Genomic DNA, 144,179 nt, shown 5'->3' with positions numbered 1-144,179 from the left:
ATAAAAGGACCCGTCCACCGAGAACGTAACTTCCCAGGGAAAAGATGTAAACGGGTATCATACAGAAGAACTTTTTGACCTGGAGAAAATGACTTCCGTAAAATATTTCTATCATGCACAAGTTTCATTTTGTTCTTATACTCCTTCGCACTATCGTAAGCATCTATACGAATCTCGTCCAACTCATTGAGCTGGAGTTTCCTATGGGCTCCTGCCTTGTCAAGTGAAAAATTTAGTTGCTTAACAGCCCAATAAGCTCTATGTTCTAACTCAACAGGTAAATGACATGCCTTGCCATACACAAGCCGATAAGGCGACATTCCAATGGGGGTCTTAAACGCAGTACGGTAAGCCCATAAGGCATCAGTAAGCCTAGACGACCAGTCTTTCCGATTAGGATTAACTGTTTTCTCTAATATACGTTTTATCTCCCTATTGGAAACCTCTACCTGACCACTAGTCTGCGGATGATACGGGGTAGCTACCTTATGTGTAATACCATATTTCTTCATCAGAAGCCTAAAAGGTCCATTACAAAAGTGCGACCCTCCATCACTAATTATAGCTCGCGGTGTACCAAAACGTGTAAGTAATTATTTTTCAAGAACTCAATCACAACCCTATGGTCATTGGTTTTACACGCAACCGCCTCAATCCACTTAGAGACATAGTCTACGGCGACAAGGATGTATAGGTTACCAAAAGAATTAGGAAACGGACCCATAAAGTCAATACCCCACACATCAAAGACCTCAACAACTAAAATAGGGTTCAAGGGCATCATGTTCCTACGGGAAATGGTTCCTAATTTCTGGCAACGCTCACAAGTAACACAGTAACTATGGGAGTCTTTAAACAACGAAGGCCAATAGAATCCACACTGCAATATCTTAGCAGCAGTCTTCTTAGCACAAAACCCCACAAGCATGATCATGACAAAAGGAAATAATACTGGACTGGTCACTCTCAGGTATACATCTCCTAATAATCTGGTCTGGACAATACTTAAACAAATAAGGATCATCCCAAAAGAAGTGCTTAACCTCGGCTAAAAACCTAGAACGATCTTGTTTACCCCAATGTTGGGGCATTCGACCAGTAACAAGATAATTCACTATATTCGCATACCAAGGTGCTTGGGTAACAAAGAAAGTTGTTCATCAGGAAATATCCCTTATAGGAAGGGAATCATCAGGGAATCAACAACTAGCCTAGACAAGTGGTCTGCTACTACATTTTCGGCACCCTTTTTGTCTCTAATGTCTGGAGAAAACTCTTGCAACAAAAGTATCCACCTAATCAATCTAGGTTTCGTATCCTTCTTAGACAAAAGATATTTCAAAGCAGCATGATCAGTATATATGACGATCTTAGAACCTAAGAGATAGGGTCTAAACTTGTCTAAGGCAAACACAATGGCTAACAGTTCCTTCTCGGTAGTGGTATAGTTCAACTGGGCATCATTCAGAGTTTTGCTAGCATAGTAAATCACATGAAGTAATTTGTTTTCTCGCTGACCTAGCACAACACCAATAGCATAATCTGAAGCATCACACATGATCTCAAAGGGTAAGTTCCAGTTGGGTGCCTGGACTATGGGGGCGGTAGTGAGTAAAGTCTTAAGCTTCTCAAAAGCCTCTAAACAAGCATCATCAAAGACAAACTTAACATCTTTTGCAAGCAAGTTGCAAAGAGGTCTAGAAATCAAGCTAAAATCCTTAATGAATCGACGATAAAAACCTGCATGCCCTAAGAATGACCTAATATCTCTTACGGTTTTTGGGACCTGTAAAGTCTTGATAAGGTCAACTTTGGCTTTATCTACCTCTATACCCTTAGAAGATACGATATGCCCTAAGACAATTCCTGATCGAACCATGAAATGACATTTCTCCCAATTAAGCACTAGATTCTTTTCCTTACACCTAGTCAACACTAATGACAAATGATGCAAGCACTCATCGAAAGACGAACCAAACACTGAAAAATCATCCATAAAGACCTCTAAAAACTTTTCTACCATATCGGAAAATATGCTCATCATGCAACGCTGAAAAGTCGCAGGGGCGTTACATAGCCCGAAAGGCATGCGTCTATACGCAAAGGTACCAAAGGGACAGTAAAAGTAGTTTTTTCTTGGTCTTCTGGGGCAATAACGATCTGATTGTAGCCTGAGTAGCCATCTAGAAAACAGTAATGACTATGTCCAGCTAATCTCTCTAGCATTTGGTCGATAAAGGGAAGGGGAAAGTGGTCCTTCCTAGTGACCTTGTTCAATTTCCTATAGTCAATACAAACACGCCAACCCGTGGTCACTCGGGTCGGGATTAACTCATTGTTATCATTCTGGACTACAGTAATACCGGATTTCTTGGGAACAACCTGAACGGGGCTGACCCACTTACTGTCTGAAATGGGGTAGATAATGCCTGCATCTAACAGCTTAAGAACCTCGGTTCGAACTACTTCTTTCATATTAGGGTTTAGTCTTCGTTGCATCTCCCTAGAAGGTTTGGTATCTTCCTCTAAATAGATCTGATGCATACAAACAGTAGGACTTATACCCTTAATGTCTGCTATGGTCCACCCTAAAGCTTCCTTGTTGTTTTGAAGGACGGTCACTAGCCTACTTTCCTGATCACTATCCAAGTCGGAAGCAACAATCACAGGTAAAGTCTCAGACGGGCCTAAAAACACATACTTCAGGGTATCTGGCAATGGTTTTAGGTCCAACTTAGGAGGCTCTTCTAACGAAGGAACGAGGGTAGACTTAGAAACTGGTAGTGGTTCGAACTTAGGTTTCCATCCGTTACTAATGTCTAACAAAGGGGTTGAATCTAACAAAGCATTCACCTCATTAATCACATTATCATCATCGAAATCAATCCCAAAGTGAGCTAGGCATTTCTCTAACGGATCTTCTAACAAAGTGTTTGGTAATGACTCCTCGACTAATGTTCCTATCATGTTTACCTCTTCTATGCTCGAGTCATCTAGTTCAGAGGGTAGCTTACTAATATGAAAGACGTTCAGCTCAATAGTCATATTACCAAAAGACAAGTTCATAATACCAGTTCGACAATTAATGATCGCATTGGATGTTGCTAAAAATGGGCGACCTAAAATCACTGGTATCTGGTTCTCTGGGTCAGGGACAGGTTGGGTATCTAGGATAACAAAATCCACTGGATAAATAAACTTGTCGACCTCAATAAGAACATCCTCGATCACACCACGAGGAATTTTAACGGACCTATCAGCTAACTGAAGTGTCATCTGGGTAGGTTTCATATCACCAAGTCCTAGCTTGAGGTACACATGGTATGGAAGTAAATTCACACTGGCTCCTAAGTCAAGCAAAGCTTTCTCAACACGGTATTTACCTATTGTGCAAGAAATGGTAGGGGACCCTGGGTTTTATACTTAGGAGTAGTGGTATTCTGAATAATGGAACTCACGTGACTAGCTAGGAAGGCTTTCTTTTGGACACTAAGCTTACGCTTTCGTGTACACAAGTCCTTAAGAAACTTAGCATAAGCGGGAATCTGCTTAATCGCATCCAACAATGGTAGGTTGATAGTAACCTGCTTAAAAACCTCCAATATATCATTAAAGTTCGACTCGCTCTTAGTTGGAACTAGCAGCTGGGGAAACGGGGCTCTGGGAACAAAGCCGGGCTCAGCAGGACCCTCATTGGTCTCTTTAGAGACTCTATCAGTCTCCTCATTTTTGGCTCAGAAGGGTGAACTACAACATGTTCACTATCAGGCATGGAAACCTTGTTGTCAACTTTCTTTCCACTCCTAAGGGTTGTAATAAAGTTCACATGATTGTACGATTTCTCTGCTTTAGGATTGGATTGAGTTTGACTAGGAAACTTACCTTTTTCCCTCAAAGATTCATTTATCTGACTAACCTGGGTTTTGAACTCAAAAATAGCTTGGGAGTTAGGATAACCTATATTTTACTTTATTCTATCCCTTGAGAAACTATTAGGTTGATCTTATCAGAGTTTTTAATAAACGAGGCTAGAGTGTCTTCTAAACTTGTGATCTTTTTATCCGAAGGGTTCTGAAACTGGAGTTGACCTGAAGAGTTCTTAGCATAACCAAAACCTGGGGGAGGCTGAGAATTACTAGATTGATCTTGATTCTGGCCCTTAGACCAATAAAAATTATGATGGTTTCTCCAACCAGGGTTGTAGGTTTCTGAGTATGGGTCAAACTTCTGACGGTTCTCAAACCTAGCATTGTTATAGACAGCATGGGCTTGTTCTTCACTAACATGACCTTCCCAAAACGAGTTATTGGGCTCTACTCCACAACTAGAGACTTGAGCGGCTCTAATCCTATCATCAGGTTCAACAAGAGACCTATAATTAAGCTGATTCAATTCCAAAGCTTCTAACCTTCTAGACAAAGCAGCAAACTTAGCATCCGAATCGAAGCTTGTATCTACCACATTGGTGCTACTTCTATTTACCAAGATTCTTTTAGGGGGTTCAACACAAGACTCCCACTGTTGGGATTTTTCAGCAATAACTCCTAAGAAGGTAAAAGCATCATCAGCATTTTTACTGGTGAACTCACTAGCGCACATAGACTCGACCATGGCTTTGGTCGAATAGTCTAAACCATTATAAATAATCTCAACAAGTTTCATCTTATCAAATCCATGGTGAGGACACTGGGATAGGAGATCATTGAATCTCTCTAAAAACCTATAAAGAGACTCTCCCTCTTATTTCACACTAGCACTAATTTTTTGCCTAACAGCTGCAGTTTTATGCTTAGGGTAGAATTTCATATAGAAAGCAGCAACAAGTTCCTGCCATGTTTCAATGGACTCAGGTGGTAGGTTGTTCAGCCAGGTCTTGACTTTATCTCTCAAGGAAAAGGGAAACATCTTAAGTTTCAAAACTTCATCAGTGAGGTCTTTTATTCTAACTGTCCCACAGATTTCCTCAAAGTCCCTAATATGAAAATAAGGGTTTTCATCATCTTTTCCTAAGAACATTGGTATCATCTGAAGAATACTAGGTTTTATATCGAAATTAGCCGTACTGGCTGGCAATTTAATGCACGAATCTCGGTTTGTCCTAGTTGGGAACATGTAATCTTCCAAAGTTGCCATCGCTGGCACAACTGAAGTACTAGGGGTACCTTCCTCACGAAGAGACAAATTCTCAAAACTGAAGTTTCCAAAAACGGGGCTCTCAAAAGAAGAGTCTTCGAGCTCCCCGCCTTCACAAGAAAAACTACTAGGTTTATCACTAATCAAACGACCTAGAGTGTTTCTTTTCCAAGCCTACTCTCGAATAACCTCGGGCATACACTAGAAAAACAAAAGAAAAAGAAAAATCCTAAAAGGAAGGGAAGTTCTATGCAAACACAAACAAGGCTGACTCCACCACAGCAAACCTACCGATTTCTAGCAAACAAAAAGCATGATGGCTCCACTTAGATTGTTTCTAGACCATCTTCTAATCCTTCGAATGGGAATTCGTTACAATTTGAGCAAACCCCTCTGGAATCAATCCGAGTCAAAGTAAGTTGAATAGAGGCGAGGGAAGCTGCGTAGAGCTTTGATACCCAAGGCCTCACCGCATTCCAAGGCGGCGTAGTCACGCATTCAACTCACAGAAACCATCATGAACTTCGAAGTATGCTCAAAAGAGTAACCAATATATTTCGAACGACTTTCCTATTAAGCTCGTTACCCTATAGGTCTCGTTCTATTCCAAATTTTAGGTTTAGGTTCGTGTTTAGTTTTGTTTTCCTAAGGCGGGCAAGAAGAGAACGGTGATGAAATCCGAACCCTTATCTTGTATGGCCAGTCCTTGCCCTTTACTAGGAAATTAAAGCATCCGTTTTCAAGTCCTCAGCACATATGCAAACGAAGGAATACAGTAATTCGCTGACAGGGGATTCGCGAGTGTTTCGACAAACTTACCTCCTGTTCCAGACGGGGGATGAACCGTTGAAGTCGACTCGGGCCACAACTCGAATGTCGTGTACGAACCCGAGGGGCCGAGGTGATATCGTAATCACCGTCCTTCTCTGCAAACAATTTAATATTTAATACTACCCTTCCGTAGGGTTTAAAAATAAAAGAATGTCCAAGTCCAAAGTCCAAAAGAAAAGGAAAGTCTAAAAAAATATAAAAACAAAATAAAATGTCTCTCTTTTTTTTCTCTCTTTTTTTAATAAAAACAAAAAAAATTTCCTCTTTCGCTCCTTTCGCTTTGTCTTTTATTCCAAGTCTTTAAGTATTCACCAAAGCTTTGGCAAAATTTTCTTTCGCTCCCAATTCCAAAATCTGTAAGGAAATGATAAAAACCTATAAAGAGACTCTCCCTCTTATTTCACACTAGCACTAATTTTTTGCCTAACAGCTGCAGTTTTATGCTTAGGGTAGAATTTCATATAGAAAGCAGCAACAAGTTCCTGCCATGTTTCAATGGACTCAGGTGGTAGGTTGTTCAGCCAGGTCTTGACTTTATCTCTCAAGGAAAAGGGAAACATCTTAAGTTTCAAAACTTCATCAGTGAGGTCTTTTATTCTAACTGTCCCACAGATTTCCTCAAAGTCCCTAATATGAAAATAAGGGTTTTCATCATCTTTTCCTAAGAACATTGGTATCATCTGAAGAATACTAGGTTTTATATCGAAATTAGCCGTACTGGCTGGCAATTTAATGCACGAATCTCGGTTTGTCCTAGTTGGGAACATGTAATCTTCCAAAGTTGCCATCGCTGGCACAACTGAAGTACTAGGGGTACCTTCCTCACGAAGAGACAAATTCTCAAAACTGAAGTTTCCAAAAACGGGGCTCTCAAAAGAAGAGTCTTCGAGCTCCCCGCCTTCACAAGAAAAACTACTAGGTTTATCACTAATCAAACGACCTAGAGTGTTTCTTTTCCAAGCCTACTCTCGAATAACCTCGGGCATACACTAGAAAAACAAAAGAAAAAGAAAAATCCTAAAAGGAAGGGAAGTTCTATGCAAACACAAACAAGGCTGACTCCACCACAGCAAACCTACCGATTTCTAGCAAACAAAAAGCATGATGGCTCCACTTAGATTGTTTCTAGACCATCTTCTAATCCTTCGAATGGGAATTCGTTACAATTTGAGCAAACCCCTCTGGAATCAATCCGAGTCAAAGTAAGTTGAATAGAGGCGAGGGAAGCTGCGTAGAGCTTTGATACCCAAGGCCTCACCGCATTCCAAGGCGGCGTAGTCACGCATTCAACTCACAGAAACCATCATGAACTTCGAAGTATGCTCAAAAGAGTAACCAATATATTTCGAACGACTTTCCTATTAAGCTCGTTACCCTATAGGTCTCGTTCTATTCCAAATTTTAGGTTTAGGTTCGTGTTTAGTTTTGTTTTCCTAAGGCGGGCAAGAAGAGAACGGTGATGAAATCCGAACCCTTATCTTGTATGGCCAGTCCTTGCCCTTTACTAGGAAATTAAAGCATCCGTTTTCAAGTCCTCAGCACATATGCAAACGAAGGAATACAGTAATTCGCTGACAGGGGATTCGCGAGTGTTTCGACAAACTTACCTCCTGTTCCAGACGGGGGATGAACCGTTGAAGTCGACTCGGGCCACAACTCGAATGTCGTGTACGAACCCGAGGGGCCGAGGTGATATCGTAATCACCGTCCTTCTCTGCAAACAATTTAATATTTAATACTACCCTTCCGTAGGGTTTAAAAATAAAAGAATGTCCAAGTCCAAAGTCCAAAAGAAAAGGAAAGTCTAAAAAAATATAAAAACAAAATAAAATGTCTCTCTTTTTTTTCTCTCTTTTTTTAATAAAAACAAAAAAAATTTCCTCTTTCGCTCCTTTCGCTTTGTCTTTTATTCCAAGTCTTTAAGTATTCACCAAAGCTTTGGCAAAATTTTCTTTCGCTCCCAATTCCAAAATCTGTAAGGAAATGACAAAAACCCAAAAACGTAAAGAAGAACAAATAAAATAAAAACAAATAAAAACCTAAAAACTCTAGCCTAAAGACAAGCCCGCGTAGGCGGCGCCAAAAATTGATGTGACTCAATAATGTTGTAGTAAAAAGGTTCGTTGAGGCTTGTGAAAGCAATGGATTTTTAGACTTATAAAACTTAAAAGTAAAGAAAACTTATTAAAAAATTGACTTCAAGATATTAGAAAACAACCAAGACACTGATTTCACTAGTACACATGAATAAATTATGGTAAACAGTCCAAAACTCTAATTATCTTTTAAGACTCTTATTTCTTAATTCACAAATAATCTGGAAAATTCTCAAAAATTAATTGTATCCCTAAGCATAGATTATCTAAACAAAGCATAACTTATCTAATTGAATCACAACTAATGAAGAAAATTTTTGCAAACAATTAAAAACTCCGCAAAAGCAGTGATTGAGTGAATTATAAATTATAAATTAGAGGAAATAAATGATTACCAATTATTCATGCGTAAATAGCTTCCTCATTTCCTTGGTTGTGGGAGAAATTAGCCTCTCATCATGTTGGAAACACGCTCAAAAGTTGATTTCATTTATGCTCAAAGATAGGTTTACAAATGATAAAAGTGTGAAAATAATTAAAGTTACAGAGAACGATATATGTTGACTGTCGCTGTCACTGTAACAAATAAGACTGTCCAGCGACAGTCGCTGAAACTATAGATTTTAAGACTGTTCTGTAACAGTCGCAATCACTGTAGCATAAACGACACAAGGGTGTGCGTCTTATGTTCTTCGTGTTCTTCAGCAGCAGTAGAAAAATGGCAGCTCTGTAACTTGATCTTTTTCGACTTTCTGGTGCTCTAAAACTCTCTCAAACTATCCTTCCCCCTTACTGATATCCCATCACCTATTTATAACCCAGAAACAACAAAATCTCACGTAATAACTTCACATAATCCTCCATTACTCGGCAGTGAAGAAAAATATTCTCGGGAATATTTTCTTCCCTGATTTGCTTTCTCATGCGCCTGTTGTACACAGAATTGCTCCAGCACGTTTCTACCTAATACCAGTAGTAGTTATACATGCAATATCCACGAAATCTCCTCAACATGGCACAAAAATCCCGAGTATCTTTCCCATACGTGGCTTGCCCTGTTTTCTTCTTGCGAGTTATTCAGCCAAATTCGATCGAAACAAACACCCATACCAGCTTTGTTATGACATATCACGTCTACCTACTAAGTTTCAGGGATTGAATCTCACTAAATCACGTCCGAAATTCGATCGAAAATTCTGCCAGCAACTGTGACTATTTTCCTGCCAATTTCAATTTTCAAAAGATGAAGAAGAAGTGCCTTGAATCCATTTTTCGGGTGCCTTTAACACCGGGTGCTCTGGGGGTGCCCTTATCCAAAATGAGGGTGCCTTTAGTACTTTTCTCAAGGGGGTCCAAATAACACTTTTTGAGCAACTTTTTCCACGCAAGTGTATTTCTCCAAAATCACCTACAAACACACAAAGCATCAAAATTAGTATAAAAATCGAGCACTAACAATAGAGACATTGAGTACAATTTAGACACAAAAATGTGTCTATCACTATCTCTTATGGTTTTAGAATAGAATTATAGCAACTTTCGTTTAGCCTTGTATGTTTTGTTTAGTGCCAATTGTAGGAGCACTTGTTCCTTGAGTTTGCTGTCGAAGCATATTGTCAAGGGTGATACCTTGGTTGATCAACTCTTACTGCGGCGTAAGATAGGGTTGTCAAATCTGGGTATCTCCTATCATATCAGGACATCGTCCGGTATCATGATCGGGACGACGTTACCTTAGGTATGTTGCCCGTGTAAGGTAACTTGGGGTGATGTTACCCATGTTGTTTTGTTGTAGAATGGGGTGTGTGTCCAGCACCATGCCGTAGTTGTTGAGTGTATTTGTGTGTTTGTTATAAGTGCAAGTATGATGCAACTAACCTACATGCATATATAAATCAGAAAGGAAAAGTAAACACATGCGATGATAAGAATTTAAATCTACGTGACGTAAACAAGCAATACACAAAAAGTGTAATTTTATTAATTTCAAAAGAGGGTGTGAGCCCTTAGTACATTTCGAGGGGGGTCGCATGACCTGCTTACAAGTAGGAGCTCGAAGCCCTGACTTCTAGATATCAACCATCATGAGATGTATATTGTACTGAGTCAGAGATAAACTATAATTGCGTTAATGCTTCTCATTAGTTTGAAGCAACATTTTGGGCTTTGCTTCCGGCCTACTTTGTAAGGTAGGATTTCTTAGTAGCCTAATTGGGCTTGGAAACATTTGTGACTTCTTGATGGATGGCCAAGGACTTAATGTATCGCCGAGGGATTTGAAGAGGGTGTGCTCTCGCTTTGTGATGTAGTTTTGAAAGTGGTAGTAAAGTTCGTTTAACTCGGATTGTGTAAAGGTTTTATTTAAGAACTAAGAATAAAAATACTAAAAATATATTCACAAGGTTGTCACGAATACCGAGAGGTACTGAGACTTAGGATTTCACCACTAATCACATTCAATTGGTTCATATGATGACTCATAACAATTCTAGCTCTTTTGTTGGCTCTTTTCTTTGCCAAAAGTAGATTTTATAAAGCATTAGATGTAAATCACAAGCATGACGCATCAAAAGTTCTTAAAACCCAGCATGCGACATCAAACAAAATCACAACTAATCAAGAAAAATCATAAATCGATTAAAACAAGTGCAAAAGTCATAAAGAATCAATTATAGTTACCAAGTGATTGTGAAATAGGGCTTCCTCCATCATCCCAGTGTTGGGGTTAGGTCCTCATGTCAAAAACACGCTCAAAATATTTAATCATGGCTCAAATAGGTGTTTTTATTGAAGAAGTGAATCTGTAACAGATATAATTGTTACAGAATCCACTGTTACGGAAGCTTCCCTTGCAAATAAATTCTAACAGGAATAGTTGTTGCAAAGCTGTTACAAAGGTATTGGATTTGAAAGATTAGGTAACGATTTATTGCTAACTTGTGAAGTGTTCTACGATGTTGTTCTTCAGCAGCAGAAACGTCTTCTCTGCAACTCTTGATTTTCACCTCTGCAGCTTCACCAAGCCCTCAGCTCGGTCCCCCAAAGTCTCGTCTCCCTTCTATGAACTCCCAGCAACTTATATATATCCAACAGAGCGATTTAATCTCCCCAAAACTTCTCGAAATCTCTTCTTTTCTTTTCTTGGCAGTTACGACAATAATCTCTTCCTAAAATTGTTTCACGCGTTTCTGAGCTTTCCAACTTATCTCAAACTCTTCCTTAGATAGATATGTACTTTGGGAAGAGTTTCTTGCCTTAAGTCTTCCTAGAATTCCAAAAATAAGTCATACAGAGACCCGTGCAAAACCTGACTTCTATTTCTTTTTCCGGCTATTCTAGCCAATCTGGGTTCAAACAAAAGACTTCACCAGGCCTGTTTAGGCCTAGGGAGTAAACACAATCAATTTCAGCCATTGAATCACTCTGGAAATCGATCGAATTCAATCCCCAACTCTGCCAGTTGCATGCATATTTTTCCCGCCAAAAACTATAAAACTTGATTCATCTCCTGCGGATTGTCTAGCCAATTCTGGGCAAAAATAAGACCATTACCAGCCCTGTTTAGCCAAGAGGAAGAAACCCATTTGATTTCAGCCATTGAATGTCCCTAGAACACCTTCAATTCTTCAACCCTAATTTTGTTCTTATTTTCCCTCCAAAATTCAAATTTCAAATGAAGAAGATGACCTCCCCTTATCCAGCAGTGGTTTCCCTTTAGCAGCTGCCTGAAAATGGATGCCCCTTAGTAATTAGGCTACCCCTTAGTAATTGGTCACCCCTTAGTAATTAGGCTACCCCTTATCCAAAGTGAGAGTCCGTATAGTAATTTTCTCCAACGAGCGCAAAAAGCCACTTTTTTAGCCAATTTCGTCGCAAAAGCTTATTTCTCCAAAAATACCTACATGGACATAAAAAGTCATAATAAATATAAAATCGAGCACTAATAATATATACAATTGAGATTATATAAGACAAAAATGTGCCTATCAAATACCCCCACACTTATTATTTGCTAGTCCTCGAGTAAATTAAATAAAATTAAATCCTAACTCACTGACGCAGGCATCGTCGATTGCATTTAGCGTATGCAATAAGCCTTTAAACCCCTAAGTGTCCCTAGCGACGGAGTGTTGTCTCCGGAGGGCTTACAAGAGGTATACCCACAAAACCTTTACTCCAGACCTTAGATATCTGCGCAGAACCTTGGAAGGCACTAAAGAATCTCCTTGGTTGGAATACTTATTGACTACAGGAAGAAGTACCCTGATGCGAAATTCCAATTGTTGTACACGAGTTTGCACTCAAGCATACTAAAATTCATATAAAGTGACAGAGCTCTACTAAGATAATCGCACTATGGACATCAATATCCGGAGTCAAAACTAATCACATGGATAGATCAAGAAGACGGAAATAGAAAAACATAGATGGTTTTGATGTTTACTAAGTGAACGGCGTTTCCCATATCTGTCTGAAGGCCTCCGCCAAAATGAACCTATCCTAATGGACTGACATACTAGTCTGACTAATATCAACACACTGGCATATACAAGGGAACCAGTGGTCGATAATCCTAACTCTATGTCAACTCAGCTGGCATATACAAGGGTACCAGTGGTCGACTTTATTGAATTTATTCCGGTTGGTCTGGTGGTCTGGTCTCAATTTTTTTCTTTTTTTTCTTCTTCAATTTTTTTTTCTTTTTTTTTTTTTTTATCTCAATCACTCTAATTCACCCTACATTGGTAACAACTTGAATGTGGCCCCACCTATCACTTAGAGAAACATAGTTTAAAAACAAAACAAAATAAAAATAAGTGAAAAGGACTCAACGAGATATGGTGAAACTATCATGTTATTTCTAACACCTGAGCTCTGTGCTTTTATGAATAGACTCTTCTAGATGTTTCCATCTAATCAGATTGGTTCCTCAACTCCTACAATCAAAATGCTTCCATCCACTTAGATTAGTTAGTGCAATCCTAAATAGGCATAAATTCTAAGCTCTGGAGTTTATTTATTCATACTGCAACTAAAAAGTTTCTCCCATACCCCCAAACTTAAATCTAACATTGTCCTCAATGTTCTAAAGATGAAATTAAAAGCATGAACAAGGAGAAACTGTTACCATTTGAAGCAAAAGAGATAAGGAAAGATATTACCGTGTGCATGAGATTGGGTTACCTCCCAAGAAGTGCTAAGTTTAAGTCTTCAGCCAGACTAAGAAAGGATTAGTCACCCATAGAATCATAAAGTAATAGCCGAAATTCGTGGGTCATCAAAACCAAATAGAGCTATCACAATAAAAGGAATCTGCAACTGTCAAGAAAATAACAAATAAAGCGCACCCTTGTCTAGTTTCCTGTTTACGACAACTACATCTAGATGTGGTTTAGGTTCAGGTTCTATAAGGGTCCAAATAAAATATTTTCATGGTTGGAATTCCTCAAAGCTAAGATCCGGTTCAGGTATTAGAGTCTGTGAAAAACTCAAGTAAAAATTTAAAGCACATAATAATAACCTGAATAATTGAGGATCCTTAAAGTCAATCATTTTGACTCACAATGACCACGATAAGACTGGTGGTCTTCTTAACAAATATGTCGCCTAATCTCTTAAAGTAATTAGGTTTAGTCTCAAAACTAATAATTGACACATCTGAAATTTACACGTTCCCACAATGGTTGAAAAATATTTGGTGGGAAAACAAAGTCGATCTGGTATCATAGCCTGGTAACCACATCAACCAGAGGATGGGTTTCTAACAACTGAACTTCCTTATGGACATCACTAGGTTCAGGAAAACGTGTATGAAGATAATCTTGTAAAATGGTTGAGGCACATATGTCAAGTCCAAGTAGGGACCTTCTAAGAGTTAAGCACATGGAGAATGATAATCACCCCCAAACTTAGAGTTTTGGGTATCTCTAGAAGACTAGCTACAATTTCCAATTTCTAGATCGTTGGAATCCTGAAAATAGTCAATTGCTTCTTCTAGGTTATACTCAAGTGACGCATCCTCACTCATATTTAATAGTTGTACGAGTTCATTTTCTTCTCTAAGACCATTGTTTCTAAATCGCTAACTCTAAAACGGTATTCTCAGATAAACTCGTTCCTCTAAACCATTATCGACTTCGTAATCAAAAGGAAATACTACATCATCTAAAGAAGTGGTATCTCTAATCAAATCCTCGTCCTTTTGAATAGGTGAATAATCATTAAAATTATCGGGATCTGAACCAGAAATAACACTATCATCATAAAGTTCATTTGGAGTAACAAATTCCTGATCACTATGCCTATATATTTCAAATTCTTCATCAACACTATCACATCATAATCATCATAATAACATGAAAATGGTTGAACCTCATCTAAACAAGTAGTGTTACCAATTTTATTCTCGTCATCTTGATTATGCAAATAACTATCCTCATTTTCAAGGGTACTATTGGAATCACTGTATTGGAAATTAAGATTATTTCGAGCAATTCTTTCGTTCGTCTCAGCTATCAACTTGAAGGATTCCTCTATAGAAAGTTCACTTTCGTCATAAACTAAGTTATTCATCTCAGCTAACTTACGTGTCGACTCCTCTAATTTCTTGAGGGACTCTTCTAAAGGAGAAATATAAGGATTTTGCTCGTATGACCGGTGCGTGTGTGGATAGTAATTGGGCTTATCAAGGTATGAGCCATAACCTTGAAAAGGCTGATGTTCCCAACCACTATTCACATTATGGTCAAAGTAGTAACGTCCATTTTGAAACTCAGTCGGATATTTGTTGTATTGGCTCTTGTTATACCAGTTCGACATTCTATTGCAGGGGTGTGAGTTGTCACACAAAATAAAACCCACTGAAAGGGGATTCGTGGGTGGATAGAGTCTTACCTCCCGTACCAGACGGGAGATGAACCGTTGAAGTCGACTCAGGCCACCGACTCCGATGTCAGTGTACAAACCCGAGGGGCCGAGACAGTATCGTAACTGCATTTTTTATTTCCGTGTAGCTTCGCTCCAATCTGAAAAGAATCGAAAAATACCAAAGACGTAAAAGAGAACAAAAATTCTAAAAGAAATAAAATAAATCTAAAACCTAAAACCTAATTCAAATCCGCGTCAGCGGCGCCAAAAATTGATGTAATTTTGTAGTGGTAAGTAAAGTGTTCGTTTCTCGGATTTGTTGAGATTCGATTTTAGAATTAATATAATATGTACAAGGAAAGCTGTCACAGTATCGAGAGGTACTGAGATTCAGGATTCCACCAAATTCTATTCATGTGACTCAATTAATAACTCCAATCAATTATAGCTCCAATATTAAAAATATGGACTCTTATTCTTTGCTAAAAATAGATTTTTAAAACTTTAGATGTAAATCACAAGCATGGTGTATCAAAAGCTCTTACGTCTAAGCATACACCATCAAACGAAATCACAACTAATTAGTGAAAATCATGAATCAATTAAAATAAGTGCAAAAAGTCATAAAGAATTATTAAAATTACCACATGCGTGAAATAGGGTTTCCTCCGTCATCCCAGTGTTGGGGTTTAGCTCCTCATGTCAAAAACACGCTCAAAATATTTAATCATGGCTCAAATAGGTGTTTTTATTGAAGAAGTGAATCTGTAACAGATATAATTGTTACATAATCCATTGTTACGGAAGCTGCCCTTACAAATAAATTCTAACAGGAATAGTTGTTGCAAAGTTATTACAAAGGTATTGGATTTGAAAGATTAGGTAACGATTTCTTGCTAAGTTGCGAAGTGTTCTACGACGTTGTTCTTCAGCAGCAGGAACGTCTTCTCTGCAACTCTTGATTTTCACCTCTGCAGCTTCACCAAGCCCTCAGATCGGTACCCCAAAGTCTCGACTCCCTTCTATGAACTCCCAACAACTTATATATAGCTAACAGAGCGATTTAATCTCCCCAAAACTTCATACAGAGACCCGTGCAAAACCTGACTTCTATTTCTTTTTCCGGATATTCTAGCCAATTTGGGTACAAATAAAAGACTTCACCAGGCCTGTTTAGGCCTAGGGAGTAAACCCAATCAATTTCAGCCATTGAATCACTCTGGAAATCGATCGAATTCAATCCCCAACTCTGCCAGTTGCATGCATATTTTTCCCGCCAAAAACTATAAAACTTGATTCATCTCCTACGGATTGTCTAGCCAATTCTGGGCAAAAATAAGACCATTACCAGCCCTGTTTAGCCAAGAGGAACAAACCCATTGATTTCAGCCATTAAATCTTCCTAGAACACCTTCAATTCTTCAACTCTAATTTTGTTCTTATTTTCCCTCCAAAATTCAAATTTCAAATGAAGAAGATGACCTCCCCTTATGCAGCAGTGGTTTCCCTTTAGCAGCTGCCTGAAAATGGATGCCCTTTAGTTATTAGGCTACCCCTTAGTAATTAGGCTACCCATTATCCAAAGTGAGAGTCCGTATAGTAATTTTCTCCAACGAGCGCAAAAACCACTTTTTAGCCAATTTTGCCGCAAAAGCTTATTTCTCCAAAAATACATACAGGGACATAAAAAGTCATAATAAATATAAAATCGAGCACTAATAATATATACAATTGAGATTATATAAGACAAAAATGTGCATATCACCTTGTGTATATTGTGCCTGACTGAGGTGGACATCTTTGTTCGAGGCAAGGGCTATAACCCGAGTAACTGTCCAATAAATATAGTAAAGCGCCTGTGGACGCAGCGTCTATAATCCAATCAGTAGCCAATTTTTTGGAAGAGTTTCCCATGGTCATGTTGGTGGCTTGTTTTTTCCAGATGGTGGTGGCTGTAGCATGATATGTCGTGATCTTGGCTGAGTTAGGTCCTTAAAAGTTGCTTGTTGATTCTGTGACAACATTCTCCGTTCCAGGTTGATTCCTATCTGATACTCTTCATGACTTTTCTTAAGTGTGTCTCGGACTTTGTTATGAGGACGAGGTTCGGTTTTTCCCTCATCGGGGATGTTCTGTGATTGATATAAGGGTCGTATGGTCGGTCCCGAGGTTATGGTGTTACATGAGGCTGAGGCATCAGACAAGCGTGTTGGTGCATTTCTTATTGCAATGTACTCATGGGATTCAATCGATTTATCAATACCTCTAACCCTCCTCGCCTGTGTTTTTGAAGAATTTACTTGTTCTCGCCGTTTTGGACGTCGCCACTCCATCAGGTGTAGGAAATATTAGCCTTTGATGGTAAGTCGAGGCCACTCCTTTGATTCCGTGGACCCAGGATCATCCGACAATGGATGTGTAGGGTGACAATACATTTACCACACAGAAACTGGTTAAGGTGAGGATTCTTCCGACCAGGATTTCTAATGTTATCTCTCCTCTTGGACGGGTTGATGACCCGTTGAAGCCAAATATGTTGTAAGTCAAGGGTATGAGGCACTCTTCTTTGAGGCCAATTTGTTTGAATGTTTCATAGAAAAAGATCTCAACAAAACTACCACCATCGATCAGGATTTTGGGCATTGCCCAGGGTAGTGCTTTAGTCTTTGCTTCCTCGCCCTCGTGCTCGGGGAGTGCGATGGACATCGTGACCACTAGTGCGTCTTTATGGCTTTGTCCTCCTTCTGGTGCCTCAGAGGCTGAAAAGCTGATGGGTAGTTTCATCCATTCTTCGATTGGGGGTTCTCTAGTCATACTGAAAACTTCGTCGCCCTTGAAGTTTCGTTTGTGAATTCTTCCAGTAATATTTCCGTATCGTACGGGGGTGGTTATCGCCGAGTGTGATATGGTATTACAGCCTAAGTATTGTGCCTCGCGGGGGATCTCCACACGATGTATGGGTGCTCCAGTGGTGGGTGGGGATGTCGGTTGTGCAACGTATTCTTTAAGTCCCTACACGAGTCTGTCGTGTGGCTGTGAAATTGGTGGAATTCACAGAAGTCAATCCTATTTTTAGTTCGTTCTGGTTGCTGGCCTCTATTCCATGGGTAAGTGATTTTTTGTTGTCCGTCGATCTTCTTGAGGATCTCGGATATGGGGTATTCAGTTTTGTATAGAACGGGTCAATGAACTTGCCCTTCTTCTGTTGGGCCCGGTCTCTTCCTTTCCATCCTCCAATCCGATGTTTGTCGAACTGGGTTGACCCATTGTTGGATCGCCCTGCTCCTTGGGATGGTGCTGGAGGGTTCTGTGGCTCTACCACATTTGCTCCTCTACTAGCTCCTTTTGCCATCTTATCATAAGTTCCATCCTGGAGTTCCTCCAAGGCTATGTAGTCTTCTTGGATTTCTCTTAATTTGCCCAAGATTTTTGGCGTGGCTTCATACATGCGGACAAAAAGAGGGTCTGTCTTTCTAAGAATATTCTTGAAACCTAAGATCGCATAGTCTTCAGGGACCCTTCCGATCTCAGCACATAGTTTTCTCCATCGTGTCACCAGGGAACGAAGCGACTCGTTCGGTCCTCTAGATATTTGAAACAGTGCATCAACTTCTGGTCGGATTCGACTGTTATGAATATATGTTTTTAAAAACAGCTCGGATAGGTGAGCAAACGAATTGACTGAACCTTTGGGTAGATTTTTATACCATAATAGGGCTTCATCTCTTAGACTATCCGGGAAATATTTACACAACACCACATCGTAGTGGCCCCATTTGGTCAGTGTCATACGATAAGTCCTAAGGTGCTCAGTTGCATCTCCTGTTCCTGTGAACGGGGGTGTGAACACCGGTAGGAAGCACTTCTTCGGGAATGGTAATCTTAGTTGATTTTCGGATAAGGGAGATTGTCCTGCTTCTTGCATGACTACTGCCAACTTCTTATTCTCCTGCTTCCCTGTAGCTTCTCTATACATTACTTCGAGTCGGTTGAATCGGGCTTGGAGTTCGTCCTCATCTCGCCTGGTTTCGGCCTTCTTTCTCCTTCCCAGAGCTCTCTCGGGCGAGAAAGATGGTTCATGGGGGAGATGCCTTGATCTTCCTGAGTCATCGTCTGATTTTTCAACGTATGACACAATCTTAGAGCGATTTTACCTCGAGTTCTCCCCTCGCTTTGGATTTGTGGCTGCGAGATTCTCGGTTTCGTAGTCAATATTTACTTCGTCGATTTGGTTTTTGTTTCGGCTATGTTTGGGATCAACATTTGATAACCCCTCGGATAGGCTACCCTCGCGGTCGGGCACACCTCTATTTCCCTTAGGAAATCGGTCAGTTGTTTCCTCGTTTGAGGTGTCAGGGATGTTAATTCGTTCGTCGTCTTGAAGATGCTCGAAAGGGTTTTCCTCCTCTGGATTTCTTCAATGGTGGTGAGTGGCACCTTCTTTATTACTTTGTGTTTTAGCCTGCGGTTTCTCCGTTCCAGCTTTCTATTTCGCCTTTCTAATTTCATCATTCTCTTATCCTGGGCCTCTTGGGTTTTCAGGATGGTCGCGATGGCAGCCTTAGCATCGGCGAAGTCTGAAGGGCTGTTCTTCTTGACGTCACCATTTGCTGCTTGTCTCGTCAAGCGGTTCAACCCTCCTAGATGAGTAATATGAATATCATCACGCTTATCGAAGGGGTTTCCCTCGCCTTCGGAGCTAGAATTATCAGTTAGTCCTTCCCAATATTGGTCTTCGGGTTGTCCCTCGCCTGGGATCAGAGCCTCGCCTGGCTCCATATCGTCGAGTCCTTCTATTTGGGCTCCACCATTTTCTTTTTGGCTCGCACGAGTAGATCATCGTGTCACCATTACCTTCCCTGCAGCATATGCAATAATACTTTATTTGTCTTTTCTTTCAGAAAAGTGGGACCCTGAATTTGTAGGTCACATGCAATTACTAAGTCATAATTCAGAATGGACAATTTAGTACAGGAAGACATTTCAATAGATTTTGGAGACATGTGAAAATGTCAAAACATCCTTGTTTGCATGAGGTGATGATGGAGAAAATGTGTTTTTCCAGTCCTCTTTTTTCGAGGAAATATCTCCTTCAACACGCCATACCCCTATAGGGAAAGAATCTAATTATGACGATTGAGTACGTTTTCCCATTCTAGGAAATATATCTCATCATCTTTTAACTTATGATTTCAAACAAACTTTGAGTTTGATGACTGATTATATACTCATTAATTCCTCCCCTTGACTTAAATTTAAAATTTTACGAAGGAGATTCCAAGATTACGGTGAGTTTGATGATGAACATCATGAAAAGTTCGTCTTTTTCAACTCTCATAAGGTGATTGCTTCCTTATGTAGCCTACTGAATAACATCTCTTCCCAGCTCTTTCATGGAGGAGATCGTTTGAGCACCGAAGCGTTTAAAACTTCATATTTACTCCGATCTACAACTCTCCTGAGCTACTTGAGGAAGACTTTAAAAATCTTGAAAATAACAAGAAATATTAAATAAAATTAATGAAAAATGTAGATCTGTTGATCTTGAGTTTCTCCTAGACTTCTTAGATCGTGAAGATCATTTTTGAGTCCGAGCTCTACTCATTCATCTCAACAGAAATCTACTTTGTAGTGTGAAAACACTTCTCTTATAGAGATTATGAAAACAATAGAGAGTTGTTGTTAGGGAGGTAGATTAGATCTTCATACCTCCATGTTTCTAGCGCCAAAATGTAGCTGCATATTTTCTGACTACTACACCCAAGTAAGATTAAAGACTAAAAACTATTTAAACATACAAGATTCAACATGAACAAGATGTAAATAGCATGAAATATAAAGATTGACACAAGCATATAACGTGGTTCGACCATGAAGACCTACGTCCACGGATAAGAAGATGTTTTCTTATTGATTATAAGGTCTTACTCTTGAAAGTGTTACAGATCTCTTATATATTTCTCACTTTCTCTCTATCTAAATCTCTCTAAGGAATTCTCTGAAGAAAGACCATCTAGGATTACATAAGTTGTCCATCTCCTGGTACATGGACTGGTATTTATAGACAAAATAAACTCGTGGTCGCTTGATCGTCTGAGTTGGGTGAGCTATCATCCACCGACCTGCCTCCCTCGGACTCGTTCTATACCGTCCCTTGCGATGGCATACTTAATTCTCCTTCCGAGTTGTCTCGCTCTCCCTTGGATCGTGCTTCCCTTCTGTAGAGAACCTCGTGTTCCATCGCCTCTGGGTCGTAGTATAGATCGTCTGAGTCTTCTGTCACGATGCCCAACTACCCAAGTCCTGTTCTTATCCTTCATTAAATGCGGTCTTGATTTTTAGACTTGACCGTCTGAGCAGATTAGACCTTTATGCACACGCGTCATTCATGTGGAGTTTGTGCAGTTTCCTCGACTGAGACAAATCCTTCTCTTAACGAATGATTCGGTGCTCCAATCTCATCATCTTATCATATAATCATCCCTTGGGATGTTGACACATGGCCATCGGGTATTTTACCCACACAAGAGATTTCCTTCTTAAAACCATAATTGAGAAGAAAAGTACTAAATCTGTGAAACCAAGCTCTAAGAGCTTGTTTCAAACCATAGAGACTCTTCTTAAGATGACAAACATAATTAGGTGGAAAATCAGGATTAATAAAACCTTGAGGCTGTGACATGTAGACATCTTCATCTAAGTATCCATGAAGAAAGGCATTACTTACATCCAACTACCTTATTGACCAATTATATGTAATAGCAATACACAGAACTACTCTTACTGTAGTTGATTTCACAAGTGGACTAAAAGTCTCATTGTAATCAATGTCATCCTGCTGAGGTTCAGGAGCCACATAATCCCAAGTTTCATTGTTTCTTAGAGCTACATACTCATCTTTCATTGAGACCTGCCAGTCAGGAATACTCATTGCTTTCTTAAAAGTTTTTTGCTCAGAAACTGTAGTTAACAAAGAAAGAAAAGTAGATGGAATAGGATATTTAACAGAGACATGTGCAACATGATCTGGAAACAATTTAGGTTTAGATATTCCTTTTTGAGCTCTAGTGACCATAGTAGTAGATGAAGGAAAAATATCAGAACTAGATGAAGCTTGAATTGGTAAAGAAGGATTAGAAACAAGATTTTATGTGGGAGAAGAAATTGGAATTGGGTGTAAAGCATGAGAGGAAGTAGAAGGTGCAGAACTAGCAAAATAAAACTGGGACTCATCAAAAATTACATTTCTAGAAATGTAAGTTTTTCTAGTTAAAGGATTATAACACTTGTAACCCTTATGCAAAGAACTATAACCAAGAAAAGCACATTTTATAGACTGTGGAGAAAGTTTATCTGTTCTAAGATGAACTAAATGAGGATAACAAACAACACCAAAAATCTTTAGAAAAGAATAATCAGGAGGAGACCCAAACAAAACCTCAAAGGGAGATTTGTAATGAAGAATTTTTGTGGGAGTTCTGTTAATTAGATATGTGGCAGTTAAAAAAGCATCATACCACATTTCTTTTGGACAAAAAGCATTAAACAGAAGAGTATTACCCATTTCAGTAATGTGTCTATGCTTTCGTTCAGCTAGACCATTATGCTCATGGGTTTTAGGACAAGAAATCCTAACAATAATACTATTTTGTTTAAGAATAGTTTTGAATGGACCTTTAACTAACTCTGCATCACCATCCATTTGAAAAGAAACAATTTTTGTAGAAAACTGATTTTTAGTATGAGTTTTGAAATGAATAAAACATTTGGAAGCATCTGACTTGAGTTCCATTGGATAAATCCAATTGAATCTACTAAAGTCATCTATGAATACAATGTAGTATCTATAACCATTTAAAGAAGGAATTGTAGGGCCCCAAACATCACAATGTATCAAAGACAGAGGTTTATTTTCATGATAACTGGACAATTGAAAAGGAAAATTTTTTCTTTTAGAAAGCTAACATGGATCACACAAAGCAGTGGAATGAGGAGTAGTTAAAACAATATGTTTTGAGGAGTGTAATTTTTGAACAATATTATTTTATGGATGACCTAACCTACTATGCCAAACATTTGAAGAAGCAGAAATAGCAGCAGATAAAGCAAGACTAGAATTATATGGAAAAATAAAATGATGAATAGGATAAAGATTATGAACTACAGTTCCTTGAGCAAGAAAATCATGTGTACAAAGATCTCTTATTTCATATGTAGTTGGAGTGAGTTTAAAGTAGCAGTGATTATCCCCTGTAAATCTAGCTATAGAAAGTAAATTATGCTTCATCTAAGGAACCAATAAGACAGTATTCAACCTAAAGCTAGTTTTAGGTGTTTTAATACTAGAGATTCCAGTAGAAGTAATAGCAAGAGACTTACCATTTCCCACTTGTACATGGTCCTTGCCCTTGTAGCCATAATTATGTTGAAGTAAGCTCTCATCACCAGTCATATGTGCAGTTGCACCCGAATCAACAAGCCATTGTGGAGCAGTTGAAGTAGAAGCACCAGAACTGTTGAAAGCACCAGACTAACCCATGTCTTCATTCACAGATGTAAAAGCAGATTGTTGTGCAAAATTAGCTGAACCATTTCTTGAAGTTGAACCAGAATTATATGGTGGAGGATAATATCTGAAATGACACCTACTAGCAAAATGTCCTTTCTTCCTACAAATTTGACACTCAACTTGAGAATAATCTCTCCTTCCATTACCAGTAGCAGAGCCACCTTCATAAGAGGTATTAGACCTAAAATTACCATTGCTTAAGTTCTTGTTATTAAAATTTCCATTTTCTGAGTTCTTGTTGCCATAACTGCATTACCTGAACTTTTGTTTTTATTTCCATTACCAATTCCCATTTTTGTTATTAAAACTTCCATTCCCATTACAAGAATTCATATTTCTTGAATAGAAACCACTAGGATTCTGAGCATCAAACGAGATATTAGTATCATTAGTTTGATCAATAAGCCATCGCTCATGATTGAGTAATCTGGGTTTTAACTCTGCAAAGGTAAAAGGGACTTCTCTATTTTGTGCAGAAATCACAAAATTGTCATATTCTCTCCCTAGACCATTCAATTCATGCATCACTAAATCTGATTTACTAACTCGTTCACCAATATCTTCCAATGAATCAACTATAGTCTTTAAATTTTGCTGATAAAGCAATACAGTAAGATTTCCTTTCTTCAAGCTATACAATTGGTTTCTTAGCATACTTTTCCTTGCTAAGAACTGATTTCTAAAGCTAACTTCAAGAAAAGACCAAATTTCTTTTGCAGTTGATAAAACCAATACATCTCCAGAAACCGATGGAGGTAAGGTTGCTTTCAAACAGCTCATAACAAAAGAATCAACTTTCTTCCAATATAACCATCTTGGATTTAAAACAGAAATTCCATCAGTAGTGTTATACTTAGAGGGTTCTCTTTCAGTACCAGTAACATAGCCATATAAATCAGTGGAAACTAAAATTGACTCAAATCAGTACCATAGAAGAAAATTTGTGGAATCTAATTTTAATGAAACAAAGTTTGATATATTTGAGAATGGTAAAGTGAAATTTAGAGGATTACCATCTTGAGACGTACCATCGGAAGCTATATTTCTTCTTCTTTGATAAACAATTACGGGCATTAACAATCTAGATCTGAAATTGATGTCGACCAAGAAACTAGAATTGAATCTTGAAATAAAATTCTGACCTAGAAGGAATCAGATTTGAATCTGAATTTGTGAAGAATCCAAAAGATTATTGTAAAAAGGTACGAAGAATTCTTTAATCTGCCTGAAAAGGTTGTGTAAGAAAGATTATTTGCAAAAACAATTTGTGAAAAATTTATGATAGGATCGTTCCCGATGATACCATGAGAAACCAATGACCTGAATATTATTGAAAAAGATAATTCTTACAGAAACTAGCATTGGCTATTAATACAGCCAATAACTGGGCCTGTAATGTTATTACAGGCACACACGTAGCCCACACACTTACACTCATAAAAATAGGTCAAGTCAACTAAGGTTGACTTGACAGACACACATTATCTAGTAGTGTTGTGTGCCACGCAAGAACAAAAATAAATAAATCAAGATATCGATTTCAGAAGACTAGTCTGTTATAGATCTATGTCTACATACCCTTTGTTGACAGTGGTACATTGGCACGTATTCAGTCTGCTTAATTTGATTTTTTTTTTCTTTCTTTCAGAACTTCATGTTCTTTTGAAAGATAATCGATACATTCGTATTTTGGAGCGATATTTGAAAATGATATACAGTTTTGATTCAAACTCAAAAATCTAATTCCGAACGTTGAATAAGGGAACAAAAGTTAATTAGCTTTAACAAAAAGAACTTGAGAAAAGAAGGGCACCTTTTGTGTAGCAATATATCTGTTAGAACCATATGTATATTCAAATGTAACCGAGTAAACACACAAAAGATGGGCGCTTTTTTCTTTCCTCTTTTCGGTCTTTTAGACAGTAATTAGTGGAGGTTTGGGGCGTCTAATAAGTCTAATCATGTTGTTTCCCTGGAACACTCTTCAAAAGTCGCTAATTAGTCTCAAGTCAAGGTCATTTTTTATTAATTAAACCATCCTTTCAGGGCTGTTGCATGTTCTTGGCATCTCCATCACGCGCATTTTATACGGTTTAGGCTTTAAGGTTTAGACACCATTAAAGTTTCTTCGGGTATGTTACCTTTACGGCAATGCTATTTGACGAGCTTTCATGCTCTCCACCTTCCTCCCTGATGAGCTGTCTGCGGACTGGATGAAAAAAAAAAATCAGAATTAGGAAGACACATAATTTTTAAAATTTGACCAAATCTAGGCGGGAATGTGAAATTTTGAATTTCTAAAGTTTGGGCTCGATTGAAATAATTCATCAGCTCAAATATGTACAAGACAACTACTGTATTTTTCTCCTTCATCTCTGTGAACATATTATATGATATCTTCAAATCTCCCTTCTCTCTGTAGTTTTTTTTTTCCATTCTCAATTGTTGTAAAGGAGAAGGTTAGTATTTATTTGTAATGCTAACTAGGTGTTTGCCTTATTGTCTAAATGAGAATGGAAAATTGTCAATTAACAGAGACTGTTGTTGATAGTTTATGCGAAGTGTGATTGTAATTTCGACCTTTCAATGAGACTATAGTCAAAATGGTATCTCCATATACATTCAAGCTTACGAAAGAGAAGATGAGCAGCAACTTTTTAGCTCTCTTCTTACTGGATTAAGAACCAACTGATAAGTTGGCGACATTCTTATGAATTTGAAATAACACATTCCTTTATGAACAAGCAAATCCAACTGAATTTTATGTCTAAAATTCACCCTGGTGATACTGAATTTCAAACTGATCACAGAAAAATGGGGATTAATCAAGGGTTATTTTTTTTTGGTACTCAGGTTTGATCCAAGTTTTGAGTTTGGTCTAACATTTGTCCAGCTTGGTGTTTGGTACCTGGAAAAGACGTTGACTTGCGTTGACTCATTTTAATTTTAACTTCCGTTTAATAATTATTAAAAATCTGAAATAAAATTTAATTATTAGTATAAGATACTGTTATACCCTTTCACTTTACCAAACAGTCTCTAAAAACCTAATATATTTTCTACTTCATCTTCTTACGCCTCCCCGTGAACCATCTTCATATCCTGGTGCTGAAATCGAGAGATGATGAGCGACGAAACTGCAGAAGGGTGTGATGAAATTAGTTAGAGAAATAGAAGATTCAGATGAAGTCTGTAGAGGGGTCGATCTGTGCAGAACAAGAAATCAATGTCGATGAGGTTGCTGAGATGAAGCTGCTACTGATGATATTAATTCGATGAGGTTTTGATGATGAAATTGGTTAGGGTTTTGTTGCAAACAAGAAATCAATGTCGAAACTGAAGCTGTTGTTAATCGATGTTGTCAATTTGTTATGGGATTTTAGCTCTGGAACGTTGAGGAGAAGAATTAGGGTTCGAAACTACAAGAGCTTCGTTCTGTTAGCAGTAGAATGACAGAGAAGAATGAGAATTGAAGATTGGTTTTCCTTATATTTGAGTTCTAAGCGAAATTGAAGTGTTCGTAGGGGTTTTATTTGAATCAGTTTTGAAAAGAAACTGTTGATGTTCATGGCCCGAGTCGCTGACGCAGGTTGATTGATATCTGGTCTTGATCGAGATGCAATTGGCATTTGTTGATATCAATTTTGGGATTTTTAGCAATGGACTGAAATTAGGGTTTTCATCAGTAAAAGATGAATTTAGGGGTTGTGTCAATTGATTCTGATTTCACAACAAGGAAGTGGAGATGCTCTTGTGATTTTAGGGTTTTCGATGTATTAATGATCTTATGGTTGAACGATAGTGAAGAATTGATGTTCGTTTGGTCAAACGGGTAAGGTAAATCTGAATTTGGTGGAATTGATTCAACAAATCAATTAGGTGAATCTGAAGTTGGCGAAGGGAAGTTAGTTCTCTTACCGGAGATAGAGAAAATGGTGAAGCGGAGTTATATAATTGTGTAAATATGTGTGAAGTCAAGGGTATATTGGTATATTTGTTTAGTTATTAGAATTTATTTAATGTATTTTATAATTACTAAACAGAAGTCAACATTTAACGTGGTCAACCGGGGTCAACGTCTTTTCCAAGTACCAAACACCAAGCGGGACAAATGTTAGACCAAACTCAAAAGTTGGACAAAACCTAAGTACCAAAAACAAAATAACCCATTAATCAAACCTTTAGATCTTTTAAATGCCGATGCTATCATTTTCATATCAAAAATGACAGTTGTAAGCACAAACAACATTGCCGAGAAGCTGAAAAACATTAAAATGTATTGTATGTACACACATATATATATATACCAAAATATTACGCGATGTATGCAGCAAAGCAATTTTCATAATTACAAAACACGCTCGAGCTGCACCATCTATGTCTCGCTTCTTTGTGTGGATTGCATTCCATCCCAAAAACAGTCTTTTAGATAATAAGGTATCCACCGACGCCTTTTTTCATATAATCCATTGAGCCACTCATTGTCAAACAATTCATACTTCTCTAACATCTTCATCCATTATATTTCAAAGTCTGATGGATATTGTTTATTATAGACAACCTCACACCTGATCGACCAAGGAGATCCATTTGATTCTTTACCCAAGGATTAACATTTCAGTTACAACGAAAATATCTTGCATTTTTCGTATTTTGTTCATGATTATGTTCCAAAACGAGCTTGCTAATTACATAACCAATTAGATAATCTAATCGTAACACTAGCTTAGCTAAGCAACCACATTAAATTGTGGCTTGAGGCTGTAATCTTTTTTCAAAAACATAATCACGCTTACCTGCTCGAGCACAAGTAAATGTGCAACTTCTTATTTCCCCTGGGACATTTTTCTTAAATGTGCTTTTCATTACTGGAAACCCAGCTTGTATTCCAAATGCTTTATAAAACTCCCATGCATCATTTATGCTTTTAAACTTCATACCAACAGCTAGCTTTATATTAGGTTTAACACCATCAATATCAATGGAGTCTGACTTCGTAGGGATTCCCTCCTACATCAACAACAAGAATTTAGTAAACGACATTTAGGAAGTGATTACTAACCTCAAACAAATCCTAGGCATGACTGTTTTCCACAAATATCTTTCTATCAACAGAAAGCATCAGTTTTTAAACCCAACATATTTTATTAACATCAAATCCAAAAACCCCCAAAACATATTTCATTTAGGACTTTCTACAAACAAGTCCTAGGCATGACTGTTTTCTACAAATATCTTTAGAAAGCATCAGTTTTTAAACCCAACATATTTCATGAACATCAAATCGGAAAACCCCCAAAACCGTATTTGATTCACAAGAAATTTTTAGAGTAGCTGGTCAATTTTTTTTTCTTTTTTTTTTTGGTTTTTTGTATAGGAATTACTAACCTTATTTTTAGCATTTGAATTTTTTTCTTCAATTTCAATTTCAATTATACGCATCTTTGCTTCTTGTTTAGCTAATTTTTCCTTCTTTACCGGAGAGAATAATAGTATAGAAGAGAGAGAATAATAATAGAGAATTTTTTTTGGTGAGAGAAACCGTACGAATATAGAATGTATTCAAAATTCAAATTACGCTTTAATTTCCCGTCTATTTTTAGGTCAAACACCAAAAATTCACTTGCCTTTCTGCAGTTTGGTTTTTTATTGCCACGTAAGACGACAGCTCATCAGGGAGGATAGTGGGGAGCATTATAGCTCTTCAAATAGCATTGTCGTTACCTTTATGGCTTTATGCATAAAAAAACAGAATCCTTGTCCCCTGTGATTAACTTTAATTATTTTTTTATATATAATTCTAATTCATTATGCTAACATTACTTAGGCTGCACAAACCGGAAGAAGGGACTTTACACGGAATCTTACATTGTGCCGTATCGTTGATGAAGGCATTTGAATCTTACATCCTCCAAGTTTTGCTGGCTCAAATGGCATTTCTAATGCGTTCTGGCTTACTTAGAATGAATGCCAATACTGTATACTGTGTGGACATTTGACACTGAATCAGTCTGAATCTTACGTTGTGCCCTGTAACTGTTCATGAAGCCATTTAAAGTTTAAACATAGAGTCCAAAAAGATTTTTCCCACGACTTATAACTGAATTTGATGCATTAAGATTGCTACAAGTTTTGCTGTCTCAAACAGCATCTCTATATTAACCAAAATTAAGAACAGCCGAAACTCATTCTTGGATTGACTACAAAATATGGTTTTATGCTGCACGCTAAGAGCAACTGCAATGGACGAGTAAACCCAAATTTTCAGTCGAGTGGGCTGGCGTAGTGGGACGGACCATCGATCAAAATTTGATCAAAGAGTAAAATCCAGACCAAATTTGGTCTGGGATCAGGACCAAATCCAAATATAGTCGGGCGTTGATATAATCTCCGCTACACATCGGGCGTTGATATAATCTCCGCCATTCATCGGGCGTTGATATAATGTACGCATGAAACGGGGCGTTGATATAATGTACGCCTGAAACGGGGCGTTGATATAATGTACGCCCGATGGGGCGTTGATATAATGTACGCATGAAACGGGCGTTGATATACTTAACGCCCCACTTTCACAAATTTTCAAAACTTACATGGGGCGTTGATATACTTAACGCCCCATTTTTTTCTTTTTTCAAAACTTACATGGGGCGTTGATATACTTAACGCCCCATTTTTTTTTTTTTTTTGTTTGTGAAGCGTAGAACAATACCAACGCCCCACTCGCGCGTTATCTTTACCAACGCCCCATTCGGGCGTTATCTTTACCAACGCCTGATCCCAGGCGTAATGTTTATCAACGCACGATCAAATATACTCTTTTCCCACTACACCACATGACGGACTAAACCCAAATTTGGTCTTTTTTTTTAGTCTTTGGTCTTTGGTTATACTCGCACCACTGTGGACGCTCTAAACATAGTAATATGTGGGATCATAATAATGTGTAGGTATATGAGGATTATAAGCTCCATAAGTATACGCGTATTCAATTTTCTTTGGTTCTTCTTTTTTCGGTTCTTCCTTCTTCTTTTCTGGTTCTTTTGCTGACCCAATTGAAACTATTGTTGTATGACAGTGTCTTCTTAGTTTCTTTACAATAAGTATTGCATCAACATCTCCAATTATTGTTAGTTTCTTGTCTTTAATATCTATTGATACTGAATCAACTCCTGAAATACCAGAAACTGATCTCATAGCTTTCTGCTTGCATCTGTCGTCGTGTAACTCCAGCGAAACTATAATTTTCTGTCACAAACACAAGGTTAAACCGAATTAGCGATTCTGTAAGTGGGAAAGAAAAAAGAATCTTGAAACACACAATTAAAGAGGTTAATACTGAGTTAGTAATTAAGCTATTAGAGTATGTTATTACCTGCATATCGTTCTTCGGAAAATTATTCGAGTAATCTTAAACAAATGATTTAGTTTTAGTAGTAGTAGTGATTAGTGAAGCTGAATAGAACAAACTGAGTAAGGTGAAGTTGGGTTAATGCCAAATGAGAGAGAACGAGTGCAGTTTATAAAACAATGTCGTAAAGTGGGCACTGCACTGAACCGTGTGATGATGATGTTTAACTTTTAAGGTGGTCCGAAGAAGGAACTTCTTTTCGTATATGGGACAACGCGGCAACCACATCCTCATTCAAGACGACTGAGTCTCTCTGACTTGGACTACCCCGTTTAATACTTCTTTATGTTGACCCCAATTGTACTACTACTACATCATGTCATCAGTATACTTTGACCTCACACAGTATCGGCTTTGACTTCAATTGACTCTGCATGCTGGTCGCAAAGGGGACGGACCATGAAATCTGAGGGGATACGAGAACCAATAATGGCATGCACATGAAGAGACTGGTTTGGGATTTCCTTACGGACAGCTTTATCCTAGGCAGACAAATAGGACCATAGAAGTATGAGGGTTTAGAGGTGGCCCGTGGCCGGATCAAGAAGGCTGCAACTATAAGAGATTTGTACATTGGTGAAAATACCAGACTTAGTGAGAGACCCCAGTGAGCTCATTCTCGAGAAGAAGGAAGCATAGTCATTCGAGCAATCAAGAGAAGACATCAGAAGCAGGCGTAATAGAGCTTCGGAGGGGCGCTCCATCCGGTTCCTCCCAAAGCTAACAGCCCATTATTTTACAAAACTGAGAACCAAAAATCCGTTCCGAAATTTGGTCTAGAGGTACCACTAACTAATCAATTCCCAAAACCGAAAAACCGTCCCATATTGAGACAGTTTTTTCCAATCTGCTACACAGTTCTCGATTTCAGACATTTCAATGATGAATGATTCAATCCATGCTTTTGGTCACTCCCAAATCCCAATGACAGACCCCGATTTTGTACCTTTCCATTGGGTCCAAAGGGTGATGGATTGGGCTGTACTCCGACTTGATTATCTTGGCCCAAAGCTCAGTTGGGCTGTAAATTAGCTCAGTTGGGGCTATAAATTAGAACCGTTTTTTTTTGGGACTACTAAAAAATGGTGGGGGTGCTAATCTCTGTTTTTTGGGTTGGATATTAGAAGTAATAGTGAGTCACCCCTTATCTAATTTTTTTTAATACCAAATTTGTCCTTGATAATTAAATTAGTGTAATGATTAGTGAGTTAATTAATGATTAGTGAGATTAAATTAATAAGTTGATTTTTTTCAAAAGAAGAATTATTGAGACGGAGAAGAAGAAGATGACAATGAAGAGGGTTTTGGAAGAAAAAAAATTAAGATCTTTTTCTTTAAGAGCCACAACAAGAGTATGATGTTTTGGGTACTCACAGATACTTCAAATTCAGTTAATGGTGCTTGAATTGGCCAAAACATTCCTAAAAATGAACAATTTACAAATTGATTTCGGTTTAGTTAAAAAAGTACGGCTACGACATCTGAAGAACAGGTAGCCGAACTCACCTGCAAGTGTAGTTCGGCTACTATTTCTGAAAACACAGGTAGCCGAACTCAGCTTTAATGGAGTTTTTTCTTTCTGAGAAAAGTTCGGTTAGGAGAAGAAAATTGCGACGTAACCGAACTCAATATGCAGGTTTTGCAGAGAAAAGTTTAGTTAGGAGAAAAAAATCGCAATGTAACCGAACTTTTTGTGGCGTAACCGTCCTTTTTGCGACGTAATCGAACTACAAGTTCGGCTTGGACCTTTTTTTTTTCGACGTAACCGAATTTTTCTCTGAAAACAAAAACCTCCACTAAAGTTGAGTTCGGCTAGTTCGACAAAATTTTTCACATAATTCCTAGCCGAACTTCTCTCTGTAACTTTCATTTTCAACTCATTTTGATGATTACTTCTCATTTTTCCAACGGAAAACGAATGAAAAGTAGTGGGTTTGTTTATAATTTTGATTTTGTTTTGTTCATGATTTAAATTTAGCTATATATAGAGGTGGCAGTGGTGGTGATTTGAGGTGGTTGGTGGTGGTTGGTGGTGGTGATGGGAGGAGGTGGTTATATATATATATATATACATGGTAGTGATGGGAGAGGTGATTATATATATAGGTGAAGGGTAGGTTAGTCATTTACACACCTTGGGACACCCCTTATAAGTATAGGGTAGACATTCCTATCACAAAGTAGTCCCCCATCATTTTTGAGTAGTCCCCAAAAAAACAGTTCATAAATTAGTCTCTAGGAATAATCCAAAGGGTGATGGATTGGGCATTGTTTCTCGGTAGATGCTGAACTAAGACAAAATAAGGTTAGCTTAAAAATGTCTGGGAATAAGGTATATATAGTTTAATAAGTAGGTAGTTAAATGAGATTTTAAATGATTTCCAGAGAGTTTTTCAATTTATTTGATAGTCCAATAGGATTTTTGGAGTGCTTCCTAATGTCTCTTGTTAGTGTAAAAAATAAATATTAAGTCATTCAGATTTTCTAAAACTCCATGTTATTGAATTAGGCTTTCGTAAGATTCACTGCAACACTCTTGTTATTCGAAGAAGAATTAAAAGTCATTGATTTGGGGAAACTTTTTTAGAAAAATAGGCATGATAGAAATCTCTAACGAAGAGTTGATATTTTGAGAGACTTGACAATTTGGGTAATATTTGTTTTGAGAGTAGGACCAATTTTATTTTATTTTGTCTTGTTTGAGTTGATGACCAAGGAACGGGCCAATTTGGGTTCAAACAAAAGACTTCACCAGGCCTGTTTAGGCCTAGGGAGTAAACACAATCAATTTCAGCCATTGAATCACTCTGGAAATCAATCGAATTCAATCCCCAACTCTGTCAGTTGCATGCATATTTTTCCCGCCAAAAACTATAAAACTTGATTCATCTCCTGCGGATTGTCTAGCCAATTCTAGGCAAAAATAAGACCATTACCAGCCCTGTTTAGCCAAGAGGAACAAACCCATTTGATTTCAGCCATTGAATCTCCCTAGAACACCTTCAATTCTTCAACCCTAATTTTGTTCTTATTTTCCCTCCAAAATTCAAATTTCAAATGAAGAAGATGACCTCCCCTTATCCAGCAGTGGTTTACCTTTAGGAGCTGCCTGAAAATGGATGCCCCTTAGTAATTAGGCTACCCCTTAGTAATTGGTCACCCCTTAGTAATTAGGATACCCCTTATCCAAAGTGAGAGTCCGTATAGTAATTTTCTCCAACGAGCGCAAAAAGCCACTTTTTTAGCCAATTTCGTCGCAAAAGCTTATTTCTCAAAAAATACCTACAGGGACATAAAAATCCATAATAAATATAAAATCGAGCACTAATATTATATACAATTGAGACTATATAAGACAAAAATGTGCCTATCAAATACCCCCAAACTTATTATTTGCTAGTCCTCGAGTAAATTAAATAAAATAAAATCCTAACTCACTGACGCAGGCATCGTCGATTGCATTTAGCGTATGCAATAAGCCTTTAAACCCCTAAGTGTCCATAGTGGCGGAGTGTTGTCTCCGGAGGGCTTACAAGAGGTATACCCACAAAACCTTTACTCCAGACCTTAGCTATCTACGCAGAACCTTGGAAGGCACTAAAGAATCTCCTTTGTTGGCATACTTATTGACTACAGGAAGAAGTACCTTGATGTGAAATTCCAATTATTGTACACGAGTTTGCACTCAAGCATACTAAAATTCATATAAAGTGACAGATCTCTACTCAGATAATCGCACTATGGACATCAATATCCGGAGTCAAAACTAATCACATGGATAGATCAAGAAGACGGAAATAGAAAAACATAGATGGTTTTGATGTTTACTAAGTGAACGGCGTTTCCCATATCTGTCTGAAGGCCTCCGCCAAAATGAACCTATCCTAATGGACTGACATACTAGTCTGACTAATATCAACACACTGGCATATACAAGGGAACCAGTGGTCGATAATCCTAACTCTATGTCAACTCAGCTGGCATATACAAGGGTACCAGTGGTCGACTTTATTGAATTTATTCCGGTTGGTCTGGTGGTCTGGTCTCAATTTTTTTCTTTTTTTCTTTTTTTTCTTCTTCAACTTTTTTTTTTCTTTTTTTTTTTTATCTCAATCACTCTAATTCACCCTAACATTGGTAACAACTTGAATCGTGAGCCCCACCTAATCACTTAGAGAAACATAGTTTAAAAACAAAACAAAATAAAAATAGAAGTGAAAAGGACTCAACGAGATATGGTGAAACTATCATGTTATTTCTAACACCTGAGCTCTGTGCTTTTATGAATAGACTCTTTAGATGTTGCCATCTAATCAGATTGGTTCCTCAACTCCTACAATCAAAATGCTTCCATCCACTTAGATTAGTTAGTGCCATCCTAAATAGCCATGAATTCCTAGGCTCTGGAGTTTATTTATTCATATTGCAACTAAAAAGTTTCTCCCATACCCCCAAACTTAAATCTAACATTGTCCTCAATGTTCTAAAGATAAAATTAAAAGCATGAACAAGGAGAAACTGTTACCATTTGAAGCAAAAGAGATAAGGAAAGATATTACCGTGTTGCATGAGATTGGGTTACCTCCCAAGAAGTGCTAAGTTTAACGTCTTCAGCCAGACATAAGAAAGGATTAATCACCTCGTATCATAAAGTAATAGCCGAAATATCCGTGGGTCATCAAAACCAAATAGAGCTATCACAAGTAAAAGGAATCTGCAACATGCCAAGAAAATTAACAAATAAAGCGCACCCTTGTCTAGTTTACTGTTTAAGACAACTACATCTAGTTGTGGTTCAGGTTCAGGCTCTATGAAAGGGTTTAGATAAAATATTTTCATGCGCTGGAATTCCTCAAAGCTAAGGTCCGGTTCAGGTATTAGAGTCTGTAAAAACTCAAGTAAAAACTTAGAAGCACATAATAATAACCTGAATAATTGTGGATCCTTAAAGTCAATCAGTTTTGACTCACACAGCTGACCACAATAAGAGTGGTGGTCTTCCTTAAACAAATATGTCGATCCTAATCTCCTAAAGTAATTAGGTTTAGTCTCAAAACTTAATAACTGACACATCTGAAACTTACACATTCCCACAATCGGTTGAAAAATATTTGGTGGGAAAACAAAGTCAATCTGGATATCATAGCCTGGGTAAACCACATCAACCAGAGGATGGGTTTCTAACAACTGAACTTCCTTATGGACATCAACAGGTTCAGGAAAACGTGCATGAAGATAATCTTGTAAAATGGTTGAGGCACATATGTCAAGTCCCAAGTTAGGGACCTTGCTAATAGTTAAAGCACATGGATAATGATAATCACCCCCAAAATTAGAGTTTTCAGTGTCTCTAGAAAGACTAGTCACAACTTCCTCAATTTCTAGATCGTTGGAATCCTGAAAATAGTCAATTGCTTCTTCTAGGTTATACTCAAGTGACGCATACTCACTCATATTTAATAGTTGCACGAGTTCATTTTCTTCATCTAAGACCATTGTTTCTAAATCTCTAAACTCTAAAACGGTATTCTCAGGATAAACTCGTTCCTCTAAACCATTATTGACTTCGTAATCAAAAGGAAATACTACATCATCTAAAGAAGTGGTATCTCTAATCAAATCCTCGTCCTTTTGAATAGGTGAATAATCATTAAAATTATCGGGATCTGAACCAGAAATAACACTATCATCATAAAGTTCATTTGGAGTAACAAATTCCTTATCACTATGACTATATATTTCAAATTCTTCATCAACACTATCCACATCATAATCATCATAATAACATGAAAACGGTTGAACCTCATCTAAACAAGTAGTGTTACCAATTTTATCCTCGTCATCTTGATTATGCAAATAACTATCCTCATTTTCAAGGGTACTATTGGAATCACTGTATTGGAAATTAAGATTATTTCGAGCAATTCTTTCGTTCGTCTTAGCTATCAAATTGAAGGATTCCTCTATAGAAAGTTCACTTTCGTCATATACTAAGTTATTCATCTCAGCTAACTTACGTGTCGACTCCTCTAATTTCCTGAGGGACTCTTCTAAAGGAGAAATATAAGGATTTTGCTCGTATGACCGGTACGTGTGTGGATAGTAATTGGGATCATCAAGGTATGAGCCATAACCTTGAAAAGGCTGATGTTCCCAACCACTATTCACATTATGGTCAAAGTAATAACGTCCATTTTGAAACTCAGTCGGATATTTGTTGTATTGGCTCTTGTAATACCAGTTCGACATTCTATTGCAGTGGTGTGAGTTGTCACACAAAATAAAACCCACTGACAGGGGATTCGTGGGTGGATAGAGTCTTACCTCCCGTACCAGACGGGAGATGAACCGTTGAAGTCGACTCAGGCCACCGACTCCGATGTCAGTGTACAAACCCGAGGGGCCGAGACAGTATCGTAACTGCATTTTTTCTTTCCTTGTAGCTTCGCTCCAATCTGAAAAAGAATCGAAAAATACCAAAGACGTAAAAGAGAACAAAAATTCTAAAAGAAATAAAATAAATCTAAAACCTAATTCAAATCCGCGTCAACGGCGCCAAAAATTGATGTCATTTTGTAGTGATAAGTAAAGTGTTCGTTTCTCGGGCTTGTTGAGATTCAATTTTAGACTTAATATAATATGTACAAGGAAAGCTGTCACAGTATCGAGAGGTACTGAGATTCAGGATTCCACCAAATTCCATTCATGTGACTCAATTAATAACTCCAATCAATTATAGCTCCAATATTAAAAATATGGACTCTTATTCTTTTCCAAAAATAGATTTTTAAAACTTTAGATGTAAATCACAAGCATGGTGTATCAAAAGCTCTTACGTCTAAGCATACACCATCAAACGAAATCACAACTAATTAGTGAAAATCATGAATCAATTAAAATAAGTGCAAAAAGTCATAAAGAATTATTAAAATTACCACATGCGTGAAATAGGGTTTCCTCCGTCATCCCAGTGTTGGGGTTTAGATCCTCATGTCAAAAAAACGCTCAAAATATTTAATCATGGCTCAAATAGGTGTTTTTATTGAAGAAGTGAATCTGTAACAGATATAATTGTTACATAATCCACTGTTACGGAAACTTCCCTTACAAATAAATTCTAACAGGAATAGTTGTTGCAAAGTTGTTACAAAGGTATTGGATTTGAAAGTTTAGGTAACGATTTCTTGCTAAGTTGCGAAGTGTTCTACGACGTTGTTCTTCACCAGCAGAAACGTCTTCTCTGCAACTCTTGATTTTCACCTCTGCAGCTTCACCAAGCCCTCAGATCGGTCCCCCAAAGTCTCGACTCCCTTCTATGAACTCCTAGCAACTTATATATAGCTAACAGAGCGATTTAATCTCCCCAAAACTTCTCGAAATCTCTTCTTTTCTTTTCTTGGCAGTTACGGCGATAATCTCTTCCCAAAATTGTTTCACGCGTTTCTGAGCTTTCCAACTTATCTCAAACTCTTCCTTAGATAGATATGTATCTTTGGGAAGAGTTTCTTGCCTTAAGTCTTCCTAGAATTCCAAAAATAAGTCATACAGAGACCCGTGCAAAACCTGACTTCTATTTCTTTTTCCGGCTATTCTAGCCAATTTGGGTACAAATAAAAGACTTCACCAGGCCTGTTTAAGCCTAGGGAGTAAACCCAATCAATTTCAGCCATTGAATCACTCTGGAAATCGATCGAATTCAATCCCCAACTTTGCCAGTTGCATGCATATTTTTCCCGCCAAAAACTATAAAACTTGATTCATCTCCTGCGGATTGTCTAGCCAATTCTGGGCAAAAATAAGACCATTACCAGCCCTGTTTAGCCAAGAGGAACAAACCCATTTGATTTCAGCCATTGAATCTCCCTAGAACACCTTCAATTCTTCAACTCTAATTTTGTTCTTATTTTCCCTCCAAAATTCAAATTTCAAATGAAGAAGATGACCTCCCCTTATCCATCAGTGGTTTCCCTTTAGCAGCTGCCTGAAAATGGATGCCCCTTAGTAATTTGGCTACCCCTTAGTAATTGGTCACCCCTTAGTAATTAGGCTACCCATTATCCAAAGTGAGAGTCCGTATAGTAATTTTCTCCAACGAGCGCAAAAATCACTTTTTTAGCCAATTTCGCCGCAAAAGCTTATTTCTCAAAAATACCTACAGGGACATAAAAAGCCATAATAAATATAAAATCGAGCACTAATAATATATACAATTGAGATTATATAAGACAAAAATGTGCATATCACCTTGTGTATATTGTGCCTGACTGAGGTGGACATCTTTGTTCGAGGCAAGGGCTATAACCCGAGTAACTGTCCAATAAAAATAGTAAAGCGCCTGTGGACGCAGCGTCTATAATCCAATCAGTAGCCAATTTTTTGGAAGAGTTTCCCATGGTCATGTTGGTGGCTTGTTTTTTCCAGATGGTGGTGGCTGTAGCATGATATGTCGTGATCTTGGCTGAGTTAGGTCCTTAAAAGTTGCTCGTTGGTTGTGTGACAACATTCTCCGTTCCAGGTTGATTCCTATATGAAACTCTTCATGAATTTTCTTAAGTGTGTATCCGACCTTGTTATGAGGACGAGGTTCGGTTTTTCCCTCATCGGGGAGGTTCTGTGATTGCTATAAGGGTCGTATGGTCGGTCCCGAGGTTATGGTGTTACATGAGGCTGAGGCATCAGACAAGCGTGTTGGTGCATTGCTTATTGCAATGTACTCATAGGCTTAAATCGAGTTATCAATACCTCTAACCCTCCTCGCCTGTGTTTTTGACGAATTTACTTTGTTCTCGCCGTTTTGGACGTCCATCTTGTAGCATTACTTTGCTTCACCAGAGTCTCCAATAATTTCTGCCACTCCATCAGGTGTAGGAAATATTATCCCTCGATGGACACTCCTTTGATTCCGTGGACCCAGGATCATCCGACAGTGGCTGTGTAGGGTGACAATACATCTACCACACAGAAAGTGGTTAAGGTGAGGATTCTTCCGACATGGATTTCTAATGTTATCTCTCCTCTTGGACGGGTTGATGACCCGTTGAAGACAAATATGTTGTAAGTCGAGGGTATGAGGCACTCGTCTTTGAGGCCAATTTGTTTGAATGTTTCATAGAATAAGATCTCAACAAAACTACCACCATCGATCAGGATTTTGGGCATTGCCCAGGGTAGTGCTTTAGTCTTTGCTTCCTCTCCCTCGTGCTCGGGGAGTGTGATGGCCATCGTGACCACTAGTGGGTCTTTATGGCTTTGTCCTCCTTCTGGTGCCTCAGAGGCTGAAAATATGATGGGTAGTTTCATCCATTCTTCGATTGGGGGTTCTCTGGTCATACTGAAAACTTCGTCGCCCTTGAAGTTTCGTTTGTGAATTCTTCCAGTAATATTTCCGTCTCGTACGGGGGTGGTTATCACCGAGTGTGATATGGTATTACAGCCTAAGTATTGTGCCTCGCGGGGGATCTCCACACGATGTATGGGTGCCCCAGTGGTGGGTGGGGCTGTCGGTTGTGCAACGTATTCTTTGAGTCCCTACACGAGTCTGTTGTGTGGCTGTGAAATTGGTGGAATTCACAGAAGTCAATCCTATTTTTAGTTCGTTCTGGTTGCTGGTCTCTATTCCATGAGTAAGTGATTTTATGTTGTCCGTCGATCTTCTTGAGGATCTCGGATATGGGGGTATTCCGTTTTGTATAGAACGGGTCAATGAACTTGCCCTTCTTCTGTTGGGCCCGGTCTCTTCCTTTCCATCCTCCAATCCGATGTTTGTCGAACTGGGTTGACCCATTGTTGGATCGCCCTGCTCCTTGGGCTGGTTCTGGAGGGTTATGTGTCTCTACCACATTTGCTCCTCTACTAGTTCCTTTTGCCATCTTATCATAAGTTCCATCCTGGAGTTCCTCCAAGGCTATGTAGTCTTCTTAGATTTCTCTTAATTTTACCAAGATTTTTGGTGTGGCTTCATACATGCGGACAAAAAGAGGGTCTGTCTTTCTAAGAATATTCTTGAAACATAAGATCGCATAGTCTTCAGGGACCCTTCCGATCTCAGCACATAGTTTTCTCCATCGTGTCACCAGTAAGGGTGCACAGGAACCGAGCCGGACCGACGGACCGAACCGGAACCGATGCAACCGTACCTGATTTTGGACCGAACCGAGGTACAAGGTACAAGTACCGGTCCCAAAAATAGGAACCGAGCTCTGGGGGTACAGGTACACGGTCCAACACATGAATCGTCCCGTACCGGACCGAAGTCCCGAATAACAAGTGCTATCAGCAAAATTTAACACATGAACCATGGTTTTCTTTAAGATAAGTCCTGGTACAATGACTTCAGAAGGCGTTTTATTGTTCCAAGGGTGTTGTAACTTACGGCAGACCTCCTCGGAATCATCCAACAGAGGTGATTTTCACAATATATGTTCATTATATACACCACAAAATAAAAGTCCAACAGGGGAAACATTAATGAGATAACTATAACCACAACCTGGATAGCTGTGCAATATGTGATAGATCTCAGCCGCAACCAATGTTCTGCGGAGTAGTTACCCTTGCTAACACACCTACTACAGTTGCTGAATGAAAGAGTACTAGTCAATAAACTGTACAATGATTGGTTAGATGCTTATTTTGTCCCAAGTGGTAATGGTCCAAAGGAAGTTGACAGGAAGACCTCAGTGTGGAGATATTGGACCCATGAATGGGATAATCATGGTGTTTTCTCTCAACTTTCCAATGTATACTACTTTCGCAACACGGACGTCCTCTTCGAGCAGTTATGGCCGATTTGATCAACAGGGATTAATTGTTCAAGGAATGGTTAACGCCACCAAGGCTTCGGAGTTTCTAAGACAGTTACTTGGAGTAAAACCATGGTTGAAATGCCTATTTAACAGTATAGGTGACGAACTGCTGTTTGGTTTGCTATTAATATTGCTACTTATTAGTTGTTGCTTTGAGATATTGAAAAATAGGTAAAAAAGTAAAAAACATGGCAGTAGGTTTCTTTTTTTTTTCCCCTGAAATGGAACCGGAACCGGTACCGGTACCGACCGGAACCGGCCGGTCCCGAATGGAACCGGAACCGAAGTACTCGGTACCGGGACCGGTCCATTTTTTTTGTACCGAAGGGTGTAAGTTACAGGTACTCGGTCTCGGCAAGAACCGAGCCGAACCGTACCGTGTGCACCCTTAGTCACCAGGGAACGAAGCGACTCATTCGGTCCTCTAGATATTTGAAACAGTGCATCAACTTCTGGTCGGATTCGATTGTTATGAATATATGTTTTTAAAAACAGCTCGGATAGGTGAGAAAATGACTTGAGTGAACCTTTGGGTAGATTGTTATACCATAATAGGGCTTCATCTCTTAGACTATCCGGGAAATATTTACACAACACCACATCGTAGCGGCCCCATTGGGTCAGTGTCATACGATAAGTCCTAAGGTGCTCAGTTGCATCTCCTGTTCCTGTGAACGGGGGTGTGAACACCGGTAGGAAGCACTTCTTCGGGAATGGTAATCTTAGTTGATTTTCGGATAAGGGAGATTGTCCTGCTTCTTGCATGACTACTGCAAACTTCTTATTCTCCTGCTTCCCTGTAGCTTCTCTATACATTACTTCGAGTCGGTCGAATCGGGCTTGGAGTTCGTCCTCATCTCGCCTGGTTTCGGCCTTATTTCTCCTTTCCAGAGCTCTCTCGGGTGAGAAAGATAGTTCATGGGGGCGATGCCTTGATCTCCCTGAGTCATCGTCTGATTGTTCAACGTATGACACAATCATAGAGAGAGTTTACCTCGAATTCTCCCCTCGCTTTGGATTTGTGGCTGCGAGATTCTCGGTCTCGTAGTCAATATTTACTTCGTCTATTTGGTTTTTGTTTCGTCTATGTTTGGGATCAACATCTGATGACCCCTCGGATAGGCTACCCTCGCGGTTGGGCACACCTCTACTTCCCTTAGGAAATCGGTCCGCTGTTTCCTCGTTTGAGGTGTCAGGGATGTTAATTCGTTCGTCGTCTTGAAGATGCTCGAAAGGGTTTTCCTCCTCTGGATTTCTTCAATGGTGGTGAGTGGCACCTTCTTTATTACTTTGTATTTTAGCCTGCGGTTTCTCCGTTCCAGCTTTCTATTTCTCCTTTCTAATTTCATCATTCTCTTATCCTGGGCCTCTTGGGTTTTCAGGATGGTCGCGATGGCAGCCTTAGCATCGACGAGGTCTGAAGGGCTGTTCTTCTTGACGTCACCATTTTATGCTTGTCTCGGCAAGCGGTTCACCCCTCCTAGCTGAGTAATATGAATATCATCACGCTTCTCGAAGGGGTTTCCCTCGCCTTCGGAGCTAGAATTATCAGTTAGTCCTTCCCGATATTGGTCTTCGGGTTGTCCCTCGCCTGGGATCAGAGCCTCGCCTGGATCCATATCGTCGAGTCCTTATGTTTGGGCTCCACCATTTTCTTCTTGGCTCGCACGAGTAAATCATCGTGTCACCATTACCTTCCCTGCAACATATGCAATAATACTTTATTTGTCTTTTCTTTCAGAAACGTGGGACCCTGAATTTGTAGGTCACATGCAATTACTAAGTCATAGTTCAGAATGGACAATTTAGTACAGGAAGACTTTGCAATAGATTTTGGAGACATGTGAAAATGTCAAAACATCCCTGTTTGCATGAGTTGTTGATGATGGAGAAAATGTGTTTTTCCAGTCCTCTTTTTTCGAGGAAATATCTCCTTCAACACGCCATACCCCTATAGGGAAAGAATCTAATTATGACGATTGAGTACGTTTTCCCATTCTAGGAAATATATCTCATCATCTTTTAACTTATGATTTCAAACAAACTTTGAGTTTGATGACTGATTATATACTCATTAATTCCTTCCCTTGACTTAAATTTAAAATTTTACGAAGGAGATTCCAAGATTACGGTGAGTTTGATGATGAACATCATGAAAAGTTCGTCTTTTTCAACTCTCATAAGGTGATTGCTTCCTTATGTAGCCTACTGACTAGCATCTCTTCCCAGCTCTTTCATGGAGGAGATCGTTTGAGCACCGAAGCGTTTAAAACTTCATATTTACTCCGATCTACAACTCTCCTGAGATACATGAGGAAGACTTTAAAAATCTTGAAAATAACAAGAAATATTAAATAAAATTAATGAAAAATGTAGATCTGTTGATCTTGAGTTTCTCCTAGACTTCTTAGATCGTGAAGATCATTTTTGAGTCCGAGCTCTACTCATTCATCTCAATAGAAATCTACTTTGTAGTGTGAAAACACTTCTCTTATAGAGATTATGAAAACAATAGACAGTTGTTGTTAGGGAGGTAGATTAGATCTTCATACCTCCCTGTTTCTAGCGCCAAAATGTAGCTGCATATTTTCTGACTACTACACCCTAGTAAGATTAAAGACTAAAAACTATTTAAACATACAAGATTCAACATGAACAAGATGTAAATAACATGAAATATAAAGATTGACACAAACATATAACGTGGTTCGACCATGAAGACCTACGTCCACCGAGAAAAAGATGTTTTCTTATTGATTATAAGGTCTTACTCTTGAAAGTGTTACAAATCTCTTATATATTTCTCACTTTCTCTCTATCTAAATCTCTCTAAGGAATTCTCTATAGAAAGACCATCTAGGATTACATAAGTTGTCCATCTCCTGGTACATGGACTGGTATTTATAGACAGAATAAACTTGTGGTCGCTTGATCGTCCGAGTTGGGTGAGCTATCATCCACCGACCTGCCTCCCTCGGACTCGTTCTATACCGTCCCTTGCGATGGCATACTTAATTCTCCTTCCGAGTTGTCTCGCTCTCCCTTGGATCGTGCTTCCCTTCTGTAGAGAACCTCGTGTTCCATCGCCTTTGGGTCGTAGTATAGATCGTCTGAGTCTTCTGTCACGATGCCCAACTACCCAAGTCCTTTTCTTATCCTTCATTAAATGCGGTCTTGATTTTTAGACTTGACCGTCTGAGCAGATTAGACCTTTATGCACACGCGTCATTCATGTGGCGTTTGTGCAGTTGCCTCGACTGAGACAAATCCTTCTCTTAACGAATGATTCGGTGCTCCAATCTCATAATCTTATCATATATTCATCCCTTGGGATGTTGAGAAGTACTAAATCTGTGAAACCAAGCTCTAAGAGCTTGTTTCAAACCATAGAGACTCTTCTTAAGATGGCAAACATAATTAGGTAGAACCTTGAGGCTGTGACATGTAGACATCTTCATCTAAGTAGCCATGAAGAAAGGAATTACTTACATCCAACTACCTTATTGACCAATTATATGTAATAGCAATACACAGAACTACTCTTACTGTAGTTGATTTCACAAGTGGACTAAAAGTCTCATTGTAATCAATGTCATCCTGCTGATCATAACCCTTTGCAACTAATCTAGATTTAAGCCTATCGATAATACCATCTGATTTTTGCTTCACTTTATATACCCATTTAGATCCTAGGATATTCATATGAGGTTCAGGAGCCACATAATCCCAAGTTTCATTGTTTCTTAGAGCTACATACTCATCTTTCATTGAGACCTGCCAGGCAGGAATACTCATTGCTTGCTTAAAAGTTTTTTGCTCAGAAACTGTAGTTAACAAAGAAAGAAAAGTAGATGGAATAGGATATTTAACAGAGACATGTGCAACATGATCTGGAAACAATTTAGGTTTAGATATTCCTTTTTGAGCTCTAGTGACCATAGTAGTAGATGAAAGAACAATATCAGAACTAGATGAAGCTTGAATTGTTAAAGAAGGATTAGAAACAAGATTTTATGTGGCAGAAGAAATTGGAATTGGGTGTAAAGCATGAGAGGAAGTAGAAGGTGCAGAATTAGCAAAATAAAACTGGGACTCATCAAAAATTACATTTCTAGAAATGTAAGTTTTTCTAGTTAAAGGATTATAACACTTGTAACCCTTATGAAAAGAACTATAACCAAGAAAAGCACATTTTATAGACTGTGGAGAAAGTTTATCTGTTCTAAGATGAACTAAATGAGGATAACAAACAACACCAAAAATCTTTAGAAAAGAATAATCAGGAGGAGACCCAAACAAAACCTCAAAGGGAGATTTGTAATGAAGAATTTTTGTGGGAGTTCTGTTAATTAGATATGTGGCAGTTAAAAAAGCATCATACCACATTTCTTTTGGACAAAAAGCATTAAACAGAAGAGTATTACCCTTTTCAGTAATGTGTCTATGCTTTCGTTCATCTAGACCATTCTGCTCATGGGTTTTAGGACAAGAAATCCTAACAATAATACTATTTTGTTTAAGAATAGTTTTGAATGGACCTTTAACTAACTCTGCAACACCATCCATTTGAAAAGAAACAATTTTTATAGAAAACTGATTTTCAGTATGAGTTGTGAAATGAATAAAACATTTGGAAGCATCTGACTTGAGTTCCATTGGATAAATCCAATTGAATCTACTAAAGTCATCTATGAAGACAATGTAGTATCTATAACCATTTAAAGAAGGAATTGTAGGGCCCCAAACATCACAATGTATCAAAGACAGAGGTTTATTTTCATGAGAACTGGACAATTGAAAAGGAAAATTTTTGCTTTTAGCAAGCTAACATGGATCACACAAAGCAGTGGAATGAGGAGTAGTTAAAACAATATGTTTTGAGGAGTGTAATTTTTGAACAATATTATTTTTATGGATGACCTAACCTACTATGCCAAACATTTGAAGAAGCAGAAATAGCAGCCGATAAAGCAAGACTAGAATTATATGGAAAAATAGAATGATGAATAGGATAAAGATTATGAACTACAGTTCCTTGAGCAGAAAAGCATGTGTAAAGATCTCTTATTTCATATGTAATTGGAGTGAGTTTAAAGTAGCAGTGATTATCCCTTGTAAATCTAGCCATATAAAGTAAATTATGCTTCATCTAAGGAACCAATAAGACAGTATTCAACCTAAAGCTAGTTTTAGTTGTAGCCATAATTATGTTGAAGTAATCTCTCATCACCAGTCATATGTGCAGTTGCACCAGAATCAGCAAGCCATTGTGGAGCAGTTGAAGTAGAAGCACCAGAACTGTTGAAAGCACCAGAATAACCCATGTCTTCATTCACAGATGTAAAAGCAGATTGTTGTGCCAAATTAGCTGAACCATTTCCTGAAGTTGAACCATAATTATATGGTGGAGGATAATATCTGAAATGACACCTACTATCAAAATGTCCTTTCTTCCTACAAATTTGGCACTCAACTTGAGAATAATCTCTCCTTCCATTACCAGTAGCAGAGCCACCTTCATAAGAGGTATTAGACCTAAAATTACCATTGCCTAAGTTTTTGTTATTAAAATTTCCATTTTCTGAGTTCTTGTTGCCATAACTGCCATTACCTGAACTTTTGTTTTTATTTCCATTACCAATTCCCATTTTTGTTATTAAAACTTCCATTCCATTACCAGAATTCATATTTCTTGAATAGAGACCACTAGGATTCTGAGCATCAAATGAGATATTAGTATCATTAGTTTGATCAATAATCCATTGTTCATGATTGAGTAATCTGGGTTTTAACTCTGCAAAGGTAAAAGGGACTTCTCTATTTTGTGCAGAAATCACAAAATTGTAATATTCTCTCCCTAGACCATTCAATACATGCATCACTAAATCTGATTTACTAACTCTTTCACCAATATATGCCAATGAATCAACTATAGTCTTTAAATTTTGCTGATAAAGCAATACAGTAAGATTTCCTTTCTTCAAGCTATACAATTGGTTTCTTAGCATATTTTCCTTGCTAAGAACTGATTTCTAAAGCTAACTTCAAGAAAAGACCAAATTTCTTTTGCAGTTGATAAAACCAATACATCTCCAGAAACCGATGGAGGTAAGGTTGCTTTCAAACAACTCATAACAAAAGAATCAACTTTCTTCCAATATAACCATCTTGGATTTAAAACAGAAATTCCATCAGTAGTGTTATACTTAGAGGGTTCTCTTTCAGTACCAGTAACATAGCCATATAAATCAGTGGAAACTAAAATTGACTCAAATTGGTCTCGCCATAGAAGAAAATTTGTGGAATCTAATTTTAATGAAACAAAGTTTGATATTTTGAGAATGGTAAAGTGAAATTTAGAGGATTACCATCTTGAGACGTACCATCGGAAGCCATATTTCTTCTTCTTTGATAACAATTACGGGCATTAACAATCTAGATCTGAAATTGATGTCGACCAAGAAACTAGAATTGAATCTTGAAATAAAGTTCTGACCTATAAGGAATCAGATTTGAATCTGAATTTGTGAAGAATCCAAAAGATTATTGTAAAAAGGTATGAAGAATTCTTTAATCTGCCTGAAAAAGTTGTGTAAGAAAGATTATTTGCAAAAACAATTTGTGACAAATTTATGATAGGATCGTTCCCAACAATACCATGCGAAACCAATGACCTGAATATTATTGAAAAAGATAATTCTTACAGAAACTAGCATTGGCTATTAATACAGCCAATAACTGGGTGTAATGTTATTACAGGCACACACGTAGCCCACACACTTACACTCATAAAGATAGGTCAAGTCAACTAAGGTTGACTTGACAGACACACACATTATCTAATAGTGTTGTGTGCCACGCAAGAACAAAAAATAAATAAATCAAGATATCGATTTCAGAAGACTAGTCTGTTATAGATCTATTTCTACATACCCTTTGTTGACAGTGGTACATTGGCACGTATTTAGTCTGCTTAATTTGATTTTTTTTTTCTTTCTTTCAGAACTTCATGTTCTTTTGAAAATTAATCGATACATTCGTATTTTGGAGCGATATTTGAAAATGATATACAGTTTTGATTCAAACTCAAAAATATAATTCCGAACCTTGAATAAGGGAACAAAAGTTAATTAGCTTTAACAAAAAGAACTTGAGAAAAGAAGGGCACCTTTTGTGTAGCAATATATCGGTTAGAACCATATGTATATTCAAATGTAACCGAGTAAACACACAAAAGATGGGCGCTTTTTTCTTTCCTCTTTTCGGTCTTTTAGACAGTTATTAGTGGAGGTTTGGGGCGTCTAATAAGTCTAATCATGTTGTTGTCCTGGAACACTCTTCAAAAGTCGCTAATTAGTCTCAAGTCAAGGTCATTTTTTATTAATTAAACCATCTTTTCAGGGCTGTTGCATGTTCTTGGCATCTCCATCACGCGCATTTTGTACGGTTTAGGCTTTAAGCTTTAGACACCATTAAAGTTTCTTCGGGTACGTTACCTTTACGGCAATGCTATTTGACGAGCTTTAAGGCTCTCCACCTTCCTCCCTGATGAGCTGTCTGCGGACGTGGATGAAAAACAAAACAGAATCAGGAAGACACATAATTTTTAAAATTTGACCAAATCTAGGCGGGAATGTGAAATTTTGAATTTCTAAAGTTTGGGCTCGATTGAACTAATTCATCATCTCAAATATGTACAAGACAACTACTGTATTTTTCTCCTTCATCTCTGTGAACATATTATATGATATCTTCAAATCTCCCTTCTCTCTGTAGTTTTTTTTTTCCATTCTCAATTGTTGTAAAGGAGAAGGTTAGTATTTATTTGTAATGCTAACTAGGTGTTTGCCTTATTGTCTAAATGAGAATGGAAAATTGTCAATTAACAGAGACTGTTGTTGATAGTTTATGCGAAGTGTTATTGTAATTTCGACCTTTCAATGAGACTATAGTCAAAATGGTATCTCCATATACATTCAAGCTTACGAAAGAGAAGATGAGCAGCAACTTTTTAGCTCTCTTCTTACTTTAGGAAAAACCAACTGATAAGTTGGCGACATTCTTATGAATTTGAAATAACACATTCCCTTATGAACAAGCAAATCCAACTGAATTTTATGTCTAAAATTCACTCCGTGACACTGAATTTCAAATTGATCACAGAAAAATGGGGATTAATCAAGGGTTATTTTGTTTTTGGTACTCAGGTTTGGTCCAAGTTTTGAGTTTGGTCTAACATTTGTCCAGCTTGGTGTTTGGTACCTGGAAAAGACGTTGACTTGCGTTGACTCATTTTAATTCTGACTTCCGTTTAATAATTATTAAAAATCTGAAATAAAATTTAATTATTAGTCTAAGATACTGTTATACCCTTTCACTTTACCAAACAGTCTCTAAAAACCTAATATATTTTCTACTTCATCTTCTTACGCCTCCCCGTGAACCATCTTCATATCCTGGTGCTGAAATCGAGAGATGATGAGCGACGAAACTGCAGAAGGGTGTGATGAAATTATTTCGAGAAATAGAAGATTCAGATGAAGTCTGTAAAGGGGTCGATCTGTGCAGAAAAAGATTGAATCTAAAAGTGCTGAGATGAAAGCTGCCACTGATATTAATTTGATAAGGTTGATGATGAAATTGGTTAGGGTTTGTTGCAAACAAGAAATCAATGTCGAAACTGAAGCTGTTGTTAATCGATGTTTGAATTTGTTATGGGATTTTAGATCTGGAACGTTGAGGAGAAGAATTAGGGTTCGAAACTACAAGAGCTTCGTTCTGTTAGCAGTAGAATGACAGAGAAGAACGAGAATTGAAGATTGGTTTTCCTCATATTGAGTTCTAAGCGAAATTGAAGTGTTCGTAGGGGTTTTATTTGAATCAGTTTTGAAAATAAATTGTTGATGTTCATGGACCGAGTCCCTGACGCATGTTGATTGATATCTGGTCTTGATCGAGATGCAATTGGCATTTGTTGATATCAATTTTGGGATTTTTAGCAATGGACTGAAATTAGGGTTTTCATCAGTAAAAGATGAATTTAGGGGTTGTGTCAATTGATTCTGATTTCACAACAAGGAAGTGGAGATGCTCTTGTGATTTTAGGGTTTTCGATGTATTAATGATCTTATGGTTGAACGATAGTGAAGAATTGATGTTCGTTTGGTCAAACGGGTAAGGTAAATCTGAATTTGGTGGAATTGATTCAACAAATCAATTAGGTGAATCTGAAGTTGGCGAAGGGAAGTTAGTTCTCTAACCGGAGATAGAGAAAATGGTCAAGAGGAGTTATATAATTGTGTACATATGTGTGAAGTCAAGGGTATATTGGTTTAGTTATTAGAATTTATTTAATGTATTTTATAATTACTAAACAGAAGTCAACATTTAACGTGGTCAACCGGGGTCAACGTCTTTTCCAAGTACCAAACATCAAGCTGGACAAATGTTAGACCAAACTCAAAACTTGGACAAAACCTAAGTACCAAAAACAAAATAACCCATTAATCAAACCTTTAGATCTTTTAAATGCCGATGCTATCATTTGCATATCAAAAATGACAGTTGTAAGCATAGACAACATTGTCGAGAAGCTGAAAAACATTAAAATGTATTGTATGTACACACACATACATATATATCAAAATATTACGCGATGTATGCAGAAAAGAAATTTTCATAATTACAAAACACGCTCGAGCTGCACCATCTATGTCTCGCTTCTTTGTGTGGATTGCATTCCAGCCCAAAAACAGTCTTTTAGATAATAAGGTATCCACCGACGCCTTTCTTCATGTAATCCATTGAGCTACTCATTGTCAAACAATTCATACTTCTCTAACATCTTCATCCATTTTATTTCAAAGTCTGATGGATATTGTTTATTATAGACAACCTCACACCTGATCGACCAAGGAGATCCATTTGATTCTTTACCCAAGGATAACATATCGGTTACAATGAAAATATCTTGCATTTTCCGGATTTTGTTCATGATTATGCTCCAAAACGAGCTTGCTAATTACATAACCAATTAGATAATCTAATCGTAACACTAGATTAGCTAAGAAACCACATTAAATTGTGGCTTGAGGCTGTAATATTTTTCAGAAACAGAATCACGCTTACCTGCTCGAGCACAAGTAAATGTGCAACTTCTTATTTCCCCTGCGACATTTTTCTTAAACGTGCTTTTCATTACTGGAAACCCAGCTTGTATTCCAAATGCTTTATAAAACTCCCATGCATCATTTATGCTTTTAAACTTCATACCAACAGCTAGCTTTATATTAGGTTTAACACCATCAATATCAATGGAGTCTGACTTCGTAGGGATTCCCTCCTACATCAACAACAAGAATTTAGTAAACGACATTTAGGAAGTGATTACTAACCTCAAACAAATCCTAGGCATGACTGTTTTCCACAAATATCTTTCTATCAACAGAAAGCATCAGTTTTTAAACCCAACATATTTTATTAACATCAAATCCAAAAACCCCCAAAACATATTTCATTTAGGACTTTCTACAAACAAGTCCTAGGCATGACTGTTTTCTACAAATATCTTTAGAAAGCATCAGTTTTTAAACCCAACATATTTCATGAACATCAAATCGGAAAACCCCCAAAACCGTATTTGATTCACAAGAAATTTTTAGAGTAGCTGGTCAATTTTTTTTTTCTTTTTTTCTTTGGTTTTTTGTATAGGAATTACTAACCTTATTTTTAGCATTTGAATTTTTTTCTTCAATTTCAATTATACGCATCTTTGCTTCTTGTTTAGCTAATTTTTCCTTCTTTACCGGAGAGAATAATAGTATAGAAGAGAGAGAATAATAATAGAGAATTTTTTTTGGTGAGAGAAACCGTACGAATATAGAATGTATTCAAAATTCAAATTACGCTTTAATTTCCCGTCTATTTTTAGGTCAAACACCAAAAATTCACTTGCCTTTCTGCAGTTTGGTTTTTTATTGCCACGTAAGACGACAGCTCATCAGGGAGGATAGTGGGGAGCATTATAGCTCTTCAAATAGCATTGTCGTTACCTTTATGGCTTTATGCATAAAAAAACAGAATCCTTGTCCCCTGTGATTAACTTTAATTATTTTTTTATATAATTCTAATTCATTATGCTAACATTACTTAGGCTGCACAAACCGGAAGAAGGGACTTTACACGGAATCTTACATTGTGCCGTATCGTTGATGAAGGCATTTGAATCTTACATCCTCCAAGTTTTGCTGGCTCAAATGGCATTTCTAATGCGTTCTGGCTTACTTAGAATGAATGCCAATACTGTATACTGTGTGGACATTTGACACTGAATCAGTCTGAATCTTACGTTGTGCCCTGTAACTGTTCATGAAGCCATTTAAAGTTTAAACATAGAGTCCAAAAAGATTTTTCCCACGACTTATAACTGAATTTGATGCATTAAGATTGCTACAAGTTTTGCTGTCTCAAACAGCATCTCTATATTAACCAAAATTAAGAACAGCCGAAACTCATTCTTGGATTGACTACAAAATATGGTTTTATGCTGCACGCTAAGAGCAACTGCAATGGACGAGTAAACCCAAATTTTCAGTCGAGTGGGCTGGCGTAGTGGGACGGACCATTGATCAAAATTTGATCAAAGAGTAAAATCCAGACCAAATTTGATCTGGGATCAGGACCAAATCCAAATATAGTCGGGCGTTGATATAATCTCCGCTACACATCGGGCGTTGATATAATCTCCGCCATTCATCGGGCGTTGATATAATGTACGCATGAAACGGGGCGTTGATATAATGTACGCCTGAAACGGGGCGTTGATATAATGTACGCCCGATGGGGCGTTGATATAATGTACGCATGAAACGGGCGTTGATATACTTAACGCCCCATTTTTTTCTTTTTTCAAAACTTACATGGGGCGTTGATATACTTAACGCCCCATTTTTTTTTTTTTTTTTTGTTTGTGAAGCGTAGAACAATACCAACGCCCCACTCGCGCGTTATCTTTACCAACGCCCCATTCGGGCGTTATCTTTACCAACGCCTGATCCCAGGCGTAATGTTTATCAACGCACGATCAAATATACTCTTTTCCCACTACGCCACATGACGGACTAAACCCAAATTTGGTCTTTTTTTTTAGTCTTTGGTCTTTGGTTATACTCGCACCACTGTGGACGCTCTAAACATAGTAATATGTGGGATCATAATAATGTGTAGGTATATGAGGATTATAAGCTCCATAAGTATACGCGTATTCAATTTTCTTTGGTTCTTCTTTTTTCGGTTCTTCCTTCTTCTTTTCTGGTTCTTTTGCTGACCCAATTGAAACTATTGTTGTATGACAGTGTCTTCTTAGTTTCTTTACAATAAGTTGCATCAACATCTCCAATTATTGTTAGTTTCTTGTCTTTAATATCTATGATACTGAATCAACTCCTGAAATACCAGAAACTGATCTCATAGCTTTCTGCTTGCATCTGTCGTCGTGTAACTCCAGCGAAACTATAATTTTCTGTCACAAACACAAGGTTAAACCGAATTAGCGATTCTGTAAGTGGGAAAGAAAAAAGAATCTTGAAACACACAATTAAAGAGGTTAATACTGAGTTAGTAATTAAGCTATTAGAGTATGTTATTACCTGCATATCGTTCTTCGGAAAATTATTCGAGTAATCTTAAACAAATGATTTAGTTTTAGTAGTAGTAGTGATTAGTGAAGCTGAATAGAACAAACTGAGTAAGGTGAAGTTGGGTTAATGCCAAATGAGAGAGAACGAGTGCAGTTTATAAAACAATGTCGTAAAGTGGGCACTGCACTGAACCGTGTGATGATGATGTTTAACTTTTAAGGTGGTCCGAAGAAGGAACTTCTTTTCGTATATGGGACAACGCGGCAACCACATCCTCATTCAAGACGACTGAGTCTCTCTGACTTGGACTACCCCGTTTAATACTTCTTTATGTTGACCCCAATTGTACTACTACTACATCATGTCATCAGTATACTTTGACCTCACACAGTATCGGCTTTGACTTCAATTGACTCTGCATGCTGGTCGCAAAGGGGACGGACCATGAAATCTGAGGGGATACGAGAACCAATAATGGCATGCACATGAAGAGACTGGTTTGGGATTTCCTTACGGACAGCTTTATCCTAGGCAGACAAATAGGACCATAGAAGTATGAGGGTTTAGAGGTGGCCCGTGGCCGGATCAAGAAGGCTGCAACTATAAGAGATTTGTACATTGGTGAAAATACCAGACTTAGTGAGAGACCCCAGTGAGCTCATTCTCGAGAAGAAGGAAGCATAGTCATTCGAGCAATCAAGAGAAGACATCAGAAGCAGGCGTAATAGAGCTTCGGAGGGGCGCTCCATCCGGTTCCTCCCAAAGCTAACAGCCCATTATTTTACAAAACTGAGAACCAAAAATCCGTTCCGAAATTTGGTCTAGAGGTACCACTAACTAATCAATTCCCAAAACCGAAAAACCGTCCCATATTGAGACAGTTTTTTCCAATCTGCTACACAGTTCTCGATTTCAGACATTTCAATGATGAATGATTCAATCCATGCTTTTGGTCACTCCCAAATCCCAATGACAGACCCCGATTTTGTACCTTTCCATTGGGTCCAAAGGGTGATGGATTGGGCTGTACTCTGACTTGATTATCTTGGCCCAAAGCTCAGTTGGGCTGTAAATTAGCTCAGTTGGGGCTATAAATTAGAACCGTTTTTTTTTGGGACTACTAAAAAATGGTGGGGGTGCTAATCTCTGTTTTTTGGGTTGGATATTAGAAGTAATAGTGAGTCACCCCTTATCTAATTTTTTTTAATACCAAATTTGTCCTTGATAATTAAATTAGTGTAATGATTAGTGAGTTAATTAATGATTAGTGAGATTAAATTAATAAGTTGATTTTTTTCAAAAGAAGAATTATTGAGACGGAGAAGAAGAAGATGACAATGAAGAGGGTTTTGGAAGAAAAAAAATTAAGATCTTTTTCTTAAGAGCCACAACAAGAGTATGATGTTTTGGGTACTCACAGATACTTCAAATTCAGTTAATGGTGCTTGAATTGGCCAAAACATTCCTAAAAATGAACAATTTACAAACTGATTTCGGTTTAGTTAAAAAAGTACGGCTACGACATCTGAAGAACAGGTAGCCGAACTCACCTGCAAGTGTAGTTCGGCTACTATTTCTGAAAACACAGGTAGCCGAACTCAGCTTTAATGGAGTTTTTTCTTTCTGAGAAAAGTTCGGTTAGGAGAAGAAAATTGCGACGTAACCGAACTCAATATGCAGGTTTTGCAGAGAAAAGTTTAGTTAGGAGAAAAAAATCGCAATGTAACCGAACTTTTTGTGGCGTAACCGTCCTTTTTGCGACGTAATCGAACTACAAGTTCGGCTTGGACCTTTTTTTTTTCGACGTAACCGAATTTTTCTCTGAAAACAAAAACCTCCATTAAAGTTGAGTTCGGCTAGTTCGACAAAATTTTTCACATAATTCCTAGCCGAACTTCTCTCTGTAACTTTCATTTTCAACTCATTTTGATGATTACTTCTCATTTTTCCAACGGAAAACGAATGAAAAGTAGTGGGTTTGTTTATAATTTTGATTTTGTTTTGTTCATGATTTAAATTTAGCTATATATAGAGGTGGCAGTGGTGGTGATTTGAGGTGGTTGGTGGTGGTAGGTGGTGGTTGGTGGTGGTGATGGGAGGAGGTGGTTATATATATATATATATATATATACATGGTAGTGATGGGAGAGGTGATTATATATATAGGTGAAGGGTAGGTTAGTCATTTACACACCTTGGGACACCCCTTATAAGTATAGGGTAGACATTCCTATCACAAAGTAGTCCCCCATCATTTTTGAGTAGTCCCCAAAAAAACAGTTCATAAATTAGTCTCTAGGAATAATCCAAAGGGTGATGGATTGGGCATTGTTTCTCGGTAGATGCTGAACTAAGACAAAATAAGGTTAGATTAAAAATGTCTGGGAATAAGGTATATATAGTTTAATAAGTAGGTAGTTAAATGAGATTTTAAATGATTTCCAGAGAGTTTTTCAATTTATTTGATAGTCCACTAGGATTTTTGGAGTGCTTCCTAATGTCTCTTGTTAGTGTAAAAAATAAATATTAAGTCATTCAGATTTTCTAAAACTCCATGTTATTGAATTAGGCTTTCGTAAGATTCACTGCAACACTCTTGTTATTCGAAGAAGAATTAAAAGTCATTGATTTGGGGAAACTTTTTTAGAAAAATAGGCATGATAGAAATCTCTAACGAAGAGTTGATATTTTGAGAGACTTGACAATTTGGGTAATATTTGTTTTGAGAGTAGGACCAATTTTATTTTATTTTGTCTTGTTTGAGTTGATGACCAAGGAACGGGCCAATTTGGGTTCAAACAAAAGACTTCACCAGGCCTGTTTAGGCCTAGGGAGTAAACACAATCAATTTCAGCCATTGAATCACTCTGGAAATCAATCGAATTCAATCCCCAACTCTGTCAGTTGCATGCATATTTTTCCCGCCAAAAACTATAAAACTTGATTCATCTCCTGCGGATTGTCTATCCAATTCTAGGAAAAAATAAGACCATTACCAGCCCTGTTTAGCCAAGAGGAACAAACCCATTTGATTTCAGCCATTGAATCTCCCTAGAACACCTTCAATTCTTCAACCCTAATTTTGTTCTTATTTTCCCTCCAAAATTCAAATTTCAAATGAAGAAGATGACCTCCCCTTATCCAGCAGTGGTTTCCTTTAGGAGCTGCCTGAAAATGATGCCCCTTAGTAATTAGGCTACCCCTTAGTAATTGGTCACCCCTTAGTAATTAGGCTACCCCTTATCCAAAGTGAGAGTCCGTATAGTAATTTTCTCCAACGAGCGCAAAAATCCACTTTTTTAGCCAATTTCGTCGCAAAAGCTTATTTCTCAAAAAATACCTACAGGGACATAAAAATCCATAATAAATATAAAATCGAGCACTAATATTATATACAATTGAGACTATATAAGACAAAAATGTGCCTATCAAATACCCCCAAACTTATTATTTGCTAGTCCTCGAGTAAATTAAATAAAATAAAATCCTAACTCACTGACGCAGGCATCGTCGATTGCATTTAGCGTATGCAATAAGCCTTTAAACCCCTAAGTGTCCCTAGTGGCGGAGTGTTGTCTCCGGAGGGCTTACAAGAGGTATACCCACAAAACCTTTACTCCAGACCTTAGCTATCTACGCAGAACCTTGGAAGGCACTAAAGAATCTCCTTTGTTGGCATACTTATTGACTACAGGAAGAAGTACCTTGATGTGAAATTCCAATTATTGTACACGAGTTTGCACTCAAGCATACTAAAATTCATATAAAGTGACAGATCTCTACTCAGATAATCGCACTATGGACATCAATATCCGGAGTCAAAACTAATCACATGGATAGATCAAGAAGACGGAAATAGAAAAACATAGATGGTTTTGATGTTTACTAAGTGAACGGCGTTTCCCATATCTGTCTGAAGGCCTCCGCCAAAATGAACCTATCCTAATGGACTGACATACTAGTCTGACTAATATCAACACACTGGCATATACAAGGGAACCAGTGGTCGATAATCCTAACTCTATGTCAACTCAGCTGGCATATACAAGGGTACCAGTGGTCGACTTTATTGAATTTATTCCGGTTGGTCTGGTGGTCTGGTCTCAATTTTTTTCTTTTTTTCTTTTTTTTTCTTCTTCAACTTTTTTTTTTCTTTTTTTTTTTTATCTCAATCACTCTAATTCACCCTAACATTGGTAACAACTTGAATCGTGAGCCCCACCTAATCACTTAGAGAAACATAGTTTAAAAACAAAACAAAATAAAAATAGAAGTGAAAAGGACTCAACGAGATATGGTGAAACTATCATGTTATTTCTAACACCTGAGCTCTGTGCTTTTATGAATAGACTCTTTAATGTTGCCATCTAATCAGATTGGTTCCTCAACTCCTACAATCAAAATGCTTCCATCCACTTAGATTAGTTAGTGCCATCCTAAATAGGCATGAATTCCTAGGCTCTGGAGTTTATTTATTCATATTGCAACTAAAAAGTTTCTCCCATACCCCCAAACTTAAATCTAACATTGTCCTCAATGTTCTAAATATAAAATTAAAAGCATGAACAAGGAGAAACTGTTACCATTTGAAGCAAAAGAGATAAGGAAAGATATTACCGTGTTGCATGAGATTGGGTTACCTCCCAAGAAGTGCTAAGTTTAACGTCTTCAGCCAGACATAAGAAAGGATTAATCACCTCGTATCATAAAGTAATAGCCGAAATATCCGTGGGTCATCAAAACCAAATAGAGCTATCACAAGTAAAAGGAATCTGCAACATGCCAAGAAAATTAACAAATAAAGCGCACCCTTGTCTAGTTTACTGTTTAAGACAACTACATCTAGCTGTGGTTCAGGTTCAGGCTCTATGAAAGGGTTTAGATAAAATATTTTCATGCGCTGGAATTCCTCAAAGCTAAGGTCCGGTTCAGGTATTAGAGTCTGTAAAAACTCAAGTAAAAACTTAGAAGCACATAATAATAACCTGAATAATTGTGGATCCTTAAAGTCAATCAGTTTTTACTCACACAGCTGACCACAATAAGAGTGGTGGTCTTCCTTAAACAAATATGTCGATCCTAATCTCCTAAAGTAATTAGGTTTAGTCTCAAAACTTAATAACTGACACATCTGAAACTTACACATTCCCACAATCGGTTGAAAAATATTTGGTGGGAAAACAAAGTCAATCTGGATATCATAGCCTGGGTAAACCACATCAACCAGAGGATGGGTTTCTAACAACTGAACTTCCTTATGGACATCAACAGGTTCAGGAAAACGTGCATGAAGATAATCTTGTAAAATGGTTGAGGCACATATGTCAAGTCCCAAGTTAGGGACCTTGCTAATAGTTAAAGCACATGGATAATGATAATCACCCCCAAACTTAGAGTTTTCAGTGTCTCTAGAAAGACTAGTCACAACTTCCTCAATTTCTAGATCGTTGGAATCCTGAAAATAGTCAATTGCTTCTTCTAGGTTATACTCAAGTGACACATACTCACTCATATTTAATAGTTGCACGAGTTCATTTTCTTCATCTAAGACCATTGTTTCTAAATCGCTAAACTCTAAAACGGTATTCTCAGGATAAACTCGTTCCTCTAAACCATTATTGACTTCGTAATCAAAATGAAATACTACATCATCTAAAGAAGTGGTATCTCTAATAAAATCCTCGTCCTTTTGAATAGGTGAATAATCATTAAAATTATCGGGATCTGAACCAGAAATAACACTATCATCATAAAGTTCATTTGGAGTAACAAATTCCTTATCACTATGCCTATATATTTCAAATTCTTCATCAACACTATCCACATCATAATCATCATAATAACATGAAAATGGTTGAACCTCATCTAAACAAGTAGTGTTACCAATTTTATCCTCGTCATCTTGATTATGCAAATAACTATCCTCATTTTCAAGGGTACTATTGGAATCACTGTATTGGAAATTAAGATTATTTCGAGCAATTCTTTCGTTCGTCTTAGCTATCAAATTGAAGGATTCCTCTATAGAAAGTTCACTTTCGTCATATACTAAGTTATTCATCTCAGCAAACTTACGTGTCGACTCCTCTAATTTCCTGAGGGACTCTTCTAAAGGAGAAATATAAGGATTTTGCTCGTATGACCGGTGCGTGTGTGGATAGTAATTGGGATCATCAAGGTATGAGCCATAACCTTGAAAAGGCTGATGTTCCCAACCACTATTCACATTATGGTCAAAGTAGTAACGTCCATTTTGAAACTCAGTCGGATATTTGTTGTATTGGCTCTTGTAATACCAGTTCGACATTCTATTGCAGTGGTGTGAGTTGTCACACAAAATAAAACCCACTGACAGGGGATTCGTGGGTGGATAGAGTCTTCCCTCCCGTACCAGACGGGAGATGAACCGTTGAAGTCGACTCAGGCCACCGACTCCGATGTCAGTGTACAAACCCGAGGGGCCGAGACAGTATCGTAACTGCATTTTTTCTTTCCTTGTAGCTTCGCTCCAATCTGAAAAGAATCGAAAATACCAAAGACGTAAAAGAGAACAAAATTCTAAAAGAAATAAAATAAATCTAAAACCTAAAACCTAATTCAAATCCGCGTCAACGACGCCCAAAATTGATGTCATTTTGTAGTGGTAAGTAAAGTGTTCGTTTCTCGGGCTTGTTGAGATTCAATTTTAGACTTAATATAATATGTACAAGGAAAGCTGTCACAGTATCGAGAGGTACTGAGATTCAGGATTCCACCAAATTCCATTCATGTGACTCAATTAATAACTCCAATCAATTATAGCTCCAATATTAAAAATATGGACTCTTATTCTTTTCCAAAAATAGATTTTTAAAACTTTAGATGTAAATCACAAGCATGGTGTATCAAAAGCTCTTACGTCTAAGCATACACCATCAAACGAAATCACAACTAATTAGTGAAAATCATGAATCAGTTAAAATAAGTGCAAAAAGTCATAAAGAATTATTAAAATTACCACATGCGTGAAATAGGGTTTCCTCCGTCATCCCAGTGTTGGGGTTTAGATCCTCATGTCAAAAAAACGCTCAAAATATTTAATCATGGCTCAAATAGGTGTTTTTATTGAAGAAGTGAATCTGTAACAGATATAATTGTTACATAATCCACTGTTACGGAAACTTCCCTTACAAATAAATTCTAACAGGAATAGTTGTTGCAAAGTTGTTACAAAGGTATTGGATTTGAAAGATTAGGTAACGATTTCTTGCTAAGTTGCGAAGTGTTCTACGACGTTGTTCTTCACCAGCAGAAACGTCTTCTCTGCAACTCTTGATTTTCACCTCTGCAGCTTCACCAAGCCCTCAGATCGGTCCCCCAAAGTCTCGACTCCCTTCTATGAACTCCCAGCAACTTATATATAGCTAACAGAGCGATTTAATCTCCCCAAAACTTCTCGAAATCTCTTCTTTTCTTTTCTTGGCAGTTACGGCGATAATCTCTTCCCAAAATTGTTTCACGCGTTTCTGAGCTTTCCAACTTATCTCAAACTCTTCCTTAGATAGATATGTATCTTTGGGAAGAGTTTCTTGCCTTAAGTCTTCCTAGAATTCCAAAAATAAGTCATACAGAGACCCGTGCAAAACCTGACTTCTATTTCTTTTTCCGGCTATTCTCGCCAATTTGGGTACAAATAAGAGACTTCACCAGGCCTGTTTAAGCCTAGGGAGTAAACCCAATCAATTTCAGCCATTGAATCACTCTGGAAATCGATCGAATTCAATCCCCAACTTTGCCAGTTGCATGCATATTTTTCCCGCCAAAAACTATAAAACTTGATTCATCTCCTGCGGATTGTCTAGCCAATTCTGGGCAAAAATAAGACCATTACCAGCCCTGTTTAGCCAAGAGGAACAAACCCATTTGATTTCAGCCATTGAATCTCCCTAGAACACCTTCAATTCTTCAACTCTAATTTTGTTCTTATTTTCCCTCCAAAATTCAAATTTCAAATGAAGAAGATGACCTCCCCTTATCCATCAGTGGTTTCCCTTTAGCAGCTGCCTGAAAATGGATGCCCCTTAGTAATTTGGCTACCCCTTAGTAATTGGTCACCCCTTAGTAATTAGGCTACCCATTATCCAAAGTGAGAGTCCGTATAGTAATTTTCTCCAACGAGCGCAAAAATCACTTTTTTAGCCAATTTCGCCGCAAAAGCTTATTTCTCAAAAATACCTACAGGGACATAAAAAGCCATAATAAATATAAAATCGAGCACTAATAATATATACAATTGAGATTATATAAGACAAAAATGTGCATATCACCTTGTGTATATTGTGCCTGACTGAGGTGGACATCTTTGTTCGAGGCAAGGGCTATAACCCGAGTAACTGTCCAATAAAGATAGTAAGCGCCTGTGGACGCAGCGTCTATAATCCAATCAGTAGCCAATTTTTTGGAAGAGTTTCCCATGGTCATGTTGGTGGCTTGTTTTTTCCAGATGGTGGTGGCTGTAGCATGATATGTCATGATCTTGGCTGAGTTAGGTCCTTAAAAGTTGCTCGTTGGTTGTGTGACAACATTCTCCGTTCCAGGTTGATTCCTATATGATACTCTTCATGAATTTTATTAAGTGTGTATCGGACCTTGTTATGAGGACGAGGTTCGGTTTTTCCCTCATCGGGGAGGTTCTGTGATTGCTATAAGGGTCGTATGGTCGGTCCCGAGGTTATGGTGTTACATGAGGCTGAGGCATCAGACAAGCGTGTTGGTGCATTGCTTATTGCAATGTACTCATAGGCTTAAATCGAGTTATCAATACCTCTAACCCTCCTCGCCTGTGTTTTTGACGAATTTACTTTGTTCTCGCCGTTTTGGACGTCCATCTTGTAGCAATACTTTGCTTCACCAGAGTCTCCAATAATTTATGCCACTCCATCAGGTGTAGGAAATATTATCCCTCGATGGCCACTCCTTTGATTTCGTGGACCCAGGATCATCCGACAGTGGCTGTGTAGGGTGACAATACATCTACCACACAGAAAGTGGTTAAGGTGAGGATTCTTCCGACATGGATTTCTAATGTTATCTCTCCTCTTGGACAGGTTGATGACCCGTTGAAGACAAATATGTTGTAAGTCGAGGGTATGAGGCACTCGTCTTTGAGGCCAATTTGTTTGAATGTTTCATAGAATAAGATCTCAACAAAACTACCACCATCGATCAGGATTTTGGGCATTGCCCAGGGTAGTGCTTTAGTCTTTGCTTCCTCTCCCTCGTGCTCGGGGAGTGTGATGGCCATCGTGACCACTAGTGGGTCTTTATGGCTTTGTCCTCCTTCTGGTGCCTCAGAGGCTGAAAATATGATGGCTAGTTTCATCCATTCTTCGATTGGGGGTTCTCTGGTCATACTGAAAACTTCGTCGCCCTTGAAGTTTCGTTTGTGAATTCTTCCAGTAATATTTCCGTCTCGTACGGGGGTGGTTATCACCGAGTGTGATATGGTATTACATCCTAAGTATTGTGCCTCGCGGGGGATCTCCACACGATGTATGGGTGCCCCAGTGGTGGGTGGGGCTGTCGGTTGTGCAACGTATTCTTTGAGTCCCTACACGAGTCTGTTGTGTGGCTGTGAAATTGGTGGAATTCACAGAAGTCAATCCTATTTTTAGTTCGTTCTGGTTGATGGTCTCTATTCCATGAGTAAGTTATTTTATGTTGTCCGTCGATCTTCTTGAGGATCTCGGATATGGGGGTATTCCGTTTTGTATAGAACGGGTCAATGAACTTGCCCTTCTTCTGTTGGGCCCGGTCTCTTCCTTTCCATCCTCCAATCCTATGTTTGTCGAACTGGGTTGACCCATTGTTGGATCGCCCTGCTCCTTGGGCTGGTTCTGGAGGGTTCTGTGGCTCTACCACATTTGCTCCTCTACTAGTTCCTTTTGCCATCTTATCATAAGTTCCATCCTGGAGTTCCTCCAAGGCTATGTAGTCTTCTTAGATTTCTCTTAATTTGACCAAGATTTTTGGCGTGGCTTCATACATGCGGACAAAAAGAGGGTCTGTCTTTCTAAGAATATTCTTGAAACATAAGATCGCATAGTCTTCAAGGACCCTTCCGATCTCAGCACATAGTTTTCTCCATCGTGTCACCAGGGAACGAAGCGACTCGTTCGGTCCTCTAGATATTTGAAACAGTGCATCAACTTCTGGTCGGATTCGACTGTTATGAATATATGTTTTTAAAAACAGCTCGGATAGGTGAGAAAATGACTTGAGTGAACCTTTGGGTAGATTGTTATATGATGAGTGCTAAAAAGTGCATATTTCTATATATTTTTCTTGACATTTAACTCATCTTTTGTGCATTAATTCTACATTTTATCCCATATTCTGTATTTTCATTGTTTTCAAGAATAAATATTTTTCTTACTTAATTTTGCATTTTTAGGTAATAAATAAAGATTGGATGAGTTGCGGAGCAAAAAGAGCAGAAAAGTAGTGAAAAGCCAGGAGGAATTACGCAAGGAAGCCGCGAAGAGTGATGTGCGGAAGACCAAAAAGCTAGGAATGGGCTCAAGAAGGAAGAATTGTTCTTAAAGAAGATATGGGCTTGGCATACCCAAGGCCCAAAATCCTCACCCAAACCCATTTTCTATATCCAAGCCCGTCTCGGATTTCAGCCGTCAGATCGAAGCATTTCAGCATCCTACGGTCGCTCCTATGCCTGTGCATCAAATCCCGATGATTCCGCTCAACACTACAACACCTAACCTAATCTCGCACCGTAGACTTCGTTGTATTTTACATCCTACGGTCGATACAAGCTGCTTCTTTCTTAGCCGTCCGATCCACCTACCATCTCCATATCCAGCGGTTTCAGCTCGCGGTACACCCATCTTGATACACCCGCTCAACACCTTAGCCATCAAACCCTATACCCATCGCCAAACATCCCCTTCCCCTTCTTCCATCGACCTCTCCTCCTCCATACCCTCTGCAGAAACACCCATACCGCCACCATCACCTCCACCTGCTACTTCCATACCTGCCACAGCCACCAAACGTCGCCATATCTACCACCATCACCTACCCTCCCTTTTTCCCCCTCTCTCTAGCCCCTTATTTCACTGATTTCTCACCATTCCTTTCTCTGAAACCCTAGGTGAGAAATCAGTAAAATAAGTGAGTCTATAGACGAATTCGAAGCGTGCAGGAAGGCTAGAAGGAGATGTAGCAACGTGGGTCGAAGTCAGAAACAACTTTCATCATGATTGGTGAGATGAATTTAAAACCCTAGTTTTACTGTTTTTGGGGGAAATTTAGGGATTTGGTTTGTAAACCCTAATTGGGTGTCCTGGGTATAAATAGGGGATATGTATTATGTGTAGAAGGTGTTCTTGGTTAGCCGAGATACCCCCTAATTGGGTCAATTTCAATTTCAATTTACTGTAATTTAGGGTTAATTTGTAATTTGCAATTTCAATTAAACTTTATGTTTATCATGTCATCAATTACTGTCAACATGTTCTAGATCACCAGTTGGGGCTTAGATGAAGCCTGAAGACCTTGTTGGGTAGAAAAACTTAGTGAACATTCTTGTAGGTATAACTGAATTAGGATGTTAGTGTTCTTGGTGATTGAAGTCACCTGTGATTGAGTGTGCTGTAAGAAGACACTCAATTCTAGGGGTGAACTAGAGAATTTAGGGACTTAACCATCCACATTTGACTGAAGTAGGGAGGTAATGAAGTTTAGGGATCAAACATCACCTGTGATTGAGTGTGCCTTAAACAGACACTCAATGCTAGGGGTGATGCTAGTGAATTAAGCTAATTCTCTTCCACTAATGCAGCCCTGGACCATAGGCAGGCTTGAACCTTAACCTAGGTCCATTAGGGACAAGATTTTAGTTCACAAGTAACATTGCCTAGATAGGTTAGAAGGTGGAATTAAATCCCCAGTGTTCTTTAGTATTTTTACCTCATCTTTGTTTACTTCTCTTTCACTGCCTTTGGTTAATTGCTGAACTTCCCTGCCCTTGGCTCTCTGCCTTGGTCTTTCTCTTGTTTTATTTTTATTGCTTCTGTAAATACCATTTTCACTGCCCCTGTAAACACCATCTTATTCTTGCTTCAGTGCTTTGTCTCTCATCTTCACTGCACTGTCACTGCCATTTAGCTTAGAAAACTTCAATAGCTCCCTCCGAGTCCCTGTGGACAAACCTTTTCTTACTCCACCTATCTACAACAACCCTGTATACTTGCAGGTGCAGTTGTAGGTTCTTTTAAAACCTCACCAAGTTTTTGGCGCCGCCGCCGGGGACTCGGTTAGCGGCGCTGTTGTTGTTTCTTTTTTGAATTTTGGTTTTTTCTTTGTTCTACCTTAGTTTGCTTGTTTTCTGCTTGTTTCCTGTTTTCTGTCTTGTTTTTGCTTCACTACCTTGCACTGCTGCAAGTGCTTGTTTGCTGCTGTTGGTGTGCTGCTGCTTGTTTTCTGCTGCTTGTTTTCTGCTGTTGGTGTGCACTACCTTGCACTGCTGCAAGTGCAAGTGCTGCTGCTGTGCTGCTGCAAGTGTTGCTGTGAAGCTGCTGTGAAGCTGCTGCTGTGAAGCTGCAGTTTCTGCTGGTGTTGTTGCTGTGCAGCTGCAGCCAAAGCCTGCTTTCTCTGCTGCTGGGCTTGTGCCAACTCTCTGCTGCTGGACTTGTGCCAACTCTCTGCTGCTGGGCTCTGAACCAATTAAGCTGGGCTTGAACCAACTGAGCTGGGCTTCGCTGCAGATTCTGCTGGGCTCTGCTCCACCTTTGCTGCTGGGCTTGAACCAACTGAGCTGCTTAGGACGATCCTAAAGCCCAACTGGGCCTGTGCAACTAAAAAGGGATAAAAAGCCCAAATTTGGGCTCCCTCCAAAATCAAGTAAGCCTAACCCATGAGCTAACCCAACTGGGCCTCATTAAATTTATCTGGGCTTGTATTTAAGTGTTTATGTTTGGGCCTGTAATAATTTTATTTTTCTTTTTCTTTATTTTCTATTTGGGCTTGTAATAATTTTTATTTTTCTTTTTCTTTTTCTTTTTCTTTTATATGCTTGTAATTATTTGTTTGTTATTTTTCTTTTCTTTTGTGGGCTTGCATTTTATTTTGGACTATAGGTTTATACCCCAATCATTGGGCTCCTAACCTTACAAAAAAAAAAAAAAAAAAAAAAAAAAAATTTACTTGCTCCCAGATTTAAAACCAAATTTTATTCTGCTCCCACATTAAAAACCAAAATTTTTCTTTTTCCCATTAAAACCAAATGTCTCCCGCCAAAACCAAATTTTTCCCAACAAAACCAAATTTTTCCAAAAAGTCCAATCCCTTAAAAACCAAATTTTGAGCTTTGTAAACTCTTTACTTAGCCTTTGAGCCCAGTCATGTCTAGATCTTGGTCTACAGTTGGGGAATACAACAAATCCCTTAGAGAACTTGCGCGTGGACAAACTTCACGTTATGAACCTCCCACGGACCATGATGTCAATAGTTATAGGAATTATTATGGACATTTTCAAAGTCCCGAGCCTCAATACATGAACCCTAATGACTATTCACACATGCATCATTCGCCACAACGTGAAAATGAACATTTTGCTAGTGCCTCACTCACACAATCATCTCTTGTGGATCAATTAGAAGCGGATCGCAGCTTTAGAAATGCAATCACATGAGGAATCTGTCACATCTAATTTCTTAGGCAACCTAAAATCTATGCATGTCCCGCATGTGGTAGTTTAGACCACCCTGTTGAGAATTGTCATATTTTGCATAATTTTAGGCAATCTAGAGAAAATCCAAGGTATGAAATGCCCATAAATTGTGAGAATGGTAGTCATTGGGACCATAATCAATCCTTTGAGGGTTGCGATCAATCTTTTATAAACCCTAATGACCATGTACACATGTACCAATCACCACAATTTGAACATGAAGAATTTTGTACTCCCATGAATTTAGACTCCACCACAGAAGCTTTCAGACTCAGTGAGCAAAACTTCGATAGATCTACATCACGAATTCAGGCATATTTAGATCAGATTTTGCTTCACCTACAAAAGGAGGAAATTCATGAGGAAATGTATGTTGTCCCTAATGAAGTGTCTAGTCCCATTCATGTAAATGATGTTGAATATGAACCTAATTTAGAGGAACATGAATCGACTCGACCACCACTTTTAATGAGGACCAATATGCATACTACCATGATGATGATTATGATGATTATGATGATGTGTTAGAAGAACATGAAAATATTGTGGAACCTGTTGGTTCAATAACATATGGCTTCTCGCCCTCGACCTTCATGAATGTTGTTTTTTCTAATACTCATTGTAATTCATATGATTTTGATATTGACATGGGATTCGTACAATTATTCTGTGAAGATGAACATGACATAGGAATAGTTGAATCTTCTGTAGACACTAATATGCATGAAAATATATTTGATGTGTCTGATTCTCTACCTAGGTCACATTGTGATATTTCTCCTGATTTGCCAATGCATGAGAATGAATCTGTTAATGATGTTGATGACTCTGATTGTGATCTTGCCAATTTGTTTGATGATTGTGAGCATGTTGTGACACTTGTAGAAGACTTAGGAGTTGATGTGATTAGTAATGATGTGCCTATCCTCCTACACGAGTCACAATCTGATGGCCTTCCACCCAACCTAGATTTGGTTTGTACCAATATTGTAAAACCAATTTTTCTGAGAATGCCCAACCTAGGTTTGGAACTGTGTGCTTCCCAAGTCCTCTTGGACTATTTTGCTTCTAAGTATAATACATTTGAGGAACCACAGTTGGAATTAGCATGTTTGCCCGTCCCTAGCACAGTTCACTTTGACCTAGACCTTGTACATGATGAACCCCCAAAACTGCGAGATTTTGTTTCCAAAATTTTATCCGTTGAAAAATCCAGGTTTGGGGGTAGCTCATTTTGTTTCACAGTTTCACTTGCGTTTCTATCATATTATTATTGTGTGAAGTTGTTGAAACCGCTACACTTTGTCTTTTGGGTTGATCCTCAACTCTTTAGATTGTTAGTGTATGGTGAATTTTTTTGTATATAATCCAGTAGATAAAATTTTAAAAACCCTTTTGTTCCTTTTGTATATATTTTGCTAATCCAATATGATCTCGGCTGACATATGTTGGATTCTTGCCTTGAAAAAGGAGTTCTAATATTGCTTTCGCCGAAATCGGGTATTCTCTCTCCTTTTACTCTACTCAGCATGTCCCTTTCCATATGTTGCATTTTAATTCTTTCCATATTTTGAAACATTGAGGACAACGTTTAGTTTAGGTTTGGGGGTATAGAGTAGATACCACGATAATATGCCATAATTGAAAACGAACTCCTTCTTTTTTTGAAAAAATTGAAAAATTCCAAAAAAATTGAAAAATCAAAATTCAAAAAAAAAAAAAAAAAAAAAAAAAATGAAAAAATCATAAAAAATGGAGCTCATTTACCTTGAAATGTTGACTCTTGTGCAAATATGTATTTTTATTAGGAGTCTTAGTCTAGATATTTAGGCACCCTGATTCTAGCACAATTCACATAGTGATAAGAAATTTGCACGCGCACGATCTACCAATACATGTATGGCCTCGATCTTCAAGGTGTTTGATAGGAAGTTACGATTGCCAATCACTTTAGAATACTGAACGAAACTTGACTAGCTTGTTCTTTGGTTGGTTGGGATAGAAGGTGGAGGTTACATTAAGAAAGACAACCATCGAATTTAACTGGGTGCATCAAAAAGGGCTACCTCTTGCAAAGTGTCATGTAATTTTTTGTTTCCTTTTGTATATGTATCAAAAGTGTATCAGTGCTTAAAAAAAAAAAAAAAAAAAAAAAAAAAAAAAAAAAAAAAAAAAAAAAAAAGTCGATGTATATTCAGAAAAAAAAAAAAAATACAAAAAATACAAAAAAAAAATCAAGTATTTATCAATTCCATCATCTCTTGTTCAAAAATAAAAAGAGAATAGTCAATGTAAATAAGAGTCATGTAAATAGGCATCTTTTGTTGTTTCGTTGTAATAAGCAAGGAGGGTGTATGCCATTGATGTACAACGCGAGAAATTGTGAAATACCTCCAACTCATTCACAATTCTCGTAAAGTCCGGACAGCTAGCTAGATTTCGACCTCAGTTCTTAGCCTGAGAAACTATCTCTTGGTGATTAGTAGTCATAACTTCAGATCTTTCTTTACACATGTGTAGATACACTTTACACTCTTATCACATGTTTTTTTTTTGTTATCAGTGCTAGGATTGTGCCTTCGATAGCTAGATTGACATCTCCATTTTGCTGTGAGCTTAAACTGTTTTGCACATGTCACGTTTGATGGAATCTGAGCTTATATGTTGACCTAGAACTTTGTAGGTACGTTCTAAGCAAACCTTCACGAGACTTCAACTCGTCCACTAGGGACACTTAGTGGTTTAAAAGGCTTAGTGCATACGCTAAATGCATTCGAGAGACCAGCGACAGTGGTATAGTTAGGATTTCCTTAGTTTTGTTTTACTTGAGGACAAGTAAAATTCAGGTTTGGGGGTATTTGATGAGTGCTAAAAGTGCATATTTCTATATATTTTTCTTGACATTTAACTCATCTTTTGTGCATTAATTCTACATTTTATCCCATATTCTGTATTTTCATTGTTTTCAAGAATAAATATTTTTCTTACTTAATTTTGCATTTTTAGGTAATAAATAAAGATTGGATGAGTTGCGGAGCAAAAAGAGCAGAAAAGTAGTGAAAAGCCAGGAGGAATTACGCAAGGAAGCCGCAAAGTGATGTGCGGAAGACCAAAAAGCTAGGAATGGGCTCAAGAAGGAAGAATTGTTCTTAAAGAAGATATGGGCTTGGCATACCCAAGGCCCAAAATCCTCACCCAAACCCATTTTCTATATCCAAGCCCGTCTCGGATTTCAGCCGTCAGATCGAAGCATTTCAGCATCCTACGGTCGCTCCTATGCCTGTGCATCAAATCCCGATGATTCCGCTCAACACTACAACACCTAACCTAATCTCGCACCGTAGACTTCGTTGTATTTTACATCCTACGGTCGATACAAGCTGCTTCTTTCTTAGCCGTCCGATCCACCTACCATCTCCATATCCAGCGGTTTCAGCTCGCGGTACACCCTCTTGATACACCCGCTCAACACCTTAGCCATCGAACCCTATACCCATCGCCAAACATCCCCTTCCCCTTCTTCCATCGACCTCTCCTCCTCCATACCCTCTGCAGAAACACCCATACCGCCACCATCACCTCCACCTGCTACTTGCTACTTCCATACCTGCCACAGCCACCAAACGTCGCCATATCTACCACCATCACCTACCCTCCCTTTTTCCCCCTCTCTCTAGCCCCTTATTTCACTGATTTCTCACCATTCCTTTCTCTGAAACCCTAGGTGAGAAATCAGTAAAATAAGTGAGTCTATAGACGAATTCGAAGCGTGCAGGAAGGCTAGAAGGAGATGTAGCAACGTGGGTCGAAGTCAGAAACAACTTTCATCATGATTGGTGAGATGAATTTAAAACCCTAGTTTTACTGTTTTGGGGGAAATTTAGGGATTTGGTTTGTAAACCCTAATTGGGTCCTGGGTATAAATAGGGGATATGTATTATGTGTAGAAGGTGTTCTTGGTTAGCCGAGATACCCCCTAATTGGGTCAATTTCAATTTCAATTTACTGTAATTTAGGGTTAATTTGTAATTTGCAATTTCAATTAAACTTTATGTTTATCATGTCATCAATTACTGTCAACATGTTCTAGATCACCAGTTGGGGCTTAGATGAAGCCTGAAGACCTTGTTGGGTAGAAAAACTTAGTGAACATTCGTAGGTATAACTGAATTAGGATGTTAGTGTTCTTGGTGATTGAAGTCACCTGTGATTGAGTGTGCTGTAAGAAGACACTCAATTCTAGGGGTGAACTAGAGAATTTAGGGACTTAACCATCCACATTTGACTGAAGTAGGGAGGTAATGAAGTTTAGGGATCAAACATCACCTGTGATTGAGTGTGCCTTAAACAGACACTCAATGCTAGGGTGATGCTAGTGAATTAAGCTAATTCTCTTCCACTAATGCAGCCCTGGACCATAGGCAGGCTTGAACCTTAACCTAGGTCCATTAGGGACAAGATTTTAGTTCACAAGTAACATTGCCTAGATAGGTTAGAAGGTGGAATTAAATCCCCAGTGTTCTTTAGTATTTTTACCTCATCTTTGTTTACTTCTCTTTCACTGCCTTTGGTTAATTGCTGAACTTCCCTGCCCTTGGCTCTCTGCCTTGGTCTTTCTCTCTTGTTTTATTTTTATTGCTTCTGTAAATACCATTTTCACTGCCCCTGTAAACACCATCTTATTCTTGCTTCAGTGCTTTGTCTCTCATCTTCACTGCACTGTCACTGCCATTTAGCTTAGAAAACTTCAATAGCTCCCTCCGAGTCCCTGTGGACAAACCTTTTCTTACTTCACCTATCTACAACAACCCTGTATACTTGCAGGTGCAGTTGTAGGTTCTTTTAAAACCTCACCATTATACCATAATAGGGCTTCATCTCTTAGACTATCAGGGAAATATTTACACACACCACATCGTAGCGGCCCCATTGGGTCAGTGTCATACGATAAGTCCTAAGGTGCTCAGTTGCATCTCATGTTCCTGTGAACGGGGGTGTGAACACCGGTAGGAAGCACTTCTTCGGGAATGGTAATCTTAGTTGATTTTCGGATAAGGGAGATTGTCCTGCTTCTTGCATGACTACTGCAAACTTCTTATTCTCCTGCTTCCCTATAGCTTCTCTATACATTACTTCGAGTCGGTCGAATCGGGCTTGCAGTTCATCCTCATCTCGCCTGGTTTCGGCCTTATTTCTCCTTTCCAGAGCTCTCTCGGGTGAGAAAGATAGTTCATGGGGGCGATGCCTTGATCTCCCTGAGTCATCGTCTGATTGTTCAACGTATGACACAATCATAGAGCGAGTTTACCTCGAATTCTCCCCTCGCTTTGGATTTGTGGCTGCGAGATTCTCGGTCTCGTAGTCAATATTTACTTCGTCTATTTGGTTTTTGTTTCGTCTATGTTTGGGATCAACATCTGATGATCCCTCGGATAGGCTACCCTCGCGGTTGGGCACACCTCTACTTCCCTTAGGAAATCGGTCCGTTGTTTCCTCGTTTGAGGTGTCAGGGATGTTAATTCGTTCGTCGTCTTGAAGATGCTCGAAAGGGTTTTCCTCCTCTGGATTTCTTCAATGGTGGTGAGTGGCACCTTCTTTATTACTTTGTATTTTAGCATGCGGTTTCTCCGTTCCAGCTTTCTATTTCTCCTTTCTAATTTCATCATTCTCTTATCCTGGGCCTCTTGGGTTTTCAGGATGGTCGCGATGGCAGCCTTAGCATCGACGAGGTCTGAAGGGCTGTTCTTCTTGACGTCACCATTTTATGCTTGTCTCGGCAAGCGGTTCACCCCTCCTAGCTGAGTAATATGAATATCATCACGCTTCTCGAAGGGGTTTCCCTCGCCTTCGGAGCTAGAATTATCAGTTAGTCCTTCCCGATATTGGTCTTCGGGTTGTCCCTCGCCTGGGATCAGAGCCTCGCCTGGATCCATATCGTCGAGTCCTTATGTTTGGGCTCCACCATTTTCTTCTTGGCTCGCACGAGTAAATCATCGTGTCACCATTACCTTCCCTGCAACATATGCAATAATACTTTATTTGTCTTTTCTTTCAGAAACGTGGGACCCTGAATTTGTAGGTCACATGCAATTACTAAGTCATAGTTCAGAATGGACAATTTAGTACAGGAAGACTTTGCAATAGATTTTGCAGACATGTGAAAATGTCAAAACATCCCTGTTTGCATGAGTTGTTGATGATGGAGAAAATGTGTTTTTCCAGTCCTCTTTTTTCGAGGAAATATCTCCTTCAACACGCCATACCCCTATAGGGAAAGAATCTAATTATGACGATTGAGTACGTTTTCCCATTCTAGGAAATATATCTCATCATCTTTTAACTTATGATTTCAAACAAACTTTGAGTTTGATGACTGATTATATACTCATTAATTCCTTCCCTTGACTTAAATTTAAAATTTTACGAAGGAGATTCCAAGATTACGGTGAGTTTGATGATGAACATCATGAAAAGTTCGTCTTTTTCAACTCTCATAAGGTGATTGCTTCCTTATGTAGCCTACTGACTAGCATCTCTTCCCAGCTCTTTCATGGAGGAGATCGTTTGAGCACCGAAGCGTTTAAAACTTCATATTTACTCCGATCTACAACTCTCCTGAGATACATGAGGAAGACTTTAAAAATCTTGAAAATAACAAGAAATATTAAATAAAATTAATGAAAAATGTAGATCTGTTGATCTTGAGTTTCTCCTAGACTTCTTAGATCGTGAAGATCATTTTGAGTCCGAGCTCTACTCATTCATCTCAATAGAAATCTACTTTGTAGTGTGAAAACACTTCTCTTATAGAGATTATGAAAACAATAGACAGTTGTTGTTAGGGAGGTAGATTAGATCTTCATACCTCCCTGTTTCTAGCGCCAAAATGTAGCTGCATATTTTCTGACTACTACACCCTAGTAAGATTAAAGACTAAAAACTATTTAAACATACAAGATTCAACATTAACAAGATGTAAATAACATGAAATATAAAGATTGACACAAACATATAACGTGGTTCGACCATGAAGACCTACGTCCACCGAGAAAAAGATGTTTTCTTATTGATTATAAGGTCTTACTCTTGAAAGTGTTACAAATCTTATATATTTCTCACTTTCTCTCTATCTAAATCTCTCTAAGGAATTCTCTATAGAAAGACCATCTAGGATTACATAAGTTGTCCATCTCCTGGTACATGGACTGGTATTTATAGACAGAATAAACTCGTGGTCGCTTGATCGTCCGAGTTGGGTGAGCTATCATCCACCGACCTGCCTCCCTCGGACTCGTTCTATACCGTCCCTTGCGATGGCATACTTAATTCTCCTTCCGAGTTGTCTCGCTCTCCCTTGGATCGTGCTTCCCTTCTGTAGAGAACCTCGTGTTCCATCGCCTTTGGGTCGTAGTATAGATCGTCTGAGTCTTCTGTCACGATGCCCAACTACCCAAGTCCTTTTCTTATCCTTCATTAAATGCGGTCTTGATTTTTAGACTTGACCGTCTGAGCAGATTAGACCTTTATGCACACGCGTCATTCATGTGGCGTTTGTGCAGTTGCCTCGACTGAGACAAATCCTTCTCTTAACGAATGATTCGGTGCTCCAATCTCATCATCTTATCATTATTCATCCCTTGGGATGTTGAGAAGTACTAAATCTGTGAAACCAAGCTCTAAGAGCTTGTTTCAAACCATAGAGACTCTTCTTAAGATGGCAAACATAATTAGGTAGAACCTTGAGGATGTGACATGTAGACATCTTCATCTAAGTAGCCATGAAGAAAGGAATTACTTACATCCAACTACCTTATTGAACAATTATATGTAATAGCAATACACAGAACTACTCTTACTGTAGTTGATTTCACAAGTGGACTAAAAGTCTCATTGTAATCAATGTCATCCTGCTGATCATAACCCTTTGCAACTAATCTAGATTTAAGCCTATCAATAATACCATCTGATTTTTGCTTCACTTTATATACCCATTTAGATCCTAGGATATTCATATGAGGTTCAGGAGCCACATAATCCCAAGTTTCATTGTTTCTTAGAGCTACATACTCATCTTTCATTGAGACCTGCCAGGCAGGAATACTCATTGCTTGCTTAAAAGTTTTTTGCTCAGAAACTGTAGTTAACAAAGAAAGAAAAGTAGATGGAATAGGATATTTAACAGAGACATGTGCAACATGATCTGGAAACAATTTAGGTTTAGATATTCCTTTTGAGCTCTAGTGACCATAGTAGTATGAAAGAACAATATCAGAACTAGATGAAGCTTGAATTGTTAAAGAAGGATTAGAAACAAGATTTTGTGGCAGAAGAAATTGGAATTGGGTGTAAAGCATGAGAGGAAGTAGAAGGTGCAGAATTAGCAAAATAAAACTGGGACTCATCAAAAATTACATTTCTAGAAATGTAAGTTTTTCTAGTTAAAGGATTATAACACTTGTAACCCTTATGAAAAGAACTATAACCAAGAAAAGCACATTTTATAGACTGTGGAGAAAGTTTATCTGTTCTAAGATGAACTAAATGAGGATAACAAACAACACCAAAAATCTTTAGAAAAGAATAATCAGGAGGAGACCCAAACAAAACCTCAAAGGGAGATTTGTAATGAAGAATTTTTGTGGGAGTTCTGTTAATTAGATATGTGGCAGTTAAAAAAGCATCATACCACATTTCTTTTGGACAAAAAGCATTAAACAGAAGAGTATTACCCTTTTCAGTAATGTGTCTATGCTTTCGTTCAGCTAGACCATTCTGCTCATGGGTTTTAGGACAAGAAATCCTAACAATAATACTATTTTGTTTAAGAATAGTTTTGAATGGACCTTTAACTAACTCTGCAACACCATCCATTTGAAAAGAAACAATTTTTATAGAAAACTGATTTTCAGTATGAGTTGTGAAATGAATAAAACATTTGGAAGCATCTGACTTGAGTTCCATTGGATAAATCCAATTGAATCTACTAAAGTGATCTATGAAGACAATGTAGTATCTATAACCATTTAAAGAAGGAATTGTAGGGCCCCAAACATCACAATGTATCAAAGACATAGGTTTATTTTCATGAGAACTGGACAATTGAAAAGGAAAATTTTTGCTTTTAGCAAGCTAACATGGATCACACAAAGCAGTGGAATGAGGAGTAGTTAAAACAATATGTTTTGAGGAGTGTAATTTTTGAACAATATTATTTTATGGATGACCTAACCTACTATGCCAAACATTTGAAGAAGCAGAAATAGCAGCAGATAAAGCAAGACTAGAATTATATGGAAAAATAGAATGATGAATAGGATAAAGATTATGAACTACAGTTCCTTGAGCAAGAAAAGCATGTGTAGAAAGATCTCTTATTTCATATGTAATTGGAGTGAGTTTAAAGTAGCAGTGATTATCCCTTGTAAATCTAGCCATATAAAGTAAATTATGCTTCATCTAAGGAACCAATAAGACAGTATTCAACCTAAAGCTAGTTTTAGTTGTAGCCATAATTATGTTGAAGTAATCTCTCATCACCAGTCATATGTGCAGTTGCACCAGAATCAGCAAGCCATTGTGGAGCAGTTGAAGTAGAAGCACCAGAACTGTTGAAAGCACCAGAATAACCCATGTCTTCATTCACAGATGTAAAAGCAGATTGTTGTGCCAAATTAGCTGAACCATTTCCTGAAGTTGAACCATAATTATATGGTGGAGGATAATATCTGAAATGACACCTACTATCAAAATGTCCTTTCTTCCTACAAATTTGGCACTCAACTTGAGAATAATCTCTCCTTCCATTACCAGTAGCAGAGCCACCTTCATAAGAGGTATTAGACCTAAAATTACCATTGCCTAAGTTTTTGTTATTAAAATTTCCATTTTCTGAGTTCTTGTTGCCATAACTGCCATTACCTGAACTTTTGTTTTTATTTCCATTACCAATTCCCATTTTTGTTATTAAAACTTCCATTCCCATTACCAGAATTCATATTTCTTGAATAGAGACCACTAGGATTCTGAGCATCAAATGAGATATTAGTATCATTAGTTTGATCAATAATCCATTGTTCATGATTGAGTAATCTGGGTTTTAACTCTGCAAAGGTAAAAGGGACTTCTCTATTTTGTGCAGAAATCACAAAATTGTAATATTCTCTCCCTAGACCATTCAATACATGCATCACTAAATCTGATTTACTAACTCTTTCACCAATATATGCCAATGAATCAACTATAGTCTTTAAATTTTGCTGATAAAGCAATACAGTAAGATTTCCTTTCTTCAAGCTATACAATTGGTTTCTTAGCATATTTTTCCTTGCTAAGAACTGATTTCTAAAGCTAACTTCAAGAAAAGACCAAATTTCTTTTGCAGTTGATAAAACCAATACATCTCCAGAAACCGATGGAGGTAAGGTTGCTTTCAAACAACTCATAACAAAAGAATCAACTTTCTTCCAATATAACCATCTTGGATTTAAAACAGAAATTCCATCAGTAGTGTTATACTTAGAGGGTTCTCTTTCAGTACCAGTAACATAGCCATATAAATCAGTGGAAACTAAAATTGACTCAAATTGGTCTCGCCATAGAAGAAAATTTGTGGAATCTAATTTTAATGAAACAAAGTTTGATATATTTGAGAATGGTAAAGTGAAATTTAGAGGATTACCATCTTGAGACGTACCATCGGAAGCCATATTTCTTCTTCTTTGATAAACAATTACGGGCATTAACAATCTAGATCTGAAATTGATGTCGACCAAGAAACTAGAATTGAATCTTGAAATAAAGTTCTGACCTAGAAGGAATCAAATTTGAATCTGAATTTGTGAAGAATCCAAAAGATTATTGTAAAAAGGTATGAAGAATTCTTTAATCTGCCTGAAAAAGTTGTGTAAGAAAGATTATTTGCAAAAACAATTTGTGACAAATTTATGATAGGATCGTTCCCGACAATACCATGAGAAACCAATGACCTGAATATTATTGAAAAAGATAATTCTTACAGAAACTAGCATTGGCTATTAATACAGCCAATAACTGGGTGTAATGTTATTACAGGCACACACGTAGCCCACACACTTACACTCATAAAGATAGGTCAAGTCAACTAAGGTTGACTTGACAGACACACACATTATCTAATAGTGTTGTGTGCCACGCAAGAACAAAAAATAAATAAATCAAGATATCGATTTCAGAAGACTAGTCTGTTATAGATCTATTTCTACATACCCTTTGTTGACAGTGGTACATTGGCACGTATTTAGTCTGCTTAATTTGATTTTTTTTTTTCTTTCTTTCAGAACTTCATGTTCTTTTGAAAAATAATCGATACATTCGTATTTTGGAGCGATATTTGAAAATGATATACAGTTTTGATTCAAACTCAAAAATCTAATTCCGAACGTTGAATAAGGGAACAAAAGTTAATTAGCTTTAACAAAAAGAACTTGAGAAAAGAAGGGCACCTTTTGTGTAGCAATATATCTGTTAGAACCATATGTATATTCAAATGTAACCGAGTAAACACACAAAAGATGGGCGCTTTTTTCTTTCCTCTTTTCGGTCTTTTAGACAGTAATTAGTGGAGGTTTGGGGCGTCTAATAAGTCTAATCATGTTGTTGCCCTGGAACACTCTTCAAAAGTCGCTAATTAATCTCAAGTCAAGGTCATTTTTTATTAATTAAACCATCCTTTCAGGGCTGTTGCATGTTCTTGGCATCTCCATCACGCGCATTTTATACGGTTTAGGCTTTAAGGTTTAGACACCATTAAAGTTTCTTCGGGTATGTTACCTTTACGGCAATGCTATTTGACGAGCTTTCATGCTCTCCACCTTCCTCCCTGATGAGCTGTCTGCGGACTGGATGAAAAAAAAAATCAGAATCAGGAAGACACATAATTTTTAAAATTTGACCAAATCTAGGCGGGAATGTGAAATTTTGAATTTCTAAAGTTTGGGCTCGATTGAAATAATTCATCATCTCAAATATGTACAAGACAACTACTGTATTTTTCTCCTTCATCTGTGTGAACATATTATATGATATCTTCAAATCTCCCTTCTCTCTGTAGTTTTTTTTTTCCATTCTCAATTGTTGTAAAGGAGAAGGTTAGTATTTATTTGTAATGCTAACTAGGTGTTTGCCTTATTGTCTAAATGAGAATGGAAAATTGTCAATTAACAGAGACTGTTGTTGATAGTTTATGCGAAGTGTTATTGTAATTTCGACCTTTCAATGAGACTATAGTCAAAATGGTATCTCCATATACATTCAAGCTTACGAAAGAGAAGATGAGCAGCAACTTTTTAGCTCTCTTCTTACTGGATTAAGAACCAACTGATAAGTTGGCGACATTCTTATGAATTTGAAATAACACATTCCCTTATGAACAAGCAAATCCAACTGAATTTTATGTCTAAAATTCACTCCAGTGACACTGAATTTCAAATTGATCACAGAAAAATGGGGATTAATCAAGGGTTATTTTGTTTTTGGTACTCAGGTTTGGTCCAAGTTTTGAGTTTGGTCTAACATTTGTCCAGCTTGGTGTTTGGTACCTGGAAAAGACGTTGACTTGCGTTGACTCATTTTAATTCTGACTTCCGTTTAATAATTATTAAAAATCTGAAATAAAATTTAATTATTAGTCTAAGATACTGTTATACCCTTTCACTTTACCAAACAGTCTCTAAAAACCTAATATATTTTCTACTTCATCTTCTTACGCCTCCCCGTGAACCATCTTCATATCCTGGTGCTGAAATCGAGAGATGATGAGCGACGAAACTGCAGAAGGGTGTGATGAAATTATTTCGAGAAATAGAAGATTCAGATGAAGTCTGTAAAGGGGTCGATCTGTGCAGAAAAGATTGAATCTAAAAGTTGCTGAGATGAAGCTGCTACTGATGATATTAATTCGATAAGGTTTTGATGATGAAATTGGTTAGGGTTTTGTTGCAAACAAGAAATCAATGTCGAAACTGAAGCTGTTGTTAATCGATGTTGTGAATTTGTTATGGGATTTTAGATCTGGAACGTTGAGGAGAAGAATTAGGGTTCGAAACTACAAGAGCTTCGTTCTGTTAGCAGTAGAATGACAGAGAAGAACGAGAATTGAAGATTGGTTTTCCTCATATTTGAGTTCTAAGCGAAATTGAAGTGTTCGTAGGGGTTTTATTTGAATCAGTTTTGAAAATAAATTGTTGATGTTCATGGACCGAGTCGCTGACGCATGTTGATTGATATCTGGTCTTGATCGAGATGCAATTGGCATTTGTTGATATCAATTTTGGGATTTTTAGCAATGGACTGAAATTAGGGTTTTCATCAGTAAAAGATGAATTTAGGGGTTGTGTCAATTGATTCTGATTTCACAACAAGGAAGTGGAGATGCTCTTGTGATTTTAGGGTTTTCGATGTATTAATGATCTTATGGTTGAACGATAGTGAAGAATTGATGTTCGTTTGGTCAAACGGGTAAGGTAAATCTGAATTTGGTGGAATTGATTCAACAAATCAATTAGGTGAATCTGAAGTTGGCGAAGGGAAGTTAGTTCTCTAACCGGAGATAGAGAAAATGGTCAAGAGGAGTTATATAATTGTGTAAATATGTGTGAAGTCAAGGGTATATTGGTTTAGTTATTAGAATTTATTTAATGTATTTTATACTTACTAAACAGAAGTCAACATTTAACGTGGTCAACCGGGGTCAACGTCTTTTCCAAGTACCAAACATCAAGCTGGACAAATGTTAGACCAAACTCAAAACTTGGACAAAACCTAAGTACCAAAAACAAAATAACCCATTAATCAAACCTTTAGATCTTTTAAATGCCGATGCTATCATTTGCATATCAAAAATGACAGTTGTAAGCACAGACAACATTGCCGAGAAGCTGAAAAACATTAAAATGTATTGTATGTACACACACATACATATATATCAAAATATTACGCGATGTATGCAGAAAAGAAATTTTCATAATTACAAAACACGCTCGAGCTGCACCATCTATGTCTCGCTTCTTTGTGTGGATTGCATTCCAGCCCAAAAACAGTCTTTTAGATAATAAGGTATCCACCGACGCCTTTCTTCATGTAATCCATTGAGCTACTCATTGTCAAACAATTCATACTTCTCTAACATCTTCATCCATTTTATTTCAAAGTCTGATGGATATTGTTTATTATAGACAACCTCACACCTGATCGACCAAGGAGATCCATTTGATTCTTTACCCAAGGATAACATATCGGTTACAATGAAAATATCTTGCATTTTCCGGATTTTGTTCATGATTATGCTCCAAAACGAGCTTGCTAATTACATAACCAATTAGATAATCTAATCGTAACACTAGATTAGCTAAGAAACCACATTAAATTGTGGCTTGAGGCTGTAATATTTTTCAGAAACAGAATCACGCTTACCTGCTCGAGCACAAGTAAATGTGCAACTTCTTATTTCCCCTGCGACATTTTTCTTAAACGTGCTTTTCATTACTGGAAACCCAGCTTGTATTCCAAATGCTTTATAAAACTCCCATGCATCATTTATGCTTTTAAACTTCATACCAACAGCTAGCTTTATATTAGGTTTAACACCATCAATATCAATGGAGTCTGACTTCGTAGGGATTCCCTCCTACATCAACAACAAGAATTTAGTAAACGACATTTAGGAAGTGATTACTAACCTCAAACAAATCCTAGGCATGACTGTTTTCCACAAATATCTTTCTATCAACAGAAAGCATCAGTTTTTAAACCCAACATATTTCATTAACATCAAATCCAAAAACCCCCAAAACATATTTCATTTAGGACTTTCTACAAACAAGTCCTAGGCATGACTGTTTTCTACAAATATCTTTAGAAAGCATCAGTTTTTAAACCCAACATATTTCATGAACATCAAATCGGAAAACCCCCAAAACCGTATTTGATTCACAAGAAATTTTTAGAGTAGCTTGTCAATTTTTTTTTTCTTTTTTTTTTTTGGTTTTTTGTATAGGAATTACTAACCTTATTTTTAGTATTTGAATTTTTTTCTTCAATTTCAATTATACGCATCTTTGCTTCTTGTTTAGCTAATTTTTCCTTCTTTACCGGAGAGAATAATAGTATAGAAGAGAGAGAATAATAATAGAGAATTTTTTTTGGTGAGAGAAACCGTACGAATATAGAATGTATTCAAAATTCAAATTACGCTTTAATTTCCCGTCTATTTTTAGGTCAAACACCAAAAATTCACTTGCCTTTCTGCAGTTTGGTTTTTTATTGCCACGTAGGACGACAGCTCATCAGGGAGGATAGTGGGGAGCATTATAGCTCTTCAAATAGCATTGTCGTTACCTTTATGGCTTTATGCATAAAAAAACAGAATCCTTGTCCCCTATGATTAACTTTAATTATTTTTTTATATATAATTCTAATTCATTATGCTAACATTACTTAGGCTGCACAAACCGGAAGAAGGGACTTTACACGGAATCTTACATTGTGCCGTATCGTTGATGAAGGCATTTGAATCTTACATCCTCCAAGTTTTGCTGGCTCAAATGGCATTTCTAATGCGTTCTGGCTTACTTAGAATGAATGCCAATACTGTATACTGTGTGGACATTTGACACTGAATCAGTCTGAATCTTACGTTGTGCCCTGTAACTGTTCATGAAGCCATTTAAAGTTTAAACATAGAGTCCAAAAAGATTTTTCCCACGACTTATAACTGAATTTGATGCATTAAGATTGCTACAAGTTTTGCTGTCTCAAACAGCATCTCTATATTAACCAAAATTAAGAACAGCCGAAACTCATTCTTGAATTGACTACAAAATATGGTTTTATGCTGCACGCTAAGAGCAACTGCAATGGAAGAGTAAACCCAAATTTTCAGTCGAGTGGGCTGGCGTAGTGGGACGGACCATCGATCAAAATTTGATCAAAGAGTAAAATCCAGACCAAATTTGGTCTGGGATCAGGACCAAATCCAAATATAGTCGGGCGTTGATATAATCTCCGCTACACATCGGGCGTTGATATAATCTCCGCCATTCATCGGGCGTTGATATAATGTATGCATGAAACGGGGCGTTGATATAATGTACGCCTGAAACGGGGCGTTGATATAATGTACGCCCGATGGGGCGTTGATATAATGTACGCATGAAACGGGCGTTGATATACTTAACGCCCCACTTTCACAAATTTTCAAAACTTACATGGGGCGTTGATATACTTAACGCCCCATTTTTTTCTTTTTTCAAAACTTACATGGGGCGTTGATATACTTAACGCCCCATTTTTTTTTTTTTTTTTGTTTGTGAAGCGTAGAACAATACCAACGCCCCACTCGCGCGTTATCTTTACCAACGCCCCATTCGGGCGTTATCTTTACCAACGCCTGATCCCAGGCGTAATGTTTATCAACGCACGATCAAATATACTCTTTTCCCACTACGCCACATGACGGACTAAACCCAAATTTGGTCTTTTTTTTTAGTCTTTGGTCTTTGGTTATACTCGCACCACTGTGGACGCTCTAAACATAGTAATATGTGGGATCATAATAATGTGTAGGTATATGAGGATTATAAGCTCCATAAGTATACGCGTATTCAATTTTCTTTGGTTCTTCTTTTTTCGGTTCTTCCTTCTTCTTTTCTGGTTCTTTTGCTGACCCAATTGAAACTATTGTTGTATGACAGTGTCTTCTTAGTTTCTTTACAATAAGTATTGCATCAACATCTCCAATTACTGTTAGTTTCTTGTCTTTAATATCTATTGATACTGAATCAACTCCTGAAATACCAGAAACTGATCTCATAGCTTTCTGCTTGCATCTGTCGTCGTGTAACTCCAGCGAAACTATAATTTTCTGTCACAAACACAAGGTTAAACCGAATTAGCGATTCTGTAAGTGGGAAAGAAAAAAGAATCTTGAAACACACAATTAAAGAGGTTAATACTGAGTTAGTAATTAAGCTATTAGAGTATGTTATTACCTGCATATCGTTCTTCGGAAAATTATTCGAGTAATCTTAAACAAATGATTTAGTTTTAGTAGTAGTAGTGATTAGTGAAGCTGAATAGAACAAACTGAGTAAGGTGAAGTTGGGTTAATGCCAAATGAGAGAGAACGAGTGCAGTTTATAAAACAATGTCGTAAAGTGGGCACTGCACTGAACCGTGTGATGATGATGTTTAACTTTTAAGGTGGTCCGAAGAAGGAACTTCTTTTCGTATATGGGACAACGCGGCAACCACATCCTCATTCAAGACGACTGAGTCTCTCTGACTTGGACTACCCCGTTTAATACTTCTTTATGTTGACCCCAATTGTACTACTACTACATCATGTCATCAGTATACTTTGACCTCACACAGTATCGGCTTTGACTTCAATTGACTCTGCATGCTGGTCGCAAAGGGGACGGACCATGAAATCTGAGGGGATACGAGAACCAATAATGGCATGCACATGAAGAGACTGGTTTGGGATTTCCTTACGGACAGCTTTATCCTAGGCAGACAAATAGGACCATAGAAGTATGAGGGTTTAGAGGTGGCCCGTGGCCGGATCAAGAAGGCTGCAACTATAAGAGATTTGTACATTGGTGAAAATACCAGACTTAGTGAGAGACCCCAGTGAGCTCATTCTCGAGAAGAAGGAAGCATAGTCATTCGAGCAATCAAGAGAAGACATCAGAAGCAGGCGTAATAGAGCTTCGGAGGGGCGCTCCATCCGGTTCCTCCCAAAGCTAACAGCCCATTATTTTACAAAACTGAGAACCAAAAATCCGTTCCGAAATTTGGTCTAGAGGTACCACTAACTAATCAATTCCCAAAACCGAAAAACCGTCCCATATTGAGACAGTTTTTTCCAATCTGCTACACAGTTCTCGATTTCAGACATTTCAATGATGAATGATTCAATCCATGCTTTTGGTCACTCCCAAATCCCAATGACAGACCCCGATTTTGTACCTTTCCATTGGGTCCAAAGGGTGATGGATTGGGCTGTACTCCGACTTGATTATCTTGGCCCAAAGCTCAGTTGGGCTGTAAATTAGCTCAGTTGGGGCTATAAATTAGAACCGTTTTTTTTTGGGACTACTAAAAAATGGTGGGGGTGCTAATCTCTGTTTTTTGGGTTGGATATTAGAAGTAATAGTGAGTCACCCCTTATCTAATTTTTTTTAATACCAAATTTGTCCTTGATAATTAAATTAGTGTAATGATTAGTGAGTTAATTAATGATTAGTGAGATTAAATTAATAAGTTGATTTTTTTCAAAAGAAGAATTATTGAGACGGAGAAGAAGAAGATGACAATGAAGAGGGTTTTGGAAGAAAAAAAATTAAGATCTTTTTCTTTAAGAGCCACAACAAGAGTATGATGTTTTGGGTACTCACAGATACTTCAAATTCAGTTAATGGTGCTTGAATTGGCCAAAACATTCCTAAAAATGAACAATTTACAAACTGATTTCGGTTTAGTTAAAAAAGTACGGCTACGACATCTGAAGAACAGGTAGCCGAACTCACCTGCAAGTGTAGTTCGGCTACTATTTCTGAAAACACAGGTAGCCGAACTCAGCTTTAATGGAGTTTTTTCTTTCTGAGAAAAGTTCGGTTAGGAGAAGAAAATTGCGACGTAACCGAACTCAATATGCAGGTTTTGCAGAGAAAAGTTTAGTTAGGAGAAAAAAATCGCAATGTAACCGAACTTTTTGTGGCGTAACCGTCCTTTTTGCGACGTAATCGAACTACAAGTTCGGCTTGGACCTTTTTTTTTTCGACGTAACCGAATTTTTCTCTGAAAACAAAAACCTCCATTAAAGTTGAGTTCGGCTAGTTCGACAAAATTTTTCACATAATTCCTAGCCGAACTTCTCTCTGTAACTTTCATTTTCAACTCATTTTGATGATTACTTCTCATTTTTCCAACGGAAAACGAATGAAAAGTAGTGGGTTTGTTTATAATTTTGATTTTGTTTTGTTCATGATTTAAATTTAGCTATATATAGAGGTGGCAGTGGTGGTGATTTGAGGTGGTTGGTGGTGGTAGGTGGTGGTTGGTGGTGGTGATGGGAGGAGGTGGTTATATATATATATATATATATATATATACATGGTAGTGATGGGAGAGGTGATTATATATATAGGTGAAGGGTAGGTTAGTCATTTACACACCTTGGGACACCCCTTATAAGTATAGGGTAGACATTCCTATCACAAAGTAGTCCCCCATCATTTTTGAGTAGTCCCCAAAAAAACAGTTCATAAATTAGTCTCTAGGAATAATCCAAAGGGTGATGGATTGGGCATTGTTTCTCGGTAGATGCTGAACTAAGACAAAATAAGGTTAGCTTAAAAATGTCTGGGAATAAGGTATATATAGTTTAATAAGTAGGTAGTTAAATGAGATTTTAAATGATTTCCAGAGAGTTTTTCAATTTATTTGATAGTCCACTAGGATTTTTGGAGTGCTTCCTAATGTCTCTTGTTAGTGTAAAAAATAAATATTAAGTCATTCAGATTCTCTAAAACTCCATGTTATTGAATTAGGTTTTCGTAAGATTCACTGCAACACTTTTGTTATTCGAAGAAGAATTAAAAGTCATTGATTTGGGGAATTTTTTTTAGAAAAATAGGCATGATAGAAATCTCTAACGAAGAGTTGATATTTCGAGAGACTTGACAATTTGGGTAATATTTGTTTTGAGAGTAGGACCAATTTTATTTTATTTTGTCTTGTTTGAGTTGATGACCAAGGAACGGGCCATTTGCGCAGAATTCCAGCCGACCTCATTTGATTATATCAGACACCTTCTCTCTACTTCTTTTCGCTCGTGTATACCTAGCTTTTCTTTCCCAGAATCAGACTGATCAAAGAGATTCTGAAGACCATATATCTTTCCATAGGATACAGTGAGAAGATGTTAACCATAGTGGCGAGATATCGCATAAGAAATAAAATATGGGATGAGCGAAATAAAGAGAATGACAAACTTAGGCATAAGAAACCACTGAGATTTATTTTGACAATGAACATATATTCATGGTACTTTTATTAACATATAACGTGCATAATTAAAACATCGACAGATGTTTTGAACTTTAAATTAGATATATTATACATAATTTTTGTTCAAAAAAATCGCAGAGACTCTTTACAAATCTCATATTTTTGTCCCTACAAGTCACAAAGACTCTAATATTCTCAAAGAGTCACTAAAAATCTCTAGATTTTTGGAAAATCTCCGGGAGTCGCTTAAATAAATTTTTTATGGAAATCTACATAAATCTTAGTTGATACCCCCTGTAAGTCCCTATCAATAAACTCTTAACAAATTTTTACTGATTTTTGTCTTGTAAAAAAAAGATTTGTGCGAGCGCATTTCTATTTTGGGCAAATTTTCGGAAACTACTCATCTGAAAAAGGCATAATTGTGAACCCACATGGCATATAGATGATTTTATGTTTTGATCTTATCTATTTGTTCAAAATGCAAAATTCACACCAAAATATCTATTTTGCATGCAAGTGATTTCATTTAAAAAAAAAAATTGGCATCATATTAATAAGTAACCAAATTAATAAAACTTTTTGAAGCAATTAAAATACTAGGGTCTATTGGATCTTGTGCGTCATCACGTGCTATAATGAACTTCGAGTTGTGTTTTGTTGTGCTGTGCCAATGGCCGATGAATTTGATAACACAATATAAGAAGCACGATATAGCACAATGCAATAAATTTGGTGGTTTGTGTCAATTGCACAATATATTGTACCTCGAGTTGTGTTTTGTTGTGGTGTGACAATTGCCAATAAATTTGAGTTGTTTGAGTGAGACGATTTGTCTAACTGCACAATATTTGAAACTATCGTATTGTGTCACATTGCGTATTACGTTGTGCTTTGCTAGATTGTTGAATTATGTTACAAACATGCTTGTTGGATATACTTTACTCTAAGAGCGTCAATAATGGACGAGTAAAAGCTGGAGTAAACCTATATTTAGTCGAAAAAGCAATCGCAGTGGACAAGAATAAAACTATATTTGGTTGGTTTTTCTAGGGTTTAGGAGTATATTTGGTCGAAAAGCTAGATTAAAACTGAATATAGTCAAGCAGATACTAAAAGTACTATGATATCGGGCGGAGATATAATCTACGTTTGAAAGGGGTCATAACTTAAAAACTTGTTCAATGGACAGGCGTAGCTTTAATGCTCGCTCCAACCAGGCGCAACTTAGATGTTCACCCCATCGAGCACAACTTAAATATTCGCCCAACATGGGGAGAACTAATGAAACGCCTGTTCGGGGCGGATGTTTGGCACGAGGCACATGAGATGGGGGTAATTTTAAACTATGCCAGTCTATCGAGCGGACACCAACACATCCGTTTTTTTTGGGCGTAACTTATATATCCATCAGGTATCAAACGCAGGTTAAGTTTACGTTCCATTCAGGCATATAAGCAGGTGTCAGGGCGGAAATTAAAACTGCTCATGACTATAATTATACTCCACACTGTTTTGTTCAAAATTCCGAAACCCAAAAAAAAAATAGTTTTTATTCGGGTTTTTGGTTAGTATGGTTGGACCGTTGTGGACATTCTAAGTGATGGAATCAAAGGTGGGGTAAACCAGGCTCCCTAACTCTAATCACTCAATGTTGTTTATCCATTGGCTTAATGAGATTTTAGGATTTACTCCACCTGGCACCATGTCTTGTATCCTTAAAAATTAAGCTTAATAAATCAAGTAGATTTGCGCATCGTCTCAAAATTTGGTTCACCAAATAGGGAGGATCTGTGAATTCAAATCTGGCCCCTCCACATTTTTGGGGAGGGTTTTCCGATCATTAATAGACCGGATGCGGTGTAATTTGTGGTATCCAATGGAATTTGGATTAGATGGGGTGTTATCAAAATAATCCATTGAAAACTCGCACTCATTATTTTAATTAAGGTTATATATCAAATATTCGTAAATTATGGGCTAGTGTAGTATTATTTAGAGATTTATTCTTAAAAAGGACTTAAAAAACGAAGATGTTTCGCGTGTATCTTCCCGGAGTTCTTAAATATTCCAAAATAAGAAAGTAAAACTAAAAGGGTAAAATATGACTGAAAAGATATCGTATATGTTCCTTAAATGACGGCATACACGAGTGCTTGATGAATGTGGTAAGAACACTTTTTGGAGTGCATTAATAATGTGTTCGAAATATTGGACAGTCAACTGGACTCATGTTCACCGGTCAACACTTCGCAATCAACAGTACGTTTTTGTTTTCGAGGATCCGGTGGGAGTGCTCTCTCGTCTTTGATCTAATCAACACGACGCAGTCAACGTTTAACACTACAATGGGGTTAGCCAACTGGTCTCTCTATAAGTCCTCCTTTGACCAGATTTTAAATACTTTGTTTTATCCTTGTAATGTTGAGAAAATTTTGAACATTAGAATACCTTTTGAAGGTCAACATTATCTTAGATGGCAGACAAACTGAAATGGTAATTTTTCAGTTAAATCATCTTATAATGCTTTATTCAACTCTAAAAACCAAGATTCTGGTTATACTAACATTATTCCCGTTCCTTGGAATCATTTCCGGAAGACTAAGTTTCCCATTAATATACTCCATTTTTTTTTGGAAATGTCTTCAAAAATATCTCCTTGATAGTGAGAGATTAGCCGGATCCTAGGATAATTTTGACTCAACTTCCCCCTGTGTAACAATCATACTGAAACCATGCAACACCTCATTTTTAAAAGTTCATTTGTTAAAGATGTGTGGAATGCTATACTCAATAATGATAGTAGTCATTTTTTATCTGTTCAGTTTGATGCATGGCTTTGTAACATGTTTCAGATAAGCAATCAAAATGGTACCCATATCAAGTATTCTGAGATGGTTAGGTTTTGTAATGTGGCATGTTTGGAAATGCGGGTGCATGAAATTTTTGATAATGAAAAACCTAATGTACCAGCTCTTGTGCACATGATTAAATATGACTATGCTATATGGCATAGAATCAGTACTCCATCATCTGTACTCAATACCTAAATATTTTCAGCTATATGTGTTGAAACATGGTTATCAACAGCATCAAGACACCGATTACCATTTTCAACCACATCCTTTACCTTCATATGTCGAATCAAAGTAGCTTCCACATTAGAAATAACAGTAAGAGGGAGATTATCAATCCAAGAATTATTCCACAAGTCGGCATTCTCCCCATTACTAGTACTCCACCTAAAACAACTCTCTAAAGCTTTATTCACCTTTACAATATTCTTTTAGCTGGAATTGCTACCAGTTTAATTACTAGAACTGGACACAAACTCAATATCATCATGATACTTTGCTACTATGATATTCACCTATGATCATTTAATATATCTTACCTTCTCAACATTTATTAGCATCGAACTTTAGGGTTTCTTTTATGGGGTATTGTTGTTGTGTAGATTATATGGGAATTCAAGTCACTTTTACTGGTTTTCTCCTCAATTGTCAATTATAGAAGGAGAATCCATTGGAATATCTTCCCCACATAATCTGTCCATTTTCATATGCAATAGATTCAAATTCGATAGACCCGGAATCAGATGTAAATGTCGACCATTTGAAATTCATCATATGTTTGGAATGGATGTGGATGATGTTAAATTCAGCCCAATTAATCCAGATTCCAGACCATGCTCACCGCTAGCTATAACAAAATATAATATTACTCCATATGTTTCAAAAAGACCGTACTCTATTTTATTTTTGTCTGTTTCAAAAATGTGTCCAGCTTCTATTTATAGTCATATTTTCTTGATGAACTCTCTAACATAACCTTAAGTTTTTTATATTCATAAATTCTTTTTTAATGTGACCCAATCTAGAATTTTTTACACCCAATCTAAAATATTTATGACATCTGTATAACTAAGGAAACAAACATATCCTTCATTTCTTTTTAAAGATAAGTTCCCAATTAAATTCCTTATAAAGGTTATACTCCATAAATATACAATCTTTTATCTTTATAATCTTTTCAATTTCATAACAATTTTTGGTTGCTTTTGTTACTAACATTTTTATTGAAATAAATTTGGCAAGTAATTAAGGGTAGCAATGTAAACTATTATGGTTTCCTTAATATCTTGACAAAGTCAAAGCGGACTTTCTTTTTGAAACGAAGGGAGTAGTATCTTGTAAAATTGATGGGTGGCTTTAGTGTGAGGCTTTTAGCTTACCTTTAATAACTAATCGAAAATGATATATCCACCAAATTTGAACCGTACGAGAGAGGTGGTGGGGCCCATTCCTGCCCCACCCCTATCCCAATGCAGAGAAGGGACATTTGAGCCCTTGTGATCCCCTCCGGATACAATTCACGGTGCAACCCTTCCGTGGATATAGAATCGTCCATATAAGAAAAAGCCAAATCAGGCAGACATGAAAGTCTTGCAGGAAGTTACACATGCAAAATAGGTTTCCCTATTATGCAAATTTGAGAACTATCAGTGAACCTAATACAATCCAACTCAACTCCGTAAAACTAGAGTTTGTTTGATGAGAGTAATCAACTCATACACAGATTTGTGTCTTCCCCGAACACGTTGTTACCGAATTGTCCAAACACTCATACATTAGTTGTAATCGATTTTATCGAATTCAATCAGAATTATCTAGATACGACCTTTTGTAATTCCCTTCTTGGGCAAGTATATGCAATCAATTCCTAGAGACACTTAAGTTTCATAATTGTATTATTATCCACTTCAGGTTTTCAATTTTGGGTTGGTGTCCCCTGCCTTTGCCTTCATAGCATAAATGTAGGTAGCAGGGTGAACAACAATTTGGTCAGTGGGCGGCCGGCCGTGAAATGACTACAGTATCAAATCAAATGGAATCTCACAAAGGACGGTACTTGGAGATTTGGAATCATTTATTCCACTAACTTATGGATTGTAGATTTGTAGGTGTTTTCTTAGTTATGCTAAGAGTCGTGTTACCTGATCCAAGTTGTAGCATTAATAATAGTGACCACATCAAACGCAATTAGGGTTCCATCTATGAACCATAGAATGTGGACGAAAGTGTTACAACTTACAACTTACAATCAACATGCACCAAGAACACCTTTCACATATATAATCTCATGCTTGAATACCACACGACAGCCCACAACAACCGATGCTGATTAGCGCCTTATCTGCATCCGAATCTGTAAATACCACACAACAATCCAAGTTGACTTGAAATAAAAACAGGTACGGAATTTTTCTCTTTGAATTTGTCCCTAAAAATTTATCTAGATATCAGACAATGTCCCGTTCAAACTCATAGTAAAGAAAGTGATAAAATTTTAATTTTACAAGAAACTAGCATTACCTAAAAAACAGATCAGCTTAAAAAATCTGGACAGCTGAAACCGAGAGTAAAAAATATTCGAAAACATTCAACCTCAAAAAAACCCGCCCATTTTATAACATTATCTCAACCTTTTAAGATTGCAATATGCAATGGTTCCGGTGGATTGTAAAAAGTTTAACCGTGTGGTTTCCGTGTGAGCCGATCCCGCCCCTATTTAAAATTGCATGGACCATGTAGGGAAAAGAGTTATAGGCTTATAGCCAAGTTACGACGAGCTAGCTACGTTGATAAATTGTGATGAGTGGACCAAATGGTGCCCCTTTCAAATGGGAGAATTTAAGGAGTTTACTTTTCTAACTCGACCAAAATTTGATTACCATGCGACTTATATATATACATCACACCAAAACCTATGGATTTCCACTAGATTTTCTTCAAGTGGTATAGCGTCTGACTTTGTGGAATAATGACATTTCAGGTAAGAATAGTGTTACAAACTTATCTCACCCACGAAAAATGAAGGACAAACTGCATGCATCATGTCCTTTTATTCTGTCTAGACTCCTAATTGTTGCATCTTTGTAGACTTAACACTTGAGTCAGGGCATAGGCATGAATAGTTGAATCGAGCTCAGCAAAAGTGCACTTTACCACGTTTCAGATTTTAGTCCACAAATGTAAATGAGAATGACCCATGCAAATTGCAGGGGCACAAAGAAATTGTAGCATATATATAGAGAGAGAGGGGGGAAGAAGGAGGGAAACATCAAGCGATCGAGAGATGAAGTTTGAGAAAGAGTTGAGGTCACAGATGGTGCCAGAATGGCAAGGAGCTTACATGAATTACACATCTCTCAAATCCATACTTGAAGAACTTAAACTTTTTAAACTCAATAACCCGCACCTTCATTCTCACCTGCAACATCATCATAGCGGTGGAGTTGCTGGAGTGTATAAGGCCTTTAGTGGTCTACTAATTCCTAGCACCACCAACTCATCTAAAGTCGCCACTTCTATTTCTAACTTATTTGGTGGTGATGCTGCTGCTGCTACTACCACGACAAACCGTCATCATCATCACCGTCAAGATGAGCCAGCCATTTTAGTGCTCCGACAAAATATATATGATCATGACTTAGAACATGGAGGATCTCATGACGGGGTTAATTGTGAAATTTATGAGACAAAATTGTTGAAGCCAGAAGGAGGAGGAGAATATGAATTAGCATTCTTCAAAAGACTTGATGAGGAATTCAACGAAGTTAATAACTTTTACAAAGGGAAAGTTGACAAGGTTATGAATGAAGCTGCTGTGTTGACTAAACAAATGGATGCTTTGGTTGCTTTTAGGGTTAAAGTTGAGCATCCTGATCAAGGAACGTTTGAACAACTTAGTAAGGAGATTGCTAAATCTGCTTCTAAGTTCTCCTTCCTTTCACCAGCCCCCAGTATCACCGAAACTGGTAAGTAATCCTAATTCTGTTCATCCTACGATAAAACCACTTTTCCATTTTGTAAATATTTTTGTATATGTTTATAGAGTCCATGTCGACTTACCCCCATGTGCTTAAGAAATATTTGCCAAAAAAAAAGAAAGTGGTTTCAGTGTAGCTTAAACCATGGGGTGAATAAAATGATTGGTTAGCTAAATATGCATGAAAATATGAAAGAATATAGTTTTCATCTTTTGGTAACAAACAAATGTGCAGAAATTGCGCATATGGATGCAATTGAGGAACTGAATGAACGAAGCAACCGTGGAAACCGTTCAGAAGAAAGTAAACTAAGCGACACTGTAGACTGTGAGGATGATGATCGATCTAATAAACACGAAATTGGTGTAAATGAAGAAGATGCCGCAGCTATAAGCAAAATTCTGAACAGTGTTACAATCAATGATAAACTGGGAACTCTGCGTTCGACAATTCAAGGATTAATACTCAACAAGAACAGAAATAATGAAGGATTGGTCTTCAGCAGACAGAATTTAAAGAAAGTTGAACAGCAACTCAAATCTGCGTTTATCAATTTCCATCAAAAACTTCGACTTCTGAAAAGCTATAGTTATCTGAACCTCTTAGCATTTTCCAAGATCATGAAGAAATATGACAAGGTATGCAGTTTTTCCTCAAATTATTCAAGCAAAAAATAATATTTTCTGGTAAAGTTTGAATTATTTGGGATTCAATTGATAATTCTGTTGCAGATAACTTCACAACAAGCGTCAAAAATATACTTGAACATGGTTGATAACTCCTACATCGGCAGCTCTGACGATGTAAGCTTTCTATCGTACATATCCATAACGAATCTCTTAACACTAGCACTTGAATTATATTAGACTCATCAAGGGTTTTGGTTTGTTGAACACAAATCACAGGTTACTAAGCTCATGGATAGAGTAGAGGCTTCATTCATCAAACACTTCTCTAAGTCAAACCGTGGTAAGGGGATGCACATCTTGAGATCCAAAAAGAAGAAAGAAAGGCATACAACAACATTTTCATCAGGTAAAAATGGTTTAGAATATCGATCCGTTCATCTGCTTTAGGCACAAGCACAAACTTTTTTTTAGTTTTAATAATCTTATTAATTTGCTTTATAACTTGTATTTCAGGTTTCTTTTTCGGTAGTGCAATAGCACTTATAATGTGCCTTATTTTGGTCATAACTAACGGAAATGTCTTTAAGAAAGAGGGCTTTATTCGGTACATGGAAACCATGTTTCCTCTCTGGAGGTGAGTCATCATTATCTAACACACTAAGTGACCTTGTCAAATTGAACATCTAGTAATGTCTGCATTTAACAACTCAAAATGTTTGAATTTCATCTGCAGTCTGTTCGGATTTCTAGTCCTACATATGCTCCTCTATTCAGCGAATATATACTTCTGGAAACGTTACCGAGTCAATTATCCATTTATATTTGGCTTTAAACAAGGAACGGAGTTGGGATACAGGGAAGTCTTTCTACTAAGTACGATTCTTGCAACAGTTTCACTTGCCGGTGTACTTGCCAACCTAGACCTGGAAATAGATATAACAACCAGAAAATACAAAGAGCATAAGGAACTACTTCCTCCGGCATTACTAGTTGTGAGAAACTATATTACTTAAACATCAGTTCATATATTAATTTGAATCCATCTTTTTACCAATACCGTTTTCATCACCTAATACTAATCTATTGATTCTGTGCATGCAGGTTGTTTTACTCACAACATTTTGTCCATTGGACATTGTATTTCGCTCTAGTCGTATCTTTCTATTAAGGACCATGCTCCATTGCATTTGTGCTCCTTTCTACAAGGTAAAGAATGAAAACAATCTTTATAGTAAAATATCAGTACTAGAGAAAGATAACATTGGCAATTAAGATTAATGATTCTACTCTTATTGTTTTCTCTTCCACCAAATAGGTCAGTCTATCGGATTTTATGTTAGCAGATCAGCTAAGTAGTCAGGGCCAATCTCTTAGAAACGTTGCGTTCTACATCTGCTACTATGCTTCGGGTGACTACAAAACGAGGGAAACTAGCTGCAGAACAAACAACAACATTTACAATGCATTCTATATCATGTTGGGTGCTTTTCCGTTTTGGTTACGCGCATTACAGGTTTGTACCTTTTTTCATTTTCAGCTGAACTATAATCTACAGTATGTAATAACTAGAGATACTTATGTTTCCCGATCCCTTATCTCGGTTCGGGTCTTAAATTTGAGGTTTCGCATGACTTTGTGAAAGAAAAGCATAAACCAACTAAACCTATATATTATATATCCATATGACAATTGGAATTTTTTGGTGTAGTGTTTTAGAAGATTCTTTGAAGAGAAAGACCAGACACAAGGATACAACGGGTTCAAATACTTGAGTATTGTCCTAGCCATTATTATGACAACAGCTTACAGCAAGCATAACTCGACAGGGTTGTTGGTAATGGCCTGGATCTGCTCAACTGCTGCAACTATTGTGGCTATATATTGGGACCTTGTTTTGGACTGGGGACTTCTGCGGAAAAATTCGAAGAATCCTTGGTTGAGAGACAAGCTTCTTGTATCTCACAAAAGTGTCTACTTTGCAGCCATGGTAATTTAGAATTATCCAGTGAAATAAAATCTTCGATATTACAAATTAACAGTACTAGTTTTAGTGCTGAAATGAGATAAATGTAAATTTCCTACATTTGGCTGCAGGTAACAAATGTGTTTCTGAGATTTGCCTGGCTACAGACAGTATTAAACATACAACTACCTTTCTTAGATAGGGAAGGTATGGTTACTGTCGTTGCATGCCTAGAGATCATTCGTCGCGGTGTATGGAATTTCTTCAGGTATTATTTTTTAGTGTTAAGTCATGTCACTTGCTATATTGTCAGTGCCAACTATATGTTTTCTAGCTTCTGCATTGCATTTACAGCCAATGGGTTCAAAGTTTCCAACCATATTTCTTAATGAATTCTTATTTTGCTATTTGGTATGGTTTTGATGATTATTAGGATAGAAAATGAACACGTAAACAATGTTGGCAAGTTTCGTGCATTCACAAAAGTGCCTCTTCCTTTCAACTATGATGAGGATCAGGAAGATAAAGACGAGTAGCGCCAATCCTCAAAAACGAGAGCTTCACATGCCATGATGGAGGGATATTAATATTGACATCTGATAGCATTACACAATCGAAAATGTTACTAAACACAGGCTTCTTGATAGCTACTTGCGAGCGTCCAGACGTGACAAGTAGCTGTGCATGGCAACTTTGAGGGGAGTAATAGCATTATTAATTACACATCAATAATAAGTTCGAGAGAGAAAGAAAGAAAGAAAGAAACCAAAGAGTTCTTGGCAACACAGGTGAAAGCTCCAATTATTTCAAGGATACAAGTTTTCAACAAAGAAATTCGATCTCTATTTTGTTCTTGGGTATTCAGCTGGGATATATTCCTTTTTCATTTTTGATATTAGTTTCTCCTACGTGTTCTATGTAATTCTCTCCGGTAATAAAATTATCATCATCCAAATAAAATTCAAACTCTATAAATTAATGCCTTTCAAACCACCTGTTCTATGTAATTATATATAAGCTTCCAACTCCTATAATTACATGTCGTGCTGTGTCATCAGAAGTGAATCGGGCTTTGCGGGCCACTTCAGGGGTTGGACTTGGGATCGGGCACATGAATGAGACCACGAGTAACAAGTGAGTCACGAATAGTACAAAAACAACACGACCCTTCATTATCCATCTCTTCCTCTCTTTGATAGATTGATTGCTTGTCTTCATCTTCTTCCTCTCAAACCAACTTCAACATTCTGCAACTTTCTAGACGATTCTCCTTCTTCTTTAACAACGACAATAAGGGCCATGGATTCTCACTCTACTCAACACATACTTCAATGGCTGCTTCTCTGTTCCTCATTTCTCCTTCTTCTTCTTCTCAATTGTCATCCAAGAAACCCCAAACTTTTTCTTTCTCTAAAAATCAACCTGTTCGGAAGTCATTTTCTCTCTTCTCCAAGCCCATTTCAAGAAAATATCTCAAATTCTCTGTTAAAGATCATGAGCCGGCATATGGTGAACCCTCTTCATCCTCTGCTGAGACAATTTCTGAGAGACCAAATGAGCCCGCGGAAAAGATTGAGTCTGTGGTACAAGTGACTGAAACCAAGAATGATGATCTTGATGAAGAGACAAGTAAACAACAGGAATCGGATTGGAAAACTGATGAGGATTTTAAGAAATTTATGGGTAATCCTTCAATTGAAGCTGCTATAAAGCTTGAAAAGAAGAGAGCTGAGCGAAAACTCAAGGAATTAAGTACTGAAACTAACAGCAGTAACCCAGTTGTTGGATTTTTTAATAAAGCTGCAATTGAGATATTGAAAAGAGAGAAAGAAAGATTGGAGAAAGTTGAAGAAGCTTTCAAAGCTCTTGATCTTAACAAGGTGAGTAAGCATTTTCATCATTTTTGGAGTTGCCCTCACAGTGTTTGCTTATTTTCCCAAATAAGAAATAATGAGTATTTTTCATTTTGGTTGCAGTTAAAGAGCTGTTTTGGGTTCGATACATTCTTTGCAACTGATGTTCGTAGGTTTGGAGACGGTGGGATTTTTATTGGTAATTTGAGGAAACCAATTGAAGAAGTCATCCCGAAATTGGAAAAAAAGCTTTCTGAAGCAGCTGGCAAAGACGTTGTATTATGGTTCATGGAGGAAAAATCAAATGACTTAAAAAAGCAGGTAATCACATCCGTATAAAAGTAATTCATTGTCGGTTTAAGTTGAGATCGAAAGAATTTGATTTTCATTTCAGTAGGAGTTTGTGTTTTGCTGTACAACATAACGAGCATTGAGTAATCTTTTCAGGTTTGTATGGTACAACCAAAAGCAGAAATAGACCTTCAGTTTGAATCCACAAAGTTAAGTACGCCTTGGGGTTATGTCAGTGCGATACTACTATGTGTCACAACTTTTGGGACAATAGCTTTGATGAGTGGGTTTTTTCTTAAACCTGATGCTACGTTCGATGACTACATATCTGATGTTGTGCCTCTCTTTGGTGGGTTCCTTACCATCTTGGGAGTTTCTGAGGTATGCTCTCATGATTGCCATTATTGGATATCTCAAAATCTGTTTCTTTAAAAATTTCCGATGAATGGTTTGTTTCATTTGGCCCATATTTGTTAAGCATATTTTCTGTATAGAATGGCTCGGGTATGTCTTAGTGAGCATTTCCTTTATGAATTGCAGATTTGTACAAGGATTACTGCAGCTAGTTATGGTGTTAAACTGAGCCCTTCATTTCTTGTTCCCTCAAATTGGACTGGATGCTTAGGGGTGATGAATAACTATGAGTCTCTCCTCCCTAATAAGAAGGCTCTTTTTGATATTCCTGTGGCACGGACAGCTAGTGCATATTTGACTTCATTAGCCCTCACACTCATAGCTTTTGTCACTGATGGCAGCTTCAATGGTGGTGAAAATGCTTTGTAAGTAATACCAAACCCCCTTCCTTGGATAGGATCCTCAAGTACATGACTGTCTTGATGACTAGCAGCAATCTTGAAGTCTTTTAAATCTAATTCTAAAGCTTTGAGCGAATGAGCGTTACTAAGAGAGTTGGGTCAAGTCATGATTGAAAATATTCGGAGTTTTTAACTCCTTCCTTTTTTTGTTCTGCTCCAGAATGTCCTCTTGCGTCTGCTTTAACACTTGGTTGTCTGTTTGCAGGTTCATAAGGCCTCAATTCTTTTACAACAACCCATTGCTTTCTTTCATTCAATATGCGATAGGACCTTACTCAGATGATCTAGGAAATGTATTGCCCAATGCAGTTGAAGGGGTGGGTGTGCCTGTTGATCCCCTTGCTTTTGCCGGGCTATTGGGTAAGTCACCACAACCTTCAAATTTTATTATCACTCACTAAACTATGTGAAATGGGATAGTGTTTAATGGTGAATGACTGCCATATTTTGATCATACCAGGCTCTCAAAATTTCAGATTTGTTTTGAGCTTAGTGTTGTTAGTCAAATGGGATAGTGTAGTTTATATTAAACGTTTCACAAGTGGTCGATCTAATGAGGCTGAAAATGAACACTTTGTGCAGGAATGGTAGTGACTTCGTTGAACCTTTTACCATGTGGAAGACTTGAAGGAGGTCGCATTGCTCAAGCACTTTTTGGAAGGAACGTCGCAACACTTGTATCTTTTGGAACTTCATTATTGTTAGGAATTGGTGGTCTGAGCGGCAGTGTCCTCTGCTTGGCTTGGGGTTTATTTGCAACATTCTTCAGAGGGGGAGAAGAATTACCTGCTAGAGATGAGGTTACTCCTTTGGGAGATGACAGATACAATTGGGGTTTTGTTCTAGCAGTCATCTGTTTCCTCACACTTTTCCCAAATGGTGGAGGTACATTCTCAAGCTCATTTCTTAGTCAGCCATTCTTCAGGGGAGATCTATAAACATGAAATTTTGCTTTCATGTCCTGTGTAAATTCTTTTGAATTGTACCTGTGCATTTCTGTACATTGTAAAGATTTTGTTGAAAAATCTCAGGAAAGTCCTTGAATACCATTGCCATGTGTATTTGATGTGTACCCAAGATTTTGAATCAACAATTAAACCAATTTAGAAACTGCGATTATCCTATTATTAAGCAAAAAAATAAAATAAAATTTAACAAATAACACAAGCATTAGGATTTTCTTCTACACTCTGGTAATAATGCGTGTTCATATGAGGATTATAAGCTCTGTAAGCATAAGCAAGATCAACTATTTGATTAGTAGCCTCTGTTTTCGGTTCTTCTTTCTTCTTTTCTGGTTCTTTTGCTGGACCAACTGAAACTATCGTCGTATGACAGTGTCTTTTTAGTTTGCTCACAATTAGGATTGCATCAACATCTCCAATTACTGTTAACTTCTTGTCTTTCACATCTATTGATACTGAATCAACCCCTGAAAGTCCAGAGACTGATTTCATAGCCTTCTGTTTGCATCTGTTGTCGTGTAAATCCAGGGAAACTATAATCTTCTGCATTGTTCTTCTGAAAATTAGTTTAATAGTAATAAATGAATATCTAGAGAACAAATTGAGTGTGAGTGAATTGTAAAGAGAGTAAGCGAAAATGAAAGAATTGTAGTGAGGAAGGTGAAGGTTGGATTGATGGATGGATGGCAAATGAGAGGGAGAATGGAGTTTATATACAAAGTGAAGTCTGATTTAAGGTTTTAAAGTGTTTCGAAGAAGGAACGCTCGTACATCAATTATCAAGTGGACAACGATGCAAGGAGACTCTTTCAAGACGAGTTTCTGACTTGGACTATCAATTTCGTTTTTCTTTTTGTTGACTATAATTTTACCATTACTACATTACGTCTTCTCTATACTTGACCTCACCACCATACATATAGTCTCTGCTGACCGACCCCGAATTGTGAGAAGATGATTTGTTTTGTATTGCAATAATTCTTGATCAACCATTTACGCCCTTAAAACTCAAGGGAAACAAACAAAAAGGTAACAACAAAATTTTCAGGGTGTGCCTGTTGATATGTAAAGCCATTTCTTCTAGAATATCCAGTTCAGTTCAGGGTGTGCCTGTTGAAATGTAAAGCCGTTTCTTGAATATTCAGTTAGTTAAACGCATAAACCAGAAATTTTTGGTGACTAGTGTCACTTTTTTTGGGGTAGAATATAATAGGGAAAGAGAAAGAGGTAGAGAAAGAGAAGGATTCCATTAATAAGAGTCATGTGGTTATATGGATATCGTATCTCTGTATCTATCTATTTATATTATAAGGGACAATGGTGTTTTACCATTTGGACGGAGATTTATAGTTTGGACACATAAGGGACGGCCCAGATTGAGACACATATTTAAATTATTCAATTACATTACTGGCATATAAAGAACGGTCCAGATCGAGTTACATATTTAATATTTTCAATCAACATTTTAGGCATATAAAGAAGGGTCCACATTAATTTGAGAGTTATTTTAATAAACATTACAGATTTTTAATGTGCATTTATTTGGAAGTTATTCCTCTTATTTAATGTCAAACGTTACTTTTATTCAAAATAAAATGTCCATTAACTTAATCCCTTTTATAATCAATTTTTTTTCCCAACGTTCATCATTTGCAAACTCTATTCCCAAGGTATGCTTCACTTTTGTTTTGGTTGATTGAGAAAAATGTTGTTAGCTTTTCTTTTTAATTTTTTGTTTACCATCCATGGATTCATGGTGCCAAATTTTTATCTCATTTATGCAGCTTAATTTCTCTTTTATTTTTTTCGTTAATTTTTTATTTTGTTATCTCGATTTTGTTTTTTCATTTGCAGTCAAATGATACTGATCAGATATATGATTGTTAGGTATTCATTTTTATACTTTTGTTAGGTTTATTTTTAAAACCATAGCATACCTTTTAATTTATATTTTCTTTTACAATATTTTTTATTGTTCTTCGCACAGGGAATTGCCCAATAAGACTTTGACTTCTTCAACCAAAAATTATAGAATTTACATGGAGTGAAAATAAATGACGAAGAAAATGATGATTGCATTGTTATTCCCTTAATTTGTTTTTTTCGTTAACTTTTTATTTTGTTATCTCGATTTTGTTTTTCATTTGCAGTCAAATGATACTGATCATATATATGATTACTAGGTACACATTTTTATTCTTTGTTAGGATTATTTTTAATACCATACCATACCTTTTAATTCATCATTTGCACAACTTTATTCCAAATGTATGATTCACTTTTGTTTTGGTTGATTGAGATAATTGTTGTTAGCTTTCTTTTTAATTTTTTTTTTAACATCCATGGAATTCATGGTGGCTTAGCCTAATTTTTTTCTCATTTATGCAGTTTAATTTATATTTTATTTTTTTCGTTAATTTTTTATTTTGTTATCTCGATTTTGTTTTTTCATTTGCAGTCAAATGATACTGATCAAATATATGATTGCTATGTGCTCATTTTTATTCTTTTGTTAGGTTTATTTTTAATACCATACCATATCATACCTTTTAATTTATATTTTCTTACACAATATTTTTTATTTTTCTCTAGACAGGAATTGCCCAGTAAGACTTTGACTTCTTCAACCAAAAATTATAATATTTACATGGAGTGAAAATAAATAACGAAGAAAATGATGATTCCATTGTTATGCCCTTAATTTGGGTCGGTAAATGGCATTTCTTAACTGTATTGTTATTGTCGTTGAAGAGTTCATACTCTTAATCAGATTATAGTCGTGCACATGTTAGTATCAAATAGATTGAAGTTTCTTGATTATATTTGTTATTCTTATAATTCTTTGTATCACATAAACCTTGAAATTACATCTCTTCATACTTATAAACTTTTATGGTTTACAAATCGAGTATTTGTTTATCCTAGATTCTTCACGCATGATCAAATAACGATTATATGCAGTTGACACCAAGAATGGTTATTATCTTAGAAGATCATCTTAAATTATTTATATATAGTTAACCATCTTGATAAGACTAAAATTTAGGTCTCTTATCTACTCTTAGGTCAAGGCGTAATATCAGTTCCATTTGCAAGTTTTCATACCATTGGTATTTATATTGGGTCTCTTATTTACTTTTAGGTGTCAAACGCATATGCTGACAAAGAGCAACTCTCATATACATGTATCATTTATCGATTCATATATTAGAGGGGTAAATCTCTTTTGTTTAGATCTGCAATTTTATTTAATGCGAATATTTTATTATTAATAATATTACAAGATTGTATTATTAATTTGCAAGTAAAAGCATACTTGGCATATGAGCAATAGTGGATTGATAAGACTTTTCAGAATCTGCGAAGAATGATAAACTATTGAAATTTGAAATAAAGCTTGCATTAATGAAATTCAAAGAAGTAGTTAAACAGTAACAAGGAAGTCAACCCAAGCTGACTACCTTCGCAGAATTTAGAAAGGAGAAGGGTGTTATTCTTCATACTTTCCGTAGCTTTATCAAAATCATCGCCAACAGAACCATTAAGACGGGAGTGAATCTTCTTTTCATCAGCAGAGAGAGACTTATTATTTTTCTTAAGAGTATCATGAAATTGCTTTAATTGATTATATTGTTCTTGAAGCTGATTCTTCTTCGCAGTCAAATTTATTTTACTTTGAATGATTTTCTCATTCTAGGTCTTTAATTCCTTAAGTGATGTCTCATGCTATACTTCAAGTGAACGAAGAGCTCGCGCTTGATCTTCATTGATTTTCTGAAGAATTGAATATTTATGTGAAAACATTGCCTCTTTGCTTAAGAAAGAATGCTTCTCCCTATAAAGTGTATGATTTTCCTCTGACAATGTTTCATACATTGGATCGGCATTACGCGACAATTTAGAAAAGTGGGATATCTGATTGTTTAATACTTCAATTTCTTGAATGAGACGATTATTTTCATGGGTTAGATTATTAATATGATCAAGTGAATATGAGTGTTGATTATTTAATTGGTTTAACTGAGTCTGCAACTTCTCGTTATTCGCTTGAGTATCCTCACCAAGATATTGAAAAGTGTATCTCTCCAAAACTCTCGTTTGATTTTAAATCTTAATAAATGCATAAAGAAATTTAAGAAATGCGGGTAAGCGAAGAAATATATTATGGAGTGTAATAAGCAAAGAAGAAAAAGTCACCTCTAAGTTTTTGATTTCGGTTCCGAAGGTTTTCAGCCTCAAGATTTGCAACTTGAAGTTCTCCTCTCAATTTCTGGACCTCTTGAAGTTCCACTTTTAACCTATTGACTTCATTCTCCAAGGAAGCATTTTGTTGCGAAAGTTCCAATTGAGAGCAGCTAGATTCAAAACTCCCTTCGACAAGAATCATTCGACGATGAGAGTCCTAAAGAAAAAAAAAGATAGGGATAAGAGGCTAAAATGTTAAAATTGAGCTAAAACATTAAAAAAGAAAAGGGACTTACCAAGACATCTAAAGCAGTATGGAAACTTGGATCAATTTGAGAATCATTTCTTGTAGCTCTATCAGAGGGAAATTCGCACAGAAGTTAACTTAAAGCAGAGCAGATGCGAAGTTTGCAAGGCTCATTACTAGAAGATTGAGCAGAGTTGACAATGTCGGATAAAGTTCGGGAAGCAAAATTCACACCATCCAAATCTTTTTTGCTAAGAGAGAGGGAATTCAGTAACAAAGAAGAAGATGAAGAAGAAGGAATGAATATAAGAGGAGAAGGAATAGTAAAACTTGTAGGGGAAGAGACAGTAGCAGAATTTGGTTGAGGATCAATATGGATGAATGAAGAAGAAGTCTGATTCACAACCGATAATTCACAGAGGCATTAATAAGGATATCTTTTGTCCCTTGATCAGCAGCGGTTTCTTTTTCACCAGGAAAAATTTCTTCAAAGGTGACAGACATGTTTGCATCAGAAGTTTGAATCGGGGTAATAGAGACATTAGTATCAGAAGTTCGAATTGTTGCTAAAGGGGTAACGTCTGCAACATCAAAGTCAAGAATAGAAAGATTTTACTTTATTACTGAGGGCTTGCGAGCTTTCTTAACCTTCGGTTTCTTGAATCCACCCATCTCACAATCACAAACCTGCAAAAACAAAGTAGATAAGAAATAGAGGCAACAATATTGTTTAACTAAAATTGGATATTTCTTACTTCTTTGTTGTGCGAAGCTTTCCTTTTATGAGATTCTTTATTATCTGAGGAAGAATTAGGGTTTGGAACGGTTATCCTTAGAGCGCTTAAAGAAGAATTTTTCCTGGAATAGTATGGGAATTGGATTAATTAAAAATATAACAATGACAATTAAGAATCGTGATTATCAGAAGAATAAAAAGATAAATCTTAAAAGAGGAAAACAAACTTTGCATCTTTATCCATGGCAATAGTAGCAGAAGAACGACATCGGCAGAAGCAGAAGAACAATTACAACATGAATGAAACAAACAAGCGGAGGAAAGAGAAATTTTAGTGAAGAAGAAAATAAAATTCTACTCTTCTTAAAAAGAAATCAATAAATAGGTAAAAGAGATGACCGGTTATAAACGGTTTGAGCCGGTATCAAAAAGAAGAATCAACACGTGTGAATAAATGAACTGAAATTCCGGAGGAATGTCGGCAAAGAAGAATATGAAAAGATATACATATGCGATATTATAGGATATAAATTTCTCATATCGCTCACTCCATAATGTAAGCAAAATGAGAAGAGGCAAAATGTAGGAGTGGAATATCGCACATATGAATAAGTAGGCGAAGTAAGAATTATTCGATGTACACGAGGACTATCGCACATGGTAAGATTGAAGTGACGTATTAGATGATGTCAGCAAGATCGCGAGAGTAAAGTGTGATGTTCTATGCGAGGTATAGTCTGTGCGAGAATGAGTGATTGTAAATGAGCGAATGTATCGCACAGTGATTCCGAAAATAGTGAATCTCTTAGCTGTCATCCACTATGAGGAATCACTATATAAAGGAAGGAAGTCATCACGAAGAGAGGGATCTTTGAGTGAGTGTTAGACAAGAAACTAGGAGAGAGAAAGTTATTTGGAGAGCAAGTAAAGTCATTGTAAGGTCATTGTAAAATCAATGTATCCAATTATAATCTTTGAAAGTTAATAAAAGATTCATTATGATTACTTGATTTGTGGCTTAGATAAATTGGGGTGTGGTTGTAGGTTTTCCTGCAACTACATTTTTGGCGCCAGAAACAGCTTTGGGTGATAAATGTTGTCAACAAGTTACCAGATCTATAAAAGATAGATCTGAAACTTTTAGTGGAAAATACAGATGTATAATAAAGAATCTATGGAGAAAGCAAGAATTGGAACAATACAAGGAAGAGGTAGAGATATACAATGTAACTCTATAACTAAAACATCAATCTCTGGTGCAGATTTTCAAGAAACAATAACAGGAAGAATTCATAAGCGAAATCATGAAGGAAGGAAGGTGGAAACGATGGAAAAAGAATCTCCATTAAAAGAATGGGAAAAAGTTGAGATTACATTTGCAGCAGAAGAAGTTCCATCAGAAAATTTAAAGAGGACAAATCCGTTGGTAATTACAATTACAGCTGAGCGAGAAGAAAACATTATGATGAAGAAGCCATCAGAAAAATGGGAGGTTAATAAAACACTGATCGATACAGGAAGTGGAGTTGATGTCTTATTTTATCGCACATTCAAAGCAATGGGATATGAGGATACATAGATGACACATCCAACTTACAATGTTCATGGATTCAATAAAGCAATTACAAAACCAAAAGGAAAAATCGTGATGCGAATATTACTAGGAGAAGTGATAACAAAGATAACACTATGTGTGGTTGATATAGAATCACCATACAACATGTTATTGGGAAGACCATGGGTGCATGCGATAAAGGCTATAGCATTGACATTACATCAGTGCATCAGATCTCCAATCCCAAGTGGTATAGGTGAAATCAAAGGAGATGTAACGAGTGCGAATATTTTCAATCAGAGAGATGTAAGAAATTATGAAGGGAAAGCAAATAAGCGAAAGGATCGGTGGAGAAAAGCAACAAAATTAAAAAAAAAGGATGAGTTTCGGATATACATGATCAGATCGAAGGAGGGAAAAGGGAGGATGGTAAACAAATTAAGACAATTAAAGAACCAACACCAATAGGAGAACCGAAAGCAAACTTTACCGCAACGGAACCAACGAAAGAAATAAATGTTGGATCTGAAGAGGAACCAAAAATATTAAATATAGGAACAACAATGGACAAAGAAGAAGAAGACAAAACGGTAAATATCTTGCGAGATATCTTCCTGTGGGCTATGGAGGAAATGTCACTGATAGATCCATCTGTTGCATGCCATAAATTAAACATTAATAAGAATGTAAAACCATTTAAGCAAAGAATAAGGAAGATCGCAATTGATTATCATCCACAAATAGAAACGGAGTTACAAAAGATGATGGATGCAAGGATTATAAGGGAAGCGAAATATCCAGAATGGATAGCAAATATGGTGGTAGTACCAAAAAAGAATAAAGGAATACGAATCTGCATAGACTTTACTGATTTAAATAAAGTGTGCCCGAAAGATAGTTTCCCGTTACCAGATATAGCTCAAATGGTAGAATCAGCATCCGGAAATGATAGAGTCTCAATGTTGCATGGGTATAAAGGTTATAATCAAATTCCTTTGGATGAATAAGATCAAGAACATACCGCTTTCTTCGCACCAACAGGTTTATACTGTTATACAAAAATGTCATTTGGATTGAAGAACGCGGGTGTGACATATCAAAGAATGGTGGAAAAGGTATTTGAAAAATGGAGACATAAAACATTAGAAATGTATGTTGATGACATGTTAATTAAGAGTAAATAGGCGAAGGATCATGTTGAGGATTTGCGAGAAATCTTTGAGCAGATGCGAAAAATCAATATTAAGGTGAATCCATAAAAATGCGTCTTCGGTGTAGCATCAGGGAAATTCTTAGGTTAAATAATATCCAAGAAAGGAATAGAAGTTGATCCAGAAAAAGTACAAGCAATTAGAGATATGCCACCACCTGCAACAGTGAAAGATGTTCAAAAGCTAAATGGATTGATAGCTTCGTTGGGAAGGTTTATTTCACGATCTTCGGATAAATGTAAGCACTTTTTTAGCATATTAAAGAAGGGGACCAAATTTGAGTGGACGGAAGAAAGTGATAAAGCATTGCAGAGCATAAAAAATTATTTGGTGAATTTATCCATTATGCAAAAAGCCAAGACAGGAGAAGAATTACTACTCTATTTAGCATCAACATCGCATGCGGTAAGTGCAATATTATTACGCTCGGATGACGGGGTAGAAAAACCAATATATTATATAAGTAAAACATACAACTCAGCAGAGAAAAATTACTCAAAGATTGAAAAGCTAATTCTCGCTTTGGTGTATGCATCATTCAAGCTTCGCATTTACTTTCAAGATCATAAGATCAAGGTATTAACGAAGGTACCAATTGAACCAATAATGAAGAATTCAAAAAGATCAGGGAGAGTTGAAAGGTGGAATGCACAGTTAAGAAATTATGAAATTGGTTACGAGATTTTATCTTCACCAAAGTCTCAAGTTATCGCAGAGTTTCTCGCAGAATTTCCATTAGAAGAAGATGAATATGTAGAAGAAATGATGGATATGGATGAAGACTATGGGAATCCCACAGACTTATTAACTGATCGGAATTCAAATAGATGGGAAATATTGGTAGACAGATCATCCAATGGAGAATGGAATGGAATTGGTATTGTATTCATTTCACCAACAGGAGGGAGAGTGGCTTATTTATTCATATTGGATTTCGCATCCACCAATAATGAGACTGAATATGAAGCAGTTGTATATGCACTAAAGCTAGCAATTGAAGTGAAGATAGAAGATGCACGAATAATTAGTGATTCACAACTAGTAATTCGACAAATAGAAGGTACATATTGTACAAATGAACCATCTTTGCAAAAATACAAACAGTTGGCTATGGATCTAGCAGCGCGAATTCAAAAAATAAGTTGGAGACCTATAGGCAGAAAGGACAATAGACTCGCAGATGCATTGGATTTCATACCTTCCATGTTAAAAGACCCAGTTGCAAGAGACATAAAAATTCAAACACTATTTTTACCATCAATAGAGAAAGGAGAAACAATACAAACAGATATGATGGCGATAGAAGATATGGAAGAAGAAAATGTGAGCGAAGACAAAGATTGGAGAACTGAAATCCATTTATACTTAGAGAAGGGAGAAGTACCAAGAAAAAGGTTGGAGGCACACAAATTAAAAAGTCGTGCGACGAATTATGAATTGAGAGAGGGCGTTCTTTATAGAAGATCCTTCCTGGGACCTTCGCTCAGATGTCTTACGCGAAAAGAAGGGATACAAATTTTAAAGGCATTACATTATGGAGATGTCGGTAATCATCGCGGAGGAAGGTCACTCAGATATAGATCAAAGATACAAGGCTACTATTGTCCATACATGCATGATAAATGTTAATGAATGAGTTCAAAACTAAAAGAGGAAAATCTACTACTTTATATCCACATAGTAATGGACAAGTAGAAGCAACAAATAAAACGATCGCAGACAACTTGAAGAAGAAGTTAAAATGGCACAACAAAAGATGGTGCGAACAAGTACATAATGTCGTATGGGCTTACATGACAACAAGGAGAGAAGCAACATGGATGTCACCTTTTTGTTTAACATATGGGGTAGAGGCCGTTTTACCAACAGAAGTTATCATTCCAACAACAACAAAATAAGCGTGGGAGAAGAATCTAAGTGCAGATTTAATTCTAGCAAAACTTGATGACTTGGAAGAAACAAGAGAGGTCGCTTTGAAGCATATGGAAAATTATCAACAAAGATTAGCTCGAGAAAACAATAAACGTGTTAAGATCAGAGAATTTACACCAGGGGAATTAGTGTTGTGTGAAACCCCAATTTATCAGAAAGGGGGAGATGGGAAATTGGAAAAGAAATGGGATGCACCTTATATAAGAAAAAGTATAGTTGGAAATGGATCTTATGAGTTAATGGATCCAGAAGGGCGAGATGTGGGTCGAAGATTATATCGTCCTTTGAATAGACAATATTTGAAGAAATATTATCCATAAAAGTTTGCGACTTTCATCGTATAGCTTAACACGTGTGCGAGGTTAATAATATGAATCCTTATATTTGAATAGGGATTTAGTATTTGATGCAATAAAATTTTTTTCAAAATTCGCACATATTTAAGAAATTTTTTCAGAAAAAAGAAAATGTAAGACCTTAATAAAAGGCATCATAAGTGATTTTTAATCAGATAGACTAGGAATTCGAATATGGCGTGCAACCTAGTTTGCATACATGGAAGAGGCAAAAAAGTAAGACCTATCACACGTCATGGTCGAAGAAACCTAGAAAGCATGACCCAAGGGAAAGCAACACCGACCCTGGAACTTGAGTCATGGAGATTTGGGGTGATAACAAACGAAAATGCCCATCCGGGAGAGGTACCTTAAAATTTTCAGTCTAAGATAATAATCTTAGATTGAGAGATTAAGGTGAGAAAGTCTCTCCTAAGGAGTGCAGAAACTCGATTAGGGCGCCGAGGTACACGGTTGAGTCAACAGTGCCCGGGGCGTCTGGAGCGTACCTTGCCACTCTTGACAAGTCCTGACTATAATGCACTCGGTCCGAAGATACCCCACCTAGGGTGTGGTCTCACAACCAAAAACCTAATCGATGTTGGAATGTGAGACTGCGAAATCAAATGATTGCTGAATTAACTGGATGGAAAGATCCATAACCTTAACCCGGTAGTGGTAAGCTTCCTTGAAGGGGAAATCAGGGGGAAGATAAGGACGGCACCCTCCATTAGGGAGCTGAATTGTGTCAAAAGACGTAAATGTCATGAGGATTTTTACTCAAGGGAGTATTAAGGATCATCATATTTATGCGATAAAACTTGAAGAGGAAAAAATACGAGAAAAAGATAAGATGAGATCAATGGGTCGATGCACTACGGTGTAAAGACCGCCTGCGATCTCATCGCACAGAAATAAGGCAAGGTAAGACCTTTACATAGGAAGGCAAGATAAGGCCTCATGAGAAAGAATATATACAAACTAATAACTATTATGCATCACACACTTGTTTCATACAAGAAATATAATAAGAGGCAAGTATGGGAATTGAAATAATAAAATATTATCTTCCTTGTAACAAACGAGTTCAAAATATCTCAAGACAAAATATTATTTGATCAAACACTTTTCAACATCAGTATTGGGCCCAGGATTCTCAACTCTAGCATTAGTCTTATCAATAGACTTGTCTTTCTCAATTTGATCTTCTTCATCCTCTTGATCCTTCTCATCATCTCTCACGAATTCATAATCACTATCTGGTTCAGGATATTCTTCATCTTCGCTTATATTAATAGGACGAATCTTTACTGCAGGAAGAGAATTGCTTAAAAAAAATCCATTAGTTACAGATTGACCATTGTACCGAGCCTTACGAATATCTCCCCTTTCAAGGTTTCTAGCATTGATCTCTGAAAAAGATTGTTGATGTACGAGTCTTCTTCGTGCCCTATCTCGAGAAGTAGAAAGAGAAAGTTCAAGATTCACATGAGATATTTACAAGTTCAAACGCTCCTTACGAACTTTGGATAAATCATATTTCAACTGAGCAATAGTGGATTGATAAGACTTTTCAGAATCTGGGAAGAATGATAAACTATTAAAATTGTAAATAAAGCTTGCATTAATGAAATTCAAAGAAGTAGTTAAACAGTAACAAGGAAGTCAACCCAAGCTGACTACCTTCGCAGAATTTAGAAAGGAGAAGGGTGTTATTCTTCATACTTTCCATAACTTTATCAAAATCATCACCAACAGAACCATTAAGACGGGAGTGAATCTTCTTTTCATCAGCAGAGAGAGACTTATTACTTTTCTTAAGAGTATCATGAAATTTCTTTAATTGATTATATTGTTCTTGAAGCTGATTCTTCTTCGCAGTCAAATTTATTTTACTTTGAATGATTTTCTCATTCTAGGTCTTTAATTCCTTAAGTGATGTCTCATGTTGTACTTCAAGTGAACGAAGAGCTCGCGCTTGATCTTCATTAATTTTCTGAAGAATTGAATATTTATGTGAAAACATTGCCTCTTTTATTAAGAAAGAATGCTTCTCCCTAGAAAGTGTATGATTTTCCTCTGATAATATTTCATACATTAGATCGGCATTACGCGACAATTTAGAAAAGTGGGATATCTGATTGTTTAATACTTCAATTTATTAAATGAGATGATTATTTTCATGGGTTAGATTATTAATATGATCAAGTGAATATGAGTGTTGATTGTTTAATTGGTTTAACTGAGTCTGCAACTTCTCGTTATTCGCTTGAGTATCCTCAGCAAGATATTGAAAAGTGTATCTCTCCAAAACTCTCCTTTGATTTTAAATCTTAATAAATGCATAAAGAAATTTAAGGAATATGGGTAAGCGAAGAAATATATTATGGAGTGCAATAAGCAAAGGAGAAAAAGTCACCTCTAAGTTCTTGATTTCGGTTGCGAAGGTTTTCAGCCTCAAGATTTGCAACTTGAAGTTCTCCTCTCAATTTCTGGACCTCTTGAAGTTCCACTTTTAACCTATTGACTTCATTCTCCAAGGAAGCATTTTGTTGCGAAAGTTCCAATTGAGAGCAGCTAGATTCAAAACTCCCTTCGACAAGAATAATTCGACGATGAGAGTCCTAAAGAAGAAAAAAGATAGGGATAAGAGGATAAGATGTTAAAATTGAGATAAAACATTAAAAAAAAGGGTCTTACCAATACATCTAAAGTAGTATGGAAACTTGGATCAATTTGAGAATGGATCTCATTTCTTGTAGCTCTACCAGAGGGAAATTCGCACAGAAGTTAACTTAAAGCAGAGCAGATGCGAAGTTTGCAAGGATCATTAGTAGAAGATTGAGCAGAGTTGACAATGTCGGATAAAGTTCGGGAAGCAAAATTCACACCATCCAAAGCTTTTTTGCTAAGAGAGAGAGAATTCAGTAACAAAGAAGAAGACGAAGAAGAAGGAATGGATATAGGAGGAGAAGGAATAGTAAAACTTATAGGGGAAGAGACGGTAGCAGATTTTGGTTGAGGATCAATATGGATGAATGAAGAAGAAGTCTGATTCACATCCGATAAATTCACAGAGGCATTAATAAGGATATCTTTTGTCCCTTGATCATCAACGATTTCTTTTTCACCAGGAAAAATTTCTTCAAAGGTGACAAACATATTTGCATCAGAAGTTTGAATCGGGGTAATAGAGACATTAGTATCAGAAGTTCGAATTGTTGCTAAAGGGGTGACGTCTGCAACATCAAAGTCAAGAATAGAAAGATTAGACTTTATTAACGAGGGCTTGCGAGCTTTCTTAACCTTCGGTTTCTTGACTCCACCCATCTCACAATCAGAAACCTGCGAAAACAAAGTAGATAAGAAATAGAGGCAACAATATTGTTTAACTAAAATTGGATATTTCTTACTTCTTTGTTGTGCGAAGCTTTCCTTTTATGAGATTCTTTATTATATGAGGAAGAATTAGGGTTTGGAACGGTTATCCTTAGAGCGCTTAAAGAAGAAGTTTTCCTGGAATAGTATGGGAATTGGATTAATTAAAAATATAACAATGACAATCAATAATCGTGATTATCAGAAGAATAAAAAGATAAATCTTAAAAGAGGAAAACAAACTTTGCATCTTTATCCATGGCAACAGTAGCAGAAGAACGACAGCGGCAGAAGCAGAAGAACAATTACAACAGGAATGAAACAAACAAGTGGAGGAAAGAGAAATTTTAGTGAAGAAGAAAAGAAAATTCTACTCTTCTTACAAATAAATCAATATATAGGTAAAAGAGATGACCGGTTATAAACGGTTTGAGCCGGTAAAAAAGAGAAGAATCAACACGTGTGAATAAATGAATTGGAATTCCGGAGGAATGTCGGCAAAGAAGAATATGAAAAGATATACATATGCGATACTATAGGATAGAAATTTCTCATATCGCTCACTCCATAATGTAAGCAAAATGAGAAGAGGGAAAATGTAGGAGCGGAATATCGCACATATGAATAAGTAGGCGAAGTAAGAATTATTCGATGTACACGAGGACTATCGCACATGGTAAGATTGAAGTGAGTATTGGATGATGTCAGCAAGATCACGAGTAAAGTGTGATGTTCTATGCGAGGTATAGTCTGCGAGAATGAGTGATTGTAAATGAGCGAATGTATTGCACAGTGATTCCAAAAATAGTGAATCTCTTAGCTGTCATCCACTATGAGGAATCACTATATAAAGGAAGGAAGTCATCACGAAGAGAGGGATCTTTGAGTGAGTGTTAGACAAGAAACTAGGAGAGAGAAAATTATTTGGAGAGCAAGTAAAGTCATTGTAAGGTCATTGTAAAATCAATGTATCCAATTATAATCTTTGAAAGTTAATAAAAGATTTGTTATGATTACTTGATTTGTGGTTTAGATAAATTGGGGTGTGGTTGTAGGTTTTGCTGCAACTACATGAATTGTGATCCTTAGTTGGTCTAATAATAAACAGTGGCTAAAAAAACTATTTCTTTAAGTTTTGAGAGAATGAGCATTATTAAGAGAGTTGGGCGAAGTCACGAGTCAAAATATTCCGAGTTTCCGACTAACCTTTTTTTTTTCTTGTTCAAGATGATCCCTTGCATCTGCTTTAACACTTGATTGTTTGCTGGCAGGTGCATAAGGTCTCAATTCTTTTGTAACAACCCATTTGCTTTCTTTCATTCAATATGTGATAGGATCTTACTCGGATGATCTAGGAAGTGTATTGCCTAATGCAGTCAAACGGGTGGGTGTGCCTCTTGGTCGGTTGGTCCCCTTGCTTTTTCCGGGCTACTGGGTGAGTACCACAACCTTCGAACTTAGTTCGGAATGATGTGAAAAATGGTGAATAACTGCCGTTTTTTTATCATCCCAAGCTCTCAAAGTAGGTTTCTTGTGAGCTAGTGTTGTTAATCTATTGAATTTGTTCATTAATCGTTTATATAACTGCTGAAGGGGTGGAAGTCTGGCAGATCAGGTCCAACGTATATTTGTAAACTTCAGCACATTTAGGTTCTGTATTCCGGACGTTAGCATAAGTGATCGACATGGTTGCTTCTGTTTTCTGTTTTCTATCAGTCTATTGTCTTGGTCATTGGTTTTTTCCTCCTTGGGTTCTCCAACTGAGATCAAACCCAAGGGCTGAACTGGGAATTTAGTTTGGGAGGGGCTTAGCAAGCCCAACATTTTCCCACCCCGGGCTTCAGCCTAATTTTAAGAATCCTGACTTTGGGCATACTGAAATTTTACTAGGCATACTGCATAAAGACAAAAAAAAGGTTGTGAAATAGCAAAATCAGATTAACCCTTAACCCAAATTTTTTTAATGGTAAATCTGCCCTTTACGTATTAGTGTTAGTAATATTGATTAGTGATTAAATATTTTGTTTAGTGATTAAGATAATTTTCAGAATTATAAAGGTTGTTTAGATGATTTTTTGGATCATGGATCGACGAAACAGGTTGAGGTTCGGCTCACATTTATGAGCCGAATCTACCAATTGATGAACGGTTCGGCTCACTGAATCTGTTTACTGCATGCGCCGAACCTATAATTTTCAATTCCAACCGTTTTTCTAGACACTAGTTCGGCTTATATGAAAGTTTCATAGTAAGCCGAACAACATCCTTAATAGCTCGGAAAATCGTAAATCGTATGAGCCGAACATCAATTTGTTATTTTTTTGGTTAAAATATTGTTATTGGTTCGGCACATATTGAGAATATCGTAATAGCCGAATCTCGTAAATGTGCTAGGTTCGGCACATATTATGATTATCGAATACGCCGGACCCCTATACATCTCTATCTGTGACTAGGTTCGGCTTGAAATTTCATGAAATTTCATGCCGAACTGTTCATATACACTTACAGGAAGCTTTTGTGAAGAACAGTTCGGCTAAAAAGGCAACTCAATTTTGAACTGAACCCAACACTGTAATCGAATATTCAGTTAGTTAAACGCGTAACACGGAATTTTTTGGTGACTAGTGTTCCTTTTTACTTTTTTTTTTTTTGTTTTTTTAGATATTCTAGACCCTAAAGCTAAAGGCTAATTGTAGAGGGTTTAGGCGACTAATTACGACTAATTAATCATGTCCACACATCATTCAGCAACACACTTACACTGTAACATTCACGTCAGAGTCTCGAGTCATTTATTAAACACTTCCCAAGCCCTATCCAATGTGATCCCTGCTGCATGCGCATTAGGTTGATTAATCCATGTGGTTTATCTGGAACGAGAAATGTAGTAGAATATTCCAGAATAAATTCAACATTATCCAAACCTCATTAGCCATAAAGAGGTATCTTAACTTTTGGTCTGTTGCGACTTGCCGTAAATGACTTGGATTATGTAACATTGAAAGTATTCATTACTTGACTAATTCCAATTTCAACTTCAAACACCTACACAGATGTGACAACACCTCTTAAGAGCAAGGGCTATGGAGTGAGGGTTCTCATTCAATATGAATGAGTCTCGGTGGAGTTGATCCAATTAGGCGCTATTATGGAGTGAGAACACCCACTCATCCATCAAAAATCACTCATACACTCATTAGAACGAATGATGGGGCGAAAGTGAACACTAAGCGGCTGAAAATCAGCCTCTTGGGAAAAAACACCTTGAGCCGCTAAAGTTCTGCCTCTCAAACATTTTTTAGCTTTTTTATTTATTTAAGACTCTAAAAAAACGTATCCCACACTAGTTTCATTAATAAAAAAACTCTAAAAATATCTAAAACGGCCAAAGAAAGGCCGTCCAAGTGATTTTTTTTTAAAGCGGCTAATGATTAGCCTCTTAGTCTCTTTTCTACTCCTTCCATAGTGCAACAAACACTCTTTCACTCGGTCTCTCACTGGATTTGGTAGTGAATGAGCCCAAAACACGCTCATTCCATAGTCCTTGCTCTAAAGACCAAGTTAAATTCAATTTCGATGCATCCTGGGTAAATAAGCTTGTCAAAATTAAGGTCAAAGACTAACTTTTCGTAATGCTATGGATAAAACAATTACAACTAGCTCTTGGACCTTCAGGGCAACCAATTCTGAAGAGGATAAAGCTCTAGCTCTCATTGAAGCTGCGGTATGGCAAAAGGCACGAAGCGTTGAGATTTCTGAATGGAAGGGAGTTAATTGTTATGGATTTTGTCGCAGGAAGAAACAACATGTTACAATCGAGGAATTAAACAATTATCAGTGACGCTGTGAAGATATTGGAATCGCGTAAGAACTTTTTGGCTTTTTGTATAGTCGTATGATAAGAAGCAGGCCGCTGATACAATGACGAAACAGGCAAGAAAGCAGAACTACCATGAAGAGAAATGATGGCAGTGCCTAACTACCTTTTTTCTGTTATTTTCATAGATATGATGAACTTAAATTCTGATATTAATCATATAGCGATATCGAAGGAACAAATTTGTCGGGAGATTCCAATATTTCAATCATGTCGAATGAAATAAGGACATCCAATAGAACGGCTTACCTCTTACACAATGTAGTTAATTTCGGCCGAGATGGCCGAGATACCGCCGATAATATCGGTTTCGGTGTTTCACCGAGATGCCGATATTGTTGGTATTGGCCGATATATCGCCGATATTGACCGATATTTCACCGAAATCCGATATTGACTACATTGCTCTTACAATCAAGGTGGTTTCTTAATGGTTTTTATGATGTTTGAATTTCAAAAAAAAAATAACACGCAAATTTAAAATTCAAATAAATGAAATAACACTGTCGCGAAACTTATAAAAAATGCATCAGTGAAGTTTGATTAAAGTGTTTCGAAGAAGGAACACTCGTACATTGATTATCAAGTGGACGACGATGCAGGAGACTCTTTCAAGACGAGTTTGTGACTTGGACCATCAATTTCATTTTTCTTTTTATTGACTCCAATTGTGTGCTAGTACCACGTCAAGTCATCTCTATGCTTGACCTCGGACGAACCAATTATTCTAGGACTGGACCCGAATTGATGGATGTTTTGTTTGTCATGAACAATAACAATTTTGAATTTTTAAATGATTGTCAGCCAACCACCTCTACACCCTGAATTCAATAGATAACAAGTAACAACGACAATTTTGAACTTCCAAAAGATCATTTAAATTCCAAAGGCCATTCAAATTCAAAAAATTAACCCAGTTAAAAAAAGAAGAAAAAAAATGAATAGTCATTTCTAAAAGATTAACCGCGGAAGTCGTAGAATGCACAGAAATAGTTGGTCACTGCCCTTTTTTAGGAGCTAGAGCCTAATCGTAGAGGGTTTGGGGGTCCAATTACGACTAATTAATCGTGTTCACACATCATTCATTCACCAACACTAACACCGTAACATGCACATAAGCCTTGAGTCAAGGTCATTTCTTTGTTTATTTAACTACTCCCTGTCCTGTCTAATGTAGTGCATGTTGGTGGTGCACCACGCTCATTTGATTAGTTAATCAATCTTTTAAGCTTTAGAAATTAATAAATTATTTGAGCTAATCCATATTAACAGGCACAAACTAATACGATTTCCAGTTACTGATGCCATTTTATTTCCAGGCTCAGGTCGGATGCTTTGCACTCATAAACTTTTCCATATATATCAGATGCATAAACCCGAGATTTTAAATCATAAAATAAACCAATTTAGAAACTACAATTATCCTATTTAGATTAAAGATAAAATTAACAAATAACACAAGCATTAGGATTTTCTTCAATATTCTGGTAATAATGTGTGTTCAGATGAGGATTATAGGCTCTGTAAGCATAAGCAAGATCAACTATTTGATTAGTAGCTTCTTCTTTCTTCTTTTCTGGTTCTTTTGCTGGACCAACTGAAACTATAGTTGTATGACAATGTCTTCTTAGTTTGCTCACAATGAGGATTGCATCAACATCTCCAATTACTGTTAACTTCTTGTCTTTCATATCTACTGATACTGAATCAACCCCTGAAAGTCCAGAAACTGATTTCATAGCCTTCTGTTTGCATCTGTCGTCGTGTAAATCCAGGGAAACTATAATTTTCTGCATCGTTCTTCTGAAAATTAGTGATTAATTAGTGAGCGCTTACACTAATACTTAAGTTTATATTCGTAAAGAAAGTGAAAAAAAGGATAGTGAGGAAGGTGAAGGTTGGATTGATGGATGCCAAATGAGATGGAGGGAATGGAGTTTATATACAGGGTTGTAAAGTAAGGTTTAAGGTTTCGGAGAAGGAACTCGTAACTGACAACGCTGCAGTAGACTTCGTTCAAGACTTGGACTAGAAATTTCATTTTTCTTTTTGTTGACTCAAATTGTATTAGTTCTACATAGCGTCATCTCTATAATTGACCTCACACAATGTCGATTTTGACTGTCGACCCTGATAATTTGTTTTTTATTTCAGTGATTCTTGATCACCCGTTGACATATTCCAAGTGGACGAATTTTCTAATAATTTTTGTCAGAACGAAAATAAAAAGGTAACAACAAAATTTGTAGGGTGTGCCTGTTGGAAATGTAAATCCGTTCTAGAGCACTACAGTTAACCGCGTAACTCAGATATAGTTGGTCACTAGTGATCTTTTTTGTTTTTTTCTTTTTTTGATTTAGTTTTTTTTTTCTCCGAATCTAGACCATAATCTACATGTTTTAGGCGTCTAATGACAAATTAATCATTTGTTGGAGAATAACAATTAAAAATTAATCAAACAACTAAATAATATAAGAGGCACTTATCTGATTTTCGTGTGTTCTCCTTAGTCAACTGTTAATGTCTTGAATATCCTGTTAAACACCATGGAAACAAGAAAAACGGTAATGGTAGATTGAGGCGCATGTTCAACATACTGTCCTTAAGACAAGAATGCCCGGCTACACTCTAAAAAGACGATGCTATAGCCCTACGGGTACATCTGCCTCCAAGATACAACAATCTTAACAAGCTTGAATAGCACATTCAAACTTGTCCTTCTAGAACTTGGCAGCGGAAAACTCACGAATCGTTAGCACTTAAAACCCTCGTATCAAACATCGAAAAAAACGAAGAAGAAGTACTAAAAAACCCTAGGGGATATCAGAGAGGTTTTTTTATATATATATGCAATAAAAAAAACTTCATATATATAAAACCCTAACCCGATAAAATTTGGAAGGTGTTTTTATTTTTGGAAAAACCTTTTTATTAGTAATTTTTATTCACATAAAACTGTATTTTTTCCAACAATCCCCCACATGAATAAAAATACGATAAAACACGGAAAACAAGAAATATCATGAATAGGCATAGGTGTCCATAAGGTCTTGAACCTTTGCTTAGTGAGAGGTTACCTGAACTACTTATTAGCCAGTGTCCATTAGGTCTTGAACTGTCTAATATTTGGTGTAACTCGCGATAACAACCACACATGATATCTCCACGGTTGCTGCCAAGCTCCGCCGTTGTGTCCATTTTGGCCCTGGACGTCTTGTTTCTCAGAATGCTCTAGAGAATCAGCTCATATTCTCATAGAAAGCGACCCACTTCCTCATTCAGATAGGTGAGTTCCATTAAGAGTGTTCACTGCTACACCCCACTTCAATCTTAAATTGAAACTATGGAACTCATTAAGACTTATTAAAGTCACCCTTCACATGCAGTCACACTATCACATCTACACCATAGGGAAGGGACAGAGAGAATATAATTCTCTGATAGTGTTTACCTTTACCTACCATAAATTAGTTGTCTCATTCGAAACCTTGATCTTGGGATCTCCAGTCAGCAAGGTTGAGTATCCTTCATGGCAAGTTTATTTTATATGAGCTTAAGTCCCATTCCCCCTCGATGTATAATTACGAACTATCTCTTTAGAAAATACTTTCGTCAAAGGACCACTAATTTTTCTGTTGACTTCCCTAAGTCTGTGAGGTTCTCTTTTGACTTTACATGTCTACTGAGACCTCTTTCTGACTTCACGAATCAACTAAAATTACTTAGTTATCTTACCGAATTAGACTTCTTCGAGTATGTCTAGACTTTGTCATTGCTCATTTATTTTAGATTCACATAGTCAATTGAGTTTCTGCAATGATGGCCACAGGCTTTGGTCACAGAGGAATATCTTCTAAGAAGAATCTTAGTAATCATTCGTCTTCCTCTTATGCTTGAATTAAAGCACACGAACTTTGATTTCTTCAATATACAAGTTCATCTTGTCTGTTTTAAGGACTTCCTTAGACAGACACTCCTTAAGAGGATACACACATAGGCTAAGATTTATCCATAGCCTGAAACAACAACATCTCTTAAGGTCAGTACAATATATATTACATACACAATTTAAGATGTACCTCAAGTATCGCAAATCTCTAATCAGATCATCTCAGTAATTCTCTTGAGATACAAGAATATTTGTATACACCTGATATACTGCACATTTACAACACACATTAAATGCATCGAGTTTGACAAAGACCATTTCCTTCAGAATATATTCTGGTTCCCTTCGATCCTTTAGATCAAATCAACCAATTGGTCTTTCAGTCAAGTCGTAAATATCACATATTTCATAGGTGGTTGTAAAGCATATAAAAAATACATGTACTGTTCAGTAGTACATTCTTTACATCTTCCTCAAGATTAATGTTAGTGCAATATATATCACATATGTGAAATTACATATGTACCTCATGCATTCCAATCTCTGATCCTTTAGTCAGAGCGTCCCTGTGATTTCCCAGGTTAAACGCGGATGCAAATCTGTTTTACAACACATACTAAACGCGTTAGACAGAAACTATATCCTCAAAATTTATTTTGGTTACCTACTGATCCTTTAGAACACTTCAACCGCATAATAGTTTCCTGTCAAATCTTAAACAACAACTATTTAGTAGTAGATGTAAAACAGTTCTATGTTTGTCACATCACAAGATTTCATCATATCCCAAAATATCATAATAGAGACATGTGGTACGATAAGTATCTAGGTTTATACATATATGTATAATATGGTTATATCATGTACATTTCATATTTCCAAAACTTGTAGTTTGTCCCACAACCATTAAGAATACTTTCTCCACATCTACTTATGTATCATTACCTAAGTCAAGTGTTCCTTTTGGGAACAAAAAAGGTGCACTAGCCTACAGATGCATAAGCAACTCAACTGGTCGAAATGCCTTGAATCCGTCCAAGTATGACTATGGCCAAAGGTCCCCCACATTTTAGTAATTGCCTTAAAATTACTTAAGATTACTATTTAAGCTTAGCTCTTGCCTTCAGTAAGTTCAAAAAGGCAACTAATCCAGTAAATCAACGAGATAAACTGACCCTCGTCTCCTAAAATATCATGATAAAGGTGACAACCTAAATAGCTTCTCAATGACAATCACATAGACGAATTATCTTAGGACTGTCTACCATAATTCATCAATCTCACTCCAAGAAGATATTTAAATAACTCAAAACAAACATGCAAACAAGAGCATCTTTCTAGATGAGTGAGTACCTGACGTGAAATCCACTGTACTGTTACATGATATTGAAGGAGATGAATTGCTGCACAATACTTACCGGTACCTTCACGGATGCTTTTGTCAATGGAGAATGCACTTTTGTTGGAACAACCTAATGCTCCTGTTCCCGCATTCATCGCCTCATTTTTCAGGGAAGTTTCTTACCTTGTAATAATACCTCTTGTGTGATTTCAGGTTTTTGATCACTCCATCATGAATAAAACCAGGATCTCTCCATCCAATACTATGATTAGCAGGAGCATCACACATATCTTCCCTTTCATACCTGCTGACTAATGTCTTCACAGCCTTATTCATGTCACCTCCATCTGTTCCATACTTGACATAATTGTCTTTTCCATCTTCAGTTATGAACATAACCCTCATTTCATCTTCATAGTCTGTAAACGCCAAATGAATTTGCTCCGGTCCTTTCCCAGTCTCGAAACCTAGTTCTCCTTCTGATTTCGCCAACATATGCTTCGTTCCTGGTACATGGTTATGATCAGGATCAACCTCTTTTTTACCAGTCTCATCATCATCTCTCCATCTGAAGATCCGAAACTCATATTTTGATCGATTGATTGAACAAGACCCAGTTTTCCACTTTTCACAAGAAGATAAGAAAACGTAACCGATATAACTATTTTTTGATGAATTCGGTGGCGAGTATATGCCCAGCCAATCTGATTCTGATGGTGATTCTATCCCACTCCACTGGATGTTAACTGAATCACCTGATTTCACTAGAGTTTTGGGACTGTAAGTGACTTTTTTAGTGGGAATACTTTTTGTTGGTTTCAAACAACACCATATGTACTGTTGTTTCTGGTACAGATTGAAAAACTATGTTGACAAGTACGATATGTTTTTCAATCGATGACAAATTCCAAATCTAAGCTCCATAATTCGTTACTGGAGCCAGTCTATGAATTTGCTTTTCGATCGATGTCATGCTCTGCAGTTGGCTGAGCTTTATAGTATGTCATTGAACATTTGTTTCATCATCCATCTATCAACTGAGCCTCGTCCTTGATTGTGAGCTTTATATCTTCGTACCAATGCCAGTGTTCTCTCTCTTGTTGCACCTCTGCATTCGCAACCATTTCTTGTCGTGCGTCCTCTTACTTACCCTCTGTGCAATTTCATCCAAGACTTTCTGTTCAACACCACAGTATACACATCGAGGAAACTCGGCAATATCTGTATACTTGTCCATACTCAGGGTGTTTGTGCCATTTTGGAACAGCCGGCAGACTACCTGTCATTACAGTGCTTTACTTTATCAAAACAGCTCTCTGCCATCTTAGTGAACTGAAAAAGTCATTTTTCTTCAATTTAGAGAGGACCTCCATAATCTTAGTTTTGGGAGGAAATATCATAAGCCGTCTTTGGGTTTTCCACTGTATGAGTGAAGGTCCTCCACACCACAGGTATCCCATAACCAATACTCCATTGTCAACCCATCACTAGATTACTTAAAAGGTTTTGATTGTAAGGAAAATAAATATGAGAATCAGGGTTTGCATGGGTCTTGATTGGGGAGATATGAACTAGGATTTGAAACGGTCTATGCTATTGTTTATTCGGAATTCAGTGTTCTGGTTTATAGCCTTCTCCTCACCTCCCTCTTCTGGTAATAGTACCATCACCACTTCTGGAGTCATATAAGGACACATCATGTTCAACGCTGGAAAGACCTGGACTTTCAGAGAACTCAACATTCTGGTTTGTTAGCCTTCTCCTTTCCCTTTCCTCTTCAGCCTTTGAGAAAGGGTAATAGTATCATAAGATTCAATACCACTGCTTTCCAAACTGGACGAAATCGTCACACCCTCGTAGACACAGGAAGGCAAGGTCTCGTGCTTGTTATCACCGCCATTGGCAGATTCGATCAAATAATTATAAAGGCTGCTGCTGCTACGATAATGAAGAACCGTGAGTTTTTGTCTCCTTTCGAATGTCAGGCGGCCTTTCAGAGTCATTGTCATCCTCTTATGAAGAACTTGATCTAGGTCGAAATCTGCTGGTTGGCTTTCCGTTATCACCTTTACCCTACATGTTCCCAACATGATGTAGATCCCATCGTACTTTTGGATGATTACCGAAGAAGAAAATCGGGCGAACTATCTCCAGCTGCTACAAGCTTCTTGTTACGTCGACAGGAGTATCCAACTTTATGACAGAGTGTGGTCGAGTATGTCTTTTGCATCTGGACAAGTCGTGCTTCAAGCCTAGCAAGCACAGTTGTACGTTCAAACCCTTGTTTATCATGAGCTGGATCAACAAAGTTAGCCTACAGTACACCTGATCTGATTTGAATTATACCACATTAGATATTTGACTAGACAAACATAGTTAACATTCCTTGTTTGATTTTTTTTAATTGTTACTGCGATGCTATTCTTGTCTTAAGATTGTTGGAGAATAACAATTAAAAATTAATCAAACAACTAAATAATATAAGAGGCACTTATCTGATTTTCGTGTGTTCTCCTTAGTCATGGAAACAAGAAAAACGGTAATGGTAGATTGAGGCGCATGTTCAACATACTGTCCATAAGACAAGAATGCCCGGCTACACTCTAAAAAGATGATGCTATAGCCCTACGGGTGCATCTGCCTCCAAGATACAAAAATCTTAACAAGCTTGAATAGCACATTCAAACTTGTCCTTCTAGAACTTGGCAGCGGAAAACTCACGAATCGTTAGCACTTAAAACCCTCGTATCAAACATCGAAAAAAACGAAGAAGAAGTACTAAAAAACCCTAGGGGATATCAGAGAGGTTTCTCTATATATATATGCAATAAAAAAAAACTTCATATATATAACCCTAACCCGATAAAATTTGGAAGGTGTTTTTATTTTTGGAAAAACCTTTTTATTAGTAATTTTTATTCACATAAAACTGTATTTTTTCCAACATCATTTTCACACATCAACGGTACTTACGTTGTAACATGCACATAAACCCCCTCGAGTCAAAGTCATTTATACATCACAAAATTGGTTAAAAAGACCAAAATCAACAATTTCCGGGTGAAATGGACAGTTAGATTTTGATACTGTTTAAATGGACAAAAATGTAAAAATTGGCAGGATGTAACCAGTTTCATCGTGCCCATTTTCAAATATTTTTCTTATTTTTAATTTACACAGGATGTATCCAGTTTTATCCTTGCTATTTTTTAAATTTAAGTTAGGATTAAACCAGTTTCAGCCTTACTATTTTTTAAATTTAAGCTGTTTCATCCTTACTATTTTTTTTGGCCATTTCACCCAAACTACTTTTTACTCGTCCATTTGAATCGTGATTTAAAATATTTGGACAAATGACCCATTTTCCGTTTATACATTTAATGAACTACTCCGGTATATTTAGATACAATCATCACGTTTGCATAATCAGTACACTTAGAATTATCTGTAAAAGATCAGTAGCCACACGTCAGACAAACTAGGGACGGTTACGTTCATGTAATGTAAATCACATGAGTTTTTTTTAAAGTAATCCGGAGACATTTACATTTAATGATATGTTCATTTTGCTCCCACTATGGAATGAATAAACCAAGAAAATGGATGTTCAAATGTTGAACATCGAGTCGCAACAACAAATGCGCGTCTATTGTAATGGCGCGCGCTATTTCTAATAACGCTGGCGTCAACAGCAATGACGCCCGCGTTGGATGAAGAAACGCCCAATGCTTTTCTCTCTCCAAAACCTGTTTAAGTTAAATATTTCGTGGGACCCAACTCTTAATAATTTATATAAATAAAATCACTAGTGGGATCCAACTCTTATTAGTTTATATTAATAAAATCACTAGTGGAGCCCAAATTGTTCATTTTGCTTTGTTTCCCATAGTAGAGAATTCAGTTTGTTCATCCACGTGGATGAACAAATGTTTGAGTTTGTTCAATCCCATAGAAATTAGACCCCCCTTGAGAAGTCTTAGCAGGTTACTTTCCAAACCATTACATGCATATGCACCATGAGCTAATTGAATGTTTATTAAGAACTTAAGGAGTCCTTTCAAAAACACCATATAGTTAAGCTAACTAAGTTGACAAAATTCTTTAGAAATAGAGTACCTCCCTCTTATCTCGATATACCACCACAGCACTAGAAAGTATCTTCGAAGTTAACAATGGATTTAGGGAGATAATGTAGATTTCTATTTTTATTATTTTCTATAAACCCTAGGAATCATCTTCATTAACAATAGTTGCAGAGCAGGGACGGATCCTAGAATTTTCATCGGTTTTTCTTCTTCGTTTTTATCAGCTTCATGTTTATGGTTGGAAGGAGTTTTCTGCCTCCTTGTTGTGTTATCTTCTGTATCTTTTTTCTCTCTAATAAAATTTCTTATTACCAAGTAAAAAAATATAAAAATAAAATAAATAATAACATATACAATTGGGGTTTTGCTCTGGTGCAGCTACGATGTGGTCGGGCCGCATACTTCAAGTATATGGCCCCTCTTTAAATAGTGACACGTCCTACAACATAAGAAAAATCTTGAAAAACAGCTTTATTACCTAATTGTTTAATTTTTTTCTTTTCGTAACTCCGTACTTTTTCTCAAAAAAACAGAGCAGTTAAGGGGATTTAGAGGGGGAAAGTTTTTTAGTTAAATAAGTGTTAGAAAATAAAGAGTGGCATGACCCGACCACATCGTTGCCGGGGCGCTCCAAATATAGTTTGTTTACCTTTCTTCTTCTCCAAATTTATCCTCTGCTTCCCTTCTTGTTCTACACCCAGAGATTTCTAACAACCTTTTTATAAGAAAAATTGAAGTAATTGATTAAAAAAACTCACTGATAAAAATAAGCAAATCCATAATTTTGAGGATCTAATGAAATTACTTAGATGGATTCAATCTCCATAAAACCATAATCTTAAAGACCATCTTTTAGTTCATCTTATTCTCATCATCAACAACCACTACGAATTGTGTACGATTTTGTTATCGTACTGTGTTTGAGGTCTGAGATTTGGGACATTTTGGTTTCTATGGATTTTGGTGTTGGTTAAACTTCAACATAGAGGTCACTAACAAGCTGGTTAGGACAAGATTAGGAAATTGATGTAATCCTAAGGGAATTAGAAGTCATCTAGTTCTAGGAAAAGGAAAGACATGTAATAAGGTAATATGACTAGGAAAAGGAATTCATAGTTCTATATATATATGATCACCAAAGTTGTGGTTGATCATATGAGCAAGATTAGAGCTTGTGTTTAGTTTTGAGAGATTTTATAAACATCAATAAAGAGAGTTGTCTTTATATAAGCTAAGTTTCATCTTGCAGTTGCCATTAATTGGTATCAGAGCGTGTTTCTGAGCCATGGAAAACGAAACCACCATTGTGGGTGCAACACAGTTCACGCCACCATCAATACAAGTTCCAATCCTCAACGCCACAAACTACACAGTATGGGCCATGAGAATGAAGGTACTGATGAAAATCTACAAAGTTTGGGAAACAATTGATCCTGGTACATTGGACCCAGACAAAAACAATGTTGCCATTGGATTACTCTTTCAAGCAATACCAGAATGTCTTGTTCTACAAGTTGGTGAACAGGAAACTTCAAAGAAAATTTGGGATGCAATAAAGGCACGTAATCTCGGAGATGATCGAGTTAATGAAGCCTGTCTGCAAACCTTAATGTCTGAATTTGAAAGAGTGAAGATGAAAGACACTGATACTATTGATAGCTTTCCAGGAAAGCTATCAGAGATAGCCTCAAAAGCTACATCACTTGGAAAATCCATTGATGAAGATAAACTGGTAAAGAAGTTTCTTAATAGTTTACCAAGATCCAAGTATATTCATATCATAGCTTCTCTCGAACAAGTCTTAGATTTAAAGAAGACTAGCTATGAAGATATAATTGGAAGATTGAAAGCATATGAAGAAAGAATCCTTGATGAAGAAAACAATGGATAAACTCAAGGAAAACTCTTGTACACAAACTTTTACCAACAAAACTCTGCGACAAGAGGAAGAGGTCGTGGAAGAGGTGGTAGAGGAAACAGAGGCCGAGGAAGGGGAGGAAGGTTTAAATCACAAGATAGAACAACAAGTCAGAATGATCAAAACCAAGGGAAAGAAAAGAAGGATAAATCAGACATTATTTGTTACAGATGTGATAAACCAGGACACTTCTCCTCTGTATGCCCTAAAGGAATAGAAAAGATGGAAGAAACAAACAAGAATGAAACAAGGGAAGCAGATACAGCTCTTTTCATGCACGAAGTTGTATTCTTAAACGAAGGGAACCTAATACCAAAGAACTACGAATCAAAGGATGGAGAAGAAGGAATCTGGTATTTAGATAATGGAGCCAGCAATCACATGACTGGTAAGAGACACTACTTTTCTGAATTCAATGAGAAAATCAAAGGACAAGTGAAGTTTGGGCCGGATCTTCTGTAGAAATTGAAGGGAAAGGATCAATTCTATTTCAGAGCAAGACCGGAGAACAGAAGCTTGTCACAAACATCTACTTCATCCCAAACTTACAAAGCAACATTCTAAGTTTAGGACAAGCTATAAAAGTTGGATGTGATGTTATAATGCGACAAGATTATCTAACAGTTCATGACCCAAGTGGAAGACTTTTAGTTAGAGTCTCACGTTCACAGAATAGACTCTACAAGATAAGTCTCATGATTGGAAGGTCATTGTGTCTGAATATGAGACTAGAAGATCAGACATGGAAGTGGAATGCAAGATTAGGACACATAAGTTTCAGAACCTTAAAAACTATGTCTCAGAACAAGATGGTTCGAGGGCTACCACAACAAAACGGAGTGGTGGAGAGGAGAAACAGGACTCTAATGGAGATGACAAGAAGTTCTTTAAAGGCTATGCAGGTACCTAATTATCTATGGGGAGAAGCTGTACGATACTCCACATACCTAATAAACAGGATACCTACGAAAGCTCTGAAAGACATGACTCCATATGAAAGCTTGCGAAAGATAAAACCAAACATAGATCATTTAAGAGTGTTTGGTTGCAAAGCATACGCAAAAGTTGATTCTGCAACTCTTAAGAAACTGGATGATCGATCTCAGACTCTTGTGAATCTAGGAATTAAGCCTGGATCCAAAGCTTACAGATTATTCAATCCAACAACGAAAAGAGTGATAGTGAGTCGAGATGTGGTATTCGATGAAAAAGCAAACTGGAAGTGGAAAGAAACTAATGATGGACCATGTAGGGATCTAGGAATGTTTCACATGAGATGGGGTCAAGTAATTGATGAAGGCGAAGGACCCATAATCATCAATACCAATGGAAACAATGATGTTCATCAAGAAGAAGAAGAGAATAATGAAAACACTGAGAATAACGAAGAAGTAGAAGTAGAAGAAGAAGAAGAAGAGATCGATGAAATAACTCAACCCATTCCACTTCGAAAATCAACAAGACAGATACAAAAGCCACAGTATCTGGAGGATTATGTTCTTGAAGCTGCAGAAGAATGTGAGATTATGCTACTTTCTGTAAATGATGAACCAAGGAATTTTCAGGAAGCAAAGGTCTCGACTAAATGGACACAAGCATGTAGAGAAGAAATTATTTCAATCAACAGAAACAAGACTTGGTTTCTAGTTGATAAGCCAGGTGGGGTAAAAGTGATTGGTCTTAAGTAGATCTTCAAAATAAAACGGAATGCTGATGGTACTGTCAACAAATATAAGGCAAGACTTGTAGCTAAGGGATACGTTCAAGAATCAGGCATAGACTTTGATGAAGTTTTCGCACCAGTTGCTAGACTAGAGAAAATTCGTCTCTTAATAGCAGAAGCAACATCAAACTCATGGGAAATTCACCACTTAGACGGTAAGACAACATTCTTACATGGTGAATTGCGAGAAGATGTGTATGTTGAACAACCAGAAGGTTTTGAAGTAAAAGGACAAGAGCATAAGGTTTATAAGTTATCAAAAGCTCTATATGGTCTAAGACAAGCTCCTCAAGCCTGGAATACAAAGTTAGATCAAATCTTAAGAGAAATCAGATTTGTTAAGTGCTCTAAAGAAACATCAGTATACAGAAGAGAAGAAAAGGGAACGCTTCTTGTGATTGCAGTCTATGTAGATGATCTATTTTTGACTGGCAACTCCCTTAAGGTGATCAATGAGTTCAAGAGAGAAATGTCATCAAAGTTTGAGATGTCAGACCTCGGAAAACTCACTTATTACCTTGGCATAGAAGTCCATCAAGGAGTAGATGGGATTCAGATTAAACAAGAAGCTTATGCAAGGAGAATTCTGAAAGAAGCAGGACTTGAAACTTGTAATCCAACTAAGATACCAATGGAGTTTGGACTTAAAGTTTCAAAGGCACAAGAAGAAGCTGAGATTGATCCAACGAGTTATAGAAGAAATGTTGGATGCCTAAGATACTTATTACACACAAGACCAGATTTGGCTTTCACTGCGGGAGTAGCAAGCCGTTATATGCAGAGTCCACGCAAGTCTCATGGTGATGTAATAAAGCAGATATTGAGATATCTAAGAGGAACAATCAGTTGTGGATTGAAGTATGGTCGAGGAGGATCAAAAGGAATTGTTGGGTATAGTGACAACAGTCATAATATTGACCAAGATGATGGAAAATGTACAACATGGTCATATATTTTATCTAGGAGAACACCTATTACATGGTGTTCACAGAAGCAGACACTGTAGCCCTCTCATCCTGTGAAGCTGAGTTCATGGCCGCACAGAAGCAGCTAAACAATCAATATGGCTTCAAGAACTGTTGGGTGAAATCAAAGGAAGAGAACCTGAAAAAGTTCTCATCAAGATTGATAATAAGTCTGCAATTGCACTCACTAAAAATCCAGTGTTTCATGGGAAGACGAAACACATTCACAAAAGGTATCATTTCATACAAGAATGCATCGAGAAGGAGGTCATCACTGAATAGTCGGAGAAGAAAAAAAAGGAATAGGCAGAATAGGCATAAGTTGAGGCGTTATTTGATTTGGTCTTCTTAACTTGATTTAGACCGTAATACCCTTGTCTTGAATAACTGCAACTTTAATTCGGCAGAAATCATTAACCGAAATGACAAATGACAAATGGAAACTTTAACTGCAACTTCAAGCTCATTTCTTAGCCAACCATTCTAAAGGGGAGATCTGTAAAAGGGGGTATATCACTCTCATCATCGCATAGAAGTATCGAATTTACACAGCTGGATGATCTCGCATACAATCCACATTGGGACATTCTTTTTATGTATTTAGAATAGTTTTTCTTCTCTTCTTTTATTTTGGCTGCTACTGGTAGCCTTTTCTGTACATCTTGTCTTACTGAATCTCACTTCATCAAAAAAAATGATGTTGAAAAATCTCAGGAAAGTTCTTGAAACCCGATGCCAATGTATTGGATGTAAACCCAAGATTTTAAATCAATAATTAAACCAATTTAAGAACTACAATTAACCTATTAACAAATAACACAAGCATTAGGATTTTCTTCTACACTCTGGTAATAATATGTGTTCATATGAGGATTATAGGCTCTGTAAGCATAAGCAAGATCAACTATTTGATTAGTAGCCTCTTTCTTCGGTTCTTCCTTCTTCTTTTCTGGTTCTTTAGCTGGCCCAACTGAAACTATCGTCGTATGACAGTGTCTTCTTAGTTTGCTCACAATTAGGATTACATCAACATCTCCAATTACTGTTAATTTCTTGTCTTTCATATCTATCGATACCGAATCAACTCCTGAAAGTCCAGAAACTGATTTCATAGCCTTCTGTTTGCATCTGTCGTCGTGTAGATCCAGGGAAACTATAATCTTCTGCGTCATTCTTCTGATAATTGTTGATCAAGTATGATCTTACACCAATACTTTGGTTTATTAGTACTAAATAAAGTTTTAGAGAACAATTTGAGTGTGAGTGAATTGTAAAGAGTAAGAGAAGAAGGAGGGAATTGTAGGAGGAAGGTGAAGGTTGGATTGATGGATGGATAGCAAATGAGAGGGAGAATGGAGTTTATATACAGCCTTGTAAAGTGAAGTCCGATTTAAGGTTTTAAAGTGTTTCGAAGAAGGAACGCTCGTATATCAATTATCAAGTGGACAACGATGCAAGGAGACTCATTCAAGACGAGAGTCTCCGACTTGGACCATAAATTTCGTTTTTGTTTTTGTTGACTCCTATTGTCCCCAAACTACTACTACTACATCATGTCATCTCTATACTTGACCTCACCACCACACAAATAGTTTCTGACCGATCCCGAATTGTGAGAAGATAATTTGTTTTGCATTGCAATAATTCTTGATCAACTGTGGTGGATATTATTGGAAGTGGACAAATCTAGCGTCAGACGACACTGTATACGAACTTTCAAGTAATTGTGTCAAGCGTTTACACCCCGAAAATTCAAGGGATACAAACGAAAACAACAAGGTAACAACAAAATTTTCAGGGTGTGCCTGTTGAAATGTGAAGCCATTTCTAAAATATTCAGTTCGGTTCAGGGTGTGCCTGTTGAAATGTAAAGCCGTTTCTAGAATATTCAGTTAAGTTAACCGGGTGACACAGAAATTTTGGTGACTAGTGTTACTTTTTGCTTTTTTGTTTTTGTAAATTCTAGACCCTAATGGATAATTGTAGAGGTTTTGGGCATCTTATAAGAATATTTCTATACATAGGAATATTGCTTTGGGCCATGTAATAATTGTGCTAATTATACAATATTACTAAACTATGTCGGTTACCATTTCTGAGATTATTTCATTTATATCTTTTCTTTGATGAATGGTCGAGATCTAATGATATAACTAAAATTCTACGAGTTTGGTCCTCTCTCTACCTATGAAAGGGAAACAATAACCATCACTATTGTATCCAAGGGATGACTCATTACCGCTAAGGTCAAGAAAGAGAAACCATGAACTCCACAAGGTATTATCGCTGCTCCAAAGATGATCGGTAACATACAATAAATTAGCGCTACCGGTATTCCAGTTACTGATGCCATTTTATTTCCAGGCTCAGGTGGGATGCTTTGCACTCGTAAACTTTTCCATATATATCAGATGCATAAACCCGAGATTTTAAATCATAAAATAAACCAATTTAGAAACTACAATTATCCTATTTAGATTAAAGATAAAATTAACAAATAACACAAGCATTAGGATTTTCTTCAATATTCTGGTAATAATGTGTGTTCAGATGAGGATTATAGGCTCTGTAAGCATAAGCAAGATCAACTATTTGATTAGTAGCTTCTTCTTTCTTCTTTTCTGGTTCTTTTGCTGGACCAACTGAAACTATAGTTGTATGACAATGTCTTCTTAGTTTGCTCACAATGAGGATTGCATCAACATCTCCAATTACTGTTAACTTCTTGTCTTTCATATCTACTGATACTGAATCAACCCCTGAAAGTCCAGAAACTGATTTCATAGCCTTCTGTTTGCATCTGTCGTCGTGTAAATCCAGGGAAACTATAATTTTCTGCATCGTTCTTCTGAAAATTAGTGATTAATTAGTGAGCGCTTACACTAATACTTAAGTTTATATTCGTAAAGAAAGTGAAAAAAAGGATAGTGAGGAAGGTGAAGGTTGGATTGATGGATGCCAAATGAGATGGAGGGAATGGAGTTTATATACAGGGTTGTAAAGTAAGGTTTAAGGTTTCGGAGAAGGAACTCGTAACTGACAACGCTGCAGTAGACTTCGTTCAAGACTTGGACTAGAAATTTCATTTTTCTTTTTGTTGACTCAAATTGTATTAGTTCTACATAGCGTCATCTCTATAATTGACCTCACACAATGTCGTTTTGACTGTCGACCCTGATAATTTGTTTTTTATTTCAGTGATTCTTGATCACCCGTTGACATATTCCAAGTGGACGAATTTTCTAATAATTTTTGTCAGAACGAAAATAAAAAGGTAACAACAAAATTTGTAGGGTGTGCCTGTTGGAAATGTAAATCCGTTCTAGAGCACTACAGTTAACCGCGTAACTCAGATATAGTTGGTCACTAGTGATCTTTTTTGTTTTTTTCTTTTTTGATTAGTTTTTTTTTTCCTCCGAATCTAGACCATAATCTACATGTTTTAGGCGTCTAATGACAAATTAATCATTTGTTGGAGAATAACAATTAAAAATTAATCAAACAACTAAATAATATAAGAGGCACTTATCTGATTTTCGTGTGTTCTCCTTAGTCAACTGTTAATGTCTTGAATATCCTGTTAAACACCATGGAAACAAGAAAAACGGTAATGGTAGATTGAGGCGCATGTTCAACATACTGTCCTTAAGACAAGAATGCCCGGCTACACTCTAAAAAGACGATGCTATAGCCCTACGGGTACATCTGCCTCCAAGATACAACAATCTTAACAAGCTTGAATAGCACATTCAAACTTGTCCTTCTAGAACTTGGCAGCGGAAAACTCACGAATCGTTAGCACTTAAAACCCTCGTATCAAACATCGAAAAAAACGAAGAAGAAGTACTAAAAAACCCTAGGGGATATCAGAGAGGTTTTTCTATATATATATGCAATAAAAAAAAACTTCATATATATAAAACCCTAACCCGATAAAATTTGGAAGGTGTTTTTATTTTTGGAAAAACCTTTTTATTAGTAATTTTTATTCACATAAAACTGTATTTTTTCCAACAATCCCCCACATGAATAAAAATACGATAAAACACGGAAAACAAGAAATATCATGAATAGGCATAGGTGTCCATAAGGTCTTGAACCTTTGCTTAGTGAGAGGTTACCTGAACTACTTATTAGCCAGTGTCTATTAGGTCTTGAACTGTCTAATATTTGGTGTAACTCGCGATAACAACCACACATGATATCTCCACGGTTGCTGCCAAGCTCCGCCGTTGTGTCCATTTTGGCCCTGGACGTCTTGTTTCTCAGAATGCTCTAGAGAATCAGCTCATATTCTCATAGAAAGCGACCCACTTCCTCATTCAGATAGGTGAGTTCCATTAAGAGTGTTCACTGCTACACCCCACTTCAATCATAAATTGAAACTATGGAACTCATTAAGACTTATTAAAGTCACCCTTCACATGCAGTCACACTATCACATCTACACCATAGGGAAGGGACAGAGAGAATATAATTCTCTGATAGTGTTTACCTTTACCTACCATAAATTAGTTGTCTCATTCGAAACCTTGATCTTGGGATCTCCAGTCAGCAAGGTTGAGTATCCTTCATGGAAAGTTTATTTTATATGAGTTTAAGTCCCATTCCCCCTCGATGTATAATTACGAACTATCTCTTTAGAAAATCCTTTCGTCAAAGGACCACTAATTTTTCTGTTGACTTCCCTAAGTCTGTGAGGTTCTCTTTTGACTTTACATGTCTACTGAGACCTCTTTCTGACTTCACGAATCAACTAAAATTACTTCATTAAAGAGTATAGTTGTCTTACCGAATTAGACTTCTTCGAGTATGTCTAGACTTTGTCATTGCTCATTTATTTTAGACTCACATAGTCAATTGAGTTTCTGCAATGATGGCCACAGGCTTTGGTCACAGAGGAATATCTTCTAAGAAGCATCTTAGTAATCATTCGTCTTCCTCTTATGCTTGAATTAAAGCACACGAACTTTGATTTCTTCAATATACAAGTTCATCTTGTCTGTTTTAAGGACTTCCTTAGACAGACACTCCTTAAGAGGATACACACATAGGCTAAAATTTATCCATAGCCTGAAACAACAACATCTCTTAAGGTCAGTACAATATATATTACATACACAATTTAAGATGTACATCAAGTATCGCAAATCTCTAATCAGATCATCTCAGTAATTCTCTTGAGATACAAGAATATTTGTATACACCTGATATACTGCACATTTACAACACACATTAAATGCATCGAGTTTGACAAAGACCATTTCCTTCAGAATATATTCTGGTTCCCTTCGATCCTTTAGATCAAATCAACCAATTGGTCTTTCAGTCAAGTCGTAAATATCACATATTTCATAGGTGGTTGTAAAGCATATAAAAAATACATGTACTATTCAGTAGTACATTCTTTACATCTTCCTCAAGATTAATGTTAGTGCAATATATATCACATATGTGAAATTACATATGTACCTCATGCATTCCAATCACTGATCCTTTAGTCAGAGCGTCCCTGTGATTTCCCAGGTTAAACGCGGATGCAAATCTGTTTTACAGCACATACTAAACGCGTTAGACAGAAACTATATCCTCAAAATTTATTTTGGTTACCTACTGATCCTTTAGAACACTTCAACCGCATAATAGTTTCCTGTCAAATCTTAAACAACAACTATTTAGTAGTAGATGTAAAACAGTTCTATGTTTGTCACATCACAAGATTTCATCATATCCCAAAATATCATAATAGAGACATGTGGTACGATAAGTATCTAGGTTTATACATATATGTATAATATGGTTATATCAGGTACATTTCATATTTCCAAAACTTGTAGTTTGTCCCACAACCATTAAGAATACTTTCTCCACATCTACTTATGTATCATTACCTAAGTCAAGTGTTCCTTTTGGGAACAAAAAAGGTGCACTAGCCTACAGATGCATAAGCAACTCAACTGGTCGAAATGCCTTGAATCCGTCCAAGTATGACTATGGCCAAAGGTCCCCCACATTTTAGTAATTGCCTTAAAATTACTTAAGATTACTATTTAAGCTTAGATCTTGCCTTCAGTAAGTTCAAAAAGGCAACTAATCCAGTAAATCAACGAGATAAACTGACCCTCGTCTCCTAAAATATCATGATAAAGGTGACAACCTAAATAGCTTCTCAATGACAATAACATAGACGAATTATCTTAGGACTGTCTACCATAATTCATCAATCTCACTCCAAGAAGATATTTAAATAACTCAAAACAAACATGCAAACAAGAGCATCTTTCTAGATGAGTGAGTACCTGACGTGAAATCCACTGTACTGTTACATGATATTGAAGGAGATGAATTGCTGCACAATACTTACCGGTACCTTCACGGATGCTTTTGTCAATGGAGAATGCACTTTTGTTGGAACAACCTAATGCTCCTGTTCCCGCATTCATCGCCTCATTTTTCAGGGAAGTTTCTTACCTTGTAATAATACCTCTTGTGTGATTTCAGGTTTTTGATCACTCCATCATGAATAAAACCAGGATCTCTCCATCCAATACTATGATTAGCAGGAGCATCACACATATCTTCCCTTTCATACCTGCTGACTAATGTCTTCACAGCCTTATTCATGTCACCTCCATCTGTTCCATACTTGACATAATTGTCTTTTCCATCTTCAGTTATGAACATAACCCTCATTTCATCTTCATAGTCTGTAAACGCCAAATGAATTTGCTCCGGTCCTTTCCCAGTCTCGAAACCTAGTTCTCCTTCTGATTTCGCCAACATATGCTTCGTTCCTGGTACAGGGTTATGATTAGGATCAACCTCTTTTTTACCAGTCTCATCATCATCTCTCCATCTGAAGATCCGAAACTCATATTTTGATCGATTGATTGAACAAGACCCAGTTTTCCACTTTTCACAAGAAGATAAGAAAACGTAACCGATATAACTATTGTTTGATGAATTCGGTGGCGAGTATATGCCCAGCCAATCTGATTCTGATGGTGATTCTATCCCACTCCACTGGATGTTAACTGAATCACCTGATTTCACTAGAGTTTTGGGACTGTAAGTGACTTTTTTAGTGGGAATACTTTTTGTTGGTTTCAAACAACACCATATGTACTTTTGTTTCTGGTACAGATTGAAAAACTATGTTGACAAGTACGATATGTTTTTCAATCGATGACAAATTCCAAATCTAAGCTCCATAATTCGTTACTGGAGCCAGTCTATGAATTTGGTTTTCGATCGATGTCATGCTCTGCAGTTGGCTGAGCTTTATAGTATGTCATTGAACATTTGTTTCATCATCCATCTATCAACTGAGCCTCGTCCTTGATTGTGAGCTTTATATCTTCGTACCAATGCCAGTGTTCTCTCTCTTGTTGCACCTCTGCATTCGCAACCATTTCTTGTCGTGCGTCCTCTTACTTACCCTCTGTGCAATTTCATCCAAGACTTTCTGTTCAACACCACAGTATACACATCGAGGAAACTCGGCAATATCTGTATACTTGTCCATACTCAGGGTGTTTGTGCCATTTTGGAACAGCCGGCAGACTACCTGTCATTACAGTGCTTTACTTTATCAAAACAGCTCTCTGCCATCTTAGTGAACTGAAAAAGTCATTTTTCTTCAATTTAGAGAGGACCTCCATAATCTTAGTTTTGGGAGGAAATATCATAAGCCGTCTTTGGGTTTTCCACTGTATGAGTGAAGGTTCCTCCACACCACAGGTATCCCATAACCAATACTCCATTGTCAACCCATCACTAGAATTTACTTAAAAGGTTTTGATTGTAAGGAAAATAAATATGAGAATCAGGGTTTGCATGGGTCTTGATTGGGAGATATGAACTAGGATTTGAAACGGTCTATGCTATGTTTATTCGGAATTCAGTGTTCTGGTTTATAGCCTTCTCACCTCCCTCTTCTGGTAATAGTACCATCACCACTCTGGAGTCATATAAGGACACATCATGTTCAACGCTGGAAAGACCTGGACTTTCAGAGAATCAACATTCTGGTTTGTTAGCCTTCTCCTTTCCCTTTCCTCTTCAGCCTTTGAGAAAGGGTAATAGTATCATAAGATTCAATACCACTGCTTTCCAAACTGGACGAAATCGTCACACCCTCGTAGACACAGGAAGGCAAGGTCTCGTGCTTGTTATCACCGCCATTGGCAGATTCGATCAAATAATTATAAAGGCTGCTGCTGCTACGATAATGAAGAACCGTGAGTTTTTGTCTCCTTTCGAATGTCAGGCGGCCTTTCAGAGTCATTGTCATCCTCTTATGAAGAACTTGATCTAGGTCGAAATCTGCTGGTTGGCTTTCCGTTATCACTTTACCCTACATGTTCCCAACATGATGTAGATCCCATCGTACTTTTGGATGATTACCGAAGAAGAAAATCGGGCGAACTATCTCCAGCTGCTACAAGCTTCTTGTTACGTCGACAGGAGTATCCAACTTTATGACAGAGTGTGGTCGAGTATGTCTTTTGCATCTGGACAAGTCGTGCTTCAAGCCTTGCAAGCACAGTTGTACGTTCAAACCCTTGTTTATCATGAGCTGGCTCAACAAAGTTAGCCTACAGTACACCTGATCTGATTTGAATTATACCACATTAGATATTTGACTAGACAAACATAGTTAACATTCCTTGTTTGATTTTTTTTAATTATTACTGCGATGCTATCTTGTCTTAAGATTGTTGGAGAATAACAATTAAAAATTAATCAAACAACTAAATAATATAAGAGGCACTTATCTGATTTTCGTGTTTCTCCTTAGTCATGGAAACAAGAAAAACGGTAATGGTAGATTGAGGCGCATGTTCAACATACTGTCCATAAGACAAGAATGCCCGGCTACACTCTAAAAAGATGATGCTATAGCCCTACGGGTACATCTGCCTCCAAGATACAAAAATCTTAACAAGCTTGAATAGCACATTCAAACTTGTCCTTCTAGAACTTGGCAGCGGAAAACTCACGAATCGTTAGCACTAAAAACCCTCGTATCAAACATCGAAAAAAAAGAAGAAGAAGTACTAAAAAACCCTAGGGGATATCAGAGAGGTTTTCTATATATATATGCAATAAAAAAAAAACTTCATATATATAAAACCCTAACCCGATAAAATTTGGAAGGTGTTTTTATTTTTGGAAAAACCTTTTTATTAGTAATTTTTATTCACATAAAACTGTATTTTTTCCAACATCATTTTCACACATCAACGGTACTTACGTTGTAACATGCACATAAACCCCCTCGAGTCAAAGTCATTTATACATCACAAAATTGGTTAAAAAGACCAAAATCAACAATTTCCGGGTGAAATGGACAGTTAGATTTTGATATGTTTAAATGGACAAAAATGTAAAAATTGGCAGGATGTAACCAGTTTCATCGTGCCCATTTTCAAATATTTTTTCTTATTTTTAATTTACACAGGATGTATCCAGTTTTACCTTGCTTTTTTTAAATTTAAGTTAGGATTAAACCAGTTTCAGCCTTACTATTTTTTAAATTTAAGCTGTTTCATCCTTACTATTTTTTTTGGCCATTTCACCCAAACTACTTTTTACTCGTCCATTTGAATCGTGATTTAAAATATTTGGACAAATGACCCATTTTCCGTTTATACATTTAATGAACTACTCCCGGTATATTTAGATACAATCATCACGTTTGCATAATCAAGTACACTTAGAATTATCTGTAAAAGATCAGTAGCCACACGTCAGACAAACTAGGGACGGTTACGTTCATGTAATGTAAATCACATGAGTTTTTTTTAAAGTAATCCGAGACATTTACATTTAATGAGTATGTTCATTTTGCTCCCACTATGGAATGAATAAACCAAGAAAATGGATGTTCAAATGTTGAACATCGAGTCGCAACAACAAATGCGCGTCTATTGTAATGGCGCGCGCTATTTCTAATAACGCTGGCGTCAACAGCAATGACGCCCGCGTTGGATGAAGAAACGCCCAATGCTTTTCTCTCTCCAAAACCTGTTTAAGTTAAATATTTCGTGGGACCCAACTCTTAATAATTTATATAAAAAAATCACTAGTGGGATCCAACTCTTATTAGTTTATATTAATAAAATCACTAGTGGAGCCCAAATTGTTCATTTTGCTTTGTTTCCCATAGTAGAGAATTCAGTTTTTCATCCACGTGGATGAACAAATGTTTGAGTTTGTTCAATCCCATAGAAATTAGACCCCCCCTGAGAAGTCTTAGCAGGTTACTTTCCAAACCATTACATGCATATGCACCATGAGCTAATTGAATGTTTATTAAGAACTTAAGGAGTCCTTTCAAAAACACCATATAGTTAAGCTAACTAAGTTGACAAAATTCTTTAGAAATAGAGTACCTCCCTCTTATCTCGATATACCACCACAGCACTAGAAAGTATCTTCGAAGTTAACAATGGATTTAGGGAGATAATGTAGATTTCTATTTTTATTATTTTCTATAAACCCTAGGAATCATCTTCATTAACAATAGTTGCAGAGCAGGGACGGATCCTAGAATTTTCATCGGTTTTTCTTCTTCGTTTTTATCAGCTTCATGTTTATGGTTGGAAGGAGTTTTCTGCCTCCTTGTTGTGTTATCTTCTGTATCTTTTTTCTCTCTAATAAAATTTCTTATTACCAAGTAAAAAAATATAAAAATAAAATAAATAATAACATATACAATTGGGGTTTTGCTCTGGTGCAGCTACGATGTGGTCGGGCCGCATACTTCAAGTATATGGCCCCTCTTTAAATAGTGACACGTCCTACAACATAAGAAAAATCTTGAAAAACAGCTTTATTACCTAATTGTTTAATTTTTTTCTTTTCGTAACTCCGTACTTTTTCTCAAAAAAACAGAGCAGTTAAGGGGATTTAGAGGGGGAAAGTTTTTTAGTTAAATAAGTGTTAGAAAATAAAGAGTGGCATGACCCGACCACATCGTTGCCGGGGCGCTCCAAATATAGTTTGTTTACCTTTCTTCTTCTCCAAATTTTATCCTCTGCTTCCCTTCTTGTTCTACACCCAGAGATTTCTAACAACCTTTTTATAAGAAAAATTGAAGTAATTGATTAAAAAAACTCACTGATAAAATAAGCAAATCCATAATTTTGAGGATCTAATGAAATTACTTAGATGGATTCAATCTCCATAAACCATAATCTTAAAGACCATCTTTTAGTTCATCTTATTCTCATCATCAACAACCACTACGAATTGTGTACGATTTTGTTATCGTACTGTGTTTGAGGTCTGAGATTTGGGACATTTTGGTTTCTATG

General features: G+C 37.0%; 9 protein-coding genes across 9 annotated transcripts; 3 read left to right on the top strand and 6 right to left on the bottom strand.

Annotated features, from left to right (window-relative positions):
• Positions 1 to 30,288: 30,288 nt before the first annotated feature.
• Positions 30,289 to 31,004, bottom strand: LOC113274649 (heavy metal-associated isoprenylated plant protein 39-like). The gene is made up of 2 exons (XM_026524047.1): positions 30,872 to 31,004; positions 30,289 to 30,744 (listed from the first exon to the last, which is right to left on the bottom strand). Exons 1-2 carry the CDS (start codon positions 30,875 to 30,877, stop codon positions 30,409 to 30,411), a joined length of 342 nt encoding a protein of 113 aa, XP_026379832.1. The 5' UTR covers positions 30,878 to 31,004; the 3' UTR covers positions 30,289 to 30,408.
• A 53,512-nt stretch (positions 31,005 to 84,516) lies between these two features.
• Positions 84,517 to 85,234, bottom strand: LOC113274648 (heavy metal-associated isoprenylated plant protein 39-like). Its single transcript, XM_026524045.1, has 2 exons — positions 85,102 to 85,234; positions 84,517 to 84,974 (listed from the first exon to the last, which is right to left on the bottom strand). The coding sequence occupies exons 1-2, from the start codon at positions 85,105 to 85,107 to the stop codon at positions 84,639 to 84,641; spliced, it is 342 nt and encodes a 113-aa protein (XP_026379830.1). The 5' UTR covers positions 85,108 to 85,234; the 3' UTR covers positions 84,517 to 84,638.
• A 9,030-nt stretch (positions 85,235 to 94,264) lies between these two features.
• Positions 94,265 to 98,086, top strand: LOC113271876 (phosphate transporter PHO1 homolog 5-like). The gene is made up of 11 exons (XM_026521799.1): positions 94,265 to 94,946; positions 95,193 to 95,596; positions 95,690 to 95,761; positions 95,864 to 95,993; positions 96,179 to 96,221; positions 96,321 to 96,579; positions 96,689 to 96,793; positions 96,903 to 97,100; positions 97,296 to 97,574; positions 97,682 to 97,818; positions 97,984 to 98,086. The coding sequence occupies exons 1-11, from the start codon at positions 94,265 to 94,267 to the stop codon at positions 98,084 to 98,086; spliced, it is 2,412 nt and encodes an 803-aa protein (XP_026377584.1).
• A 672-nt stretch (positions 98,087 to 98,758) lies between these two features.
• On the top strand, positions 98,759 to 101,619 carry LOC113274644 (probable zinc metallopeptidase EGY3, chloroplastic). The gene is made up of 6 exons (XM_026524042.1): positions 98,759 to 99,430; positions 99,527 to 99,724; positions 99,851 to 100,075; positions 100,235 to 100,473; positions 100,715 to 100,869; positions 101,092 to 101,619. The coding sequence occupies exons 1-6, from the start codon at positions 98,882 to 98,884 to the stop codon at positions 101,445 to 101,447; spliced, it is 1,722 nt and encodes a 573-aa protein (XP_026379827.1). The 5' UTR covers positions 98,759 to 98,881; the 3' UTR covers positions 101,448 to 101,619.
• On the bottom strand, positions 101,545 to 102,134 carry LOC113274646 (heavy metal-associated isoprenylated plant protein 39-like). The gene has a single exon (XM_026524043.1). The coding sequence runs from the start codon at positions 102,021 to 102,023 to the stop codon at positions 101,661 to 101,663; it is 363 nt and encodes a 120-aa protein (XP_026379828.1). The 5' UTR covers positions 102,024 to 102,134; the 3' UTR covers positions 101,545 to 101,660.
• Positions 102,135 to 109,558: 7,424 nt separating this feature from the next.
• On the top strand, positions 109,559 to 111,040 carry LOC113271875. The gene has a single exon (XM_026521798.1). It carries the CDS (start codon positions 109,559 to 109,561, stop codon positions 111,038 to 111,040), a length of 1,482 nt encoding a protein of 493 aa, XP_026377583.1.
• A 9,263-nt stretch (positions 111,041 to 120,303) lies between these two features.
• On the bottom strand, positions 120,304 to 120,828 carry LOC113274647 (heavy metal-associated isoprenylated plant protein 39-like). Its single transcript, XM_026524044.1, has one exon. It carries the CDS (start codon positions 120,730 to 120,732, stop codon positions 120,382 to 120,384), a length of 351 nt encoding a protein of 116 aa, XP_026379829.1. The 5' UTR covers positions 120,733 to 120,828; the 3' UTR covers positions 120,304 to 120,381.
• A 12,771-nt stretch (positions 120,829 to 133,599) lies between these two features.
• On the bottom strand, positions 133,600 to 134,126 carry LOC113273462 (heavy metal-associated isoprenylated plant protein 39-like). The gene has a single exon (XM_026523170.1). It carries the CDS (start codon positions 134,028 to 134,030, stop codon positions 133,665 to 133,667), a length of 366 nt encoding a protein of 121 aa, XP_026378955.1. The 5' UTR covers positions 134,031 to 134,126; the 3' UTR covers positions 133,600 to 133,664.
• A 1,059-nt stretch (positions 134,127 to 135,185) lies between these two features.
• Positions 135,186 to 135,795, bottom strand: LOC113273461 (heavy metal-associated isoprenylated plant protein 39-like). Its single transcript, XM_026523169.1, has one exon. The coding sequence runs from the start codon at positions 135,697 to 135,699 to the stop codon at positions 135,349 to 135,351; it is 351 nt and encodes a 116-aa protein (XP_026378954.1). The 5' UTR covers positions 135,700 to 135,795; the 3' UTR covers positions 135,186 to 135,348.
• Positions 135,796 to 144,179: the final 8,384 nt, after the last annotated feature.

The sequence above is a fragment of the Papaver somniferum genome, chromosome 4 (genome assembly GCF_003573695.1).
Source record: "Papaver somniferum cultivar HN1 chromosome 4, ASM357369v1, whole genome shotgun sequence".
Taxonomy (NCBI): domain Eukaryota; kingdom Viridiplantae; phylum Streptophyta; class Magnoliopsida; order Ranunculales; family Papaveraceae; genus Papaver; species Papaver somniferum.
The sequence above is the reverse complement of the archived record's forward strand: the minus strand, read 5'-3'. Positions and strand labels throughout refer to the sequence as shown.

Coding starts and splice junctions, on each gene's coding strand:
- LOC113271876 (XM_026521799.1), top strand. CDS start 94,265: ATGAAGTTTGAGAAAGAGTTGAGGTCACAGATGGTGCCAGAATGGCAA. Junction 94,947..95,192: donor CCCCAGTATCACCGAAACTG/GTAAGTAATCCT, acceptor ACAAATGTGCAG/AAATTGCGCATATGGATGCA. Junction 95,762..95,863: donor ACATCGGCAGCTCTGACGAT/GTAAGCTTTCTA, acceptor CACAAATCACAG/GTTACTAAGCTCATGGATAG.
- LOC113274644 (XM_026524042.1), top strand. CDS start 98,882: ATGGCTGCTTCTCTGTTCCTCATTTCTCCTTCTTCTTCTTCTCAATTG. Junction 99,725..99,850: donor CAAATGACTTAAAAAAGCAG/GTAATCACATCC, acceptor TAATCTTTTCAG/GTTTGTATGGTACAACCAAA. Junction 100,870..101,091: donor TGCTTTTGCCGGGCTATTGG/GTAAGTCACCAC, acceptor CACTTTGTGCAG/GAATGGTAGTGACTTCGTTG.
- LOC113274646 (XM_026524043.1), bottom strand. CDS start 102,023: ATGCAGAAGATTATAGTTTCCCTGGATTTACACGACAACAGATGCAAA.
- LOC113271875 (XM_026521798.1), top strand. CDS start 109,559: ATGCCACCACCTGCAACAGTGAAAGATGTTCAAAAGCTAAATGGATTG.
- LOC113274647 (XM_026524044.1), bottom strand. CDS start 120,732: ATGCAGAAAATTATAGTTTCCCTGGATTTACACGACGACAGATGCAAA.
- LOC113273462 (XM_026523170.1), bottom strand. CDS start 134,030: ATGACGCAGAAGATTATAGTTTCCCTGGATCTACACGACGACAGATGC.
- LOC113273461 (XM_026523169.1), bottom strand. CDS start 135,699: ATGCAGAAAATTATAGTTTCCCTGGATTTACACGACGACAGATGCAAA.